At 42.8% G+C, this 103,092-nt stretch overlaps 4 protein-coding genes across 7 annotated transcripts; 2 read left to right on the top strand and 2 right to left on the bottom strand.

Annotated features, from left to right (window-relative positions):
• Positions 1–7,508: 7,508 nt before the first annotated feature.
• Positions 7,509–9,878, top strand: LOC129822750 (transcription factor Sox-17-alpha-A-like). The gene is made up of 2 exons (XM_055881133.1): positions 7,509–7,988; positions 8,514–9,878. The coding sequence occupies exons 1-2, from the start codon at positions 7,691–7,693 to the stop codon at positions 9,401–9,403; spliced, it is 1,188 nt and encodes a 395-aa protein (XP_055737108.1). The 5' UTR covers positions 7,509–7,690; the 3' UTR covers positions 9,404–9,878.
• Positions 9,879–35,045: 25,167 nt separating this feature from the next.
• LOC129823298 (oxygen-regulated protein 1-like) lies at positions 35,046–46,130 on the top strand. Its single transcript, XM_055882232.1, has 3 exons — positions 35,046–35,740; positions 36,376–36,535; positions 36,926–46,130. Exons 1-3 carry the CDS (start codon positions 35,099–35,101, stop codon positions 44,431–44,433), a joined length of 8,310 nt encoding a protein of 2,769 aa, XP_055738207.1. The 5' UTR covers positions 35,046–35,098; the 3' UTR covers positions 44,434–46,130.
• On the bottom strand, positions 46,000–63,990 carry LOC129822749 (mucin-2-like). Of its 2 annotated transcripts, none has more exons than XM_055881130.1 (12): positions 63,885–63,990; positions 58,630–63,154; positions 58,177–58,524; positions 54,592–54,750; positions 54,302–54,389; positions 54,119–54,191; positions 53,913–54,021; positions 53,505–53,636; positions 53,216–53,305; positions 50,570–50,713; positions 50,248–50,432; positions 46,000–47,687 (listed from the first exon to the last, which is right to left on the bottom strand). In XM_055881130.1, exons 2-12 carry the CDS (start codon positions 63,151–63,153, stop codon positions 47,519–47,521), a joined length of 6,021 nt encoding a protein of 2,006 aa, XP_055737105.1. In that variant the 5' UTR covers position 63,154; positions 63,885–63,990; the 3' UTR covers positions 46,000–47,518. The 2 variants fall into 2 exon arrangements, with proteins under 2 accessions (XP_055737105.1, XP_055737106.1); XM_055881131.1 differs by lacking the exon at positions 63,885–63,990 and adding an exon at positions 63,381–63,810.
• Positions 63,991–65,790: 1,800 nt separating this feature from the next.
• LOC129822747 (vacuolar protein sorting-associated protein 41 homolog) lies at positions 65,791–97,911 on the bottom strand. 3 transcript variants are annotated; one of them, XM_055881127.1, is made up of 29 exons: positions 97,691–97,911; positions 93,757–93,855; positions 85,705–85,743; positions 83,962–84,069; positions 82,442–82,519; positions 82,279–82,353; positions 81,060–81,122; positions 80,826–80,891; positions 79,171–79,290; positions 78,727–78,940; positions 78,514–78,611; positions 76,828–76,957; positions 76,564–76,679; positions 76,366–76,422; positions 71,877–71,938; positions 71,641–71,722; positions 71,335–71,427; positions 71,073–71,200; positions 70,805–70,949; positions 70,462–70,503; positions 70,315–70,365; positions 70,071–70,208; positions 69,730–69,784; positions 69,385–69,525; positions 69,148–69,284; positions 68,732–68,831; positions 68,563–68,607; positions 66,517–66,596; positions 65,791–66,394 (listed from the first exon to the last, which is right to left on the bottom strand). In XM_055881127.1, the coding sequence occupies exons 2-29, from the start codon at positions 93,802–93,804 to the stop codon at positions 66,314–66,316; spliced, it is 2,592 nt and encodes an 863-aa protein (XP_055737102.1). In that variant the 5' UTR covers positions 93,805–93,855; positions 97,691–97,911; the 3' UTR covers positions 65,791–66,313. The 3 variants fall into 3 exon arrangements, with proteins under 3 accessions (XP_055737102.1, XP_055737103.1, XP_055737104.1); XM_055881128.1 differs by lacking the exon at positions 97,691–97,911 and adding an exon at positions 89,466–89,598 and having other exon boundaries at positions 93,757–93,847; XM_055881129.1 differs by lacking the exon at positions 93,757–93,855.
• Between the last annotated feature and the right edge of the window lie 5,181 nt (positions 97,912–103,092).

Raw genomic sequence — 103,092 nt, 5'->3', positions numbered from 1 at the left:
ATGTCACTGTAACAGACTGTACCTTAATTGAAGTCTGGATTCATCTGGTTTCAGACATACACTTCCCCCATCACATCACAGACTGCAGTAGTGACCTAAAGTGACTCATCGTCTAATCTTACTGTAAGTCTTATCTTACTTTTAGTCCTTCTAATCACATCCCTGGTGATTTGCCATTTCAACATTTTGAGTGTTTGTTTTGACATTAGTTTCATTGTATCAGTCAGTACATCCTTTCTCGATTCCAGAAATGAAGAGAAATTATTTTAAATCCTATGAAGCCATACACTACATGAGTGAAGAAACCTACCATAGATGTCCTGTATTCAGGAAAGGGACTTTGATTATTTTACTTTGCGTTTCCGTCTTATTGTTGCTCGACCCCTCGCAGTCCACAAATCCAGAGGTTACCACAACTTTGGGCGAAAGGTTTCCAAACATCCTCCTGTTAGCATGACTAAAGGAATATTGAACATTTGTCTTGGACCCAGGACTGGGTTTAATCAAACAGACAGAAAGTGAAGACGAGGCGGGGAGATGAGGCGGATACACACATCTCTAAACTAACCTGTGGAGATAAACAAGAAATTGTTTTTATCATAACTACATGCAGGCAATAGTGATGGGGTGTTGTGTCTGTGTCTGTGTGTGTGTGTGTGTGTGTGGGGGGGGGGGGGGGGGGGGGGGGGGTCAGAATGAGTACTCTGGTCCCTGTGGGACAGACAGTAACAATGACAAGTTATGCCCAAGGAGATTCCCACCTGATTCCCTGCAGATCCCTGACAGATTAAAGCCTCCAGAACAATGAGAAGAGGTTTTCCTCTGTGTTGCTGGTCTGAGGTACACACATCCTCATGCACCCCTTTCCCCTGGCCCAGGGAATGTTCCCAGCATTCCCCTGAGGAAGGGATTCTACTAACCCCCCAAACCCATACACATACACTCACTATCACACACACACACAGCCATTTTGCCAAGAGAGGCCGGTGTATTCAGTGACATTATTATTTGCCTTTATTTAACCATGACAACACATTCTCTTATGCTGTAACAACATTGACTGGCAGGTATGTCAGTTGAGGACAGAAAAGAAAGCGAGATATTTCCCTGGTTAATTTTCTGATCTGCTTCACATGAGGGATTGTGGGATTGTGGACTCCAAACGGCGAGGTCACAGACTCTCACACAGGGAAGTAGGAAATGAACACGATCACACTCAACCACCACACAACCTTTCACATCAGCCATCTGAACGTCACCTGACCATCCAACCTGAGCACAACATTTCATATCTGCTATCGGTCTCATGAAGCACATTAGTCATGAGAAAATAAGAAAAAATATATATACATATTTTTTAAAAGTTATAAATATTATTGTCAAACATACATTCATCGCTTTGATTACGCAATTAAAAGGAATGATACTGAATAGCTGGATTATTACAGCTTTAGAGAGCTAGCTATGTTTCTATATTCTACGGGGCTTCAAAAAATGAAGGGTATATAGTGCATGTGATCCTAACAAGCTGTTGCTTCACAGCTCAGCTTGCTTAAATGGAGGTCGAGGGTCTGATGGTATCTCATATCATATCAATTAGAAAGTGGCATTAATAGTCTTAAGAAATGTGTGATTTCTATTTGCGGTGATGGAAGATGGAGAGAGGTGGAAGGTGTATGTCTGAGAACACCTGTTACAGTACATGCTACCCTCCTTAACCTCCTCTTCACTCCTCCCCCTCCCCCCGTCAAACACCTCTCCCTCCCTCCCCTCCATTTCCCCCTCAGACAGGTGCTAGTCATAATCAGACCTAGACTAAACATTCATGAAATCACACAGATGATCACACACATGTATTGTATTCACTTCCTGTAGGTCCTATAGGTCAGTGAATGCACTATGTGTGTTTTAGCATTCATTCGGTTGTTCGTTTGTATATTCATTCATTCATTTGTGTAGGTTTTCATGTCAGATTTTTTCTTCTTTTTTTGGGGGGGGCTTGAAATGTGAAAAATGAATATACAAGTTCATTTAAGAGTATTGAAGATATTTATCAAAAAATAGTATGATGGAATATCCACAATAGTATTTTTTCCAATTAATTAACCATAATATTTAAACTTGAGTAGTAAGTCAATTGGTAACCCTTTGCCCTTCTATGGCTTTGACCAAGTTCAGGCTCTAATAGCCTGTGTGTGTGTCTGGGGATCTGAGTGCTAACATATATACGCCTTCCGTACCAGTGATTTAAACTAACACCACTGCCTCGCAACTCAACACAAAGGACTCTGCAGTCGCATTGTGCAATTCCCAAGAAAGCCGCCCACAGACATTTATACAGCGAGTCTGGCGACCAGCAGCTCTACAGTGTGTCAGAACTTGCTTGGAAGGCGGACAGTTTGTGCTACTATGCCAAGGACAGGAAGTGCTCGCAGAGGGACAGGAAGTGCTCACCGCTGCAGTAGCCGAGGCTGGAACTGAGATAATGCCATTGTGTAAGCAAGCCAAGTGACCTCTCCCTGAGCGCGGAGCCCAGAGGCTGGCGTCGAGAGCCCTGGCCCCCACCCAGCTCCAGACTCCCCAGGCACGGGGTGTGGGACACGGGATGAGGGGGGATGGGCACGGGGAGTGTCGCCTCCCCTTATTGCCCCCTCCCCTCCTCTGGATGGAATCTGAACCTCACCTTGTAGAGGAAATGTGGCCGCAACTCCAGACTTTATGACTTCTTCCATCAAAAGAGTGTATTTTTCTTTCCCACACACCAGGAGAGAGCCAAGACATACACACACGCGGGTGCATGCACAAACTCTCACACACGCACGCTTTGGCCGCACGCACTCACATATGCATGCACTCACATATGCATGCACGCACACTCGCGCACACACATGCACACACACTCATAGCAAATACACACTCGCCCACACATCCCTTCTGGAAAAAACACATGATTTCACATGTGAAATTACCACGTTTTTCTCACATACATTTTAATTTCACATGTGAAATTTCACACATGAAATCATATGTGATGATATTTCCCATGAAGTTTCACGTGAATATTTTTCACATGGGATTTTGCAGGTGATGATGCCCTGTGAACAAAAATGACATAGTATGCTCCAGCAACGTTAGACAACTATACCGAAAACCCTCAAATTGCTGAAATAATTAAATGAAATCAATGATGAGCGAATAGTCAGATTTACTGAAAACTAAAAAAGCAGTGCAGATGGCACTCTTTTGCTAAGTGCAGCAATGTATTACAGGTAATGAATCTGTAGGAGACTTCTAAGTAAGCCAAAGAATTTGTGGCACAGCAGAAAGCTCAGCTGTACCCCAAATCCATAGGTTGTGAGTTCAAATCCCAGGGGGGTCATATTGAAAGGTCAGCACTAAGTGATCATGTCAAATGTAATCATGTTGATTAAAGATGTTTACACTCTTTTAGCTGAACAGTGTACCATTTACCTTAAACCCCCTGTACCATTTAATTACTTCCCATACAAAAAGCATGTTACATGTGTAGTTTCACATGTGAAAATCGCATTTCCACATGTGAAATCCAATTTTCACATGTGAAATAGCTGTTTTCACATCTTTAGTTGGAATTTTAAAACAAATGAGACACATGAGGTCAATTGTTCACATGTAAAACCAAATGTTGACAATTTAGATTTCAACACCACCTTTTCACGTGAGGAGAATAACATGTTTTCAACTCACATGTCGAATTAGCATTTTTACACTCTCACATGTGGAATTGCACTTTCACATGTGGAATTGCACAAAAATGTAAATCTCACATGTGGAAATCAAATGTTGTCAGGTGTAGTTTCATGGCATCACATGTTGAAATGTTGCATCCCCATGTCATCACATTTATTTCACGAGGTCATGTTTTCACGTGCTCAAATGTTTTCACGTGTAGTTTCATATGATGCTTTTACATCGTCACATATTATCACATTAGCTTCACATAAGATCACAGGTGATCACATTAGAGAAAATTAGCTCACATGTGAAATTAATATGATTTTTACATAAGGGATACAGACACACACACACACACACACACACACACACACACACACACACACACACACACACACACACACACACACACACACACACACACACACACACACACACACACACACTCAAACTTGTGCGGTTTCAGTCCAGTCTCATGGGACTAGAGGGAGAAAACCGTATCAGGTCATCAGTGGTAAAATAGATGATGACAGTATTATAGCACCAGATCCTGCCCAGCGCTGGGCTGGGACAGAGCAGGACCCCTCTAAATCCCCCCCCCCCCCCCGTTACGCTCTGTAGCCTCTGCTAGCATCGGGACGGGACACGATGGGGTTGTATAAGCACCTCTCATATTTCTGTCAGCCCTCTTTGACCTGCGAGAGGAAAAGCTAAAGCCTGACATGTTGTATCTGACTGTATATACACAGCGTGATGGGAACGGCCTGCGGACAGACGAAGAAAAGACAGAGCTGACAGGTTAAGCCCTGCCGACACTGATAAGGACCCCTGCAGTCTCTGGCTGGTGTTTGTGTTCCTGACCACTATGGACACGGCTTGGATCTCGACTGCTTATTAAACCATTCAAATGGTGTTAGGTGTGTGGGTGCACTAATACTCTGCATGGCTATTTGGCTGCAGCTGATTCAATCAACAGTAGGTCTCTCACCTCTCCTTGTTCTCCTGTCTTATCTAGGCCGATGACTCAGTACCGGCTTGTAGACACTACAAGGGGCCAGGTATAGTGTTCTAACACAAACATTTTGTGAGCAGTGGAAAGATGGTCATATCTGGGTTAACTAAAAATAAGTGGTTTTCTGACATTTTAAATACTTATTTTATTGCCATCTTCAAAACATTGTACTTCTTTTATTCCTACATTTTTTATGCAGATCTTTTTTTCTTCTATGACTAAGTTTATACACTTTCTCACTCTAGGCCTATGTCTCATTCACACATATTGCTTTTGTGGAGGAGAGTGTTGTGAACTTGTCCAGGACCTGTGACAGAGTTCACCTGCACAAGGCCATTAGAAAGACTTTGGTGTCTTAGTGACCCCTTGCTGGTACTGTGCCAGTACATGAAGCACTCACATCTGTAGCCATGAAATGCTTTGAAAGGCCGGTCATGGCTCACATCAACACCATTATCCCAGAAACCCTAGACCCATTTCAATTTGCATACCGCACCAACAGATCCACAGATGATGCAATCTCCATTGCACTCCACACTGCCCTTTCACACCTGGACAAAAGGAACACCTATGTGAGAATGCTATTCATTGACTACAGCCCAGCGTTCAACACAATAGTGCCCTCAAAGCTCATCAATAAGCTAAAGACCCTGATACTAACACCTCCCTCTGCAACTGGATCCTGGACTTCCTGATGGGCCGCCCCCAGGCGGTAAGGGTAGGTAACAACACATCCGCCACGCTGATCCTCAACAAGGGGGCCCCTCAGGGGTGCGTGCTCAGTCCCCTCCTATACTCCCTGTTCACTTATTACTGCACTGCCAGGCACGACTCCAACACCATAATTAAGTTTGCTGATGACACAACAGTGGTAGGCCTGATCACCGACAACGATGAGACAGCCTATAGGGAGGAGGTCAGAGACCTGACCGTGTGGTGCAAGGACAACAACCTCTCCCTCAACGTGATCAAGACAAAGGAGATGATTGTGGACTACAGGAAGGGGAGGAACGAGGACGCCCCCATTCTCATCAACGGGGCTGTAGTGGAGCAGGTTGAGAGCTTCATGTTCCTTGGCATCCACATCATCGACAAACTAACATGGTCCAAGCACACCAAGATAGTCGTGAAGAGGGCACGACAAAACGTATTCCCCCTCAGGAGACTGAAAAACTTGCATGGTTCCTCAGATCCTCAAAAGGTTTTACAGCTGCACCATCGAGAGCATCCTGACGGGTTGCATCACTGCCTGGTGTGGCAACTGCTTGGCCTCCGACCTCAAGGCACTACAGAGGGTAGGGCGTACGGCCCAGTATATCACCGGGGCCAAGCTTCCTGCCATCCAGGACTTCTATTCCAGGCGGTGTCAGAATAAGACCCTAAAAATTGTCAAAGACACCAGCCACCCTAGTCATAGACTGTTCTCTTTGCTACCTCACGGCAAGCGGTACCGGAGCGCCAAGTCTAGGTCCAAGAGGCTTCTAAACAGCTTCTACCCCCAAGCCATAAGACTCCTGAACAGCTAATCAAATGGCTACCCAGACTATTTGCACTGCCCCCCCCCCCCCCCTCCTTTACGCTGCTGCTACTCTCTGTTATTATTTATCCATAGTCACTTTAATAACTCTACCTACATGTACATATTACCTCAATTACCTCGAGAGTGCACATTGACTCTGTACCGGTACGCCCTGTGTATCGCCCCTCTATTGTTATTTACTGCCGCTCTATTATTATTTGTTATTCTTATCTCATACTTTTTTTAAAGTTATTTTCTAGATACTGCATTGTTGGTTTAGGGCTTGCAGTAAGCATATCACTGTAAGGTGTAGACCTGTTGTATTCAGCGCATGTGACAAATAACATTTTATTTTATTTTATTTGCTCGGTCTTGAAGAGTGAGAACCAATTTTCACCACTATAGACGGCCCTTGTGTCCCCTAGCTGTGGCCCCTGTCCGGCGCTTCTCTTCAGACAACAAAGGCCGATAAATGGGTGTTTATTTCATCTCGACTGTTTGCAAATGTGTCCCCATCTAAGAATTTTTATGAACGCTTTTTGTTATTAACATCATTCACATCCAGCCTCAGTCAATTTCTTTGAACGCTGGCAGACCGTCAAAATGATGCGTAAATCTGCGCTTTAGAACTTCCAGTTACCAAATCCATCATCCCAATAGGCCTACAGATGAGATAGTCCATGTGTATTAGGTTTACATCTGAATAACAGTGAGAATAAAATATACTTTAAGGCAGAGTTAAAACTTAGAGGTGGGAAGTGATATAAAAATATCTAAAACTGGAAAATAAGATTTGAAAGTGATGGTGCATGAGCAATGGAGAAAGTCTCTCACCAAAGCAACATTTTAGTTGAATTCAAACGTTTGTGTGCATTAACGTTGACTTTTTCGAATATTAATTATTTGATATTTGCTAAATTTGATAGACTGTAGGACAAATTATTTTCCCATATCCTTTTAGAATGATGTATCCCAAATGATTTTGTGGTGTTTATTTCACGAACGCAATATGTTCTAATTTAATCATAACTCCAAAATGCACAATAGCAATATTCCGTCTGTTTAATCTTGAACTGTGTTTGGGCACCTAATGTGTTGCTTGTATTATGCATAGATGACAGTGCTTGTCTCCATGGGTGGTATCGTGCTCCCAATAAGGCTGGAAGGCGGTTACTTCAAACTTTTTGCGCCTCAGGGGTGGGCACTCCCACCTTTATGTTGATTGGTTGCCTGTGCTCTTATAGTATCCCCCTCAGGGTAAAATAGTCAGCTCTAGTTTAGTCAGCTCCTGGCTGTTATCTAAAAGTGACGGATATTTCCCATTCAGTTTGGAATCGTTACTCTTGCGTTAACATTCATTTTTATATCTGTACAGCTAGGGGCACTTCTGTTTTTTTGTGTGTTTTTTTGTGCGAGTTGCTGCGGTTGGTGTCGATAGAACAGAGATGAGTAGTCCGGATGCGGGTTACGCCAGTGACGATCAGACCCAGCCTAGGTGCGCGATGTCAGTCATGATGCCTGGAATGGGACACTGTCAGTGGGCAGACCCCCTGAGCCCTCTCGGGGACACCAAAGTGAAGAGCGAGTCGTGCGCTACCAGCTCCGGGAACCAGAACCGTGGAAAGACTGAGCCGCGGATCCGGAGACCCATGAATGCGTTCATGGTGTGGGCAAAGGATGAGCGCAAACGACTGGCACAACAAAATCCTGACCTGCACAATGCGGAGTTGAGCAAAATGTTGGGTAAGACAATACAATTATAAAGTAGGCTTAATTGATTATGTGAGCCTGTTACTTCCATGATATTTATAAAGACCAATGTGTATTTCTTTAATATATATATATTTTTTATATATACATGACGAAATCCTTAGTGAATTATTGTTATTTTAAACAGTGTGTTGTTGTCACGTGAAAGCATAATGAATTTATTTTACAATAAATATGATAAATATTATTGTAGCCTACGTCAATGATTTTGGTTTGTAGTATTTGTGTAGTGACACATTTTCATGAAAAAGCACATTATGGAAACTATCTGCCCTTACTTTGGCCATTCAAATATAGAGTAAGTAACTAATATAATTTCCAAATGAACTAATTACAACGATTACTGCTTTTGATCAATAATAATAGTAATGTTATCATGTTATGAAATCAGTGTTCTCCTGTTGTTACTAAATTGGCAATTAGCTATTTTGGAACACCACCAGTCTGCATGCCTGATGCCGCCATATGACTCATATGAGCTCTGTTCTTGATCTGTAGGGAAGTCGTGGAAAGCCCTTCCTGTGTCCGAGAAGCGCCCCTTTGTAGAGGAGGCTGAAAGGCTCCGGGTCCAGCACATGCAGGACCACCCCAACTACAAATACCGACCCCGGCGGAGGAAGCAGGTGAAGAGGATTAAGCGTCTGGACTCAGGGTTCCTGGTTCATGGTGTGTCCGACCACCAGAGCACCTCCCTGGGTGGGGACGGCCGAGTGTGTATGGAGGGCCTGGGGCTGGGTTACCACCACGAGCATGGCTACCAGGTGTCGACTCAGTCCCTCGGCCACTACCGCGACGCCCAGGCCCTCGGGGGGGCTTCCTACGAACCCTACAGCCTGCCCACCCCCGACACCTCCCCACTAGATGCCGTGGAATCAGACTCCATGTTCTTCTCCGGCCACTCTCAGGAGGAGTGCCACATGATGCCTGCGTACGCCTACCACTCCCAGGGGGCAGAGTACACACCTCAGGACCCTCACTCCAACCAGCACGCCAACCACATTCTCCACAGACACCTCTCCTCCCCCACTGAGCAGCAGCAAGGCCACCAGGCTGGCCCCATGCCCCCCTCCTTCAACCAATTGGCTATGTACTACAGCCAACATTGTAGCCCCAGTCACCCCAAGCGACACCCAGGACATGGGACAGGACAGCGCTCCCCTCCCCCAGACTCCCACCCAGCAGACCAGGTGGAGCAGATGCATCCATCAGAGCTGATAGGTGAGGTGGACCGGAGTGAGTTTGAACAGTACCTGAGCTCCTCCAGACCTGGGGACATGACAGGCCTGTCGTATGGGGCACATGAGGCCAACATGCAGGGACCTGAGAGCCTGATATCCTCTGTGCTCTCTGATGCCAGCACAGTGTTCTACTGTAACTACACCTCCTAACCTCCTGGTCCTCCCTGTCTCGATCTACTACTGAAGCTATTACAGCACATAACCTGACCTCAAATGTCTCTTTCTGTCTCCTGTCACTATTTCTGTCTTCTCTCTTTCTCTCTCTCTCTCTCTCCCTCCCTGTCTCCGTTTCTCTCTATGTCTTTCTCTTTCATTCTGTTACAATTGAAGGCCCGTGGGAACAGTGGGATCTCTTTAATTTGAGGGTTCAAATTCAGTATGTTATTTTCTTTTTGTGTGAAGGGCGTTCAATGTGTATCACTGTATGAGCTAAGAAGCCATAGTATGACATCTGAATTGTAATGATGACTGTTCACACATTGGTTTGTATTTTCTTTTTGTTCTGAAGAGGAACATAAATACATTTTCTGATAATAAATAATGTACAGTTACTATTTGAACGTTTTATGTATAGCTGTTTTATACTTTTACACTTTTGAAAAATAAAGTTTTGAACCAAAATATATGTTCCTTTACTGTTTTATGTTTTTGAATTACTTTACCCTACATTTTTGTTGTTGAAATACAGCATTACACCAATTATTATATCAATGCACCTTGGTAATAAGTAACCATATAGTTATTAATACAATGTTTTCATTGTTTATTTGAATCAATGTTAACATCAGTTGAAGTGGTTATAGACCTACACTTGTGTTTTATGTTATTAATAATCAAATTTGTTGAAACCGTTTTTTTATCCATAAGATAGATCACTTATTCTTATACTGTATAGACATTAGTGCTAGCCTAGATTAGTTTCACAACAATATTAGGAACATGTATCTGATCATTTTTACATTTAACAAATCCTCCACAGGCCTACAATTCACAGCCATCTGCTCACATTTGATAGACAATACATATTATATTTGAATGCTTTGTATATTCTCAAGAAAACACATACATGGTGAATAAACTGATGGTCGCGTTATGGAACATTGTGGAGCAGCTCAACGGGCAACAGAGTTAGTCCACAGTGGAAGGCTCTGGTCCGGCTTCCTGCCCCGGTTAGAATAGCGGTGATCTCAGGGTTTGACTTACAAATGACGCCTTGTTTTTGCAGCATGGAAGCACAGTTTATGTCCCGGATATCCTGTCTCTAAATGATTTAGTCTCCCCTGACTAATGGCAGAGACAATTCAATATTTGTGTATTTATTACACCTATGCTAAATAATGGAGAGTCGTACAATAGGACTAAACATATTTATACAAATATATATTTTTTATAGCCAAATAAGAGGTATACTGTGTGTTTTTCATAGCATGGATTAATTCAGAAAACAGATAAAGTATATGGACATTTGATGTGGAATGGATGAGGAAGGTGTTAAGCACATCAAGACAACGATTCCTATATATTTATAGTTGTGTGTACCATTTTATAAATAAAGATGTTCCTTTTGAAAGGACGAGGTTCTTCTTCGAGGTGTCAAGCACCCTGACCCCAGAATCCATTTTTAGTACTTCAGAGGAAGCATTTTCCAGAGGCGTATATTCCTCCACTTTGTTCATGTCCAGTGTTTTGACATTTCTCCTATGTAACACAAGCAGAGGTTGGATCTCAAGGTAAATATTCCCTGTCCTTCCCACGGACATAATGATGATGTCATTTTAGAGATTGGAAATATTCAAGAAAAATAAAAGGTGCATTATAATTCTACAGATTAATCATATCCTAGTTTGGGGAAATTGCTCTGTCCAGTCCAATTTAATTAATCTCAACGTATGGTATTTTTTTCTCACATAAAACACGCAAGATGGTCATTAATCGAGCATTGCATATGACTGGGATTATTTTCTGTTTATTGTATTGTTGTAACATAAGGTAATCCTCTAACCACCCCAAACGCAGATAGGCTTCCCGCTTCCACCCCTAAAGAAACATGCCCTACAGATTAAACATTTGCACCCCCACCCCCAACCTGGACTCAGGGGTAGACGTAACTTAGTAAGTACAAATCCGGGACACCCCAATAAGTGTAATATGTTATGTTTCATATGGTATGTATTAATTTGTGGATGTCCATCATCCATTTCGTATATGTTACGAATAAAAATTTGTATGAAATGTTGCAAATTGCAATTTGGACAAAATGTAACGAATTCGCAAAATGTATGATATGTTACAAATTCCAATTTGTTGTTGCTAAGGTTAGCTAAATGACTAGGTGGCTAACTATAGCTAGGTAGCTAACGTTAGCTAGGCTAGGGGTTAGGAGTGAAGGTTAGTGTTAAGGTTAGGGTTAAGGTTGGGATCAGGAGTTAGGTTAAAAGTTGCAAAGTAGCCAAAAAAGTAGTAAGTAGTTGTAAAGTTGCTAATTAGCTAAAATGCTAAAGTTGTCTGTGATGAGATTCGTACAAAATACCTTTTGGGTTGCTAGACGTTCACGTTATACGCCCACCCTTCCACCCCGACCAATCACCCTACTTTTGTTTTTGCCCTAACCATTTGACGAGTACAATCACATACTGTATGTTTCATCATTGTTGACTGGTCCCTGCAGCAAACCATCACAAATATGTGATTGGAACAGTAGCAACAGAATGTATAGGGGGTAGAAATTGGGGAAGGTATCATTATCACGTTTTAGGGAAGACCCAGATGCAGACAGTGTTGAAGTAATAAAAGTTTATTACTAGAACAGGGGGCAGGAAAAATAACAGGTAAAGGGTAGGCAGAGGTCAGTAATCCAGATCAGAGTCCAAAAGGTACAGAACGGCAGGTAGTCTCAGGGTCAGGGCAGGCAGAGGTCAATAATCCAGTGTGGTGGGGCAAGGTACAGGACGGCAGGCAGCCTCAGGGCAGGCAGAATGGTCAACACAGGGAAAACTAGAAAACAGGAACTATAGAAAAGACAGGAGCAAGGGGAAAAACGCTGGGAGGCTTGACGAACAAAATGAACTGGCAACAGACAAACAGAGAACACAGGTATAAATACACAGGGATAATGAGGGGAGATGGGAGACACCTGGACAGCTGAAACAGATCAGGGTGTTTATTTTATTTTTTATTTTACCTTTATTTAACTAGGCAAGTCAGTTAAGAACAAATTCTTATTTTCAATGACGGCCTAGGAACAGTGGGTTAACTGCCTGTTCAGGGGCAGAACGACAGATTTGTACCTTGTCAGCTCGGGGATTTGAACTTGCAACCTTTCGGTTACTAGTCCAACGCTCTAACCACTAGGCTACCCTGCCGGCCCAGTGTGTGACAGAAATATTACTTTGATGGGGCATTTATCAATAAATGGGGGGCAGACACAGGAGAAGTTTATATGCAAAATAAAAATAAAACCCAGGGTCTAAGCTGGCAACCCATAGTTGTCTTGAAAGCACCATAAGTCAGTCGAGTGAACTATCCCTTGTTATAACATCTTTAGTCTGACAGACCCTTACGTGACAACCAGACTGTATTGTATGAAGTCAACAAACATGGCACTACACATAGCTAGAAAATAGCTTAACTGATCATAATCAGTACAACCTTCAAAAAAGTTTTTTTAAACACATCATATGTGTCCATTACAATCTATGCAAGAATCTGTTTGAATGATTTGTCACCAGTATTTGAAAGTATGTGAATAATACATTACACTCCATACATATGGTATGCTACAGTAGAAATGACAACACGATATTTACAGAAAATAATGCACTTACTTTAATAGGAACATGACCAAAGTTATTATTTGTAAGGAAAACAACAATGAAGGCAATGCGCGTCACCAGACAGAAAATGTGCCAGGGGGAATGCACAAATGCACAATGTCTCCATACTTGATCTGGGGAAGCACTGGGGAAGTGCTTGGGCTCTCGTTGAAGAGAGAAGTTTGTCTGACTCAGTAAAGCCTCAAACATAAATTGTCCGCAACAGTGAAATGGGCTACTTCTTATGTGAATTAATGAGAAGGCGGAAAACAGCTCAATTCAAAATGTTGTTAGAAAATAAAAATTATTTGAAATTGACAAGTTGAAACATAGCCTATAGAAAATTAGCAGACGGCGTGCCTTGGTTTGAGGGCAGTGCGAGTTAACCGTCCTGCTGTGTAACAATCACATTTTGTATTCTGTTACAAAATAGAATTTTTCGAGCATAGAAAAACTCACACTGGTGCGACCGTTAGAGATATTTGGAACTCACACGTGAAAAGGTTAAGTAACCTTCTGTTTTATGTAACCATACCAAACGTAACATATCATACTAATTTGAGTGTCCCGGATTTACATTTACTATGCTACGTCTATATGAGATCAGGCTGACCCCCTCTATAACAGGTGACACACTTTCCCTAGGGCTAGGCTGGGGAATCCCGTCTAATTGGTGTGAATCTGTGCAAATTCAGTCTGCAGCTGGGTTTAACTTTAGCCTCTCTGTTGTGATAGCTAATGGCTTGCATAAGGACAGGCTCAGACCACTATCACCACAGCAGCACTCAGGATCAGCGGAGTTGGTGGGTGGGGGTCACCTGTACAGACTGGGGTGGGGTGGGGTGGGTGGGGAGGCAGACACCCCCTGTGAGAGCTAATGTTATCTCCCCCCACTAATTTGATACAAATGATGGCCGCAAACCGCTGAGTAAATTTGCTGTTTTAATATTCAGGCCAGAGAGAGAGAGAGAGGGGCAGGTGACTCGAAATATGTGTGCTCAAGAACTGTTGGAATTTCCACAGTGACTACAAATATGCCGACTCAAATCTCAGAGACTGATCTACAGCTGATATTATCATAGATACATGTATAGGAGATGACGGGCATTGTTTTGGTGTGGCAAATTGTAATTTTTAAAATGACAGGGCAATAAAATGGATAACAAAAGATTATAGAGAGAGAGAGAGAGAGAGAGAGAAAGAGAGAGAGAGAGAGAGAGAGAGAGAGAGAGAGAGAGAGAGAGAGAGAGAGAGAGAGAGAGAGAGAGAAAGAGAAAGAAAGAACAAGAGAGAACAAGACAGAGAGAGAGAGAGAACACGCTGATAGACATAGTCTACAGCGCAGGAAACAGGTCCTTAATGTGTGTTCCTGTGTACTGTGCGAAGTGATGAGAGTCCTGAGGCCTGTCTGTCTGACAGCGAGTGGCCAGCCAGGCCGGGACGGGGTGGGAGGGGAACAGACAGGGAGATTACCGCTAGGCTTGCCTGGGCGGCTCGCTACATTAACACAGAAGCACTTAATCACAGCATTGCACTAATCTCACCTCAGGTAGTTGCCTTTCACAAATACAGCTTTATTCAAACACAAATACAGTGACAAATACAGCTTTGGGGTAAATTTGGGCACAGTCATAGTAAAACAAGTGTCATTCACTCACAGACACTGTAAAGTCACAAACAGCTTTAGCCAGTACTGAACACAAAGAAATAGATACACCTCAATATATGTCACAACTAAACACTATTGAAAATGATATGTCCCCTATGAAGGACACAGTCTCTGTGTTGTAATAGAAAGAGAAGACCCATTCTATGTCTTATGGATAGTATTTGTCTTGAAAAATCTGGCGTTGCCCCCGAGCCTCCAGCAGAGTATTTGTCAAGGGTTACTAGCCATATTCAGACGTGACTAGTATCACCTTAGAACGTTGGTTATGTAATTATTACCAGCATGTGCTTTATTCCAGAAGACTTTTCGCACAGCATTAGTTTCTCCAAACTGCCCCCTGTAATTATTTGTTTATTTTATTCAATTGAGTCTTATGACAGCCTGGAGGGTTTTATTCTAGGTGCTAAGATATTTAAACAAATGATAAAAGTCTCGACTGAAACCTGTACTTGGCTGCCAAATGTATAGGTGTCCACATAATGTTTATAAATTCGGTTTCACATCCACATCTCAACCAAAAATCTAAGTGAAAGAATAGGACTAAATCAAATCGAAATATAAAGTGCATTTAAAGTTTGATTTGATTTGATTTGACGTAGTGCTATTCTTTAACTTAAATGTTTGGGTGAGATGGACATGTGAATCCAACATATCAATGTTCTTTTGTGCCATTGTCAGTGGCACAAAAAATACATCTCCTTCAAATGTTGATATTTGGTTGTTGACAACCAAACACAACATCACTTTTACAATACAGTATATAGCCTACTAACTTGTCGACAAGTTAAGAAATTATTTTGGATTCACATATCCAACTAAACCCAAAATACAAGTGGAAGAAAAGGATTAAGCAAGTGGCTAAGATTTAACTAAGCATTAGTTACATCTCCTTTAAATATTGACATTTGTTTGCGTCAACTACACACAATTCAACATGACTTTTGTAATATAGTAAATAGCCTAAAGTTAAGGCTATCTTACAAACTAATGTAAGAGTATTTATTCAACCTTAAAATGAGTAACACATCCATGGCCACATTTCGAGGTTACTGTAACTATAAATGTCTTCTTATGTAATCATAGAAAGCGTGCATATTCAAGATAGCATGTAAAGGTCGCAAGTCTGTAGAAATCTTCACAAATGCTGTAATAATCCGCACAGAATCTCGAACAACATTGATCACTTTCACTATGTACTTTTCATGTAATCTCAACTGGAATCCAGGTCATTTGGTTGTGCTATTAGATTAAACGTTGATAACACATTAACTCATTGTACAAATACAAACATATTTGACGTTGTATTACCATTTGAACATTGTTGTGCTTTTAGATGGTTGAAAGCATAGTGACAACACATTGGGAATTTAACAAACTTCTGGCTGTCTTTTTGAGTAGGTGAATAAAGGATGAAATCTCATTGATCAACGTCTCAACCAATCATTACCCACATTTCCACATTGAAATGACGTTGTGTGCCCAGTGGGCTGACTGTCAATTAAGTTATTGATAGCGTATTGCATACAGTATGTGAGACAGCTGCAGAAACAGAGGAGGGTGTGTCTGTTCCCTGTCTAAACCAGGGTTTGGTGTGGATGGTTGTTCTATTGTATAATCCCAGGCAAATGCACTCCTTCTCTGGGCCTGATCAGTTTCACAGCCCCTGCCTGTCAGAACGACCAGTGTCCATTTGTGTTGCCACTAAATATAGTCCACATCAAGTCAATATCTGCTCCATGCAGTGACACAATAGTTTATTTTTCCTCTGATTCGGGCCCTTGACTTGTCTAATACGATTATAAATAGCTATCGCAGGAGTGGGTGTGGGTGGTGTAGAAAAGTCCCTTCATTTTGCCATAACCTCAGTGACGATATCAGTGATTCTCTAAGTGGGTCTACAGCACCATTTCCTGAGACATTAATATCAGCCTTACAAGACTCTTATGCAATATTACTACACAGCTTTTATAGATGTATGCTAAATTAGTACACAGTGTAATTTCTACCTGAAAGAAATGGGGCAATGTAAACATGAACAAACTAATAAATACTAGTACTCAAATAAAAACACTCTTAACAGCAGAAGAGACACTGTGAATGTGTCTACATTTAAAGTTTATAGTTCTAGCCTTGGTCATAGGAAAAAGGGATTGAGTCAGAGGTAAATAAACTCCAGGGCTGTTCTGATCAGCTCTCTGTACTCTTGTTCCAAGTCCCTCATGGCATCTCCAGGCATTTTTAGCTTGTGTCCAGGCGGGTAGTGATTAGAAGATGACTACATCAGCAGTCAGTTTCCTCTCCGCTGTGTTTTCCTATGGAGGGCGGATAGGTGGGGGTATTGGGAAGCGAGGCCATGGTAGAACTCACACATACAGAGCCTTCAGAAAGTATTTACAGTATCCACATTTTGTTGTGTACAGGCTGAATTTAAAATGGATTGAATTTCGATTTTTTTTTTGGGGGGGGGGGGGGGGGGGTCACTGGCCTACACACAATACCCCATAATGTCAAAGTGGAATTCTGTATTGAGAATTTTTTAAACGAATGAATCAAAGCAATTTTTTAAAATGTCTTGAGTCAATAAGCATTCAATCCCTTTGTTATGGCAAGCCTACATAAGTTCAGGAGTAAAAATGTGCTTAACAAGTCACATAATAAGTTGTGTGGATTTTTCAATGACTACCTTATCTCTGTACCCCACACATACAATTATCTGTAAGGTCCCTCAGTCGAACAGTGAATTTCAAACACAGATTCAACCACAAAGACCAGGGATGTTTTCCAATGCTGCACAAAGAAGGGCAGTAATATTGTAATTCTCAAAGCTTCTCAGAGCAGTCCTACCTTAACACGCTTTATGAATAAGGGCCCTGATTTACTTTTTAATGGCTCAAAACCTGATCCAATGGTCAATGGTAGTAGACATTGAATATCCCTTTGAGCATGGTGAAGTTATTAATTACAGTTTGGATGGTGTATCAATACACCCAGTCACTACAAAGATACAGGTGTCCTTCCTAACTCAGTTGCCGGAGAGGAAGGAAACCGCTCAGGGATTTCACCATGAGACCAATGGTGACTTTAAAACAGTTACAGAGTTTAATGGCTGTGATCAGAGAAAACTGAGGATGGATCAACAATATTGTAGTTACTCCACAATACTAACCTAATTGACAGAGTGAAAAGAAGGAAGCATGTAAAGAATTAAAATATTCCAAAACATGCATCCTGTTCACAATAAGGCAATAAAGTAAAACTGCCTAAAGTGTGGCAAAGAAATTCACTTTATGTCCTGAATACAAAGCGTTATGTTTGGGACAAATCCAACACAACATATCACTGAGTACCACTCTTCAAATTTTCAAGCATGATGGTGGCTGCATCCTGTTATGTGTATGCTTGTCATCGGCAAGGACTAGGAAACTTTTAATGATAAAAAGAAACGGAATAGAGCTGCGCTAAGCACAGGCAAAATCTTAGAGGAAAACTTGGTTCAGTCTGCTTTCCAACAGACACTTGGAGACAAATTCGCCTTTCAGCAGAACAATAACATACAACACAAGGCCAAATATACACTGGAATTGCTTACCAAGACGACATTAAATGTTCCTGAGTAGCCTAGTTACAGTTGTGACTTAAAATGGCTTGAAAATCTATGTCAAGACTTGGAAATGGCTGTCTAGCAATGATCAACAACCAACTTGACAGAGCTTGAAGAATTTAAAAAATAATAGTTTGGTAATATTGTACAATCCAGGGGTGCAAAGCTCTTAGAGACTTACCCAGTTAGACTCAGCTGTAGTCACTGCCAAAGGTGATTCTAACATGTATTGACTCAGGGGGTTCAATACTTATCTAATCAAGATATATTAGTCTTTTATTTTTGTATATATTTTTTACAAATGTTAGAATTGCTCTTCCATTTTGACATGACAGAGTATTTTCGGTAGTTGGTTGACAAAAAAATGACAATTAAATCCATTTTAACTTTGTAACACAACAAAATATGTAAAAAGTCAATGATTGTGAATACTGGTAGTAGTAGTGGTGGTGGTGTTTGTGCCCAGTATCTCCTGTATGTCAAGACCACTTAATTAAGGAAACCTCAGGAAATAGTCTCAGTGAGTTTCAATAGTCTCAACCTCTGCAGTCTGTCACCGGACATTGTAGTTTACTCATTGACAAACAGTGACTAACTTTTACCAGTAATATGATGGGTTCAGCATAACTTGGAATAAGAAAAATGGTGTTTTGAATAGAACCACCCATAAAAGAAAAGTTACACATGACTGAATGCTGACATTTTATTGCCAAATAAATAACTAAATAAGTATATGTTTGTAAGTTTATAATAATTGGAAACAAGGTATAATGAAGGTCATTTCTATTCACAAAACGATTTTGTCTGTGAATAAATCATATACAAAATATATTCATCGATATTACATAATATTTTAGAATACACATTTCCTTTGATAATATGCCTAATAATATAACAAGAATTTTGTTTAAAAAAATCCATTAAACAAAATTCCTATTGGAAAAATATACTATTATCACTGGCAGTGATAATATGATAAATGTGGACCATTGTGTTTTATTTCTGTGGATTTTTGAATCTTTCCGAGAGCACCTGTCCACACTTCCTCGTCCCAATGACTCCTGTTTGCTCTATCCATGAAAGATTGGCTGGGAACATCCTCCATCCGGGAGGAAACCTTGCTCCATAAAATTCACACCGCTCTTCCCATTTTGGGATCACCGGTAGGATTTCCTAAAAAAAAAGTATACATGAAAATAAAATCTAAATAAAGTGAGAGAGGGCAGAGTGTCATGACCCGGGAGAGGCCCCTTTGTTGTGTGTGCGTGTGTGTGCGTGTGTGCATTTGTATCAGTTCAGGTGCAATTTTAAAAACTCCGGCGTAGCATAAACAACAGGGATATAGCCTCACACCAAGTGCTGAGAACGCCAGTAACAGGACTTACCCACACGGGTGCATCTGCAACAACAGATAGTCCCTAGCTGCTATTCTTTTCTCATATTGACATCTATGGCGTAGGTAGGTGGCCTATACTTTAATGCTTGGTAGTTACTGTTGATAGACTAACTAATAATAACTCATAACAGTAGTATTCAAAGTTGAAGGATTGGAATTTAAATATAACAGATTTATCTTAATTCATTAAATCAAAATGTGCCAACATGTTTACCCACAGTATTCAATTAATTAATAGTGGATCTAAAGTTAGGATTTCAGAGGTCTGTCCTGCTTTTTTAGATTGTGTCCTACACAGGAAAGTAACTGTCTCTCTTTAAGTTGGAGCTAATAAGAACTTCAAATAAATTATAAACACATTGTATCATTATTAAAATAGCAAACAGTTTACTTCCAGTTCCCCAAGAACAGACAACGGGTTCTCCTCCTTTTAAAAAAAGTAGACGTACATTCTCTTTTCCAGTATCTAGGCCCAGTTTATTATTATCCATAAATGGACACCCGTTCAAAATGCATTAAGGCATTACTCTCCAGCTTTCTCAGAAGTGTCCACATACATAGTTTTATGTTCATAGTTTTATGTCTATAGTTCTATATAATGAATGAATATAATATTATACGGTGTTTTTTGTACCAGCAAATTAATGCCTTTTGAAAAAGTTAAGCGCTGAGCTGAAAAGATAAATAAGATTTCCCGCCAGAGGGCAGCCTCGCGCAGTTTGTCAGTGTAGCACGCGTTCAATTGAACATTTCCACAGGCACCTCGCGTGCTGCTGCTGCTAATTATTACATCGTTTTCCCGCGGTTTGGTTTACAGTGTCACCAAATTATCCCTTTCTAGCAACATGGTTCATGTTGAATTGGTAGCCTACGCCAAATAACCACTTACAATTTGAAATGGTAAGGTTACACTCGACACTACTCTTCTCATTTTCACTCAAAATGCACCAGTCTGCCTAAACTAATCTGACATTTTCCTGATCCACATACTGTGACATTGAGCAATACTTTTGTTGTTTTCTCGACATAGACACGGATAGGGTGGGTCGGTATTTGACTAACTTAACTGGCTAATTGTATTACCGTGTTTCTAATAATAGAAAAACAATGAGCACACATGTCCTCACTCACAATACATATCTTGGCGAAATAACTAAGATTACAGTTGTGTTTAGTACTATAGTAGCCCAGGAAAATAGGCTAAATTGTTGTTTATGATGATGATGAGCGATTTGTCTTCAGGCCAGTTTATTTTATTTTTTATTTTACCTTTATTTAACTAGGCAAGTCAGTTAAGAACAAATTCTTATTTTGTGAGCCTATGTTTTGGCAAATTAGGCCAAATATTGGATTTGCTGTGTTTTTTGCAGACTTGTACATTGGGCCAGAACAGAGGCAGTTTGACACTGACTGTGTTGAGACTCCAGAATGCCAATATAAAGTTAATGGGATGCCTACTGTGTGCCACATGGTCCGTGTCAGATGTCAGGGCCTGAGGTGTGCAGGTGATGTTGGGATTTGCAGATGGAGTTGTTGGTAGGTAAGAAGGAGGTAAGAAAGAGTACCATCACGTGAACAACAGTGGGTCCTATATGGAGCATACAGTAGAGGGATGGGTATCCTGGGCCCTAGTAACCCCATCACTGCTCAATGTTTGGTCACTCTACCACACAGGGTCACGGTTTAGTTTCAGACTTCTGCTTGTGTGCTCTATTTGCATAGATCTGAGAAGTGATTTTGTTTTTGAAAGTAATTCCTACTGAGGGATGTCATTCTGTGCTGTTGTGTGGTTATGCTGTCTCGTTTTAATGTTAGAACAGGGTTGTGTGTTAAACAAGAATTGCAAATTATATAGAGAGAGATACAGAGGGGAGGAGAGGAGGGTAGAGAAATAGCTGAGGGATAGAGGAGAGGGGGGTAGGGTGTGTTTGTGTATGAATGTGAACAATTTGATTGAGTGTTGTCGGCTTTATGTAGGCTACAGTTTGAAGGGATAAAGCCTGAATGGCTTTACATGAATTACACATGTGGTCTTCTTAAATTAGGTCTATATAAGTAATCAGTGATATGTAATAATAACATTTTAGTCCGTTACATTACAAAATTCCTATGTAGTCAGAGTTTTCACAAGGACTACAGTTCTTCCCATTTACAGGAAGAATTGTGCAGATACACATTTAGGTAACAGAATAAAACTGAGGGAGATTTTACCATAATTTCTGTCAATAAACTTTGCATCTGCAGTTTTTCCTTTTTTTTTTTTACTGTGTAAATTGTTCAAAGTAGTTATTGTGCATAAAGTTTGTTAAACCTTTAAATCAGTGGTTTTGGTAATACTCCTCCCCTCTGTATCTCTCTCTATATAATTTGCAATTCTTGTTTAACACACAACCCTGTTCTAACATTAAAATGAGACAGCATAACCACAATGTGTCTTCCGCATTTAACCCAACCCCTCTGAATCAGAGAGGTGCAGGAGACTGCCTTAATAGACATCCACGTCCGGGGAGCAGTTGTTGGGGGTTAACTGCTTTGCTCAAGGGCAAAACAGCATATTTTTCCACCTTGCCAGCTCGGCGATTCGATCCAGCGACTTTTAGGTTACTGACCCAATACTCTTAATCGCTAGGCTACCTGCCACCCTGTATACTGTAGAAGAGAACGTCAGATACAGATAGTGGTTATGGCTGTAAGAGTTATGAACAGTCTGGGAATAGTTGTGTAGATTGTTGTATTGTTCAGCTCTTTTAATCTGTACTTATTAGCAGTCTTGAATAACTGGAAAATTACTTCTTTGTCATATGGTAGCGTATAACAATTATCTACAAAAACCTGTGACGATAACATAATTGGACATTTATGAACAAACAAAGCAAAATTATGAAACTCTGATAATTGATGAAATACAGAATTATAGTTGTAACTGTGAAATTAAGATTTTAAATGACAGGAACTGAATGGGTGTGCATTTATTTCATTTGAAGATATCGAAAGAGTCAGCTATTGCTAACAGTGTTCATAAAATGCCTACAATGGACCCAGGGCCTCAGGGTTGGCAGTAACCTTCAAGTGAACCTTGAGAGTTAGGAAGACAGTGGTGTTTAATAGTCCACTGGGACAGGAGTTTAACAGTGGGGGGACTGAGATTCACCACATCCTTTTGTTGTTGGGTTGAGGGAATGTCAAGGCCACCTCAATTGAGTTGACTCTTGGCTCACTGATGTGTGTGTGTGTTTGGGGCAGCGTATGGAAACTCCATTTGTTTGGTGGTCAGTGTCTCGGTCGTGCTGGAGGCAGGCTGCCCATCTGGTCTGATCTGGTCTGCTTTGCTCGGTGGCTGGCTGGCTGCTCAGGCTGAGACTGACCCCTAATCAGAGGAAGGTCGTCTGATTTAGACCCCGTCCAGAACACAGACGGATAAATCACTCCTCACCCCTGAATGCTATCTGGGGTGCTGACTGACCCTCCGCCCACCCACGTCTCTCCAAAACTAACAGCCATGTGGCACTCAGCCCTGGGGTCAGTACTCGCACAGTGACCCCTGGGCACGTACAGAGACACGTTTCTGCTTTTTATTACAATGTTATTGAATGATTGAGTTATCATTGTAAACTGTATCTCCCAACCGACCCAAAAGAGAGGTCTACTCTGCACACTTCAAGATTGTAAAATGTAAAACATAACAATGGGATGTAGGGCTGTGACGGTCATGGAGTTTTGGATGACAGTTATTGGCCAGCCAAATGACCGCAGTCAGTGTAATAATATATACAGTACGAGTCAAAAGTTTGGGCACATCTACTCATTCCAGGGTTTCCTTTATTTGGACTATTTTCTACATTGTAGAATAATAGTAAAGACATCAAAACTGTGAAATAACACATATGGAATCATGTAGTAACCAAAAAAGCATTAAAGTAGCCACCCTTTGCCTTGATGACAGCTTTGCACACTCTTGGCATTCTCTCAACCAACTTCATGAGGTAGTCACCTGGAATGCATTTCAATTAACAGTTGTGCCTTGTTAAAAGTTAATTTGTGGAATTTCTTTCCTTCTTATTGTGTTTGAGCCAATCAGTTGTGTTGACAAGGTAGGGGTGGTATACAGAAGATAGCGCTATTTGGTAAAAGATCAAGTCAATATTATGGCAAGAACAGCTCAAATAAGCAAAGAGAAACGACAGTACTGCGTTAATTTAAGACATGGTTAGTCAATCTGGAAAATTTCAAGAACGTTTAACGTTTCTTCAAGTGCAGTCGCAAAAAACATAAAACGCTATGCTGAAACTGGCTTTCATGAGCACTGCTACAGGAAAGGAAGACCCAGAGTTACCTCTGCTGCAGAGGATAAGTTCATTGGAGTTACCAGCCTCAGAAATTGCAGCCCAAATAAATGTAAGTAACAGACACATCTCAACATCAACTGTTCAGAGGAGACTGCGTGAATCAGGCCTTCATGGTCGAATTGCTGATTTGCTTTGCTGATGACACTGTCAATGATTTATTTAGAATTTAAGGCACACTTAGCCAGCATGGCTACCACAGCATTCTGCAGCGATACGCCATCCCATCTGGTTTGCGCTTAGTGGGGCAATCATTTGTTTTTCAACAGGACAGTGACCCAACACACCTCCAGGCTGTGTAAGGGCTATTTGACCAAGAAGGAGAGTGATGGAGTGCTGCATCAGATGACCTGGCCTCCACAATAACCCGACCTCAACCCAATTGAGATGGTTTGGGATGAGTTGGACCGCAGAGTGAAGGAAAAGCAGCCAACAAGTGCTCAGCATATGTGGTAACTCCTGGAAAAGCATTCCAGGTGAAGCTGGTTGAGAGAATGCCAAAAGTGTGCAGAGCTGTCATCAAGGCAAAGGGTGGCTACTTTGAAGAATCTAAAATATATTTAGATATGTTTAACACTTTTTTGGTTACTACATGATTCCGTATGTGTTATTTCATAGTTTTTTATTCTGTAAAAATAAAGAAAAATCCTTGAAAGAGTAGCTGTGTCCAAACTTTTGACTTGTACTGTATGTCATTAGCTAATTACTGTGTAGAAACTGTTTTGTTGTATTATTATAAAAGTCTGTTATGGTATTGTAGCCACTGTGAGAGCAGGCTGATTGAATAGTAGTAAACAAGTGAATGAGTGGGTGTGTGGAGTGATTTACCGCACGGAGTGTGCTTATTTCTCCCTCTGCCCCATGGCGGAAACACAGGGATGTCACCAGGCAGATTAAAAGCCTGGCACAGCTAGCTGAAAATGGAAGGTCTGTCTGTCTGTCTGTCTGTCTGTCTGTCTGTCTGTCTGTCTGTCTGTCTGTTGACCGCATGAGTCCTGTTTGGCAGACACTGCTCATTCAAAAGTTGGGAATTCCACTGAAAAGGGGAAGGGAATAAGGTGTAACCCTAAAACATGATGTCATCATGGAATTCTGACTAGCAGGCATATTTTGGGAAGTTAACAAATTTGTCTGGAAAGATTTTTCACTTTACTCCACATTTAACTGTCCTCTCGGGACAAATGGAATTTTGGAACCATTACATACTGTACTAAGAATTCTCCCAAAATATGAACATTTTTCCTTTGGTGTATGTTACAGAGTAAAGCTTAGATAAGAGCTTGATCAGCTGCTTGGTCTTTAATTGGAATGGCTAGTCGTAGTCGTGACTCTTGTTGGTGAGATTGCAGTTGAGTTACATATAATTGGTTGCCTGGCAGCTGCAATGGTTGGAATCTTAGCAGGAACCCACATTGGCCGTATAAGCATATTTTAATTCAAAACAATGCATTCACTAAGCTTTTCCTTCTCGCCTCCCATAACTTCTTTAGAACACAGAGCAAAGCAAGGTGTTTATTTTTGTGAATGCTGGATGTTGTTGACCTGAAGAGCAGGAGTTGACCCCAACACTTGGTGTGTGACATACTGGAGGAGTGTGGCCGTGGATTGAAGCATTACATCGGAGAGAGGTGTCTGATGTGAGTACGCCAGACAGATCTGCAGGAGCAGCTGCATAGAGAACACCAGGCCAAATATAGCAAGGGTACAAGGGCCAAAACATATCACACATTTTTTCCCATTAACAGCATAGGTTTGAATCTAACTTGGCGCCAATTAGTTATAGATGGTAAGGGTTAAAAATAGAGCGTGGTACATTATGTGTGGCAATGCACATGGAATGTTGAAACAGATATCTGTTTTGGCAGTGTGTGATTTTAAGTGTAATCGGGACTTTGTGAAAAGAAGACAAAAAACACAAATTATCATATCAATAGCTGATTTAGTAGAATTTGACTGAGAAAGTTAAAGAAACAGAACACTTGTGTTAACATTGAAGGGGGATGAAGCTTGAAGCGTGGGTGTATTTTCAGTATCAACAAGGCATAAAGCCCCAACCCAAGTCCCCTGCTTTAAAAACATTCCCCAGTCTCTTATCACTGGAGGAGAGGGTTGGAGTGAGGGGCATGCAGGCTCCAGGCTTACCTGTTTACTCTGAGACCTTACTCCATTGTTCATGCCAGCTTCCTTTTAAGGATTTTTCAAAATGTTCAGCTCTGTTTGGTTTTGGGAACAGTCCACACGCTGGATGCACGGGGAGCCCACAGTGGCAGTTGTGAATTCTTCCAGGTCTGTCTGTTGGGGCTCAGACAAAATTACTTCCTGGAACATCATGCAAGCACACGCAAACTTACAGAAACACATGCTGCTCCCACACACACAATCAGCATTTTAAAATGGTATCTGCCTTGTGATGTGATGCATGTTTGCTGTTACATCATGTCACTCGGATATGTTTGTTTTGAAACATTTGTTACTGTAAGTAGAACTGCCATTAGAATTTCCCTGGGTTCCTTACTGTACTGATCAAGGCCTTACATACCAGGCCCTCTCAGGAATGAATCCACCTCCTGAGTCAATCCCTCTCTTGCTATAAATAGAGTCAGTACAGTTCAGATTTGGTTGCGGTTGCATAACTTCTGAGTGCAGATATACAGAACATAAACATGACTGGCTAATACCCACAGGTCAGATGTCATCGAGTGGCGCAGCGGTCCAAGGCACTGCATCTCAGTGCTAGAGGTGTTACAACAGACATCCTGGTTCAAATCCAGGCTGTATCACAACCAGCCGTGATTGGGAGTCCCATAGGCCGGCGCACAATTGGCCCAGTGTTGTCTGGGTTTGGCCCGTGTAGGCCGTAATTATAAATACAAATTTGTTCTTCACTGACTTGCCTAGTTAAATAAAGGTTAAATTTAAGAAAAATACCTTTATACTGTAACTCTGTGGAAAGTTAGACCTATGTCAAAAAGAAATTGTGTATTAATAGTACATGTATTTACTATACAGCAGTGGTTCTCAAACTTTTATAGTCCCGTACCGCTTCAAACATTCAACCTCCAGCTGCGTACCCCCTCTAGCACCAGGGTCAGCGCACTCTCAAATGTTGTTTTTTGCCATCATTGTAAGCCTGCCACACACACACTATACAATACATTTATTAAACATAAGAATGAGGGTGAGTTGTAGTCACAACCCGGCTCGTGGGAAGTGACAAAGAGCTCTTATAGGACCAGGGCACTAATAATAATATAATAATAATAATCAATCATTTTGCTCTTTATTTAACCATCTTACACGGAACCCAAACCGGCTGCGCTGGTGCGCCATCGTGCGCTATCGTGCATAAATTTATTTTACCCCCCCCACACCAAACGCAATCACGACACCCAGGTTAAAATATCAAAACAAACTCTGAACCAATGACATTCATTTGGGGACTGTAACGGGTGACGCTCTCCTCATCCTCGGACGAGGTGAGGAGAGAAGGATCCTCAGACCAAAACGCAGGCTTTGGGAAATAAGCCATCTTTATTAAACAATGATGATGGCAAACACGAAACGAAACAAAACACTTCCAAACTACAAAACAAGAAAACAACGTTGACGAGACCTGAACATAAACTTACATAACTAAACATAAACTTACGTACAGGTAACAGACGACATCGAAACGAAAACGAAACAAACAAACGCTACAGTCCTATGTGGTACTAACATAACATACGGACACAGGAGACAATCACCCACAAACAAACAGTGAGAATGCCCTACCTAAATATGACTCTTAATTAGAGGCAAACGCAAACCACCTGCCTCTAATCAAGAGCCATACCAGGCAAACCGAAACCAACATAGAAACAGATAACATAGAATGCCCACCCAACCTCACGTCCTGACCAACTAACACACAAAAACTAACATAAATAGGTCAGGAACGTGACAGTACCCCCCCCACAAGGTGCGAACTCCGGACGCACCAGCACAAAGTCTAGGGGAGGGTCTGGGTGGGCATCTAACCACGGTGGTGGCTCAGGCTCCGGGCGCGGTTCCCACCCCACCATAATCCATCCTAGCTTCCTCCCTCCAAGAATGTCCACCCTCTTTTTTTCCCCCACAAAATCCACTTAATAATATACCCAATAAGGACAACACCGGGACAGAAAGATAATTCAAGACAGAGGGATAGATAAGAATATAGAGGTAGATAAAGATAGAGAGGGAGATCAGGATAGAGGGGCAACTCCGGACTGAAAGGCAGCTCCGGACAGAGAGACAGCTCTGGACTGATGGGCAGTTCTGGGTATCTAGCCTTTTCAGGCTGAAGGGCAGCTCATGGCTGACTGACGACTCTCGATGCTCATGGCTGGCTGACGGCTCTCGACGCTCATGGCAGGCTGACGGCTCTCGACGCTCATGGCAGGCTGACGGCTCTCGACGCTCATGGCAGGCTGACGGCTCTCGACGCTCATGGCAGGCTGACGGCTCTCGACGCTCATGGCGCTCTGACGGCTCTGGCTGCTCATGGCGCTCTGACGGCTCTGGCTGCTCATGGCGCTCTGACGGCTCTGGCTGCTCATGGCGCTCTGACGGCTCTGGCTGCTCATGGCTCTCTGACGGCTCTGGCTGCTCATGGCGCTCTGGCAGATCCTGTCTGGTTGGCGGCTCTGGCAGATCCTGTCTGGTTGGCGGCTCTGGCAGATCCTGTCTGGCTGACGGCTCTAGCGGCTCCTGTCTGGCTGATGGCTCTAGCGGCTCCTGTCTGGCTGACGGCTCTGTAGGCTCATGGCAGACGGGCGGCTTTGCAGGCTCATGGCAGACGGGCGGCTTTGCAGGCTCCTGGCAGACGGATGGCTCAGACGGCGCTGGGGAGACGGATGGCTCAGATGGCGCTGGGGAGACGGATGGCTCAGATGGCGCTGGGGAGACGGATGGCTCAGATGGCGCTGGGGAGACGGATGGCTCAGATGGCGCTGGGGAGACGGATGGCTCAGATGGCGCTGGGGAGACGGATGGCTCTGGCCGGATACGGCGCACTGTAGACCTGGTGCGTGGTGCCGGAACTGGAGGCACCGTGCTAATGATAAGCACCTTCCTACTAGTGCGGGGAGCAGGGACAGGGCACACTGTATTCTCAAAGCCTACTCTATCCCTGATGCGTGGTACCGGCACTGGTGACGCCGGCCTGAGGACAAGCACATCAGGATTAGTAGGGGGAGAATATACAGTGTGTACAGGGCTCTGGAGACGCACTGGTAGCTTAGTGCGTGGGGCCGGAACTGGAGGCACCGGGCTAGATACACGCACTACAGGGAGAGTGCGTGGAGGAGGAACAGGGCTCAGGATACGCACTGGTAGCCTAGTGCGTAGTGTATACACTGTAGGTACTAGGCTGGGGCGGGGAGGTGGTGCCGGAAATACCGGACCGTGGAGGCGTACTGGCTCTCTTGAGCATTGAGCCTGCCCGACCTTACCTGGTTGAATGCTCCCGGTTGCCCGACCAGTGCGGGGAGGTGGAATAACCCGCACCGGCCTATGTAGGCGAACCGGGGAAACCATGCGTAAGGCAGGTGCCATGTATGCCGGCCCGAGGAGACGCACTGGAGACCAGACGCGTTGAGCCGGCCTCATGACACCTGGCTCAATACCCAATCTAGCCCTACCAGTGCGGGGAGGTGGAATAACCCGCACTGGGCTATGCACTCGTACAGGAGACACCGTGCGCTCTACTGCGTAACACGGCGCCTGCCCGTACTCCCGCTCTCCACGGTAAGCCTGGGAAGTGGGCGCAGGTCTCCTACCTGCCCTTGGCCCACTATCTCCTAGCCCCCCCCCAAGAAATTTTTGGGAATTACTTACGGGCTTTTTTGGCTTCCGTGCCAGACGCGTTCCCTCATAGCTCCGGTTCCTCTCTCCGGTAGCCTCCGCTCTCCTCAGTGCCTCCAGCTGTTCCCATGGGAGGCGATCTCTACCAGCTAGGATCTCCTCCCATGTGTAGACACCCTTTCCATCCAAAACATCGTCCCATGTCCATTGCTCCTTTCTCTCCTGTCCCCTACTCCGTTTCGTTTTCCCTTGCCGCTTGGTCTTAGCGTGTTGTTGGGTGATTCTGTAACGGGTGACGCTCTCCTCATCCTCGGACGAGGTGAGGAGAGAAGGATCCTCAGACCAAAACGCAGGCTTTGGGAAATAAGCCATCTTTATTAAACAATGATGATGGCAAACACGAAACGAAACAAAACACTTCCAAACTACAAAACAAGAAAACGACGTTGACGAGACCTGAACATAAACTTACATAACTAAACATAAACTTACGTACAGGTAACAGACGACATCGAAACGAAAACGAAACAAACAAACGCTACAGTCCTATGTGGTACTAACATAACATACGGACACAGGAGACAATCACCCACAAACAAACAGTGAGAATGCCCTACCTAAATATGACTCTTAATTAGAGGCAAACGCAAACCACCTGCCTCTAATCAAGAGCCATACCAGGCAAACCGAAACCAACATAGAAACAGATAACATAGAATGCCCACCCAACCTCACGTCCTGACCAACTAACACACAAAAACTAACATAAATAGGTCAGGAACGTGACAGGGACAGGTCGAAAAGCATTAAACATGTATGGCAATTTAGCTAGTTAGCTTGCACTTGCTAACTAACGTTAATTTGTCCTATTTAAATAGCCTGCTGTTGCTAGCTAATTTGTCCTGGGATATAAACATTGAGTTGTTATTTTACCTGAAATGCACAAGGACCTCTACTCCAACAATTAATCCAATTAATCTCTCCTCCTTCCAGGCTTTTTCATCTTTGAACTTATATGGGGATCGCATCTAAACTTTCAATGTATTACCACGACAACCGGCAACAAAGTTTGTCTTTCAATCACCCACGTGGGTGTAACCAATGAGGAGATGGCACGTGTTTACCTGCTTCTATAAACCAATGAGGAGATGACTTTCAGTGCGGTCAGAAATAGGAACGACTCCTATTTTAGCCCTTGGCGTCGCAGACACTCGTTGGCGTGCGCGAGCAGTGTGGGTGCAATAATTGAATAACATGGATTTCAAAATTTATTTTGCGACGCACTCGACGTGTCCGGTCTGGTCAGCATGTTACATATAAAACCTTATTTGTTCATAGAAAATTGTGAATAACTCACCACAGGTTAATGAGAAGTGTGTGCTTGAAAGGATGCACATAACTCTGCAATGTTGGGTTGTATTTGAGAGTCTCAGTCTTAAATAATTTTCCACACACAGTCTGTGCTTGTATCTAGTTTTCATGCTAGTGAGGGCCGAGAATCCACTCTCACATAGGTACGTGGTTGCAAAGGGAATCAGTGTCTTAACAGCGCGATTTGCCAAGGCAGGATACTCTGAGCGCAGCCCAATCCAGAAATCTGGCAGTGGCTTCTTATTAAATTCAATTTTCACAGAACCGCTTGTTGCAATTTCGATGAGGCTCTCTTGTTCAGATGTCGGTAAGTGGACTGAAGGCAGGGCATGAAAGAGATAACGAATCCAGTTGTTTGTCATCCGTTTAGGGAAAGTACCTGCGTAATTTTGTCCCGCACACTAAATATAGTCCCTGTAATCCTAGATTCAGATCATTCAGGCGAGAAAAAACATCACCCAGAGAGGCCAGTCGTGTGAGAAACTTGTCATCATGCAAGCGGTCAGACAAGTGAAAATTATGGTCAGTAAAGAAAACTTTAAGCTCGTCTCTCAATTCAAAAAAACGTATCAATACTTTGCCCCTTGATAAGCAGAGTACTTCTGTATGTTGTAAAAGCGTTACATGGTCGCTGCCCACATCATTGAATAGTGCTGAAAATACACGAGAGTTCAGGAGCCTTGCTTTAACAAAGTTAACCATTTTCACTGTAGTTTCCAAAACGTCTTTCAAGCTGTCAGGCATTCCCTTGGCAGCAAGAGCCTCTCGGTGGATGCTGCAGTGTACCCAAGCTGTCAGGCATTCCCTTGGCAGCAAGAGCCTCTCGGTGGATGCTGTAGTGTATCTAAGTGGCGTCGGGAGCAACTGCTTGCATGCGCGTTACCACTCCGTTATGTCTCCCTGTCGTGGCTTTTGCTCCATCAGTACAGATAGCAACATGAGCAGCAGCTACGTTTGACTACATATGGACTGTTAGTGGAATTCCCACGAGAGAGTAACGGTTAATGTGATTGGATGTTAATTATTTGACTAGGCTACCTGTATTTGACATTGTGTTGTTATTTCGCTGAACACTAGATGGTACAATTTTATTTTTGGCAGTGAAACGAGGCTACTCAGGCGTGAAAAAAATGTGACCCAAATGATTAGCCCTGTTGGAAAATATAAATGGACTGTTTGAAAATGTGAGGGGGAAAAAAAGTAATTTATTTTTAATTTTTATATATATATATGTTTATGTGAATCACATTTTTATTTGGCGTACCGCCGACAGCATTGCGAGTACCCGTGTTTTTTCTCTACTGAAGGGTCTGAATCTAGGATTACCGTTTGGGAATACCTGCTATAGGGAAATGTGGAATCACAAAAGTAGAACATTTAGAAGGTACAAGTACATTTTTCTCGGAATAGAAACAACATAATATTAATCATTATTTATTAAGCAAAATTTCTCAAGATCTATCCCATGTACTATGTTATTACAAAAAAGGTTTTAAATTATCTGGTAATGCCAATATGGGAGACTTCAAATGCTTCTCAAAGATGCCCTCTGGTGGTTAAACTAGTACTAACTTACATTAACGTAAAAAATGGCTGGCAATTAAATAACGTGACATAGAATGCTGCAACAGCCTGCAAGGTGTGGTGCAGTATAACGCATCTTTTAAAGGAGGAACCAATGTACGGGTGAATGAAACAACGTATCCCTCTTTTTAGGCCTACTGCTGCCTGTCATAACCCACTGCTGTTGCTACAGGTAGGAGGAGTGGGAAGGTGGCCTAAACTTGGAAGTTAAGGTTGTATCCCTGAATTGACAATGCCAAGGCAGAGTGACGTGCTGTGCACACCTCATATAACTTCATTGAGAATAGAGTGCTACTCTCTGAGGGTCCTCTGATCGAAAGCCCCCTAATCCTTATTACCTAAAGAAGTCTCCAATGAGATTAGGCCTTGCCTTGCTAGACAATTAGAATTGAGTAAACTACCATCTGCTCATCTGCTGGCCCTAGTGGTCAGAATGGACAAACCTGCAAATGTGCACTAATTACACTTTCTATTATCAGTATTTCATGTTATTCTCACTGGTAGTGTAATAAGAAAAGGGGTGTCGTACATTTGAATTATTAGGCTAACACTCAAAATTAAAGTTTCAATGAGCCTAGATACAAATGGTCATATTTCAATCACGGTCATGGTTTTGCAGAGAAATACAAAATGGTAAGGTGGTAAAATGGTATGGTAAATATATGTTCTAGAAACAATGAATGACAGCTGAATAAATGGTATTATTTGATCTGGGCAGTGTACAGGCCTATTACACACAGTCCCTCTCTTCTCCCACAACACTGTTGTAGGGGAGATTATTTTAGAGCAAAGATTAAGCAAATTAACCATGATGTTGCCTCCCAAAATAACCCTTAGCTCCCAGCACGGAGCTGGCCAACAGTAGCCAAAATGCAGAGCACGGGACAACGTTTTGTGGATACATTTGTGGATACACCAACTGGGATTTCTGGGATTTTTATGATGGGATATTAGGTAAGTTTACTCAATCTTTTTATGTTATTGACAATTTCATTCACTTATGTATTTGTTTTATTGTCAATGAGAGGAGTTGTTGAGCTATCGCACATACCTGTGTTCAGGTTAATCTATGTTTAGCCTAGCTACCTTGTAGGTCTAACATAGATAACCTTGTAGGTAAAAGATAGATAATGGTATATATTTTTTCTATATAACAGTGGCTTTAATGTTACTTTACAGTAATATTTTGTGATCGATATGAAAGGGACTATGTGATAAATAGTTACACTATATTAACACATTTTTATTTGTACAAATTCATGATCAGAAATAGGATCAGACTATTTTCAACTACTTTGATATTACCCAATAGTCTGAAATAGCTAAGAATGATACATAATGAATTACGATGTTGTTTCATTGTTGTAGTTTATTGTTGTCAATAATAGCTTTACATGGGTAGTAATTAAGTAATTGAAAATGTCAGTTACTTGGCAAGGTTCCCGCTTCCTAGTAGTCTGTTAAACCTGATGTCACCATATCCCTTAAACAACATATGCCCTCAAGACGTCACTCCATCTGCCACGAGTAAACAATTAGGCCTAACGAGGAAAATAGCTAGAAGTCAAATGTTTTGACTGGATTTTATTAACATCCTTTATTCATAATGAGTACTGCTAATGGGACTTCCATCTTGTGATAATTCTGGAATCATAATGATCATGTGTTCACAGATCTGAAATAATTGAAATAGTGTACCCATTTAAGTACATTAGGAAACACAATTGTTGCATTTCCCCCCAGACTCTTATGACCTATTTCCCATGTAGATATATTTTTTACAGCACTGTAAGACATAAGTTATCACAATTGCATTCATTTTTCAGAATGATATACTATTGATATTAATAGTCTAATGACTGATGACACGAGATTCTGCAGCTATAATGAATGACGCCAACACGGATCAAACCTGCCTACCAATGTTTACACAATGTGTTTGTTTAGACAACTCCTAATTACATTTTTGACACTGGAAAAATCTAGAAGAACCTTGAGGGGAGTCAACTTGCTAATGAACCACTGTCCAAAACTATTCTGTCATTTTATTTGATTTAGAATTTGTTTTTGTTTTTGTTAAGATACTACTGATACCACTGCAATGCAGGTTTGATTTGTATCCTTGAAAGTGAATCTGATATACTACAACAGATATCACAATCCCATAATAATCAAGTAATGTTTATCATTATTTTTTCTTCATCCATCTCCCCTTTCTCTCTGTAGCCTATTAACCAATCAAAATGAGTGACGTGGGGGTCACAAAGCCCGCCCAGGACCAGTCCTCAGGGAGTGGGCACACAGTGACCATGTCACGCCACGCATATATCACAGACCCCATCGCCTCCAAGCGCATCTGTTTCTACAAGAGTGGTGACCTTCAGTTCAGTGGCCTGCGCATGGTCATCAACAACCGCACCTTCAAGACCTTCGATGCCCTCCTAGACAGCCTCTCCAAGAAGGTCCCGCTGCCATTCGGAGTAAGGAACATCACCACCCCCCGAGGGGTCCATGCAGTGCACACACTAGATGAACTGGAGGATGGGAAGGCCTACATCTGCTCTGACCAGCGGAAGGTCAAACCCATCAACATGGCAGTAGCCAATAAGAAGCTGCCACCCTGGTACAATACCCGCCCCATGAGCGGCAGGCGTCGGGCCTTGCAGCTGGCCAAACAGAACCCTGGCAGGCCCATGCGCATAAATACCCCTGTCATTGTACGCACACCTAAGAGGTTGATGGTATTCCAGAATGGGGACCCCAGTGTCAAACATAATCTGATGCTACAGAAGAGAACCACTCCCACATTTGAGGCTCTGCTGGATTACTTGTCCGAGTTGATGCACTTTCCTGTGATAAAACTACACACACCAGATGGAAGAAGGGTAAGTGCTCTCCCCATGCCTTTGGACACCAAAGTTACTGCTATTAGTAATTCAGATTTGCTTATATTGTTTAAAAACACATATTTCATATGTTTAATCTCAAGCTCCAGTTAGACAGGAAACCAGTGCTGATACTATAACCAAACACATGGAGGTTCAGGCACTCAACTCTTATGTCACACAACATGCATTGGCATTATTCTGTGATGGCCTCACCTCATGACTGGAGGTGACCTGGCCCCAACTGATTGGCAACTGATTGGCCTTACTAACCCATAATAGTTGGACTCACATCAGGACCCATAAATAACTGACAGAAAAAGGGAAAGTCTTCAGCTCCTCAATTGTTCTATCCTTTTAACTGAGAAGGCATTTTGGGATAGTGTTGCTAAGGACCTCAGGATGTGTATCTTCTGCTGATGTGTCATGAGATCGATTTCATACATAGCCCTGGTGTCACACATTTATTGAATGATACATTTATCAATTCAATTCATCAATTCAATTTATTAAATCAATATTAGTCTTAAGTCATGATTCTAAAAGTAAGCTATTTTTATCATTAATAGATGCCATTCACAACAAAATTTTATTCCACTATTACAGTAAAAAAACAAACATTTGTCTGTCTGCAGGTGGATGGGCTCCCAGCTCTGATTATATGCTCTGGGATTGTAGTAGCTGCTGGTCGGGAGGCCTTTAAATCTGGAAACTACAAGACACAAAAATCTTCTGCTTCAACATGGCTGCCTGCTAGACGAATGGCATCTAAAAGACTAAAGCAACCAGCATCCCGTAAGTCTCATTATGTTCACTCAACATTTTGTATGTATTTTGAAGCATGTTTTTGTCTTGATATTTAAAAAATCATTTGGATAGCATATTAACTGGCATGTTTTGAATTACTTTGAGAATATTGAAAATGCATTGTTAAACATTCATGTGTCACATCTACAGTGCTACTGTCTGTCCAGTAGTAATCTATCCCCTCCATGTCTACATGCTTGTACAGGATAAGCAGTGGGAAAGTGCTGAGACATTACTATCATCCATAATACCATGAATGACCTACAAAGGCCTACTCTCTCCGTATGCGGTCAGTCATTATGCAGTATGAACTGTGTGGACTGTGGATTTGGTTTTCCTAACTATTGTTTTTGTTCTCCTTTTCTTTGCTGACCTGCTGAAACATTCTTGCCTCCCAAAAAATACCCATCCACCGTTCTACACTCTCTCCTTTGATCCACTCCAAAGGGAAAAAGAAACCTATATCTAGCGGCAAATCAAAACTTTTCTCCCCATCGTCAGAGAGATACTTTGTGAATCAGATAAACCACTGCATTGCAGAAAGTGAGTGTGACCTCCCCAGTAACAATGCAGAATCTGTAGAACTGGAGGCTGGCCATTTTCTGGAGTCAGTGGCTGAAACAGACGGCGACTCCTACCATGGAGATAGGGGTGAAGGGGCAGACAACTGCATGCCAGGTGACGATGACATTGAGAAGTCCTTTCGGGTGAACCAGGATGGCAGCATGACAGTGGAGATGAAGGTGCGACTAACCATCAGGGAGGAAGAAACCATCCACTGGACCACCACCCTGAGCAGATCCAGTGTAGCAAACCAGCTCTGTGCGGCTGAGTCTGAGCTGGAGAACAGTTCTCCTGAGTCAAACATCCTACTACCAACACAACCCAACACCATGGGCACCATCAATGGGTACAATGTTAAAAAGGATGATAATGATGATAAGGATGATATGTCTCCAGAGACCAGCAGACTTACCAGTGTGGAAGTAGACAATGAGGGTGATGCTAAAACACATGTGAGTGTGGTCTCTCCCAGGAGGGCTCCTACCCCAGGACCCAGGAGATACAGACAGAAGCAGGCCTCAGTGGAGAGCATCAAAACAATGTTGGGAGATGAGATTCAGGAGAACATGGTAGGTTCTAACTCCTACAGAGAGACAACTGAGAACGGAGAGGTAAAGGAGGAATACTGCACGGTCAGACAGTGCAGCAGCAAGCCAGTTCCTAAACCAAGGGGAGTTGGCTCTGTGGATATCAACAATTACAATAAGACTCAATCCACTTTTAAATCAGGCATGGCTGAGATCTTGCAGATCCAAAATGGCGGGGAGGAAGCCATAGAAAGTGTAATGCACATATACGAGCAGCAGACCTGTCAGGACAATTTCCTGGCTAACAGCCAGTACAATGTCCAGGGTGTGTCCATATATGGGATGATGTACGGAAGAACAGCCACCTCTGACACAGCCCACTTGTCCTCCAGTAATGACTTGGAGCTGGAACTGGGTAGACCCTCTACAGCCTCAAAGTCAATCAGCGTGTGGAGGGCTGACCAGTCTCTTTCATCTGAGTTCACCATCCCCAAGTTTAAGGCTGGAGGATCTCTCCTACGCAACAGGGTACTAAATGTCCATAAAACCTCTCTCTCCATGCCCACCAAAGATAATGACACCCCAGAGTGGGTCTCTGAAGCAAGCAAAGAAAACTCCACCACTGGTGTAAAGAAAGTCAAGAAAATGTTCTCAAAGCCCAAAGTGAAAAATAACCAGTTTCGTAAGGTTACAACACCAGACAAAAGACGTAAAGAGGGTAATGCAAATGCTCCTGAAAACAATAAAAGAGTGAAAACTGGGGGATTTAGCAGCAATGTATCCATAAGGAAAATGTATGGACCAAAACCTGCCAGAAGTCTCATCAAAAACAAAAAGAAACTAAAAGGAAAGGAAATCAATTTAAATATTGAAAACCCAAAGGAATCGGCAGTGAAAGAACTAAATGTTACTGAAAATATAAACAAAACTTCAGTTTCAGTAAAGAAGAACGTATTGCATGTTTCATTTCCTACGGAGACCCAGGTGGAGGGAACACTAAAAAGGCAGAGGTCTATGCACGAGGAGAGAAGGATTGATAAAGAGAGTCATGATCTGAGCTCTTCTAATATCAATGAATATGTTGAGAATTGGTTAGAGAAAGCCCTCCCAACTGTGTACCCAGACCCAGTGGAGGAAACTCAAAATGTGGAGACACCAACAATGTCTCCGGTAGAGACTGAGGGAGACATTGTTCCAGATGTATCAGCATTCAATTGTGAAATGGATACAGAAGAAGATGAGCCTTCTTTGTTTAAGGAAAAAACACAAATACCAAGTAGTCCATCTTTGGAAATGACTGCATTTCCAAATAGAACATTTGAAAATATAGCAACACAGACCTACCTGGCATTGGACAACACAACATTACCATGTCCTTCTGACCAATCATTGCAAAAGACTCCATTACACAGTGATACTACACAGGAAAGGTTGCACATTAATCCCTCAGTGGAAAAGAGACCTTTCTCCAACGGTCTCTCTGTCTCTCCTACTGCAATAATCTCAGTAGAAAAGCCATCACCATCTGACAGTCATTCATTGGAAGAAACATCAATGCCTAAAAATATCTCAGAAGAGAAGCCACCAATCACAAATGGTCTGTCATTGGAAAATAAATCAGTACCAAATAGATCCTCAATAGAGAAGAACCCAATCTCAAACAGTCTCTCGCCTGAGAAGACACAACTGCCTGCTAAAACGCAGATGGAGAAGACACCATTATCCAACAAAGACTTAGATGTGTCTTCCATAGCTAGCAGTCCTTCATATTTCATGTGTTCATCACCTAGTAGTCTAGGTGATGAAGAACAACCCTTATCAAGCAGTCCTTCATCAGATAAGGCTCCATCACCTACTGGCCATGTATTTGAAAAGACAACATTGTTCAACCACTCCACTCTGAAAGAACCACCATCACCTAAACTCTTAACAAAAAAGACAAGATTGGTCAGTAATCTCACCCTGGAAAAGCAACTAACACTTAGAAAAGCTTTAGCTGAGAAGTCTTTAATATCCAGTGATCCTACTGTGGAAAAGGTGTTGATGGATAAGGCACCAATCTCCAATGGTCTCTCATCTGAGAAGACATCACTGCCTGCTAAAGCCCGGATATCCAACATTGTGTTAGATGAGGCTCCATTAGCTAGTAGTCCCTCATGTTTCATGTCGACATCACCTACTAGTCTCACATCAGATGAAAGACCCATATCACCCACTCGCCATGTTTTGGAAAAAACAACATTGTTTAACCACTCCACTCTGAAAGGACCATCAACACCTAAACTCCCAATGAAGAAGACACGATTGATCAGTAATCTCTCCCTAGAAAAGCAGCTATCACTCAAAAGAGCGTCAGTGGAGAAGTCTTCAATACCCATTAATACTACTTTGGAGAAGGCCCATCTATCAAATCCTGTTCAAATCACAGTAAAAAAAACACAACTACCTAACAGTCACTCATTGGAAGAGACATCACTACCAAATAAGTCCTTACCCAGTGATTCCACTTCGGAAAATACCCAATTATCTAGCAGTCCTCGACAAGGAAGGACACCACTACCAAGACATTTCTCTTTGAAAACACCATTACACAACGTCTCACCTGAAATTGCAACATTACCCACAACTCTTGTGATGAGAAATGCTCCCAGTAATCTCTCTTCAGAAAAGTTACCAGTACCTAGTAATCGCACATTGAAAAATAGACTGTCATCGTATTCTCAGTCATTGGAAATAGTGTCACCACCTATGAGTCTCAAGGTTAAAAAGAAGCCAGTATCTAGAAATCAATCCCTGGAAAGCAAACCATCACCAGTAAGTCCCACTTTGAAAAATACACCTTTACCAAGAAAAAGCCACAAAACACCATTATTGCCCAAATCAACGCCAGTACACCTCAATTCCTCTATGAAGAAGAAGCCAATACCTCCCAGTCCCGCTTTAGTGAATCACGAAGAGATGAACAGGGATGATAAGCTGAGCAATTCAAATCGGGGAGACAGTACCAAAGTAATAGCAGAGGAGCCCCTAACAAAAACACAGATACCGTCACACACAGACAAACTTCCTCCCCAGCCAGATATGAAACTTGTGCTAGAGAAGCTCTGTTTCTCAATTCAGTCAATTAGACAAATCACACACAACAATCGTCCATCTTGTCTTGAAAAGTCAAACAGCTTGCCTGATTTCTCCTTCCATGTGGCCTCTACATTTGGGTCATCTACTAAAGCTCTCCTTTCTTTCTTATCTGTTATTACTTTAAAGGAAAGCTTCACTAACTGGAACATACCTGAACTGAATGCAAACAGTGTAAGCTGTGCTGAGGCTTTGAAAATGATGGAGTCTCTGAGAGAAATTGCCAACATAGAGGGTGCAGAGGAGTTGAAAGGTAGTCTGTCAGAATTGCAAAAGTCAACTTCCACACAACTGCTTCAAAGTTGGAAGGATTTCCAGGAACTCAACAGCAAAGTCAGAAGTCGCAGCTCAACACCGAACAGTTCAGAGCACAATGTCTTGTTTGAGACATGCCCAGAGAAGGACTTCATCATTGAAGAAAAGGCATTGGATATCGATGAGCTAATACATGAGCTTGACTTGCCTGAAAAGCTGAAGGAAGCATTGGCAGCCCTTCCAACCGGGGTGAGCGAAAGCATGGAGGGGGATGAAATAGAAATGTCATTCCCAGAGGAAAGGGTGAATGCCAAATCAACTGCAGTCCCTAAGAAAGAGCCTTCAAATGATAATGTGCTTAATATTGATGCTAATGTTGATGTTAAATCCATCGTTAAAAGATTTATAAATATTTACTATCCCAAAGAGGTGACTGAAAACAAGATGTCACCAATCACAGAGAGCCAAAGCAGTAGGCAAGAGCAGCCCTTCTCCTCAGAAGAACAAAACTTTAAAGAGGATTTTACTTGCCATAGAAGCAGACAGGCAGCGAATAAGGAAGGTTCTGAACTTGAGCAGGACAACTGGGAAGAAGAGGCTAAATGTAGCGACAAACAGATTGACCATGATGAAGAACAGATATACTCAGACATAGAGCAGGCTTACAGTTTAGCATTGCATGATGGCTATTTGGAACTGCAAGCGTGTCCCTTGGAGACCAAAGTGAATGATGGGGACATACAGTCAAGCTATGTGGAGGAGGAGGAAAGCTTGGAGGAAGAGCAGGAATACTATATTGAGAATGCACTTGTGGAGCAGGAGAACAAATGTATGGAGCTGCAGCTTAGCAATGAGGACGGAGAGTCCACTGCTGAACAAACCCAGGCTAGCTCAAACCAACATGAGGAGTCAGAGGTTACACTTGTTGAGTTGAAGGTTAGCAGGGAACAGGAGGAAAGCTTGGAGGGAGGGCAGGAATACTACATTGAGAACCCACATGTGAAGCAGGAGATCAAATGCATGGAGCTGCAGGTTAGCTGTAAGGAAAGCTTAGAAAAAGACCAAGCTAGCTCGGAGGAAGAACAGGAATGTCATGTTGAGGACCAACTAAGCTATGTGGTATCAGAAAATAGATGTATGGAGGATAAATGCTTGGAGGAAGAGCAGCAATCTCACATAGAGGATCAGCCAAGCTATGTGGGGCTGCAGGTTAGCTATGAGGAAAGAGTATCCACCCTCAAGGAGCAGGCTACCTCAGAGGAAGAATATGAGTGTCACATAGAGGATCAGCCAAACCATGAGGAGCCAGAGGTCAAATGCTTGGCGCTGCAGGATAGCAGTGAGGACGGAAAGTCGACCCCTGAAGAAGACCAGGCTATCTCAGATGAAGAGCTGGAACATCATGTTGAGAACCAACCAAACCATGAAGACCCTGAGATTAAACGTATGGATGCAAAGGTTAGCAGTGAGGAAAGCATGTCTAATCTTGAAGAACAGCAGGCTAGCTCAGAGGAAGAGCTGGAATGTCACATTGAGAACCAGCCAAGTCATGAAGAGAAGGGGGTTAAATGTATGAAGATGCAGGTTAGTAGAGAAGAAATAGAGTTTACCCCTGAAGAAGACAAGGCTAGCTTAGGGGAGGAAGAGGAAAGCCATGAAGATGACTTGAGCTATGCAAATGCACACATTAACGGGCAGGATGAGCAGACTCACTTATGGGTGGAGCAGACTACTCAAAAAGAAACAGAGTATACTGTCAGAGAAACACTGCCTAGCTTGTTCAAACAGCATTCTATTGCTGACAGGATGGATAAGGATAGTGGGAAGAATGGTGCACAGCATGTTAGCTTCGAACAACAAACTGATACAGCAGAAGAAGCAAACTTTGAGGATAATCAGTGTAGCTCAGAGGAGAAGCGAGTAAGCTATGAAGAGAAGCTGTCTGGCTCTGATGTAGAACATGTTAGTGTAGAGGATGAGCCATACCCAGAGGAGGAGTATCAGGAAACCTTAGAGGAAGAGCCTTCTGAGGAGGATAAACATTATGAAAAGACTGAAGCAAAAACAACCAACTGTTTTGAGGAACCATTACCATCTGTAGCAGAGCGAGTAAAAATACTGGATAAGAAGATTGCTGATGTAGAGCAAAGGAAAATCATTACTATAGCAACAACTGGCAACAAACCGTTTGGCCAAATTGAGGTTTCTGCTGTCTCAGGCGGTGATGATGTCAAAGAGCAAGACAAAGCTCATGTGCACACTTTTAAAAGGACAACGTGGCCTATAAATACGTCAGAGACTGTAGTCATGTGCCCCCCAGCTCCACGATCCTTGTTGGCATTTAGCTATGACGGCTGTATAACTAGAGAGCCTGACGGAAATAGGGTCAAGTCAATAAAGGAATTGTTTATAGCAAAAAGCGTTGTGGACATTCAGTACGGACAAACAAGACTACCCAGCCCAAACACCTCAGATCTGTCTGACAACAGACCGGAGACTTCTGACAGTGGTGGTCATCGATCACAGACATCAACTGAGACGTCCAGTGGTGAGGATGATTCAGTGAAGAAATCCATCACCAAATGCGTTGTCAGGAGAACAATCGAAAGGCTTTATGGAAAGAAAGATACCAATGTCAAAGACCATGCCAGTGAAAGTCAGCCCCCATCTCCCCTGAAACCAAAGTCCAGAGAATTTCCTGGTAAGATCAGCCTTTCCCCATTTCATAATGCACAGACCAAAGTGATGTCTGACTTATCATACTTCAATGCCACAAGCTCTGTAGGCACATACAGTGATCCAACACGGTGTATCGCCTTCAATGCACAGGTCGGGCCTGGAGACTGTTTCCTGATAGACAAAGACAGGTGGCTCCTCAGAGAGAGCGTGATCAGAAAGTCTGTCTCAGAGCCTATTGATATCAACAAGAACACATCTGCATCAACTGAAGATGTGTGCAAAGACACAAAAGAAGACGTCCCTTACTCCCTTTTCGGCCACACTGATTTGGAGGACATAGTGAAGTCTGTGAAGCCTTTGGTGCCAAAGTGCACCTATTTCAACCTGCCTCATGGCTGTGACTCAGACCCGCACCAGGATGACCTAAGCCCGGTCAGCAAGGGCAGTGCTAAGGGTGATGTCTCAAAGGACAGTAAAGACAAGACAGAGAAACCAAAACTGTGGGCTGAGAAGAATGGAATAGCTTTTGCCCCGACTGACTTCAAGATGCCAGATAATAAAGTGCACCCTCTAATAGAAGGCCCGGGAGGTGGAAAGGTTGTGGTGGTCCAGCCTGGCAAACGTCAGCCTGGCAAAGGTCAGACAGATGTCATGAAAATCCCACAGGAGCCAGATGCACTAGAGATGCTCTACTTCTCCTGTGGCCAGCACTGCCCCATCCTGTGACTGTGACACACTTAAATATGGATTTTTTTTTACACAGGCAGCTTACAATCTTACTGAGGGTATTCAAGGTACCAGGAGATGTCATATACAGTGTCTATAGAAAGTCTACACCCCTTTAACTTTTTTCAAATCTTGCTGCCTTAAAATTTAATCTTAAAAAGGATTACATTATATTTCCCCCCTACAGATCAACACAATCTTCTCAAAGGAGACACTGGACTGATCTTATGGCACATATTGTTAGTTGATCACATGCTCTATAAATGTATTGTCTGTAAGTAACCCCCTGGTACTTAATGTTGTATTGTGTATTAGCTGTACAGTTCACTTATCTGTGTAAATGCATTTCTCTTGCATCATTACATAAGAGAGTGAACTCAGAAAGCTCCAGATTTGCATTTACAAACATAATAACCATGAACATAACTTGCAATAACAGATCAATTTTATTACAGTAGTTGTATATAGATGTTTATGACCTTTCTACATTTCTGGCAGCTGTGATTTATTGTTCTGTTGAGTGTTTCCTCACTTTATTTTTGTGATATGTCAATAAAGAGTAAATGCACCTGTAAATGGATCATCTACTGTAGATTTAAATTTTCTGTGAATATACTGATTTTATGGGTGTTCATGTTTAATGGCTCATCAGCAGACCCTGCATTTGAGGAAATAATTTCTTCTATAGTGTTTGGAAGTAGTCGTTAATTATGCTGTAATGGAGACTGACCTCCTGGTTTTGATCTTTTCAGATTTACTGCTGGCCTGTTAGATCTTTTTCCATAAATGTCCATTCGTTTCCAGCATTTTTCCTGATCAGTATCAGAGCAGCTCTGAGGATCAACGTAGCTCAGTGTTTTCTCACGCCTTCCTCCTGAGGAAGTATCCATGTTGTTCTAAGGTCCTTTTGTTTCTCTGAAGTAACCATGGAGCAGGCCCGGTGTTGTGACAGGAGAGGCGAGGAATGCACTAACGGGAGAGAGTGTTTACATCAATCCATCTACAAAGACACAGAATGAGAGCATGGTGGCCAGGTTTAAGATAGACTAACATATTGAAGTTAGACAAAATCCCTTTCAGTTGAGACGGTGGCCAGGTCAGATCCATTGAGTTCGATTATTTTCTGTACTAGCATCAGCCAGTCTCAGAGAGCTGATATGAAACTCACAGGGAAATGTGTGACTGACTACTCTAATACATGGGATTGACAGTAATAGAACACCCACCCATTCATGCTGTGGCGGCAATGACTGGCTCTAATTAGAACATTCAACAGCAAGACGGATAGAAACCTGTCTGTCAAATAGAGGCACCATGAATGATAAGATGCCAAACAACTCAACTTCATGGTAACATTGGTCTTTGTACTGGCCACCACTGGTCCAAATAAAACATGTTGGCATGTACTATGTCCACTAGGTGGTAGAATAAGCCTTCATCACCCAACCTAAGTCGTGATATGTAACCATGAAGCTTAACTTGTGAAGGTTATCACATTATGAATGCTACATTCATGCTCAAAACACTGAGCTGTGAGACACATCAACTTAAATCAATTCAACCATAGCAGGGCAGGATAGTTTTTTTTATTTTTAAATAACTATTTACATGACAGCTCTTTATAAAACAAATGTGTTGTCTTACACGACCCACAATATTTCTAAAACAAAATGTTTCAAAATGAAGGGCAATGTGATGAATAAATCATTGATACCAGAAAATGTATGACTCGCAACAGTTTTTGATGGCTGAGCAACTGTCCCTTGGTTTGCTGTGATAATCACCTTTGACATGGATGGTGTTTTCAACTCCCTCAAAAACCAAATAACCCTGAGCTTTTAAACCTTTTCAACATCATTATTTATATTATTCATATTACGTGATTTACTTTTAAATCTTAATGTATTATCAATGAGGTCCTAAATGTGAATAAAACTTTCTGCCAATAGAAGAAAGTGTCAATTATTAAAAATGGTGATTTCAGGGGGGGCTCAAATAAGGGCAGTTTGGACGAGAACGTTTGAGGGAGTCTACAGTACGATCAGTCTGTCAGTGAAATCTAACAGTCAGGTTGAGGTTTATGATTCACAGTAGGCACAAACATACACAGGCAGAAACGAGCGATTGCTCACTGCCTTGCCAATTCACTTATATCACAGCTCACATTTAACATTTCTGCAGTTAGATATATTTCTGAGGAAACTTAGACAAAGAGCCTTGACTAGCAGCACTACAGAATAATGCCCCATACAGAAATCCAACCATTATTACCTCAGTTATTCTTCCTGCTAGTCCATGCTACTTACTGCCTAAGGAGGATAACTATCCCAAATAGGACTCTCCATTTTAATAATGAACATGATTAGGGCACATGGCAGCAAGACTGAGAACAATCATGATGTGAAGAAAATGGTGAGTAAAAACTTCACTCAACAGAATCAAACAACCACATTCTGATAAATTCTGAGAGAGTGACCTTAACAATAATGTACTCTGTATCACATAATGGAACCTCAGGTGGTCAACGCATCCCTTCATTAAAAGTAAAGAGATGATGAACATGGAAGTGTGTAAGAACAACCCCTTGTGTAAACGACAACTCATCTTAATATTAGCAACTTCTAACCGTTTTAAGATGCTCAACATGAATGAAAAGCATTATTAGAACAGGACATTGTTTTAGAACCGTTTGAGTAAAATGAAGTGTATCTTCATAAACTATGAATTGTGAAATGCTCTTTGTTTTCTATTGCTGTCAAGCTTAATGCATGTAAACTCTTTAATACTGCCAATAAAAGCTTGTTTCTTATTTAAAAAACATAAATAAAAATATTATTTGTCTCAAAATACTATGCAGGGATTAAAGGGAGATTTTAAATCTTTTAAACAACACCTTGTTGTTTTCAACCTGAGATTAAAAACCAAGATTTCCCCTCAGAAGAGTCAGTACAGTAGTCTTTGATGAGTCTAAACGTTCAGTCTAAAAGAGCCACAATGTGCTTGTGACAGGATGTCCACGACAAGATTGGTTGGTTGGTGAGGAGTCACACCTGGCCTCAGCAAAAATCCACCTTGATGCGAATGGTTACACCAAATTAGGGCTTGGTTGGTCTGAACGAGTTCCACTGACAAAGTTATAAACCAGGAACTGCGAGGTGCCACAGTAGTGTGTAGCAAAGAGCTTCCCGTCGGGCGTGGGGTCGGAGAAAGCGATCTCCTCCTTGCTCAAGTAGGAGCCGTAGATGAAGTTGTTCCTGTGGGAGGGCAATGAGAGAAGAAGTGAATGTTGAAGTTCCAAAACTACATATTTCAATTATATACACTGCTCAAAAAAATAAAGGGAACACTTAAACAACACAATGTAACTCCAAGTCAATCACACTTCTGTGAAATCAAACTGTCCACTTAGGAAGCAACACTGATTGACAATAAATTTCACATGCTGTTGTGCAAATGGAATAGACAAAAGGTGGAAATTATAGGCAATTAGCAAGAAACCCCCCAAAACAGGAGTGATTCTGCAGGTGGTGACCACAGACCACTTCTCAGTTCCTATGCTTCCTGGCTGATGTTTTGGTCACTTTTGAATGCTGGCGGTGCTCTCACTCTAGTGGTAGCATGAGACGGAGTCTACAACCCACACAAGTGGCTCAGGTAGTGCAGTTCATCCAGGATGGCACATCAATGCGAACTGTGGCAAAAAGGTTTGCTGTGTCTGTCAGCGTAGTGTCCAGAGCATGCAGGCGCTACCAGGAGACAGGCCAGTACATCAGGAGACGTGGAGGAGGCCGTAGGAGGGCAACAACCCAGCAGCAGGACCGCTACCTCCGCCTTTGTGCAAGGAGGTGCACTGCCAGAGCCCTGCAAAGAGTTGGTCACCTCTCTGACGAAGGCCCTTCTCCCCCAATTGCTCTAGGAAGAGACTTGGTGGTTCCAAACTTCTTCCATTTAAGGCCACTGTGGTCTTGGGGATCTTCAATGCTGCAGACATTTTTGGTACCCTTCACCAGATCTGTGCCTTGACACAATCCTGTCTCGGAGCACCAGACACAATTCCTTCGACCTCATGGTTTGGTTTTTGCTCATACATGCACTGTCAACTGTGGGACCTTCTATTGACAGGTGTGTGCCTTTCCAAATAACATCTAATCAATTGAATTTACCACAGGTAGACTCCAAATAAGGTTGTAGAAACATCAAGGATGATCAATGAAAACATGATGCACCTGAGCTCAATTTCGAGTCTCATAGCAAAGGGTCTGAATACTTATGTAAATAAGGTATCCGTTTTTTTTGTTTTTAAAAAATAAATTAGCAAACATTTCTAAAAACCTATTTTTGCTTTGTCATTATGTGGTATTGTGTGTAGATTGATGAGGGACAAAAAATGAAAGAAATACATTTTAGAATAAGGCTGTAATGTAACATGTGGAAAGAGTCGAGGGGTCTGAATACTTTCTGAATGCACTGTATGTGCCTTTGAATGGGGTATGCTAGTAAGTGCCAGGTGCACCGGTTTGTTACAAGAACTCCAACGCTGCTGGGTTTTTCACACAACATTTTCCTGTGTGTATCAAGAATGGTCCACCACCCAACTTGGCACAACTGCGCGAAGCATTGGAGTCAACATGGGCCAGCATCCCTATGGAACCATGACCTGACGAATTGAAGCTGTTCTGAGGGCAAAAGGGGCTGCAACTCAATATAAGGAATGTGTTCCTATGTTTTGTTTTGTATGTGACTGAATCAGGGGGCATTAAGGCGTCAGCATGCTTCTGTTAGGCTGGCACCAAGCTGAGCTTACTCCCTTAAAATAATCTGTCTTGAAAAATTAGGAACAAAAGTGGCAATAGTACTGTTTGTCCATTTCGGGATGCCGCAGCCATTATACACTTCCTCAAAATAGGCCGAATTAACTAAAGAAATCTGTCATTCATTTTGACATTTTTGCAGAGGAGCTCTTAGTCACGCAATTTTACATCTAACTCAGATGATTGGTGCAGTATTTCTTACATTTAAAAAATATATATTTATTTTACCCCATTTTCTCCTCAATTTCGTAGTATCCAATTGTTAGTAGTTACTATCTTGTCTCATCGCTACAACTCCCATACGGGCTCAGGAGAGACGAAGGTCGAAAGCCATGCGTCCTCCGAAACACAACCCAACCAAGCCGCACTGCTTCTTAACACAGCGCGCATCCAACCCGGAAGCCAGCCGCACCAATGTGTCGGAGGAAACACCGTGCACCTGGCGACCCGGTTAGCGTGCACTGCGCCCGAGACAAGGATATCCCTACCGGCCAAACCCTTCCTAACCCGGACGACGCTAGGCCAATTGTGCGTCGCCCCATGGACCTCCCGGTCGCGGCCGGCTGCGACAGAGCCTGGGCTCGAACCCAGTCTATGGTGGCACAGCTAGCCCTGTGATGCAGTGCCCTAGACCACTGCGCCACCCGGGAGGCTGGTGCAGTATTTCTCAATGACAAATTGTCCATGAAAATGAGTCGTCTCTCGTTGAATGACAAAGACTTTATTGAAGAACAACTACTCTTGACCAATCACCAACAAAGGGATGTAGTCTTTGGCTGCCGACTTCGGCTTGCCTTGAGAAAAAAAATGGTGCATGAACAGCCGAAAAAAACCTTACCGAAGTCCAAAACAAACAAAATGCCACAAAATATGCAAACACTCTTCCGAACTGTTTCGGCTGGGAAGCATGCAGACCCCCCCCCCCCCCCACCCCCCACGGAGCAAATGATGTTGATTTTTCTACCCCCTTCGATTCATACCCAAGTAAGACTGACGGACTGACCTGAGACACTCGATCATGCGTGAGGCGATGCCCCTCCGTCTCATCATGCTGAAGACCCAGATGCGGCTGATGCCACAGAGGGCTGGCTCTGGGTTGGTGGAACAGCACCAGGCTCTCTGACGCTCAAACATCACCTTCTCTCCCTCCGAGCCCTCGGGCACCGCCTCCTCGATGACCCTGTAGCCCTGCACACACACATACAATCACATACATGCAACAGCAGCGAATACATCGTCACAATAAAGTCTCTTGACTTTGCATCGCAACCACCCCCCCAACAAACACACACATTCCCAGCCTTAACCCACACAGTCTTTCTCACCTCCTGAATGTGCTCAGCGATAAGGCACCCAGCTACCTTCTTGTCATTGGAGACAAACAGGAAGGTTTTAGTCTGGGAGGGACACTTGGTCTCAACCTGCTGGAAGCCCAGGTCATTGTCCACCATCTCTCTAATCTCCTCAACCTGACAAACCACCAATAAACAGGCTGTGTAAGACTTCTTTGCAGGGTCTTATTCATCAGTGAACACCGTAGCAAAACTTTTTGCAACAGAAAACCAGTGTTTCTTATCCCTCCCTGTTACAGTCAGTTTTCATTCTGTTTGATGCCTAGTGAATATGACCCTGGACTACAGGACAATTAAACTGTAGTGATGAACAGAGGTTATTGGCACCCTTGATAAATATGAGCAGAAAATACTGTATAAAATAAGCAATACAAACATATATTGTAGGCAAAAAATAATAATCGGAAAATTATATTATTTTACACTAATACAATTGCTCAGAGAAATACATTTTGTTTAACCCATTACACTCACAGCACCCGTCATCCCATATACGGGTTGAAAATGGCAGATTTTGTAATTGATAAGCGCCTAAAAGTAACATGCTATACATGGCGTCAGAGCTCAGGTTCTCCGCTTCACAACGCTGTATGGGTTTTGACTGACAGAAGTTATAAACTTGAGCACTGTGCGTGACAAGAAGATGCCCCCATACCTCCTGCTAATTGGGCAACTTTTGCAAATGTGTTGTCTAAGTGAGGGAAATCCTGTAAATCAAGATTAGTCTGTGTTCTGAATAATGGGTTGAGGATTATAATAGATAGCGCTTTATTGTCATACAAGTGAACCACCCACGAGTTAAAATGTGCACTTCATGTTTCGATATTAGAAAAATCGCAATTTACAGTATCAACATTTCATAATTGGCATGTTGGATCCACAGTTACAAGGTGTTCAAAGCCGTGGGAAGTAGGGGTGCTGAGGGTGCTGCGGCACCCCCTGATAGATAAACGGCATTGGCACTTGGATTGGAACCGGTGCTATGAAAATAGAGCTCTTTGGCCACGCACACCAGTGGTGGGTTTGGCGTTGAAAAACAAAAGCATATGCAGAAAAGTACCTTATACCTACAGTTAAATATGGAGGTGGATCTTTGATGTTATGGGGCTATTTTGCTTCCACTGGTCCTGGGGCCCTTGTTAAAGTCAACGGCATCATGAACTTTACCAAGTACCAGGACATTTTAGCCAAAAACCTGGATGCCTCTGCAAGGAGGCGGACACTTGGCCGCAAGTGGATCTCCCAGTAAGACAATAAGCACTGATCAAAATCCACAAAGAAACAGTTAATTTACCACAAAAATCCACATTTTGCAATGGCCATCTCCGTCTACGGACTTGAACCCCATTGAAAACCTGTGGTTTGAATTGAAGAGGGCAGTCCATAAGCACAGACAAAGGATATCAATGATCTGGAAAGATTCTATATGGAGGAATGGTCTAAGATCCCTCAAGTTGTTCCCAATCTCAAAAAACATTTTAGAAAAAGGCTTTGTCGTTATACTAGCAAGGGGAGGGTGCTAGAGTACTGAAAAACAGGGGTGCCAATCAATGTTCCCTCTAAGCTGTGCTGCTGCGCCGCTCCCCTGGGACTGCCTTGCAGAAGAAATATCAGCACACGCAAAGCAGCACCAGATTGAACTTCAATTTTCTAGAGTTTTCCTGTTAGTTAACAGTATCAACGTTTCGCTTTACTGTGGGAATTGTGATCGACTCAACGGAATATTAGCCACTTCCAATGCAACATCCCGAAACAAAAACTATGCAATAGATTTTGTTGTGGGCAGAACGCATCCGAGTAGGATTCTATTGTATTGACAGGCTTGACTCATGCCCGTACCCTACACAGATTATGTGCGCCATAACCAATTAGAGCTGCTGTAGGCCTTTATGCAAATAGACCTTTGCCATTCACTTTGAACTGGATTGTGTTTACAGCATGAGTGGTCGTGAGTAGATGCACTTGTTTTGAGATCAAAGCATGTACTGTAGCGACGTGTGCACATTTGTACATTTGTTCATATCCTTTGCTAGTTAGTTATTAGCCCAGTTATAAACAATTTGCAGTCAGCAATGGGGGAGTGATTGCTTCCTACAAGAGCACAAAATGGGTGCATTTCTAGACAGCTTTGAAAAGTGAGTCAGATAAATTGTTTTTTTTTAGAGGGGCAGTGTTGTATTTTGAAAAAAGGCTTGAATAAGCTAACTAGCCAATAGGGAGAGGGTATCATAATTTTCCTGATTCTCTGTAATAATGGTATGGGAATAATGCTACATTTTATTTTGTAAAGTGCTTTTTTATTACTCGTTAAACAAAATCTCTGTGCAATTGTATCTAGTATAAAATAATATAACTGTCCAATTTCTTTTGACCATACAATATAGCTCAGTATTTGTATTATTTATTTTATAGTCTTTTTTGCTCATCTTCATCAAGGGTGCCAATAATTATGGCCCCCACTGTATATCAGGGGTTTACAAACTCTCGACATATGTAGTTGTGTGTATCAGGGGGATTTAAAGTACACAGTATTTTAGATGAATCGTTTTTTCATCGTATTATAGTCAATGTTTTTCCATATGTGATAATGTGTACATTTGGAGCCTGAAGGACACATACCTTCTTCAGTGCATATTTGGGGTCATCCGGAAGGACAAGGATGATCTTGCCATCGGGGTACTCCCCCAAAATCCTCTCCTTCTTCCACCCCTGTGGACGGCATGACAAATCAGTGGTTTATAAGTTGAGAGATGTGTGTGTATGTGTGAGGTGTTTGAGTCAGAGGGGACGAGTTGGCGCGCATAGTCTGCGTCCCAAACGCCTCCCTATATCCTATATCCAGTAGTGCATTACTTTTGACCAGAGTCCTATGGGACACATTCATGTGTGGGAGACAGCTCATACTCACCACATATCTGACAGCACTGGTGAACTGGTTGTGGAAGAGCAAATGCTGGGATTCATCCTCTGGGTTGGCAGCGGAGTACAGCATCCCACACACACTGCAGGTTACTGGGCCAAAGTGCTTCTGCCCTGCATCCTAGGAGGTGACACGCACAGACTCTAGGTCAGTTCTGACATATGGTAAATAGATTATATCTAAATATAGGAACTTACTAGCCTGAGTGTCAGTCTGTGCAATCATGCCAACTCCTTGTCATGCCAAACCTTTGGCCTGACAATGACAGCAAGTAACAGCACAAACAGATCTGGGACCAAGCTAGGAACATGCATAGTCTTTGAATAACATCACTGTGTTACAAAAGAGGACACAAAGTACAGTGGGCAGTATTCGGCGAAGGACTGAAACACTCACAATAATGGCTTGATTTCCGTCTTTGTCGGTCTCCTTTAGTTTCTTGATTTCTTTCTGCAGACGTTCGTCAGAGAGGGGACTGCCATTACCTGCTGATTGAACGACCCCACTGCCATGGAAACACAGACATTGCTCGAATTGCTCCGGAAAAATAGTCGTTGTGCAGAAAACTACTTGGTCATTGTAATTTGAGTGTAAATTCTTACGAGTCAGAGGCATTCTCTGTTGTTGTCTTGTCCTCCGTCTTGACCTCTGGGGATGCGGGTTTAATCTCAGTAACTGGTAAGTAAGAGACATTCTATAAGAAGCTTGTTACACAATGTATGATATGACAATGTGTTATAACACTGCTCAAACTGTCATTTGGATGTTATCAAACATGAGAGTACCCGCAGGCTTTTCTTCACACTGCTCTTTGTCAACAGAATCTCTTGGGGGCTCTTCAGAGGGAGGGGAGAACACTGGTGCTATGGAATCCTGTGGAAAGACATTAAGAGGGATACATTTTGGCGACAAAATCATTTTTTACCATGAAAATGGCTGTATTATGATCCACACTGCTTCTAATGCGTCACTGAAGTGCCCTGTGCCGTTATTGAATGGGATTTTAATATCATTTCTAACACAAACCTACCATTCTTACATGCTAATAAAGAAATAACAGGTCCAAGGATGTTACCTCATCTTTGCCAGTTTTGGCCGTAGGTGGTGCTTCTGCTTTCTGCTCATTTTTGGGGGAAGATATAGGTACCACCACTGCCTTCTGTACACTGGGTCTAGGCATGTCTGCCTTCTGTACGGTAGGTGCTACTGCATTCTGTACGGTAAGTTTGGAGTCCTGTCGAAGGAGGGGAGATAAAGACAGTTACAGTAGCACACAACCAGCATAACAACCAAGAAAGTTATTTCAAGTAGCATAGTTCTACAGTTGCCATTGTGCCCTAATAGCAACCTGTAAATGTGTACATAGTAATTTTTTAGGTGTTTTTAATTGTTGATTTTTTAAAATCAGCTCTTTAGTTTTTGATAAGAGTTTTTCTTGCATATATCTGGTGTTTTTAAACTACAGATTCGCAGGTTAACACTTTTATTCATGGATAGCTAGCTAAAGTGCGTCTGGACACAGTACCAGCTTTTTTTTGTTTCATCTGGCTGCCAAATCCAAAATCTCCTCAAACCAGAAGTGGACGGTTGGGTATGGGGGCTAGCAACCCCATCCGGTAAAAAAATGGAGGCACAGAAACAACAACAAATGACAATCCTACAACTGGATGCAAAGATCTCCCAGACTTGTATGACCGCCATCAGTGAAAGCCTACGGGAAACTGCTGAGTGAAGATGGGAGCACTGAACACCAAATACAAACTGCACGTTGGCTTATGGAATGTTCAAACAATGTTTGAGTCCGGAAAGCTGGCACAGGTTACCAACGAAGTGAGGGGATACAAGCTACAGATCCTGGAAGTGAGTGAAGCTAGGTGAACTAGCTCTGGTTCCACGAGAAACACTACTACATTCTGGATGGGAGGACAGACAACATCATGAAGGTGTCGCCATCATCCTACAGAAAGGGGTAGAGAAAACGAATGGAAACCAACGGCAAGTTGAGAAGCTCACTGAGGGACATCAAGGTGTGAAAGGGGGCAGATGTCACCAGTGGCCACCATCTTCTGACTGCCGACATCAATCTAAAGCTGAAACGTTCAAGACCACTGACAAAAGGAACAAGATTTGATGTTGGCATGCTGACGTACCAAACCGTCAAGATAACCTTCATAATGCAAGTTCGCAACAAGTATCAAGCCCTTTCAAACAACACAGAAGAAGATGAGGCGGCGACTGAGGAAAATAGACAGGAAGTGGGGGAAAGTGGTTAAAGCTTACAGTGAAAGCAGCAAGAAAACCATAGGACACAGAAGGCAACGCGAGGAATAGATCACCCCAGAAACATGGGAAATGATCCGAGGAAAGAACAGACATGAAAAATACAAGATGCCAAATCAAAGGCTCAAACTAGAATTGGAGGAGCAGTACAGAAAAATCTACACAAGTCAAAAGGCTAGTAGGAAGAAACAAAAAGGGCCTACCTGAAAAAGCAGCAGCAAGCAACCAGCAAGGAAAAGTATTCAAAATCACTAACCAAATCTGTGGCAGAAAATTCAAGTCAAATACTCAAATCAAAAGACAAGCAAGGCAATCTCCTGACTACGGGAAATGAACAGGGAGCAAGATGGACAGAACATTTCAGAGAAGATCAACAGAGAATCCCAGGTGGATCTAATTACCACACAACACCTAAAGCTGCTCTAGAAGATCTAAACATAAAACCCCAACCCACCAACCAAAGACGAAATAATCACTATCATCAAGTCACTAAACGGGAAAGCTACAGCTCCTGATAACCTCAATGCCGAGCTGTTCAAAATCGATCCAGTAGTGGCTGCAAACATCCTTTCACTTTTCACTGATATCTGGTTAAAGGGAACGATACCTTCAGATTGGACCATGGGGGTGATCATACGGGTACCTAAGGGCACTCTAATCGATTGTAACAACTGGAGGGGCAACGCACCTTTATCTGTTCCCAGCAAGATCTTTTGCAAAATGATCGTACAACGGATGTCTTCAGCTGTAGACAAAGTGCTTAGGAACAAACGAGGGAGGGAGGAAGGAGCTGTACAGACCAGATCTTTGCCCTCATTGAGCAATGTAGTGACTGGCAACAAACTCAACTTTATTGACTTCCAGAAGGCTTTTGACAGCATTCACTGCAAAAGCCTATGGAAGATCTTAAGAATTTGTGGAATCCCCACCCATGTTGTTAACATCATAAAACAGTTCTACAGCAACTTTTTCATGCACTGTGGTAACGAGCAACATGAGCTTTGCTGTGAAGCTGAGTTCGTCAACGTTGTGTGATGTCAGCCTTACTCTTCAACCTGACAATAGATTGGGTCATGCGGCGAACCACAGAAGATCAGGCAAGAGGAATACAATGGACCTGGTATTCTACTCTAGAAGACCTTGACTTCACCGATGACCTGGCTCGTTTATCACACACACACACACCTACAAGAGAAAACTGTCCAGTCCTTTGGCCAGCAAGTTGGCCTGGTTATCAACTGCATCAAGACAAAGGTCATGTCCATCAACACAGCAAAATCAGCCAAAATCAAGGAACAGGGCCCTGGGGTTAAGCCACAGTTTTAGTTACCTTGGGAGCACCATATGCCATGATGGAGGCACCAGCAAAGACATCTGCACCAGAATCAATAAAGCAATCTTTATGAAGTTCAATAACGTCTGGAAATCCAGACAATACAGCACAAATACAAAACTCTAAATATTGCAGAGCTGTGTACTGGCAACTCTCCTTTATGGTTCAGATTGCTGGAAAATGACAGAAGCAGACCTGAAAAAAACGATCTACCTTCCACACAACTTCATGACCATCTTCTGGCCAAACACAATATCAAACACCAACCTCCTTATATAAACGAAGCAGGAAGCCATAGCTGCCATACTCAAGAGACACCGCTGGAGTACCTGAGAAAGAGTACAGACTCGATCCCAAGAATAGCAGTCCATTGGACTCCAGAGGACAGATGTAAGAGGGGGAGGCCCAAGACAACGTGGCGGAGTACAATCGAGACCGAGCTTCAACAACATCAGCAGAGCTGTGGCACAGTGGAGAAGGCGGCTTAGAGACAGACAGAAATGGAGTGCCTTTGTTACTGCCCTATGCGCCAGCCGGAGCTATGGGGATGAGTGAGTGAGAGTGAGTGGCTGCCAATTATTGATCTCCTTAGAACATAATTTGAGGAGTCGCCTGAAGTGTGAGAGGAATGGGAGATCTAGTAATACAACAGTGCGCAGGCAGAAAACTCGTAATGAGGACGACTGGCTATTATACTGAACTGTGTGTGATGAGCTTTTTGGTTCCCAGAGCATCACCTAAGTGGGTGCTACACAGAGTGGAAATGGAGAAGTCCAGAGGCTGTAAGTCAGGCTGGTACCCAGACTTTCCCTATACAAGATCATCAGCAGACTCCATCATCTAAACAGCTCTCTCCGCTCAAGCTATTAAAGTGTCCCTCCTCTCCATCTTTGGGGGATGCAGCTTTCAAAGACTTGGCCTCTATTGGTTGACCTGTCATGATATTTTGCTGGTTTGTTTTTTGCTCTTGAAGCGCTTTGAGATTCTATGAACAGCGCTATAGAAATGTAAATAATACATTTGTATTATTACAACTAAGAAACTTACCTCATGTTTACCATTTGTGGACATAGGGGTTGGTATCTCTACGGCCTTCTGTACAGCTGGTACTGTATTCTGCGCGGTAAGTCCCACTGTTTTCTGTGTGATACGTCCTGTTTTCGGCGCGGTAGGTCCTACTGTTTTCAGGGCGGTAGGTCCTACTGTTTTCAGGGCGGTAGGTCCTACTGTTTTCAGGGCGGTAGGTCCTACTGTTTTCAGGGCGGTAGGTCCTACTGTTTTCAGGGCGGTAGGTCCTACTGTTTTCAGGGCGGTAGGTCCTACTGTTTTCAGGGCGGTAGGTCCTACTGTTTTCTGACCCCTGTTTTCTGGCTTCTGCACAGTAGGTTTTGAGTCCTGTGGAAGGAGAAATTAAGAGGGTAAGAATTCATTTCCATACCATTTTTGACACAAACTCATCCTTGCATTTTATAATTTTAGATCAATGTTTAAGAAAGTTACTTTGTGTTTGCCGTTTTCAGCCTCTGGTGTAGGTGTCACTGCTGCCCTCTGAATGGTGGTAGGTGTAGTTCTCCCTGCCGCCCTCTGAATGGTAGTATGTGTCACTGCTGCCCTCTGAATGGTAGTAGGTGTCGGTCTCATTGCTGCCCTCTGAATGGTAGTATGTGTCACTGCTGCCCTCTGAATGGTAGTAGGTGTCGGTCTCATTGCTGCCCTCTGAATGGTAGTATGTGTCACTGCTGCCCTCTGAATGGTAGTAGGTGTCGGTCTCATTGCTGCCCTCTGAACAGCTGTAGGTTTAACTGCTGCCCTCTGAATAGTGGTAGCTGTAGGTCTCACTGCTGCCTTCTGCACTGTGGGTTTCGGCTCGTCATCACATTCAAAGTCATCAAAGGAGTACTTGGGCCTGGATTTGTAAGGCTTATACTCCACCACAGGCTTGGCCTTCTGAGCTTTCAGCCCGTTGGGCATCGGCGGGGGTTCTGCTGGAAGCGTCCTCTTTCTCAGGGTGGGTCCCTTACTGGGGGTCACTTTGGGGGGCTCAACTTTTGGGGGCTCAACTTTTGGGGGCTCAACTTTTGGGGTTACTTCTGGACTGGTTGGGGAGAGTGCAGCTACTGTGGGTGCTGCTGGACTGGCTGAGGGTGGTGGGGGTGTGGTCACTTGGACCGGTGCTGCTGCTGGAGGGGAAGGTTTAGTCTCAGTCTCTGGAATCATCTTCTGATCGGACTTGAGCTTCTTCACCATGGTCCAGGACATATTCTTCTCCCGCTGCAGCTCCACCTGCCGCAGCCTCTGGAACCTGGTAAGCTTCTTCTTCTCGTGGATTTTGAGGGGTACCGTCACTTGGCTGATGAAGAAACGCCTCTGAGGTGGCTCTGGAGCTGGGGGCTTGGCTGGAGCAGGCTCCTCAGCAGAGGGTTCTACTGCTGGAGAGGGTTCCTCGGGCCCGGCAGGAGATGGGGGTATAGGAACAGTCTCAGCCTGTATGACAGGCGGTGTGCATTCTGGCTCCTTGCTGGGTTCAGCCTTAACTGTTACAACCTGCTCCTCCTCCTCCTTCGTCTTTATTAACATTGTGTCAGTGGCGATATCATCTGCTATTTCTTCACATAGGGCCAGGAGGTTGAGCTGCCTGCTCGCTTTTTTAGAGGCAGCTGCCTTTTGCTCAGCTAGCGCTGCTAGTCGGGCTTTGGTCCGGGCCTGAGGGTTCATCTGCTGTTTCTTGGGTTTTTCCAGGCTACCCTGTGTTTTTTTAGTAGCTTCCTTCTTACCACAATTTGTGCTGTCTTGGTTAGAGGAACTTGTGCTTTTCTTTTCAATACCATCTTCACTTTTATCCACACTGCACTCATCTTCAGACCCTTTGGTTAGCTCAAGTGTCTTCTCTGGCCTCTCAGAGTTGTCTATGATTTCCAGATCACTATCCACCTCATCTCCATTCTCTCCCACCACCTCCACAACACAGTGGCCGATCTCCATATCCTCAACAATGATCGGGGTCTCCGGGTCTAAAGTACACTCAATGCTCTCTGTCACACCAAAGTCACAGTCTTTTTGTGTGATTTCTAAAGAATCCTCTTCTTCCAGAAACTCTTTGACATTTGAGCGCATCGTATGAGACAGGGGATGTTTGCAAAGACTGGACTCCTTTAGAGCACTGAAAAGCACCTCTAGGGGTGGAGAATTTAATTTAGCACCCGACTTTGTTCCTAAACTTTCCCTAAGTTCATCTGTAGGGGTGGTCATGGAATCTTCCTGGACTTCCTGTGTCTCACTGCTCTGCAGCACCTGTTCTGAGACAGAGACAATGTCTGAAGTCTCCTCAGAGGATAGTTCTACAGGTGGAGGAGAATTTACTTCGATATCAAGCTTGGTGTCTACACTCTCACTTACTTGATCTGCATGGGCTGGCGCGGAATCTCCCTGCATCTCCTGTGTCTCAGTGCTCTGTGTCACATGTTCAGGTGCAAGTTCTGAACACTTGGTCTCTACACTCTCACTAACTTCAAATGTATGGGTCTCCTCAGAGGATGCTTCTAACGGTGGAAGGGACATTATTTCTGCATCAAGCGTGCCATCTAAACATTCAATTACTTCATCTGTTGGGGTGGTCATGGAATCTTCCTGCACCTTCTCTATTTCAATGTATAGCTGATTCACCTGTTCAGGATTCACCTGTTCAGGGACAGGGTCTGAAGCCTCCTCTGAATATACTTCTATAGATGGAGGCTTTATATTTGCATCAAGCTTGGTGTCTACACTCTCACTAGGGGTGGTCATGGAATCCTCGGTAACTTCATATGTAGGGGAGGTCATGGAATCCTCGGCAACTTCATATGTAGGGGAGGTCATGGAATCCTCGGCAACTTCATATGTAGGGGTGGTCATGGAATCCTCCTGCATCTGCCTCGTCTCACTGCTCTCCTTCACCTGTTCAGGGACAGGGTCTGAAGCCTTCTCTGAAGATGCTTGAGTTTTCATCTTCACATCTATTGACTCTGTGACTCCCGTCCTGTCATTCCCCTCACTTTCACATTCAGAATCACTACTGCTACTAAATGCTACTAAGCCTATGGCTGGAGGAGACAATATTTTTGCACCGACCTTAGTCTGTAAATGTTCATTAACTTTATCTGTATGGGTAGTCATGGAATTTTCCTGCATATCCTGTGTCTCAGTGCTCTGTTTCAGTAGTTCAGGTATGGAGTCTGCAGACTTCTTATATGCATCAATCTTGCTCTCTACACTCTCACTAACTTGATATTTAGGGATGGTCACGGAATCGTTCTGCTCATGTTTCTCACTACTCTGGTGCTTATGGATGTGGTCTGAAGCTTTTTCAGAGGATGCTGGAGGAGACATTTTTGTGTCAGTCTTGGTCTCAAAACTCTCAATAACTTCATCTGTTGGGGTAGTCGTGGAATTATTCTGGTTCACCTGCTTATGGATGGGGTCTGAAGCTTTTTCAGGGGATGCTGGAGGAGACATTTTTGTGTCAGGCTTGGTCTCAAAACTCTCACTAAGTTCCTCTGTTGGGGTAGTCATGGAATTATTCTGGTCCACCTGCTTATGGATGGGGTCTGAAGCTTTCTCAGGGGATGCTGAAGGATACATTTGTGTGTCAGTCTTGGTCTCAAAACTCTCACTAACTTCATCTGTTGGGGTGGTAATGGAATTATTCTGGTTCACCTGCTTATGGATGGGGTCTGAAGCTTTTTCAGGGGATGCTGGAGGAGACATTTTTGTGTCAGGTTTGGTCTCAAAACTCTCACTAAGTTCCTCTGTTGGGGTAGTCATGGAATTATTCTGGTTCACCTGCTTATGGATGGGGTCTGAAGCTTTCTCAGGGGATGCTGAAGGATACATTTGTGTGTCAGTCTTGGTCTCAAAACTCTCACTAACTTCATCTGTTGGGGTGGTAATGGAATTATTCTGGTTCACCTGCTTATGGATGGTGTCTGAAGCTTTCTCAGGGGATGCTGCAGGATACATTTGTGTGTCAGTCTTGGTCTCAAAACTCTCACTAACTTCATCTGTTGGGGTGGTAATGGAATTATTCTGGTTCACCTGCTTATGGATGGGGTCTGAAGCTTTCTCAGGGGATGCTGAAGGATACATTTGTGTGTCAGTCTTGGTCTCAAAACTCTCACTAACTTCCTCTTTTGGGGTGGTAATCGAATTATTCTGGTTTACCTGCTTATGGATAGGGTCTGAAGCTTTTTCAGGGGATGCTGGAGGAGACATTTGTGTGTCAGGCTTGGTGTTGACACTCTCACTAAATTCATCTGTTGGGGTGGTAATGGAATTATCCTGCACCTTATGTGTCTCACTGCTCCGCTTCATCTGTCCAGATTGTTCAGGTAAGGGTTCTGAAGATATTTGAGTTTCCATCTTCACATCTCGCTGGGTCTCTGGGCCTCCGGTGGACTCTCTGACTCTTTTCCTTTTATTTTCCTCAATTTCAGAATGACTACCACAAGACGCAGAGGGTATACCATAATTGTGATCCCTCTGCACAGGGTCTGAGAGCAATACTTCTTCATTCAGGTTAGACTGTGACCCTTTACGCTTACCTCTATCCCCGTTAGAGTATTTTCTGATGCAATGGGGTTTATGAGTTCTGATAAGCTCCTCATCAGACTCTGTGGAAGCAGTTTTGAAGATCTTGGCTGGTCTTTTTAGGGTTCCTTTAGAGTTGGGATTCTTTGAGGAGGCACTTGTGGCTTTCAGCAACTTGGCGTTCTTTACAGGTGGATTGAACTTGGTCTTAGTCCTGGCCTTTTGGGTGGATTTTGTCTTGGAGGAATGGAGGCTGGACCCTGCAGGTTTATTTCCCTCTTTTAGTTCTGCAGGGGGCTTTTTCTTATTCCTTCTTCGCAAAGGTGCTTCTCTTTGGGGGTTGCTTGACGTTGCAGAGGCTGGTGTCGTTTTGTTGGATGGCATGGCAACTTCATTCTGCTCCACCATTCTTCTCTTTGCTTGAGGATCCTGAAAAGACTTGTGTCTTTTAGGGGCAGGCATTCTATAAAGAAAAAGGAATGCAACATATGAATGGTAATAGGTACATGTGTTTGTTGTCATAGTTATTATTGAACACGTATAACAGTCAATCCCATTGAGGCTACAATAACCACTAAATGGGGTAAGTAAGCTGTATGTGTGTCTGTCGGTATTAAGTCATTGCTAACTGAGTAAGCCAGCCAATGACAGAGATAGAGCTACCATGCAAATGACCGTTAAATACTTACTCGAAGCGTGGGATATATATGGTTATTGTTCAACTATTTTACTGTAGCCTAATAGCTAGTAATTGCATTTGCGAGTTACCTAAGTAACAGCACGAAAACGAACTAGCTAGTTAGCCTGCTGTAATGAGCGCAACAGCTTAATACTGACTGGCCAGACAGTTAGCTATGTTGTTAGCAAGCTGCAACAATGTAACAAGAAAGCTACCTAGCTAGTTACTCCAATAATAAAACTCCAATCCATTCACGATGCAGGATAACATTAACACGCTAGTTGTTGTGGAATCGATTGCAAGCCAACCACTTTGCTTGCAGAAGATAAGACACTTGGGAATTACCGTTAAACGACAACATAGCGTCGTTGCTAGTTAGCTAGCTAATTTGGGATAGCTACAAATGCTAAAGAAGCAAACTAAGATGCCAAACTAAATCACATCTCGTCATTTATTATGATACGTATTACTATTGTAAAATTATAAAATAATCACATTCGTCGCTAAAACTCACTTTGCTGTTTTGTTTCCTAACAGCAGTTTTTTTTTCCTTTTCCTGTGAACCAAAAAAAGTACTGTACTTCCGGAGCCAAAATTCCGGAACTGAGGAGGCGGGGCTAGGGCGAGTTGAGCATTCCAAAATTAGTGACACGTATGATGCATACACTTCCAAAGTTTGTACTGACTCGATAATAAGCGATAGTTCTTCTTCGATTAGGTTTAACTGCGGTTGGCATCCAATAAATGTTGCATTACCGCCACCTACTGGACTGGAGTATAATGCCCTTATACTTTGCTTTATGGTTTTTTTTCTTCCCCTTTAACAAATACCCTAACATCTAACCCAACACTCACAAAAACCCACCACCGTACTCCACTATTTAAATATATTTAGTCCTTCCTCAGGCCAATAACCTGAAAGGATGGGACACCACCACTTAACACACCCTGTAACTCTTCTGATGTCAAGTCTCGCACACCCAAATACCTCTCTGCAGCTGTCACCACAACCTCAATTTTCTGTGACTTACGTTCCATCCCTGCAGTACTTTTGATAACCATTGCTATAAATGCAAAAAAATCCAATCTTACTGAAACATATCACTTTTTGGCCTATCCCTCTGTACTGGTACATATCTACTACTCACACCACTCCTCTCCGGATCCCTCCCCCTTGACCCACCTTCCTCTACTTTCTTCACTGCCTCAGCATACGACAACTTCTGCACTACTGTAACCCTGGAAACCTCAACCCGCCTCTCTCGCACCAGACATTTCTACTCCCCAGCCCCATGGGCACGTCTAAAATTAACACATACCACTACTTTCCCCAATGCTACACATTCCTTTGTCTCATGCCCTTCTGCACACTTCTCACACCTAGGAACCTCCCTCCTACACACGGCTGCCACATGCCCATACTCTTGACACCTGTAACAACTTAACGTATTCTGCACAAAAGCTTGTATGGGATAATTAAAATATGCTGACTTCCCTTCGTCGGGCAAAGACTCAACATCAAAACTCAAAAGGACAGACAACGACTCGTCCATTTCACCATTCACGCCACCCTGTCTGCGTCGCACAGAACGATGAGTTAACTTTCACATTTAACCCTACCCCAGTAATCCCTCCTCTCAATGGCGCCCTTTCCTTGAGATGAAAACAATGTCACTGCTACTGTCACAGACAAATCTTTATCCTGACCCTCGGATTCCAAGAACTTCACCACACCTACCACCTCTGATATTTCGCCCTCATTCACTTCCATTTCTCCTCCGGTCTTCAATACGGCGTATAGCTCACTCTGCTTACACTTTCTACCATTCTTTAACAAATCTCCCTTTTTTGCCATCATTAACCAACTCAAGCTCACCCTCTTCCTCCCTCTCTCTTCAACCTCTTTATCCCTCCATTCCTCCTCCGTATTACAAGTATATGTCTCTTTATGAGAATACTGCACTTCTCCTGACATAAATCTTGTTCTTGCCCTCTCAAGGGACGCCATTTAACCGGCTGTCACAATCTCCGTACAATCAGTACGAACCCCTCGGGATGTAGCGCTCAACAGTGCATCCCACTTGTAAAACAGCTGCTTCGTCTTTGTTTTTCTTTGTCAGTTTTCAAAGCACTACTGATCAAATCTAAGAGATATTTATGAAAAATGCTATGAGGGCTACTCATTTGACAGATCTACAAGAAAACTCCAACTAAAATAATGTTTGATGATGCTGTAGACGGGGCTGTGTTCTCTAAGCAGTGTCGTCCTCAATAGAACAAGTGATACCTTCCAATAAATGTAGTCACTGAAGACCAAAAGTCTTGTTATTCTTGTAGAGAATTTGTAGGTCCATTACTAAATACAGTATGTTATTTAATGAGATAAAAGTGATCTATAAATTTCCACTGTAACACACATATTGAGATTTCAAAAGCCTTTTATTTTGAATCCTAAATTCATTGATCATTGAGGTTCAAGGCAAATTGCAAGAAGTAAATTAAGAGGAAATAGTGCAGCATTTATTATTTTATTTTAGTAACAGTTTTAAAGGTAGACTCAAAGAAATGACGTGGCCACAGGCAGCACCACAAATATTGGGATGAGCGAGATGCGAGACTGCGCTCTCACACAGTTTCTGCGCATGTGCACAGGTTCACTTCACACTGTTACAGCCTGGTAGCCAGGGAGCCAATACAGCAGAGAAGTTGAGCCTCGTGCTTCAATGCTCTTAGCTGTTGCTGAAATTTACCCACTATGCTGTTTACTTTCTGCCTCTACGTCATATCGCGGCGTCTACCTTTAACATTACAACATATTAAGCATTTGATACAACAGAGCACACTGTGACAGAGGAATAAGCTAAAATCTATGAGCCCAGAGATTGCCATTCACTCCAACTGGGGAAAGATGAAGTGATGACATGGGAAGGTGAGCATTTCCTGTTACTTCTTCATCTCCAGTATCCCACTTCCTGGCCCTCTCCGCTTTGCACTGCAGATGTTGCAAAACTGGACCCCAGGAATCTGAAAGAAGAGAAATGCAAAAGCCATATCAGGCAAGAAATCTGCTGCTCTCATCTGAAAGTCCATACTGTATATGAAGTGAGAAAGAGAGGGGGATGAAAGGAGATGGGGTAGATACTTACCATTCCAGGAGAAGGTAAACACTCCTTGTGGAACATGTGTCTGCAGTGGAAGACCACAACACTGAAGTTCTGGGCCATATCTACACCAAAGGAGCAAAACATGAATGCAGGTGTTTGAATAGCTTCAAATGCAATGATGGTAAGAAGCATCCCAAAACAGAAATGTTGATCAGTTTACTCCAATTGGGGGATCGGTGGTAGGGTTTGCAGGGAATAATAAAAAAGGTATACTCTTTAAAAAAGTATGTATGTCTATATTGGAAATGATGCAGACAATTACATTGGAAGCAACATTCTTTCCGCAATATTAAGCTGATCCACCCCCCCCCAAAAAAAAAAAAAAAAAAAAAAAAAAGAAGCATCCCAATTACAGTGGGGCAAAAAAGTATTTAGTCAGCCACCAATTGTGCAAGTTCTCCCACTTAAAAAGATGAGAGAGGCCTGTAATTTTCATCATAGGTACACTTCAACTATGACAGACAAAATGAGAAGAAAAATCCAGAAAATCACATTGTAGGATTTTTAATTAATTTATTTGCAAATTATGGTGGAAAATAAGTATTTGGTCAATAACAAAAGTTTCTCAATACTTTGTTATATACCCTTTGTTGGCAATGACAGAGGTCAAACGTTTTCTGTAAGTCTTCACAAGGTTCTCACACACTGTTTCTGGTATTTTGGCCCATTCCTCCATGCAGATCTCCTCTAGCGCAGTGATGTTTTGGGGCTGTTGCTGGGCAACACGGACTTTCAACTCCCTCCAAAGATTTCCTATGGGGTTGAGATCTGGAGACTGGCTAGGCCACTCCAGGACCTTGAAATGCTTCTTACGAAGCCACTCCTTCGTTGCCCGGGCGGTGTGTTTGGGATCATTGTCATGCTGAAAGACCCAGCCACGTTTCATCTTCAATGCCCTTGCTGATGGAAGGAGGTTTTCACTCAAAATCTCACGATACATGGCCCCATTCATTCTTTCCTTTACACGGATCAGTCGTCCTGGTCCCTTTGCAGAAAAACAGCCCCAAAGCATGATGTTTCCACCCCCATGCTTCACAGTAGGTATGGTGTTCTTTGGATGCCACTCAGCATTCTTTGTCCTCCAAACACGACGAGTTGAGTTTTTACCAAAAAGTTCTATTTTGGTTTCATCTGACCATATGACATTCTCCCAATCTTCTTCTGGATCATCCAAATGCTCTCTAGCAAACTTCAGACGGGCCTGGACATGTACTGGCTTAAGCAGGGGGACACGTCTGGCACTGCAGGATTTGAGTCCCTGGCGGCGTAGTGTGTTACTGATGGTAGGCTTTGTTACTTTGGTCCCAGCCTTCTGCAGGTCATTCACTAGGTCCCCCCGTGTGGTTCTAGGATTTTTGCTCACCGTTCTTGTGATCATTTTGACCCCACGGGGTGAGATCTTGCGTGGAGCCCCAGATCGAGGGAGATTATCAGTGGTCTTATATGTCTTCCATTTCCTAATAATTGCTCCCACCGTTGATTTCTTCAAACCAAGCAGCTTACCTATTGCAGATTCAGTCTTCCCAGCCTGGTGCAGGTCTACAATTTTGTTTCTGGTGTCCTTTGACAGCTCTTTGGTCTTGGCCATAGTGGAGTTTGGAGTGTGACTGTTTGAGGTTGTGGACAGGTGTCTTTTATACTGAGAACAAGTTCAAACAGGTGCCATTTAACAGGTAACGAGTGGAGGACAGAAGAGCCTCTTAAAGAAGAAGTTACAGGTCTGTGAGAGCCAGAAATCTTGCTTGTTTGTAGGTGTCCAAATACTTATTTTCCACCATAATTTGCAAATAAATTATTTCAAAATCCTACAATGTGATTTTCTGGATTTTTTTCTTCTCATTTTGTCTGTCATAGTTGAAGTGTACCTATGATGGAAATTACAGGCCTCTTTCATCTTTTTAAGTGGGAGAACTTGCACAATTGGTGGCTGACTAAATACTTTTTTGCCCCACTCTATAATTCAGAAGTGTAGACACTATATATGTATATGCGACATTTTCTGTATAATGCTAAATAAGGTAAGCCCACCTGATGGTAATATTGAAGCGTGACAGGATTCACAGATGTTCTCTTCTGAAAAAGACACAAACAATTCAAACACAAACAATAAAAACACATTAAAACTAATGCTTAACGAAGTCATTATGTTCCAACTCCACAGTTTGCACATCCACACGCAAAACAAAAAACTACCCACCATCCACCCTGACCCCTCTCATCTGAGTCCTATGCATCTTCTGGAGCAGTGACAACGAGTCAGCCACTAAGATCTTCTTACAACCCTCCCGGAGCAAGATCTGAGAGACAGTGAAACAAAACCGTTTAAGAGGCAAGGCTGTTGTTACAGTGATATTCTAGTGATGGCTGATATTTTGACATATAATACATTTATCCTATTTCATTGGAAATGTGTTTTTTGCATATCCCGCTGACCCCACACCCTCTGAAAGTGGGGTCACGGACAGGGTCATCCATTATCGACGGCGACCCTGGAGTAATTAGGGGTACGTGCATTGCTCAAGGGCACATTGACAGATGTTTCACCTTGTCGGCTCAGGGATTTGAACTAGTGACCTTTCGGATACTGGCCCAACGCTCTAACCGCTAGGCTACCTGCAGGTTGTAGTCTTGGAGGATCTTGACCAGTGAGTCTCTGAGGTTAGGAATCTCCATGCCCTCCTTTATGCGGTGGATGAGTAAAATGGGATCCACATGTGTCCCAATGTTATTGAGGAGACCAGTAATGAAGGCTTGAGAGAGGAAAAAGACAGAAACTTAAAATGACACCTGTGGAAACACTATGCAGTAGGCCTGATCATTTGAAAGTGCTTCTGTATTCACGTGACTTACGTGGCTTATCGATGGAATACGAGATGAGATCCTCCCACAGCTCAGCGTCATCCTGCTCCTTGGCGAACTCTATGGCCTTGTCCACATCCTCCAGTTCCTCCATGATCATCTGAAGAGCCCGTCTACAGTTCCCCATTCTGCCTATGAAGGACAAGTTACAGTGGGTCAGTTTCCTCAGACCAAACGCTATTAGTTACCCGGCTGGCTGGAGGTTTAGTTCAGCTTGTCCCCATATCTAAAAGCATTTCTAACTATTTCTAAAGCACTTATGAGCATTTATAACCAGTTCTAATGGCTTATTCATTAACGTTATTAATGTCACAGAAACTGTAAGGGGACACTTACTGAGCAGGAAGACAGTTTCCTCTACAAAGTTTCTCTCCTGACAAATTTCCAGAGCCTAAAAAAAGATAAGACAGTTCCAACACACTTGAGTTTTAGAAGTAAGACGATTAATTATTCTTCTAATGTAGTAATCTGACATACACGATAAGATAATATACATCTAAATTCGAAGAAATGTACTTCGTCCCATGTGTAACTCTGTGTTGTTGTTTGTGTCGCACTGCTTTGCGTTATCTTGGCCAGGTCGCAGTTGTAAATGAGAACTTGTTCTCAACGGGCCTACTTGGTTAAATAAAAGGCTAAATAAATTTCAGCACACAGTTTTGAAAGTGTCTCAGTACCTTTTCTAGTGGGCAGTGGATGCTGTCTCTCAGGAATGGCAGTAGGTTGGGCCGATCGTATTCAGCATACAGGCCAATTTGTCTCTCATGGTATCGCTGACCCTTGTGGTGGTCCCTCTTGAATAGTTTGTGGAGATACTGAGAGAAGGAGGTGAAATGCCACGTTAAACACCATTTTCAAAATCAAGATAATCATAGGAAATTAAAAACGTATAATCACTAAAGAACTTGTAGTTCGACTCACAATGTGTAGCAGCTCGGGCCTGTCCCTGAGTTCCTCCACCACTCTGTCAATCTGTAGAACATTGACGACAGAAACATCATTAGCAAACAGCATGCGCTTTCATTTGAAACTCTCCAAGAAAGATTAAGGGAAGCCAAGTACACATACCGATATTTTGTCTTCGTTATCCAGGAGCATGTCGACAGCTTTCTGACAACACAAATGAAAAGGCCATTCTTCAGACAAGGAGACACACAAAGTGACTTATGACCTTTGTGGCCAGACAATCCAAACGCAATAAGAGCTGTGTGTACGAGGCACAAGGACTCAAGACAGAGGTTTTCCATGACTTTTGCACAGTTTAAAGCACTCAAAGACTGACTTTCAAAAAAGGCAAGTTGATATTACCTGGACAATTATACGCATAACACAGCCTTAAACAGTAGCGAGGTCCTATGATACAGTAAGGAGTCTACTTAATAAAACAATTGGGCATGTGCTGGCGAACCACCTCTTTATCGAAGTCCACGAGGAGCACAATCTTGTCTTCTATGGAGGAGAAGAGGTCGTGTTTGTGGATCAGCTGGTAAACGTCTTTATGCCTCAGTCTCAGGTAGATCTCCAGGGCTCGGTCATATCGCTGGTCATATGTATACCTGCATGGACAGAAGAAACACACAGCTTAGTGGTACTATATATATCTCAGAGGAAAATAAGCATTGCAGCAATTGAGAGGTAATGAAGTCAATCAAAATGCTCAAACCAGTAGAGTCACTCACAGTTCAGCCAGTGTGGTGAGCAGGGTGCTGTTCATGGGGTCCTTCTTGAGGTGGTCGGTGACTGCCTGAACAATGGTCATGTTATTGTAGAGCTCTCCTGGCCACTCACGGATCAACGTGGCAAAGCCCTTGGAGAAAGAGGTTGCAGAGAGAGGCTGGTTAATGCTATTCAATTTGGTTCTTCTTGAGTACTTGTTCTAATACGAGTTATAATGTAAGGCAGTAAGAAGACCACCAGACCATCAGGAACAGACAGACATACCTCATAGTCTGACTTTAGAAACTCATGTAAGATCATCTCATAGATTGCAGGTCTGAGACGCAGGTCCCCTCTAGGCAAGTACTGACTGATGGCCTGAAGAGGCAGAGACAGGAGGAGATGTGGGAAAACAAAAGGAGAGAGACGGGAGGGGGGAGTTACATGAGGGAAAGAAAACGAGAGAGAGTATTACAACAACAGTCAATACTGAGGGCAATACTGAGAGTATTGTTAATTCAAAAACTTGCTCAAAGTCTTTAATGCCATAATTTCCCACAAGTTGCAAGGTCACAATGTGGCCTGACTCACCTTCAACTGCCCTATGGTTTTAAACCTGTACACCTCATTCTCCCAGAGTTCCATGTTTTTTCCCAGCACCTTCTGACACTTCCTGGACTTAAAAGAACATGAGAGAGAGAGAGAACACGAGACAGACAACACGAGAGAGAGAACGAGACCGAGAGAAAATAATCACCACATCTACTCCTTACACTGGTATTTTGCAGAAGAAAAACTAAACTGAAATAACTAAAAGGCTGTACTACCTGGCAGCGGTGTCATAGTCACCTTTCTCCACCAGGTGATTGATGTAGGCCATCCCAATTTTCTGATTACAAAAGAAAAGACACTCCATGAGGGAACACAACATGAGTAATGGACTGTATCCTCTGTAATTTCATCAAATGTTGTTTCCAAAAATCTACTTCATTCTTTTCCTTGACCTCAACAGATCTGTAACTCATTATTAATGTCAAGAAATCCTATAAAACCACAGCCCCATCTAACTTAAAGTGAAGAAAGTAGAGGTCTTAGATTTTCACTAGAAAACTAAGGGATCGCAGTGTGTCAAGGCTTGAAGACATGTAGTGAACTCCAAAAATATTGTGAAAGTGACAATTTTTTCCAAGAGCACTTTGGATTTGAAATGACAATGACTGAGGTTAAAGTGCAGACTGTCAGCTTTAATCCATATCAGGTGAATCGTTTAGAAATTACAGCACTTTTTGTACATAGTCCCCCCCCCCACCCAATTTAGGGGACAAATTCACTTGTGTGTGTATTAAAGAAGTACAAATGTATATATTTGGTGGATGCTACCATGCTTACGGATAATCCTGACTGAATCGTGAATAATGATGAGTAAGAAAGTTAGATGCACAAATATCAAAACCCCAAGACATGCTAACCGCTCAACATTACAATAACTGGTGAAGTGAGCATTTTTGGGGGAAATTATATTTGTGCATCTGTAACTTTCTCACTCATCATTATTCACGATTCATTCCGGATTATCTGTAGTCATGGCAGCATCCACATTAATGCAGAAGTGTTGAGAAACATACTGTATTCTATTCTTATTTACAACAGTGACACCAAAATGACAATACATTATTTACCTCGCCCTCCATTTGTCAAATCTGACCATAACTCTATCCTCCTGATTTCTACTTACAAGCTAAAATTAAAGCAGGAAGCACCCTCCCGGGTGGCGCAGTGATCTAGGGCACTGCATCGCAGCGCTAGCTGCGCCACCAGAGACCCTGGGTTCGCGCCCAGGCTCTGGCGCAGCCGGCCGCGACAGGGAGGTCTGTGGGGCAATGCACAATTGGCCTAGCGTCGTCCGGGTTAGGGAGGGTTTGGCCGGTAGGGATATCCTTGTCTCATCGCGCACCAGCGACTCCTGTGGCGGGCCGGGCGCAGTGCGCGCTAACCAAGGGGGCCAGGTGCACGGTGTTTCCTCTGACACATTGGTGCGGCTGGCTTCCGGGTTGGAGGCGCGCTGTGTTAAGCAGTGCGGCTTGGTTGGGTTGTGTTTCAGAGGACGCATGGCTTTCGACCTTCGTCTCTCCCAAGCCCGTACGGGAGTTGTAGCGATGAGACAAGATAGTAATTACTAACAATTGGATACCACGAAATTGGGGAGAAAAGGGGGTAAAAATAAATAAAAATAAAAATATTTTTTAAAAAGCAGGAAGCGCCAGTGACACGGTCCATAAAAAAAGTGGTCAGATGAAGCAGATGCTAAACTATAGGACTGTTTTGCTAGCACAGACTGGAACATGTTCCGGGATTCTTCCGATGGCATTGAGGAGTACACCACATCAGTCACTGGCATTATAAATAGGTGCATCGAGGACTTCATCCCCAAAGTGACTGTAAGTACATACCCCAACCAGAAGCCATGGATTACAGGCAACATTCACACTTAGCTAAAGGGTAGAGCTGCCACTTTCAAGGAGTGGGACTCTAACCCGGAAGCTTCTAAGAAATCCCGTTATGCTCTCTGACGAGCCATCAAACAGGCAAAGCGTCAATATAGGACTAAGATCGAATCGTACTACCCCGGCTCCGACGCTCGTCGGATGTGGCAGGGCTTGCAAACTATCACAGAATAAAAAGGGAAGCACAGCCAAGAGCTGCCCAGTGACACGAGCCTACCAGACGAGCAAAATAACTTCTATGCTCGCTTCGAGGCAAGTAACACTGAAACATGCATGAGCACATTAGCTGTTCCGGATGACTGTGTGATCACGCTCTCCGCAGAAGATGTGATTAAGACCTTTAAACAGGTCAACATTCACAAGGCCACTGGGCCAGACGGATTACCAGGATGTGTACTCCGAGCATGCGCTGACCAACTGGCAAGTGTCTTCACTGACATTTTCAACCTCTCCCTGTCTGAGTCTAATACCAACATGTTTCAAGCAGACCACCATAGTCCCTGTGCCCAAGAACACTAAGGAAAGCTGCCTAAATGACTACCGACCCGTAGCACTCACATCTGTAGCCATGAAATGCTTTGAAAGGCTGGTCATGGATCACAACACCATTATCCCAGAAACCCTAGAACCACTCCAAGTTGTATACCTCACTAACAGATCCACAGATGATGTAATCTATATTGCACTCCACACTGCCCTTTCCCACCTGGACAAAAGGAACACCTATGTGAGAATGCTGTTCGTTGACTACAGCTCAGCGTTCAACACCATAGTGCCCTCAAAGCTCATCACTAAGCTAAGGACCCTGGAACTAAGCACCTCTCTCTGCAACTGGATCCTAGATTTCCTGACGGGCCGCCCCCAGGTGGTAAGGGTATGTAACAACTCCAACACCATCATTAAGTTTGCTGATGACAACAGTGGTAGGGTTGATCACCGACAACGATGAGACAACCTATAGGGAAGAGGTCAGAGACCTTGACCGTGTGGTGCAAGGACAACAACCTCTCCCTCAACGTGATCAAGACTAAGGAGATGGATTGTGGACTACAGGAAAAAGAGGAACAATCACGCCCCCCTTCTCATCGACGGGGCTGTAGTGGAGCAGGTTGAGAGCTTCAAGTTCCTTGGCACCCACATCACCAACAAACTAACATGGTGCAAGCACACCAAGACAATCGTGAAGAGGGCACGACAAAACCTATTCCCTCTCAGGAGACTGAAAAGATTTGGCATGGGTCCTCAGATCCTCAAAAAGTTTTACAGCTGCACCATCAAGAGCATCCTGACGGGTTGCATCACTGCCTGGTATGGCAACTGCTCAACCTCCGACCGCAAGGCACTACAGAGGGTAGTGCGTACGGCCCAGTACATCACCGGGGTCAAGCTTCCTGCCATCCAGGACCTCTATACCAGGTGGTGTCAGAGGAAGGCCCTAAAAAATTGTCAAAGATTCCAGCCACCTAGTCATAGACTGTTCGCTCTGCTGCCGCACGGCAAGCGGTTCCGGAGTGCCGAGTCTAAGTCCAAGAGGCTTCTAAACAGCTTCTACCCCCAAGCCATTAGACTCCCGAACAGTTACCTAGACTATTTGCACCCAACCACCCCCCCCACTGCTACTCTCTGTTATTATCTATGCATTGCCACTTTAATAACCCTACCTGCACATACATAATTACCTAGACACCGGTGCCCCCGCACATTGACTCTGTACCGGTACCCCCTGTATATAGCCCCGCTATTGTTATTTACTGCTGCTCTTTAATTATTTGTTTTTCTTATCTTACTTTTTTTGTTGTTGTATTTTCCTAAAACTGCATTGTTGGCTAAGGGCTTGTAAGTAAGCATTTCACTGTAAGGTCTACACCTGTTGTATATTGTGTACTATGAATACAGGACTAAACTCAACTTTTTGTACTTTAATACGCATATGTGAATTTGTCCCAATACTTTTGGTCCCCTAAACTGGGGGGGACGATGTACAAAAAGTGTAGTAATTCCTAAACGGTTCACCCATATGGATGAAAATACCCTCAAATGAAAGCTGACAGTCTGCACTTTAACCTCAGTCATTGTATCATTTCAAATATAAAGTGCTGAAATACAGAGCGCCCCCTAAATAACTGTTTGTCACTATCCCATTACTATGAGCTCACTATGGTAAACGCAAATAGTATTTAAGTACTACAGGTTGAATATTCAGGTCAGATGCTGCTAGGGTTCACCCCATTAAGTAAATGGGTGAAACACAGTCAAGGTACTGCATTGACTGGCTCCCAAAGTTTTTTTTAAACCCATAAAATGCTTGTAAGTAAGTTAGGACATGGTTTGAAAAAATATATATAAATATATATATTTTTTTTTAAAGAGGTCTAGCCTTCCATCCAAGGAGCAACAGCATTCCAGAAAGAGCAATACAAACTGTTCATAATCCTTGGGCCAGGAAAAACATTTTAAAATGTAACCTGATTATTTTAGTAAGAAAAAAAAAAATAGCCAATGAGGCTTCTTTCACTGCAGCACAGTGAGAAAGGAGAAAACGGGTTTGTAGCTAGTGTGTGTGTGAGACATGAGAGAACCTGTATGAGGGAACAGGTGCACAGGCGATCTGTCCTCTGCAGTTTAGGGTTAGCAATAGGTATGGTCGGATGTGCAAGGTAATATTCATACTGTTAATTTGCTGAATTGGGTTGGGATTTGGTCAAATACATACGTGTAGGTAAAATAGGAGTAGGAATAACACACAAATAGCAAGGAATTGCACTATTCTGGGTAGGAATAGCACTCGACTTGTCCAATGCCTATACAGTACCTGGACTTCATGGCGTTTAATGTTCTTGAAGCTGATCTCGGCAGCCATCAGAGCTTCCTGTGAGAGAGAAAATACGTTTTGGTAACACGGTAACAGCCGACAGTTATAATGCATTAGTACTGAACACAGAAGATATATCGCAGCAAAATACAAAGTCCCCACATGAAGTCTGCTTGATTGGATGATTATAACACCAACCTCATACTTCTTCTTGTCCAGCAGCCAGTCAATGTGGTCATCTTGGTCTCTCTCTTTGGCCACCACAATGTCTTTAGGGCTGATGATGTAGTAGAGCGATTCTCCCTCGGAATGTTCTGTTGACACATGAAGGTACAGGACAGAGAATGCTGGAATGATCTTTAGTAAATGATATATCCTGCACAGTAGTTTATAGTAGCTAGAATAATCTGTAAATACAGTGTCACTGAGTAGTGTTTGCCGGGGCTTTTCTGATTGGCTCACCCAGTCGGTAGTCTCGACACTCGTTCTCCTGGAAGTTGCGGACGGTCAGGGCGTCTGATGAGATTTCCTCGTAGCCCTCTGGAAGAGGCTGGATGATGTCCAGACAAGGCCGAGCTCGGAACTCCTCCTCCTGATCTCACACACACACAAATGGTATATAAAAAGTGCTTTCAGAAAGTATTCACACTAAGCTTGATTTTTTTATTACAAAGTGGGATTAAAATGGATTTGTCATTTTTTGTTAATGATCTACTTAAAATACTCTGTAAAGTGGACGAAAATGTAAAACATTGTATTAATGAAAAATAAAACACTAATATATCCTGATTAGATAAGCATTCACCCCCGAGTATATATTAGAAACACCATTGGCAGTGAGTACAGCTGTGAGTTTTTGGGGGCAAGTCTCTAATAGTTTTGCACACCTGGATTGTGGAATATTTTTCCATGATTTATTTTTTATTCTTCAAGCACTGTCAAGTTGGTTGTTGATAATAGCTAGACAGCCATTTTCAAGTCAAGCCGACTTAAGTGAAAACTGTAACTCAGGAGCATTCAATGGCGTCTTGGTAAGCAACTTCAGTGTAGATTTGGCCTTGTGTTTAAGATTTTTTCTTGCTGAAAGGTGGATTTGTCTTCCAGCATTCTGAACCAGATTTTTCCTCTAGGATATTGCCTGTGCTTAGCTCATTTCCATTTATTTTTATCCTAAAAATATTTTTTCTCCTTGTAGATGATAAGCATACCCATAACATTATGCAGCCACCACCGTGCTTGAAAATATGCCACAAACAGTATTACATTTGCAGTATTACTTAAATGTTGCAAACAGGATGCATATTTTATTTTCACTCTGTCATTTAAGTTAGAATTGTGGAATAACTACAATGTTGTTGATCCATCCTCAATTCTCATACCACAATCACTAAACTCTGTAACTGTTTTAAAATCACCATTGGCCTCATGATGAAATCCCTGAGCGGTTTCCTTCCTTTCCGGTAACTGAGAAAGGAAGGATGCATGCATTGATAGACCATCCAAAGCCTAATTCATAACTTAACCATGCTCAAAGCGATATTCACTGTCTGCTTAATTTTCATATTTTTGTTGTTGTTGACATCTACCAATCAGTGCCCTTCTTTGCAAGACATTGGAAAACCTCCCTGGTCTTTGTGGCTGAATCGGTGCTTGAAATTCTCTACTCGATTGAAGGACCTTACAGACACAGATAATTGTATGTGTGTGGTACAGAGGTGGGGTAGTCATTTAAAAGTCATGTTAACCACTATTATTGAATACAGAATGTGTCCATGCAACTTATGATGTGATATTTACTCCTGAACTTACTTAGGGCAGCCATAAAAATGGTGATGAACACTTGACTGAAGACTTTATGGGGTACTGTGAATACTTTAACTTTGACTTTATGTGGTACTGTGTGTAGAACAGTGACAAAATCTCAATCTGAATCCATTTTACAATCAGGCTGTAACACAACAAAATGTGGGAAAAGTCAAATGGGTGCGAATACTTTTACTTTAGACAAACACACGCACGCACCAGCGAGCGCGCACAGACAGACGTAAACACACACATACAGAAAATATCAACATTTAAATACCATGGCTGTGACCGCTTAAGCCATTCCACCATGCAACATATCTACTGTTTCTAACCAAACATTACCATGTGATCAGAGTTCTCCTTCACAAAGTACAGGGTGACCAGCTGGTCTGCTAGAGGCGCCAGGCCACTGATGAAGAACTCAGTTTCAAACGCAGACACTGCGAGAGAAGAAACCCACATTACTACAACTCTAAACTAATGCTCTTACCCCCGCATTATATTACATTGAAAGTTCGACAAAACATTTTGTTATTCAACAATACATGTTCTCACCAATTTCCACATAACGGCTAGGAAGGTCTCTCAACTCTGTGTGGCCCCTCTCCTTCACAACACAGATCTTAATGGAGGAGCCCCAGCCGATGATGAGGGTGGAGTTGTCTTTCCAGCACAGACTGCAGGGGTACATATCAGGCCGCAGGCTGACGTTATCTCGCAGGACGTTGGTGATTCGCTGTTTGGTGCTGATGTCATAAATCTTCACCCCCTGGAAGAGACCGAGACAAACAGAGAATGTTCACCATCTGTACATCTAATGCACTAATCTATGTAAGTTGACATGCTAGATGATGCAATAAAAAAACCTAACAGATACAAGAAAGTAAATGATCATCATTATCATAATGATGAAATATATCAATATAAATTAAACCACAAACTATTCTTCGTGTTTCTTGTTGCCACGTATCTGCAGCTGTGACGGTTATCCTTACTTACCATATTGTTGGCCCAGGCGATGAGATTGGCCCTCCATTGGACGTTAGTGATGGTGCCCTCCCCCTCGTGCAGAATGGAGGTCTTCCAGCGGTTCAGCCAGTTCTTCTCGTACAGCAGCAGCTTGGGAAGGACACATTTAAAAAACTCACATCAGAATCACGTGTGTCACCAATGATAACCAAATCAGCACCACTGTTTCAAAAACAGACACAAACAATCGTGTCCTTGGACCGGTGGTTTGTGGTTCTGTATTTCCACCACCAGAGGGCAGTAGAGCACAGGGACAGGAGGGTAGTCTGTTGTGTCAGTGGGCCTCAGAGCGGGAGGATTGTGTTTAACTCCGTCATAAACGTTAAGTAAACAGACACTGTGTTTTCCAACTTAGTTCAACTCAGTGAGCAGACATGATCCATCTTCACATGATTCAACTAACCTATCAGTGTGTATGTATGACATGATGTGACAAAAGAAGTGGAAGGGAAATCTAAAGATTGCATTAAAGATGTGGTCTTGAAACATGGATCACCTTCATAATAAAAGACTGACAAAATCAATTCCTGATTACTTAATTACTTCAGTAGGTTTGACAGAAAGCTTTTTCGAAATCACTTTGATTCTCGTCAATGGCTTTGAGACAATGATCGCTGTAGTCACTCTTTTCAGTCATTATGTAGACTGACGGAGGCGTCACCTCAAAGGCCATATACATAAAAAGCCTTTCAGGCCCTTTAAAAGCATCTCTCAGTGTCATACAGATGGATGTACAATACCATATAGGTATTATGTTCTGGGGAGTGAGATGAGAGAGAGCCCCGGCCTCTCTAATTCAAAAAAAAGTCTGAAAATGTTAACAGTTCTCTCCAAAGAGAGGATATAACACTGGCAGAACTGTGGAGACAGAATTGAATTGCCTTTGACAGGATGTGGCTCCAGTTGAGGCGTATTGATTTTCATCACAGGGCGCTTTATGGAGGGTCTTGAGAACAGGGAGAGGAAAGAAATCAGTACCAATTGAAAGAAAATGGTTACACTAACAATGAGCGTTTCCTAAGAAAAGAAAGGTGGATTGGATGATTCCAGAAGCTCTCTCACCAGTGCTGTAGATATGTATATATCTTGTTTTTTTCTCCCCAATGGTCATTGAAATACAGTACTTGTACAGATTCTTGGTCTATTTGAATCATTTATACTAAGTGATGCCGCAGACTGCAAGTCTTTGTAACTCAAAAGGGAACATTAATACCTAATATAGATCAAGAGTCTGAGACAAATTAGAGAAGAGACTGCTGTGTGCCTGCCTGTCCAGGACCCTAAGACTTTGGGCCTTCCTGATAATGACATCTATTTGGTGTGCTTGTGAAGCATTGCCTTTCAAACACTGTTGAGCGAGCAGCACTTTGTGAAAATGGGCCGTTCTCCCCGGAGTGCACTCCAGACGAGAGACAGGGGAAAGTAAGAGCCTTTCACACCACCCAGCAAAAGCCTACAAGGGAGGAGGCTCACAAGAACGACATCTAAATGAATTCATTTTGAAAAACAACGGCTAATATCCTATCCGCATTAGCTAACGCTCAACAGTTTTCAACTACACTGCTAGCACTGTTGAGATGGGCTATACACTGAAATTACATTGAAAAATACCTTTCAAATCTCACCTTGTTGCCTCCGGTGACAAATTGTTTGTAGCTTGAACTGCTGAACCGAGGGTGCAACGCCACCACCTGGAGAACATGGCGAGTGGATCCATTTTAGAACGCGTCAAGAGTTTAGAAGCAATGATGGGGGCTATCTTGAGACGCACTGAATATATTAGTATACCACCTCGTACATATACTCTCAACTAAAAAGTATGAAGTTAAAAGAAGTACAAGTATTTGACATCCGCTTACTTTGACAGGGCAGTCAAAGTTCTCATGGAAGCCCTCCCTTGTGTAGAGTCCAAACACTTGAACCTGCAATAGAGAAAGTGTAGAATGTCAGTATAAAAAAATAAAAAATAAATCTGTACTGTGTTTGCAGCTGTTTCTGAGGCACTCTTGTGTATGCAGGGGGAGTTCTGGACAGCAAGACTGATTGGATCACTGCTACCCTTCCACTGGGTCACCAATTAGTGGCCAGGTTGAATCTCTGAACCCTCTGGTGCTTTGATACGAGCATCGTAATCTTTGGCTTTACCACAGCCGCAGTTACTGTAGTTACCGCAATACCTTATGAAACAATTACACTGTACCACAGCCTGACTGTCTGGGAGTCAAAAAAAGACAAAAAGAAAGTTTCAAAAAGAAACATCACGCCCTTTTTCACTCTCCATTTTCAATCCCATAGATGATTCAGGATTATTTGAAGGGATTGACACAGATTAATGGCAAACTGAATTGGTCGAGGATGAACAACTGCAGCGGCGTCGATTTTAATTGTCAACGCCACTTTCTGTGCGACAAGATCTTGTTTCGCCGCTGGAGTGCGAGCGAGGAGGCGATATCAGAGAGCATATCTGGACTGCAGGATCCATGAAGGATGGTAATAATGATCAGGAGAGGAGCGATAACAAGAAAGTAGAGAGCACTGAGAGGGTATCCATAGAGACCTGATGACTGACAGCCAGGCAGACAGATGGGAGAGTCTCCCCCTTAGAACATGAACATGTGCTTGTTCAAAACCCTATACATTTGTAGATTTATGAAAGTAAACAGGTATGAGGAAGATAAAGCTTCTGGTTTGTAAAACTTATGAGTACTAGGGCACATACCTGGAGAAAGGGAATTTAGAAATACGGTAACAAGTTCCATTAAATTCTAAATATGAACAAGAATATCCTTGGCTTTTGGCATTGATGAAATGAGTTCAACACATTATATAATTTCATGGTAAATGCAAAGTGACGTTCAACGTATTACACATAATACCTTGCCACTTAATGGTGGGGCAGAGATCGAGGCTACATTCCAAATGGCACCCTATTCCCTAATTAAATCAACATTGTTTCCACGTAATTTCAATGAATTTACGTTGAACTAACGTGGAATAAACGTTGAATTGACATCTGTGCCCAGTGGAGTGTCACTCGTTCTGTACGGCCACCAGTTTGGAGCAGAGAGATGATCTCACCTTGCCGTCCTCAGAGCAGATCCCCATATGCTCTCCACTCTCATCCAGACTGATCTGGTTGATCTTCACTGGACTCTGAGGAGAGACCACAACAACATTGACACTGAATGACTGGGAACGTTCTGAGAGCAGGTGATTATTTGGAATTGAGTTGAGTACTTACAATTTCAAACTTCTGAGTCAGATTTCCTTGGATGTCCAGAAGGAAAACCTTCCCAAAGTGAGTGCCCAGTGCAAGGAACTGAAATGGAATAAACCTGAGATTAATCTTTAGGACAATTCAAGATTTTTAGCAAAAATGTGTACTACTGGTGAAAGCTGTGGCAAGAGGATTAAAAATGCACTCTGTCTAGCATAGCTGGGGAAGGCGAGTAGTGGGCTCTGGGGCAAAAACTGTGAAATTACAGAGGGTGGGAAAACCCTGTTTATTAAAGCAGACAGTGTGAAATGGTATTTTGTCTCTCAAATTAAAACGCTTAAACATAATACATGCGCTGTACATCTGGCTTCTCCTTGCGTCGCCAGCAACCCAACCACCGCCTCTCCTGCCCACCATAAAGCTATTATTTTCTACAGAGCAGCAACTGGTTTCCCACGTTTCCTGCTTCTGCACAGTATGTGAGTGTGTTGAAGTGTGTGTGTGGTGTGTGTGTGTGTGTGTGTGTGTGTGTGTGTGTGTGTGTGTGAGAGAGTGTACGTATGTGTAGGTCCGCTGGGACAAGAAATTATAAAAACTGGGAGGCTTTTTGGCATTAGATTAAGTGTGCGTTCTTCCACACAGGCCCAGCTCGAGCCCCTCCCCCTAATCCCTCTCCCCTGTGTGTGCGGTGAGCCCACCATGCTTCAGTGCAGCCCATAATGAAATGCTTATATTTACAGGCACAGCTGAGCATGTCAGACAGAGCCCCTGCAATCTCCCCAAATAAAATACCCCAAAAATAAATAAATAAAGGGATCAACCTTGCGAGGCGGAGCGACTTTTAAAAATGATTTATTAGAATGGAATTGTTCAAATAAAATTCCGATTCAGGCACTGAAAATATGAGGCAACATCAGGCAAAGCGGCGTGTTGGTGGTTTTATAGGTGCTGGGGGTTGGCTGGGTCGGGGGTTTGTGTCACAGTACAGGTAGCGTAGCTGGCAGGCGGTGCACAAGCACAAAAACACCGGCAAGAAGGAAAGTCGGGTAAAATGTGGTATTTCTGCACAGCAATGTCTCTCACTCTGGCACGATTGCTTGTTTTTAGGATCAGGATCAGAGAGGAGAGAAAAAATAAATACGTGAAAATCAATAGTGGTTAATAAAACATCAGGTGAGCAGACGTAACCAGGTATGACTCGTCCTCTGTTCAGACGTGCATGAGTGCACGCGGTGCCAAAACGATTAGCCATCCAGCTCAGAGATGGCCCGCTGAAAAACAGAAACGTTCAAAAAGAGAACATGGGAGCAAAAAGCTGAAAGAAACTGAAGAAGAAAGGGATAAACAAAATGGCCGGCGGCAGCTGATGTGTACCTTCCCTGAGTGAAAGGGATGAGTGGAGGGTGAGGAAGAAATGGCCTGCCTCTCCATATTGTAGAAAGAGAATGCTAACCGACATTGAATATATCAAACATGTGTAAACAATTAAATTTTAAATCTAGTGTAGTTCAGCCAGCAAAGCTCTGCTAGGTTAGGACCTGTACCTTATCATGGACAGTCATACAGCTGGCAGCATCCTTTTGGAGAATCTCAGTCACCCCATTGGCCAGTCGCTCATACTTCAGCTTAGGCTCCTCCTCGCTGTCCTCTTCCTAGTTTGAAAGAGGGATTCAGTTAAAACAATCCAGCATAACTCGTCTATAATACACCGAATATTACACTGGCACAGATTCATGCATTCTCCTTGCTGATAGGGAATCTGAATTTGGTATGGGAATTCCCTATCAGCAAGGTAGGAAATTCAATACAAAAATTCCATAGAAAATTCCCTTTCACCATCAGCAAGGTAAATGTTTCTAGATACACAAATAAACGTCCAAGGCCAGTCCACTCTCCATCTGTAACCAGATCATCCTTCCTTTCTACTGGCTGTGCCACACTGTCCCGGGAACATAAATTGATTACAACCCTCCTAGGAACCCCAAGCATATGTGCTGCTGCCATATTCTCCTGTTGTACATTTGCTGTCACAGCCTGAATATTCCCCATAACCCAGTTTATAACCAATGCTGCATAGACTGAGGCCGTCTATATGGTGCATCAACACAAAACAAAGACTGCTATTATCAGCACTATGGGAGAAGGTGGGGGAGGGGGGGGGGGTTCAGTGTGTGGAAAGAATGTAATTTACAAGAACCATCCTTTCCCACTTTACACCAGCATGTCTATTTCCTGTTTATTCCCTTGTGAAATTTCTAATGCCTGGGCGATTGTCACAGTTTTACAAAGCTATAACACAAAACAACAAATGTACACCCCATAGAGGGTCTACGGGCACTTTTTTTCAGACGTTTGTTAGTGTGGTAAAATTCCTTTTTGTTAGGTTTATGAAACTTTGCCACAACATCCCATTTCAATTAATATAGTCTAAATGTTTAATAGGGCATGATAAATCAAGGGTCTGATCAGAAAGTCATATTACAACAGCCCATGGGGGACACAATCAAGTGAACGTGAATCTGTCTAAAGAATATGAACCAAGGGTCTGGTGGGAGTATGTAACTTGGTTCCGATCTAGCCATTCTGGCAAAGCCTTCAGCACATAGGCTACACTCTCACTTCATTCATCAAGTCGGTCTACTGACAACCCACTCACGGAGACAGGTGCCTAGCGAATGGGCAAGCTACACCACAATAACTAAATAAGCGGGGTCTTGTAGCGATTCAGAGGGGACATACAATCATGCAGTCCCAGGTGCTTGTTTACCTGTGAGTGTTAGTGTGCAGAGATGATTCTGTTTGTGGACTGGTGATAGGGGGCAGGCAGACTTTTCATTTACTGGTGAAGATTTTCTTTCTCCATTCGGAATGGTTTTTCTTTGGGGAGTAGGGGGTGGAATTGCTCAATGTACTGGCTATTCCTTACATTTCATTCTCTGTATCATTTAAAGATAGGCTGCTCCACATCCTCCCTAGCAGTCTGACATGCTATATTTTATTTAGTGATTCCCACAACTGCACGCGTCTCTGACATGGTCAGACATTTTATCTTCTGCTGTTAATCCGGACGATTTTCACAACATCTGGAAAATTGCATAATAACATCTCTAAATTTGCCTTGCTTTTGCTGTAAAAAAACCCAAACAGCGTTGTTTGTTTACATATGGGAAGAGAATAAATGCACAAACAGAACATACATTTTCTACAATTACTTTGGCCTAAATTAATCAAAAATGTTCCACTTTTTATTAGCGGGCCATATACATAGTTTGCACACAGTATCTTACCTCAGAGTCATCTGTGGATTCTTCACTTGGTTTTCTTCCCTAGAAGACATACAATCGTGTTTATTAAAAGACAAGAGAGATCTAAAGCAAAAATGACATTACATTATGGATGCAATGTTTGCTTTAGACCAGCTTGGTTTGAGTTTGACAGATAATTAGCCAAGTAAACCTCAACTACACAATGTACTTCACATCAACGGAGTTGAGCGGAGACGAGAGTGGGTGGAGTGTACCTCCGACTACATCGAGTCGCTCTCAGTCGATACGAGGAAACAGTCGGTGGTTGTATTTTATTATCGTTTTATTAAAAAGTATGGATTTCAACAAACAAAGGAAGGCACACAGAGGACAAACATGGGTAGGCTACACGGTACGGGTTTAAAAAGGGCAACTGCACTTCCTGATTTGGCCTGGTTTTAGATTTGGTTCATTAAAGGGCAATTCCGCCACTTTTCAACCTCATATTCATCATTTCCAGCACCAAACCAGTGTCTACATACAGATAACTGCCAAAATAAAGGAAACACCAACACAAATTATCTTAACATAGATTCTATAAGTGTCTGGAACTCTATTGAAGGGATGCGTCACCAATCTTCCTCAAGAAATTCCTTAATTTGGTGTTTTGTTGATGGTGGTGGAAAACGCTGTCTCAGGCGCCACTCCAGAATCTCCCCTAAGTATTCAATTGGGTTGAGATCTGGTGAATGGGACATTTTCCTCCTATGGGGACATAGCCCTGTGGATGGGGACATAGCCCTGTGGATGGGGACATAGCCCTGTGGATGGGGACATAGCCCTGTGGATGGGGACATAGCCCTGTGGATGGGGACATAGCCCTGTGGATGGGGACATAGCCCTGTGGATGGGGACATAGCCCTGTGGATGGGGACATAGCCCTGTGGATGGGGACATAGCCCTGTGGATGGGGACATAGCCCTGTGGATGGGGACATAGCCCTGTGGATGGGGACATAGCCCTGTGGATGGGGACATAGCCCTGTGGATGGGGACATAGCCCTGTGGATGGGGACATAGCCCTGTGGATGGGGACATAGCCCTGTGGATGGGGACATAGCCCTGTGGATGGGGACATAGCCCTGTGGATGGGGACATAGCCCTGTGGATGGGGACATAGCCCTGTGGATGGGGACATAGCCCTGTGGATGGGGACATAGCCCTGTGGATGGGGACATAGCCCTGTGGATGGGGACATAGCCCTGTGGATGGGGACATAGCCCTGTGGATGGGGACATAGCCCTGTGGATGGGGACATAGCCCTGTGGATGGGGACATAGCCCTGTGGATGGGGACATAGCCCTGTGGATGGGGACATAGCCCTGTGGATGGGGACATAGCCCTGTGGATGGGGACATAGCCCTGTGGATGGGGACATAGCCCTGTGGATGGGGACATAGCCCTGTGGATGGGGACATAGCCCTGTGGATGGGGACATAGCCCTGTGGATGGGGACATAGCCCTGTGGATGGGGACATAGCCCTGTGGATGGGGACATAGCCCTGTGGATGGGGACATAGCCCTGTGGATGGGGACATAGCCCTGTGGATGGGGACATAGCCCTGTGGATGGGGACATAGCCCTGTGGATGGGGACATAGCCCTGTGGATGGGGACATAGCCCTGTGGATGGGGACATAGCCCTGTGGATGGGGACATAGCCCTGTGGATGGGGACATAGCCCTGTGGATGGGGACATAGCCCTGTGGATGGGGACATAGCCCTGTGGATGGGGACATAGCCCTGTGGATGGGGACATAGCCCTGTGGATGGGGACATAGCCCTGTGGATGGGGACATAGCCCTGTGGATGGGGACATAGCCCTGTGGATGGGGACATAGCCCTGTGGATGGGGACATAGCCCTGTGGATGGGGACATAGCCCTGTGGATGGGGACATAGCCCTGTGGATGGGGACATAGCCCTGTGGATGGGGACATAGCCCTGTGGATGGGGACATAGCCCTGTGGATGGGGACATAGCCCTGTGGATGGGGACATAGCCCTGTGGATGGGGACATAGCCCTGTGGATGGGGACATTGTCCTCCTATGGGGGCATAGCCATGGTAGCCAAAATAATGGCCTGCCCAATATTTTTTATACATGACCCTAAGCATGATGGGATATTAATTAATCATGTTTTTTCTCAAAAACCTAGAATTGCACCGTTTTCACATGTTGACACTGGTATTGTGCTGGACATAATGCAAATGAGGTTGAAAAGTGGGGAAATTGCCTTTTAAGAAATGCTAGCGGACATGACTGTGGTTTGATTGATGTGGGTGTCTCGTGTGTGTTCGCAGGTAGGAAGAGTTAGCCAAATGATTTCGCCAATTAGCTTCAACCGGCTGGTGTGCAACCGTGGCAAAGAAAGTTTGACTTGTCTTACAGATAAAAAGATTTAAAGCATATGCATAACCATGGTAGCAATTGAAAGGGACCAGTTAGTAAATAATGGGGAAATTATTAGACCAAAAAGGTGAGGACAACTAGATACAATCAATAGTGTAATGTTCGGATTCAATGTGCATTTTACATATACTTTTTGTGAACGAGATCTTAAAATACTATGGATACATTCAGTAACATGATAAGAATATTCCTGGACGATATGTTGTAGGTGCAACAGAAGACAAACACATTTTGAGGGATTGAGTGAGAGGACTAACTAGTGTAGCCACTCTAAAGTGTTTCCTAAGTCATTTCAATGCACTTATGACAGAAAGAAGACTCTGAAACAGTAAGGTGCTTTCTATTCGCTCCAATCACTGTGCCACTGAGGAATTAAAGCAAGCAAACTTGTATTTGTTTTGTTTGGAACACAACCTTGCATCCCTGCCGTCATATAATTACTGTTGTGTCCATTCTAAATCGCAATCTGGGTCAGGTGGGCACAATTTTGTTGTTATATTGCCAACATGACTAGCGAAGTTATAAAATACGATACTACAGTGTTAGGCTTTCACAATGCAATTCAGGGAAACAAATCGTAATTTTGGTAAAGAGTCATGAGCCGTGGCGACTCGTCATTCAGGGCAGGTGGGGCAGAGCGTGTCACATATCAGTTTGCAAGCAATGTAAAAAAATATATATAACTCAGTTAATAAAGCTGCATACACACATGGTCTCTTTTTTGTTTTCTTGAGTAAGGCAGCTCCAAAATGCAGGTGTTTCAGCCTAGCTCAGTGCTTTCTGTGGTGGTGGGGCGAGCCAGCAGAAAATAGGAGCATTGCGCCGTGATTGACTCAGTGTTCTGTCACTCATGGGGACAGTACGTCATCGGCAAGTTTAAGTCCTTAGCAAGGGTAGACATCCAAAATTTCAGCCCTTTGGGTCTTGCCATAGAGTTATATTACAATTGCCCTTCCAAGAAGGCTCAAGGTCATTGGCCACAGATAAAATTAAGGTCAAATCACGTTATATCTACAGAAGCTTTGATTGGACTGATCATGTCAACATCTTACTTTCAAAGTCTTAGCTAGCAGTCATCATCATGAATAAAGTTGACAATCTACTGGCAAATCATTTTTAATCATATGAAGAGAAATAATGAAGAGAAATTGTAGATAAAATATATCGGTGCTCATCGACAATGAAAATTACACAACAAGTTTGAAATCGCAAATTCAACAATGAGTCGTTTTGAAGGAATCAATAGCTAACTGCAAGCAAACACTAGCCTGCTATTCAATGGAGTGGCTGTGTCCCCCCCCCCCCCCCCCCCCCCCCCCCATTTCAAGGCCTACCTTCAAACTCAGTGCCTCTTTGCTTGACATCATGGGAAAATCCAAAGAAATCAGCCAAGACCTCAGAAAAAGAAATGGAGACCTCCACAAGTCTGGTTCATCCTTGGGAGCAATTTCCAAATGCCATGTTCATCTGTACAAAGAATAGTACGCAAGTATAAACACCATGGGACCACACATGCCGCTCAGGAAGGAGACGAGTTCTGTCTTAAGGACAACAAAGTCAAGGTATTGGACTGGCCATCACAAAGCCCTGACCTCATCCTATAGAAAATGTGTGGGCAGAACTGAAAAAGCGTGTGTGAGCAAGGAGGCCTACAAACCTGACTCAGTTACACCAGCTCTGTCAGGAGGAATGGGCGAAAATTCACCCAACTTATTGTGGGAAGCTTGTGGAAGGCTACCCGAAACGCTTGACCCAAGTTAAACAATTTAAAAGCAATGCTACCAAATACTAATTGAGTGTATGTAAACTTCTGACTCACTGGGAATGTGATGGGGAAAAAAGCTGAAATAAATCACTAATATTATTCTGACAATTCAATTTTTTAAAATAAAGTGGTGATCCTAACTGACCTAAGACAGGGAAGTTTTACTAGGATTAAATGTCAGGAATTGTGAAAAACTGAGTTTAAATGTATTTGGCTAAAGTGTATGTAAACTTCCAACTTCAACTGTATGTATGCTGTAGCTAAGAAATGTAACACTAAGTGTATGTTGTGAAGTAAGCAGTTAGTAGCCCATGTGCTTCACCCTAATAATTTGGTCTATTTTCACCAACACGGTATTGTAAACACATCGTTCGTGGCCGGTGTGTGCTTGTTTGCCAACTTTTTATGTACAACTTTGGCAGTGCTACTGAAAGTAGTGGTGGCGCTTGGCTTGCACGTGCAAATTCAGCACACACAACGTACTATAATAGAATTGTGTTATTTGACGTGTCAAATTAAAAGCTGATTTAACACGTCAAATAGTGTTGTATGACGTGTATCTTTTTTGAAACGCATAGACCCAAACTGCGTTCAATGTGCCCCACCCTAATAATTTGGTATATTTTCACCTCTTAATTTTGCCTCCTGTTCTAACTTGGTGGTGCACATGTAGCCTATAAGCTGTTTTAGAGAAATGTAATCATCAAATATTGTAAGAGCTCTCATTGTCTGTTTATATGCCCCCTTTATTTATCCTACGGTTCTGACTTGTACACAGAGCACACTGTAAGAACGGCCCATGTTCGGAATTCTGACGCTGTTCATTTCAAAAGTGCTGAATAAATAGTTATGACTACGTCCATCCTAGTTCGCTCATTATTGTCTTAATCTACATAAGAGATTGCCTCTTATCGTCCCCTTATGCCATAGTTTGTACATCTTAATTGTCAGTAGAAACACATTTGTTGAAGCAAGTCAGCCATGTTTTTTAAAAGGCAGTAAATAATGCTGAATGAACTGCTTCGATTCCAAACAAGGCTCCGCTGATAGCCAGGTGTAGCAGTGGTAAGGTGTTGGGACTGCTGTTGGGACAGCTTTATGTAGGCCCTAACAGTTTGTGGGCACCGTTTGTCACCGTTATAGTGAAAGTAATGTATTGTTTAGTGGCATGCATCCCACTTCTTTCTTTTTGCCCCACCAAGATTTACATGCTAAAATCGCCACTGGTCATGAGTGCATTCAGCGTGCTGCGGCAAATTTTCTTCACAGTAGACAAACATACAGTGCCAATTTTAGCATGTAAATCTTGGTGGGGCAAAATCCAATTTTTTTGTTTTTTGATACATGCCAGCAAAGCCACTACACAACACTAAACAATACATTAATTGCCGTTTAACGGTGACAAACGGTGCCCACAAACTGTTAGGGCCTACATAAAGCTGTCCCAACAGCAGAGCTTTCCTTTCAGCACCATGGAGTGAATCCTTACCACTGCTACACCTGGCTATCAGAGGAGCCTTGTCTGGCAGTGAAACAGTTCATTCAGCCTCATTTACTGCCTTTTTAAAAACCATAGCTGATATGGCTGACTTGCTTAAACAAATGTGGTTTGTAAGTTGATAAGAGCCGCATTCTCCTTAAATAACAAACGCCAAATTAGTTTTTACCTTTGAACCATACAAACATTATTACATTTATGTTCAGTAAAACCATAACGTTCAATCTTATATCATTAACACTTAGAGCTAAGTACGAGCAAGTGAATTGAAGCAAAAATGGACACCAAGAGAAATTCTGATTGATTCTAGTTCAGATAAATTCATCAAGATGTTGAGGCCTTAATTTTACTCCTAAGTCACCACACACACACACCACAGAGAGAGAGAGCGAGAGACCTATGTGGTCTAAAAAGGAAAGAAAATACAGTCATGAGGATCCACTTTTCTATACCGAAGCACAGACAGCGCATTGCGCAAACAAAACAACTCTCGCAATATCGACTGGAATTACATGGGTCTATTACTGAACTGTTTGTTGAAAACAAATTTTTTGGTTACAGACCCAACAACATTATATAGCATCTCTTCCTCGTCAAGAAAAGCACATGAGCTAATTATAATACGCAAAGTAAGCAAAACAATGAAATCATTCCAACATTGCCTAAAATGATGAATACAATACTAATGAGATAGACCTATATAAGCAATAGGCCTATAACAATTATGATGTACAAACACCGGCATAAGGGAATGATGAGCGGATAAGAGGCAAGCCGAAATTTCGATTAAGACAATGAGCGAGCTAAGACAGACGTAGTCAATATAACGATTTGTTCAGCACTTTTGAAACGTACAGCGACAGAATTCCGAACATGGGCCGTTCTTAGAGTATTCTCCCTGTACACCAAGTCAGAACCATAGGATATATAAAGGGGGCATATAAACAGACAGTGAAAGCTCTTAAAATATTCAATGATGACATTTCTATTAAACGGGCTAAGGCTACATGTACAACGACAATTTAAAAAATATATTTTTTATATTATTTAACCAGGTAGGCTAGTTGAGAACAAGTTCTCATTTGCAACTGCAACCTGGCCAAGATAAAGCAAAGCAGTGTCACACAGACAGCAACAGAGTTACACATGGAGTAAACAATAAACAAGCCAATAACACAATAAACAAGTCGATGACACAGTAGAAAAAAGAAAGTCTATATACAGTGTGTGAAAAAGGCATGAGAACGAAGGCAATAAATAGGCCATAGGAGCGAATAATTACAATTTAGGAGACTAACACTGCAGTGATAAATGAGAAGATGATAATATGCAAGTAGAGATACTGGTGTGCAAAAGAGCAGAAAAGTAAATATAATAAAAAAGTATGGGGATGAGGTAGGTAGATTGGGTGGGCTATTTACAGATGGACTACGTACAGCTGCAGCGATCAGATAGCTGCTCAGATAGTTGATGTTTAAAGTTGGTGAGGGAAATAAAAGTCTCCAACTTCAGCGATTTTTGCAATTCGTTCGAGTCACTGGCAGCAGAGAACGGCGAAGGAAAGGCGTCCAAGTGAGGTGTTGGCTTTGGGGATGATCAGTGAGATATACCTGCTGGAATGTGTCCTACGGGTGGGTGTTGTTATCGTGACCAGTGAACTGAGATAAGGCGGAGCTTTACCTAGGCTAGACTTATAGATGACCTGGAGCCAGTGGGTCTGGCGACGAGTATGTAGCGAGGGCCAGCCAACTAGAGCATACAGGTCGCAGTGGTGGGTAGTATAAGGTGATTTGGTAACAAAACGGATGGCACTTTGATAGACTGCATCCAGTTTGCTGAGTAGAGTGTTGGAAGCTATTTTGTAGATGACATCGCCGCAATCGAGGATCGGTAGGATAGTCAGTTTTACTAGGGTAAGTTTGGCGGCGTGAGTTAAGGAGGCTTTGTTGCGAAATAGAAAGCGGATTCTAGATTTGATTTTGGATTGGAGATGTTTAATATGAGTCTGGAAGGAGATTTTACAGTCTAGCCAGACACCTAGGTATTTATAGTTGTCCACATATTCTAGGTCGGAACCGACCAGGGTGGTGATGCTAGTCGGGCGGGCGGGTGCGGGCAGCGAACGGTTGAAAAGCATGCATTTGGTTTTACTAGCCAAGTCAGAACAGTAGGCTAAATTCTGAGGGGGAAAGGGACCAAATTATTAGGGTGAGGCACATGGGCTACTAATAGCTTACAACACAACATACACTTAGTATTACTTTCTTAGCTACAGTATCCATATCTCCCTGGCATATTCCATCATTTATGCAGCAGCCTACAAGACATTTTGGGAAGTTTTGGACTGTTGTGCTGTGCTCACTTGAACAGGAAGGTGGAGGGTGGTCCTTCTTGTGGGCAAATTTGTCATCAAAGTCTGGCATTCTGTGGATTTATGGTGCTTTCAAGACAACTGGGAACTCTGAAAAAACAAGGTTGAATCATGACATTAGTGATCTTCAGGTCAGAGCTGATGTCTGAGATTTCCCAGTTGTTTTGAACACTGCAGAAGTCATACTGGATTGACAGCATCGCCAAGGTATTCAACCATTTCTGACCCATGGTGTTACGTGTGAATATTTATCCAGACAGATGTTTTAAATCCTTAAACCCAGACATGGACCACACACCCTCTCCACCGAATAGCAGGCAGGGGAAGCAAAATAGTGAATGCTTTGCAACGCCTGCAGTTAGCCACTGATTCTTTCCAAACCACTCATCGATGAATTTTGCAATTTCCGACTTGTTGTGATTTTACATAATTTGATCTGTGGCCAATGACCTTGAGCCTTCTTGGATGGGCACTTCAAATGAAAATCTATGGCACTTGTTTTAATTGTTTGCAAACTGTGACACAAATGAATGACAAAATAACATGCAAAACAGGCAACAGCTCTGCCCCAGGTGCCCGGAAGACACGTCACCCCTGCAAGCATAGTCACATTTTCTTCAGAATAACCCAAGGTATGGCGCCAAGCAATTTCATGATATGGAAATGGGAAGTGCACATTTGGACTCACTAGTGTTTGGCATGCTGGTATGACAAAGCAGTATTTATTATAATCCTCAACATCTCGTCTTTCAAAATACATTGAGTCCTCTTAATATACAGCATTTCCTTCACTGAATCAACAAAACATGTGCTAAAGCTGCCCATTTCGTGGGAGGGATGAGCGCAACTTCTTGTCGTGCGCAGTGTTCAAGTTCAGAACGACTGTCAGTCAAATCCCATACAGCGCTGTGAAGTGCAGAGCCTGAGGTCATATATAGCATGTTACTGTACAGCCACTGGGTTCCAATTTAGGCATTTATCAGTGCCCAAATCTGCCATTTTCAACCTGTATGGTATGGGTGTAAAGGGTTACATCATCGAAATTTGGAGCCATTGACCTTTTAAAATATTGTTCCATGTACATTGTGCAATTTACTGATGGTGTCTTATTAACCCTATAGGGCCAGTGAATGTTACACCAAATTCACTATGGGCATTATTATCAGGCTGCATGCAGGTGCGCTGCGAATTGGCGATTACTTGGGCGCTGCCAGTTGTGAGCATGTGCGCAGGATTAAAATAAATCCAACCCACAGAAAACTGTGGGTACCTTCATTCCGTGACACGCCATTTTTTCCTATCATCTCGCAAATCTACGTTTTGGACGAGACTGACTTTATGACCCAAATTATCCTGTTTACACTTTGTAGTCAATTTTGACACTAGAATAAAATGTTTGACTCATGTCGATGCCATATAGGTCAAACGAGAAATTCCTTTTTAGGGGCAGTCTCTCTAGAATAAAAAAAAATGTAAGTATCAACTGCAAAGCGAATCAAAGGAGTCTGAACTTCCTTTCAAAAATGAGTCTGCTCTCAACTCTGTGGAGGAGTTGAGGTACTTGGCTAACAGGGGCTTATTCATTAGGCCTATTCTGTTGCAAAGCATTTCTTAAACGGAAACAATGCCCCCGTACACAAAGCAATGTCCAAACTGGTTTGTCGAGATCGATGTTGAAGAACTTGACCGACCTGCACAAAGCCCTGACCTCAACCCCATCGAACACCTTTGTGATGAATTGGAAAGCCGACTGCAAGTCAGGCCTTATCACTCAACATCATTGCCCGACCTCACTAATGCTCTTGTGGCTGAATGGAAGCAAGTCCCTGCAGCAATGTTCCAATATCTAGTGGAAAGCCTTCCCAGATGAGTGGAGGCTGTTATAAATCAGCAAAGGGGTGGACCAACTCCATATTAATTCCATTGATTTTGGAATGAGATGTTCAACAAGCAGGCGTCCACATACTTTTGGTCATGTAGTGTACATAAACAAAATCAAACAAGATCCTATAAAGACACCAGGAGTAGCTTAAGAAACAAAAAGAAAGATACCTCAAGAGAAAAGAAAGTGGTGAACAGAAATCCACCGCACAACTTTCCCAGCGAGAAAAAAGGGGAAAAAGGAGGCAATGGAAAATAAACAGAAGAAACAGAAGATCAACTATCCAGAAAAGAGTGGTTATGGTGTCATACCTGTCAAGGAACACACCGCCACACTCACCTGAAGTCTTACAGCTACACAATGATGACCTACCCGCCCCTCAAATGACTCCACTTCTATGTGATTGTTGAATTATTACAGTCTGTGGGCCAAAACAGAGGCAGACAAAGCACAACCTCCTACGCTAACCTGCACAGCACCACAGCCATCTCCTAGCGCAATACAGCCCATTTCTGACATACATGAGGGACTGATTGGAAAGTGTTGTGTTGTGAAATATGATTTATATATGACCCTTACCCTGGTATTATACAAGATGTTGATGCAGAGCTGAGCTCTAGTCAAGACGATGAGTTGTGTGGGAGCCAACCGATTATTTTGGCCAATGAGAGAGGACATTGTATGGTACCAACCAGAGAATGTGTTTGGGCTTGTCCCTGAGCCTCATCCAGTGACAAAACGGCATATGATGCTTGATGGCGCAGTCTGGGAGGAAATTTGCTCTCTCGTTAAGCAATAGAGGGTATTAAGGGCAAAACCTAATATTGAGTGAGCACACATCTATCTCACGAGTCTGAATTAATAGACTGCAACCAGTGAACAATAATTTGTTTAATGTCAACCAGTGTTTCCAACTATGTATTTCTGCCTAATGCATTGAATCCCAAAATTGTGAGGTTCGAATGGTTTGTTCTATATCTTCAATGAAATTAAACATATGTGACGTAAAAATATTTAATGCTATCAGTTGTTAATATTATATGTCATTTCCACCACGCTGTCATTACCATCACGGTACATATTTTTGAGGAAAAGCTGTATTAAATTACAATTGATATTGATGATTTTTCCCATATGTGAACGTGTTCTTAAGATAAGTCCTAAAATAATGTAAAATATAACGATTTTGATGTGGTAAATACATGTTTCTGAGTATCATCAAGGCATATATGGATATCTAGACACGATGAACTCATATAATTAAGAAAACTTCCCAGAAAATAAATAATGTAAAATGTTATATAAAATACCTTGGGCAAAATTTCTGTAATTGCCTTTTCAACTAAAATAGCACTATTTATGACGTGGTGGTACTGACATTTCCCCTCGAATATTTGGGGTAACCGATCAAAATCTTTATATTCTTAAATAGTATGGTCTGAGACACTTTTAAATCCTGTTTCCAGACAGAGTGAAGAAAATATTCTGATAGATAAAAAGCAGTTTCAAGAGGTTTCATTTTCAAAATAAAATTTAAAAAAGTGCCCGTATTTGCAAAATCAACCATAAATGACGAAAATAAGGTCCGTGGTAAGAAGGGTTCTAGATTATCTTCATCAGCTAACATCACTTTGTGAATTTTTTTGAATTGATGTAACAAAAACACAAAGGGCTCATAATTCACAAAGGTCATGGTAACTGACTGCTATTATCTAATAGAACAAAATGTATAACCTCAGGCCTTATTTTCGACGTATATTCCAAAACCCTATTCTTTCCCCATTTTCACATGGGGTGGCTAAAGAAACAGTGGTAACTTATTTCCGGGTTTTAGGACTACAAGCTGGCGTTATACGAATAACTAGCAAAATACTATTGTCTTGGTTGACATTTTTCAGCAATGCACTGTCTTCATCACATGCATACTAGGTTACAAATGCAAATAAATAATTTTGTTATAATAATATCCTAGAAAAGCTAATGCACGGAGATAAAGTCCATTGATTTGATTGCAAAACAGATGAGACGATTGGCTACGCTTACCTTCTCTACTTCTGCCATGATGATTGAGATTGGAAGCGATAGCAGAACAGCGTCCTATTCTCAGCTATCCATTAGTGACTTTAAATATTTAGCTAGCTAATGGTACGTAAAAGAAAACTACACGAATTCACTGAATTCTCCAGATATCAAAACGGTTTCTTGTTGACAAACGTACTATGCAAGTCATGTAAAATCACATGACAGAAACCGGAAACGTGTGGTATTATGGGTCTCTTGTCAAATGGATTGCACCAAAGAGGATCTATTATTTTGCCAAGATGGTCGACTAGGCGCTCTACTCATGGAAATACATTGCGGGAGGAAGCACGATCAGGTGGGAACGTTCTAGACAATTATATTTTTGTAGAAGACATATCACTCTCATTATAACTTAAGTATTATGAATAGCAATTCACCTTTATCTTGACCAAATTCAACACTCGCTCATTGTCCCAATGACTATATATATGATGCATTGCCCCCTTAAGCATTCATTTTTTATTATTTATTTCACCTTTATTTAACCAGGTAAGCTAGTTGATAACAAGTTCGCATTTACAACTGCGACCTGGCCAAGATAAAGCAAAGCAGTCCGACACAAACAACAACACAGAGTTACACATGGAATAAACAAGTGTACAGTCAATAACACAATAGGAAAAAAAAGAAAGTCTATATACAGTGTTTGCAAATGGTGTGAGGAGGTAAGGCAATAAATAGGCCATAGTAGCAAGGGGGGTGAGTGTAACGGATGTGAAATGGCTAGCTAGTTAGCGGTGGTCCGCGCTAATAGCGTTTCAATCGGTTACGTCACTCGCTTTGAGACCCTGAAGTAGTGGTTCCCCTTGCTTTGTGGAGCGATGGATAACGACGCTTCGTGGGTGACTGTTGTTGATGTGTGCAGAGAGCCGACACGGGTTCGCGCCCGTGTCGGGGCGAGGGGACGGTCTAAAGTTAAACTGTTACACAAAAGAGCAGAAAAGTAAATAAAAACAATATGGGGATGAGGTAGGTAGATTGGGTGGGCTATTTACAGATGGACTATGTACAGCTGCAGCGATTGGTTAGCTGCTCAGATAGCTGATGTTTAAAGTTAGTGAGGGAAATGTAAGTCTGCAATATGTAACTTTTTGGGCGACCTGACCAAATTCACATAGACATTTTGTGTTATAGATCTGTCATTATCATTGAACGCAAGTCTAACAAGCAGTAGATCTGTTCTATGTGCATTATTTCTATGTTTCCCGTTCTTAAGTTTCATTTTCCAGCTTTTACTTTCGGTTTTATGCCAGCTTCATACAGTGGAAAATACAATACAATATGAAAGTATATTTCACAGCATTTAGATGGTACAATGATTCTCTACACTATACTTGCTTGTTTTGTGACAGAAATTGAAATTAGGAAAACTATTAGCATTTTAGCAACCAGGAAATGGAGGAGCGATTTCCGCATAGTGCGTCTTTAAACAGACCAAGTCTGCTTAATCTGCACAGACCGATTTTCGGGCGGAGTCGACTCTTTCACTTCGGCCTCTACCTCTTTGACTGCACCCAAAGATTATCTACAGTGTATAATTCGCCTCTGCAGAATCCATTCCTGCTGCTGCTATAATAATAAATATGTAGCAACCCTGGTTTATAAGTGGAAATTATTTTATTCATGATCTATTGAGGTCATTGCAGTAATATTGTTATTATGAATAATTCATTAGTATTCTACTTAACATAGCAGACATAGCCCCCACTGCGATTTGAACCCAGGTGCACCAACTGTCAAGCCAACACCTTAACCCTTACACCAAGATGTCTGAACCTCTTGATAATATCGCTAGGTGTTGAATTAAGGTCACTATATTACCCCCTAGTATACCGACACCTCACTACAGTCGTGGCCAAAAGATTTGAGAATGACACAAATATTAATTTTCACAAAGTCTGCTGCCTCAGTGTCTTTAGATATTTATGTCAGATGTTACTATGGAATACTGAAGTATAATTACAAGCATTTCATAACTGTCAAAGGCTTTTCTTGACAATTACATGAAGTTGATGCAGAGTCAATATTTGCAGTGTTGACCCTTCTTTTTCAAGACCTCTGCAATCCGCCCTGACATGCTGTCAATTAACTTCTGGGCCACATCTTGACTGATGGCAGCCCATTCTAGCATAATCAATGCTTGGAGTTTGTCAGAATTTGTGGGGTTTTGTTTGTCCACCCGCCTCTTGAGGATTGACCACACGTTCTCAATGGGATTAAGGTCTGGAGAGTTTCCTGGCTATGGACCCAAAATATCGATGTTTTGTTCCCCGAGCCACTTAGTTATTACTTTTGCCTTATGGCAAGGTGCTCCATCATGCTAGAAAAAGCATTGTTCGTCACCAAACTGTTCCTGGATGGTTGGGAAAGTTGCTCTCGGAGGATGTGTTGGTACCATTCTTTATTCATGGCTGTGTTCTTAGGCAAAACTGTGAGGGAGCCCACTCCCTTGGCTGAGAAGCAACCCCACACATGAATGGTCTCAGGATGCTTTACTGTTGGCATGACACAGGACTGATGGTAGCGCTCACCTTGTCTTCTCCGGGCAATCTTTTTTTACGGATGACCCAAACAATCGGAAAGGGGATTCATCGGAGAAAATGACTTTACCCCAGTCCTCAGCAGTCCAATCCCTGTACCTTTGCAGAATATCAGTCTGTCCCTGATGTTTTTTCTGGAGGGAAGTGGCTTCTTTGCTGTCCTTCTTGACACCAGGCCATCCTCCAAAAGTCTTTGCCTCACTGTGCATGCAAATGCACTCACACCTGCCTGCTGGCATTCCTGAGCAAGCTCTGTACTGGTGATGCCCCGATCCCGCAGCTGAATCAACTTTAGGAGACGGTCCTGGTGCTTGCTGCACTTTCTTGGGCGCCCTGAAGCCTGCTTCACAACAATTGAACCACTCTCCTTGAAGTTCTTGATGATCCAATAAATGGTTGATTTAGGTGCAATCTTACTGGCAGCAATATCCTTGCCTGTGAAGCCCTTTTTGTGCAAAGCAATGATGACGGCACGTGTTTCCTTGCAGGTAACCATGGTTGACAGAGGAAGAACAATGATTTCAAGCACCACCCTCCTTTTGAAGCTTCCAGTCTGTTATTCGAACTCAATCAGCATGACAGAGTGATCTCCAGCCTTGTCCTCATCAACACACACGCCTGTGTTAATGAGAGAATCACTGACATGATGTCAGCTGGTCCTTTTGTGGCAGGGCTGAAATCCAGTGGAAATGTTTTTTGGGGATTCAGTTCATTTGCATGGCAAAGAGGAACTTTGCAATTAATTGCAATTCATCTGATCACTCTTCATAACATTCTGGAGTATTTGCAAATTGCCATCATACAAACTGAGACAGCAGACTTTGTGAAAATTAATATTTGTGTAAATCTCAAAACTTTTGGCCACGACTGTATACCAAGTCCCTCACGCCATCCCACGTCTGACACCAATGCAGCTACTAAAAATAGACACGTTTTGAAAGACATTATCATTATCCCAACAGTCTTTTGTCATTGCCCTAGCACTCCGGTGATCTGTTCTTGTCAATGTGAAATCAAGACAGCAATAAAATAAAAAAACTAGGCAAGTCCGTTAAGAACAAATTCTTATTATCAATGACAGCCTAGGAACAGTGGGTTAACTGCCTTGTTCAGGGGCAGAATGACAGATTTTTACCTTGGCAGCTCAGGGATTCGATTTAGCAACATTTGCAGTTACTACTCCAACGCTCTGACCACTAGGATACCTGCATATCCTTAGTCTTCAATCATACAAGGTGGGGGTGTGAAAAAAATGTACCTGTGGGTATATGCCTTTCTACCTGCTTTTATCTCACTATAGTAGTGTATTAGCCTGAACAATATATACTGACAAAAGCACATTATATTTAGCCAAAGCAACTAGGGTTAAGTGCCTTGCTCTAATGTACATCAACAGATTTTCACCTAGTCGGCTCAGGGATTAGAACTAGCCACCTTTCAGATACTGGCCCAATGTGCTTAGCCGCTAGGCTATCACAGCATACTGCAAGTTGTGGAAGGTGTGAGAAGGTCAATTCTAGTGAGTTTTTAAAGGACATTCTACTCAAAAGTGAATTAAAATAGAATGATGCTGACATCTAAAATATAATTTCCCCCTCCAGAAATTAGCCCAATAACATTGGTCCATATTATCAGGAAGATGTGCAATTTAAGCATTATCACCCAATTTACCCCACCTGATGCAGCATAGTGGCTATAAATAAATAGGCTGAGGGTTGCCCATCTGCATTTACCCAATTGTGCCAATTATTAGCTAGATCAAAAACTTTAAAAACCAACATATTGATGACTTGAATGTCCAAAAAACATTCCATTGGCACTCAGCCAACCAAGGATCATGTACTGTGAATATAATGTAATAGGCCTACCTGTTACACCCGTGTTACATGTATCCCCTGTCTTTCCTATGCATTCAATGCCATTGACGCATAAACCAATGCCGTTGCTAACAACTCAGGTTATAAAATTGTGCATTTGACACATTTCTTGGTTTTAAGAAATAAGTGTAACCTAATAACACTAGAAAGCTCCCTGATCCTCCTCTTTTAACAGTGGCCATCAAAACTGCTTTCAATGGTGTGTTTTCACTCAACTGCATTAACCTATAAGAGTCTAAGCCCTATCTAAGCAAGGGCAGGGGGGTGGGTTCTACTAAGCTACAGTATATGGAATTGTTTTAAGAAGGTCATACCAAGGACCACTTAGCTAATTGATTTGAAATTTAAAGACCCCTTGAAGTTGCCAAAAAAAATAAAAAACTTCCTTCTATTAGCCCATACAAACGCATTGAATGACAGGTTCACTGCATGGAACAACAGATAGTACCCCGGAAAATCTAAAGGAAGTTTGTTCTGAAGTGTCTGTCCTATATCTGAGAGATATATGAAAGATCAGTAAACATTTTGTTATTTTTTATACATGTATTTAACCTCTTATTTTTGGCACAGTCCCCATACAGTATATACAGTACTTCCATACATTTTTTCAACTGGTACAGGGAGGCTTTCACACGAGTCTTGTGAGGCCTGCAGGTCTTCTAGAGCAAAACAACCGACATGTATGTGTTCGTGGGAGTCTTATTAGTATGGAGCCCAAACTGTTCGGACGCTACAGACAGAAGTTGGCAGATTGGCTGTACCGAATTCAGACGATTCCCAACACGCTTATGGAGGTCGCAGCGCAAACCAGAGAACACCATCGTGTTCGGGAGAGTCTCATCTTTCCAGAGATATAATAGTTTGTAAGCCAAATCGATTGAACTGGAAGTGCGACATCGGCGGATGCGGCAGATGCGGTGGATTGAGATGCATCCAGTGCAAAACT

This window comes from Salvelinus fontinalis, chromosome 25 (assembly GCF_029448725.1).
Source record: "Salvelinus fontinalis isolate EN_2023a chromosome 25, ASM2944872v1, whole genome shotgun sequence".
NCBI lineage: Eukaryota > Metazoa > Chordata > Actinopteri > Salmoniformes > Salmonidae > Salvelinus > Salvelinus fontinalis.
This window is presented reverse-complemented; position numbering and strand designations above follow the sequence as displayed.

What these genes read in the sequence shown, in the direction of transcription:
- LOC129822750 (XM_055881133.1), top strand. Translation starts at nt 7,691, where the DNA reads ATGAGTAGTCCGGATGCGGGTTACGCCAGTGACGATCAGACCCAGCCT. An exon ending in GGAGTTGAGCAAAATGTTGG is followed by an intron (nt 7,989 to 8,513) that starts GTAAGACAATAC and finishes CTTGATCTGTAG; the next exon opens with GGAAGTCGTGGAAAGCCCTT.
- LOC129823298 (XM_055882232.1), top strand. Translation starts at nt 35,099, where the DNA reads ATGAGTGACGTGGGGGTCACAAAGCCCGCCCAGGACCAGTCCTCAGGG. An exon ending in ACACACCAGATGGAAGAAGG is followed by an intron (nt 35,741 to 36,375) that starts GTAAGTGCTCTC and finishes GTCTGTCTGCAG; the next exon opens with GTGGATGGGCTCCCAGCTCT. An exon ending in ACTAAAGCAACCAGCATCCC is followed by an intron (nt 36,536 to 36,925) that starts GTAAGTCTCATT and finishes TGCTGACCTGCT; the next exon opens with GAAACATTCTTGCCTCCCAA.
- LOC129822749 (XM_055881130.1), bottom strand. Translation starts at nt 63,153, where the DNA reads ATGCCTGCCCCTAAAAGACACAAGTCTTTTCAGGATCCTCAAGCAAAG. An exon ending in CCACAAATGGTAAACATGAG is followed by an intron (nt 54,751 to 58,176) that starts GTAAGTTTCTTA and finishes CTCCTTCGACAG; the next exon opens with GACTCCAAACTTACCGTACA. An exon ending in CCAAATATGCACTGAAGAAG is followed by an intron (nt 50,714 to 53,215) that starts GTATGTGTCCTT and finishes GTGGTTTGTCAG; the next exon opens with GTTGAGGAGATTAGAGAGAT.
- LOC129822747 (XM_055881127.1), bottom strand. Translation starts at nt 93,804, where the DNA reads ATGACAAATTTGCCCACAAGAAGGACCACCCTCCACCTTCCTGTTCAA. An exon ending in TAGCCGTTATGTGGAAATTG is followed by an intron (nt 78,612 to 78,726) that starts GTGAGAACATGT and finishes CTTCTCTCGCAG; the next exon opens with TGTCTGCGTTTGAAACTGAG. An exon ending in AGGAGAACTCTGATCACATG is followed by an intron (nt 76,958 to 78,513) that starts GTAATGTTTGGT and finishes GTGTGAGATCAG; the next exon opens with GAGGAGGAGTTCCGAGCTCG.